Genomic DNA, 144,179 nt, shown 5'->3' on the forward strand with positions numbered 1-144,179 from the left:
CTTTTCTAAAACTATTTAATTATAAATTAAATAGCAAATGTCTTAAAATAAAATGAAATAAAATACTGCAGTGAATGTAACCAAAATGCTAATGCCAAAAATGCAAAAAAGAGGTAGAAATAAAATAAACCTAAAAATAGCTTCATGTTATGACCTAGACCTGTAAAACTGCTGTTTGGGAAAGAAGATAGGTGGGACTGGAAATATGATAAACTACTTTTCTGAAATTAAATTTAGTGAATGAAGAAAGGAGATTACAGGTAATTCCATTCTCTGCCTTCCAGAGGCCTGTAAAAAAGATAGCAGAGTTCACAGTAGATCATTAGGTTATCCTCAAGACCTCAAAGGTTTTTTCAACCTAGTTGATTCTGTGGTTCTGTGACCAGAGGTGTTGGTGGAAAGGAGAGGGAGAGCCTGTACCTCTGCTCCACTGAACCAGGGTACACCCTGTCACTTAGGCACACCAACAGCTGCTGCTGCCGCTGTGGATGTCATCATCATCATCATCATTTTGCCATCTGCTCTCTCCTGCTGGTGAGGGTGTGTAAGCAGGCAGCCTTCACGGGAGAGAGAATCCTGCTGGAAATGCCTCCATCTCCCAACTTCTTCTTCCTTCCTTCTCTTCCCACTCTCCTTTCACAGACCAGAGACTGAGCAGCCAAGGGCACCATCATATAATGGGATGGAGAGCAGCACCTTGGTTAATCTGCAAACACACCAGTGCAGTTGGTCTGGTCAAACCAGCCAGATCATCTTTCTCTTTACCATAAGGACTAGGTTTCAGACCCCATTTATCAAAGTGAGGAAAAGCTCCTTTCGGTCATACCTATGAATTAGTCAACAGAGCTATCTCTTTCTTCCTCAGTAAAATGACTGCTTGACAGGATAAAACTCTTTGAGTTCTCTCTGAAAAAGGGACATTGATAAGTTTTGAAAAAGGATAAAGTTTTTGTTGCTTAATATTAAAATACTCTGACATGTTGTGATTCTCATTCTTTTGTCTGAGTCATGTGAAATAAGTCATACAAAAGATAAGTCTTGCAAACGTTGGCATGAATCAATCTCTTGATGTGTTTGCCACAAAACCCCCAAGTGTGCTGAAGTCTTAGTAGTCAAAATCAAACTCGGGGCATGAAACACCTCTAACTGAATGTCCTAATGAGTCTGTCAAAAATCAATACTGAGCTGACCCTGACAATGTTAGTGTCTTGTAGGTTGTTTTGTTTGATTTGGCATTTTGTTGTTGCTTTTTTTTTTTTTTTTTTTTAATCTGATAAAACTCATTATTCTGGTGTTTTTTTTTCTCTTTGTAAATGCACTGTATTCTACCTTCAAAAAAAAAACAAATTCAAGCAAGTGTAAACTGTTTCCATCTTTATCAGTTCTAAACATTATTTGTATGTGAAAACAGATGGATATCTTGTGGCTATAGTGTAGCACAAAGATTGCTCACGTATAACATACTCAGAGACATAGATCCCATCCTTGTCAGGAGATTGGCAGAAATTCAATAAGGAGAAAATTTAGGAAGAGTCCTGACGTCCTTGGGTTAGCAGGTAGTGGTTATAAATTGAAGGTGATATGCTTGGCCAACAAGAAAGAGAGCAGATAACTTCTTGGAGGAGAGCCCAGATAGAACCTTCCCATCTGGTTTATACACAGGATAACAGCAGGGACAGAGTAGTAGCACTAGCAGTGGCTAATTTCATTATTATGTGAAAATATTACTGATATCAAAAGGTTTTTTAGTAAGCAGTTACACAAAAAATAATTATAGAGGATTTTGATCATGAAATATTTCTGTAAGAAATAGATAAGAAAACTATTTTTTATGGAGTAAAACTAATCACAAACTAGGTGTACTTAAAATGTCAAAAAATGCACAAGACCTCTCTCTGACTGAGGAGAAAACAAAACAAAGAATGTAAAATAGCTATTTCTTGATGTATTTTTCACATTTCAAAACTAGGCAGGTATATTTTGATATTTTAAATCTTTTTTTAGATTATTAAGCATGTTTTGAGTAGAAAAGTTAACCAAGCAGAGCAGACGTGATTTTCCCCTCTTCATCTCACTGCCTGTATGCCTTCAGGTTAAGGTTGGGTGAATTTGTGAGAGAATGCTATAGTTGGACTCAGGTTACTGAGTTTACTCAGGAGTAATTTTTTCAATCTGGAGATGGTGATATCAGATAATTATTCACAATTCCATTGGTGCCCTAGAAAATTTTGCTGGCCTCTTTGTCACACTTTTGTTGACTTGACAACAAACTCTGTTAGGTGACCCTGCCATGGCAGGTGAGTTGTCCTCGATGATCTCCAGGGGTCCCTTCCAACCCTAACAATTCTGTGAGTCTGTAATGTTTTTCACTAAAGAACAGTTGTCAGGACTTGCAGTTCCTTGATCCTGATGTGTAAATGCCAAATTATGTTTTAATATACTTACTGTCAAAAAGTTGTAATTTTAAAAAGTGAGAAAATACACAGTTAAGGATCTTACGGATACCCTTCTCAGATGCCCTAATTGGATAAAATCCTTCTTTCATGTTCATGTGCTTTTTAAACAAAATAACAATTTTCATGATTGCAAGTGCCCTGACAAATGCTTATGTTTTGCCTCCAGAGCCAGAGCCTACATACTAGCAGGGCTGAATAGTGAATAACTGGCCAGAGATCCCTGATTATGGCTGAGCCTATCATAGGGTTTGATCTGACAGTATTTCTTGATGTGCCACTGTGCAGATGACACCATCAATACGTCATAAATATTTTACCAGAGACAATGGCTCTCCCTTCTGCAGTGTGTAGGGGTAGACAAGTGCATTCCCAAAAAAATGAAAGACATAACCCTCTCCCAGGTATTTTTAAGGAGCAGATCTCTTCTCCTTATCTAGGTGTGGTTTACAGTTTACAGTAATGTTTCTTATTCCCTCTTTGAGCCAATATTTTTCACAAGGCACATTCAGAGCAAGGTAAAGAGGGCAATCTGCTCATGCACAGCACTTGGTCTTTACATGGACAAACTGCTACCTTGGCACCACCCCTACAGGAGTACAGAGTAGTAATACGAAGTATGCAACAGAGGCTCACAAAGACAGTCTTAGCTTTGCAACAAGGACTCTGGGTCCCATCTGGAACCCCTCTGACAGGAAGAAAATGAATACACAGCATCTGGTTCACTGGTGCATCTCTAACGCTGTGTCTGAGGAATCGTTTCCTAAAAGATGAGAATTTCCTCTCCTCTTGCCTCCTGGGAAAGTGAAGCAAGAACTCCTGCTTAATTCTTTGAAACTGAGGTGCTAGCAGTCACAGTCATGGAGGGGTTTTGGCAATTGAATACAAGGTATCTTATCATCTGCAAGGGGGTACTTGCAGTGCAAAGGTTCAAGACTTAGCTCTAGGTCTCTCTCTGTTGACTAAGCTGGAGCCAATACCACTTTAGGAACCAGCTGTTCTGGAGCCATTTTTGAGGAAATAAGTTCTTTGACTGTATTGAATAGTGCATTTTTTCAGGCAACTAAAAACCATTCATAAGCAGGTATTAAAAAGTCCATTTTGGCAACATAGGGCTGCGCTCATTGTGAAGTTAACAGTAGTGAAAAGGGTCCCAGGAGATGTATGATCTACCCTCATACACCAAGAGGAATACTCTTTCTAGGCAACCATCTACAACTGGAAAATACTCAATAATATTTTTCCTTCTATTTAATTATTTCATATTCTTCAGTTTAGAGGGGAAAAAAAAGATGAAAATGAGAAAAATAAGGATGACTAGATGGAGAAAAAAACATTGCTATTAAAAAACCTGAGCACTCAACTTCTGTATCCAGGAAAGATGTAGGAGACTACTCCTCCTGCAAAATGGTCAGCTCTGAGCCCTGCTGATGGGGTAGGAGGTGCTGTAATAAGCAACAACAAAAGTAAAAGTAACTGGAATTGTTTGACAAACTACTTCTGAGAAAAGAGACTAAATGAACAGAAAAAACTGAAGAAATTTGGAAAAAAAAACCCCAAAAAAACCCCAAACAAAAACAAACAAACAAACAAAAAACCCCCAAACAAACAAACAAACAAACAAACAAACAAAAAAATGACAGTATGATGCTCTCTGTCTTTCATTAACTTACAGAGATCTTTCCTGGTCATGGAGCTGGGGAAGAACACAGAATGTGTCCCCCCTGGTGTGAGTGCTGAATAGCAGCACCTTACTAGAGAATTACATACACTCAAATATATTGTGTTAGTGAAATCATGTTACAAGGATGTGTAAACATGGGGTTTTTGACATATCAGGAAACAAGCAACACAGAACTCAAATACCTTTCAAGAGTCAGAAAACAAGTTTTTGAAAGAGTTGTTTCCAGAGCTGGTTTCCTGCATTGCCCTGTGTTTCACTTCTCATATTTTATTTGATTTCTGGAAAATTTCTAAAGATCACTACAGCTTTAGACAAAAGACGCTAAAGTGAACTTATATTTGAATTCAGTTGATGGAATTTCTCTTAGACTCCTGCAGTATAGAAGTACTGTTTTGTTTTCTTGTCGATAGCCCACTGTAATATTACATCTTTCTGTAATTAAGTCAAAAAGGCCTAGCCTTCCACACCTGTCAGTCTACAGGTCATATATATTTTTATGTATTTGATTTATTTATATATTAGCTTTAGATATTTAGTGGTAACTGGTTTGCATATAGGTGTCAGAGCTGCTGCAGATTATCTATTTCAGGTTACAAGTGTAATGCCAGCCCAAGCAATGGCATAGGACCATGCTAGCCTAAAAAGAACCTATGGCAAGTTTGTGGGTGAGTTATTGGGGATTCCAGCAACACTTACAGGTGCCTTTGAGGCTTTTAGATGTGACAGGGTCTATGCTAGACTTCAGATAGTCAAGGAGGAGCAAAGAAGTTGAAATGACTCAACAATTCATGAAGATCTGTTTGCCAACGAAACTTATTTTACTTACTTACTTGTTATCCACTGCCCACCAGAAGATAGGCTTATCTTTTGTTATTGTTTGCAAAGGAAAACTTTGTATTTAAGGCTGTTTGATACCCAACTGTTTGTCTTGCTTTGTGATGGCAGGACTCAGTTCACTATCAAATTGTCTTTAATAATTATATGAGTTCAATAAATATTTTCTGATGTTAATTTGTTCCTTTGTGCTTATTATTCTGAAACTCATGTCCTAGATTCTGATCTTCTGCAGAGGAGGAAGCATATTATATGTGTCTTTAGCATGCACAAAAGACTGGTGAAACTGGTAGAAATTGATTTGGTAATGTTCTGAAGTCAGGCTAAGAAACAAGCCTGGACTTGTGTTTTGTCCTCATAATTTCTTGAGGAAATGATCCTCTGAAAGGGGCAGAGGGAGAGGAGAGAGGACATTGTGACTATCTCCTCTTTAATCTTTCATCCCCATGTCAGTTTGTTTCTCAACGACTCCTAGAACTGAAAGTGATTCACCAGGTCTTTCATCAAAAGTAGGATTTAAGTCACAAAGTCGGAGCAACTTTGACATATTCGGACAGCTGTGCAGCAGCTGACAACTAGTTTTATTTAATCAGGAAATAATAGTTTTTGCATGAATTACAGAAAACTTAAAAATTCTCATATGTACCTTTTTAATTTTTGTGTCAACTTTAAATTTAGTGCTTAAAGGTTAAAAACCTGATTCTAGTAGCTTTCAAATGGCTTACTATGGTTTCTCTCTTCCAACATTGTGTGCAAATACCCTTATAAGCAAAAGAGGTTTTCAGCTAGCATGATTATATTCCTAACTTTAACTAACAAAAAAGTGCCAAGCTGAAATTTCAATGTGGCTATTTTAGTAAGACACATTTTTCATTACAAAATAGACTTTCAATGCAGTCATTGGTCAGAGAATATGCAACAGCTCAATGTTTTGTGCAATTAGGTCCTATCTTGACATAATTAAATTACCCAGCATTGCAAGTCTTTAGAAAGAGTGAAGAAGAGTATTTCTTATCCTGGAAAGGGTTCATCAGTTTAAGCAATTTTGGAAAAAAGATAAATTCTTTATCTACACAGTTTTCCTGCTGTTTGCTCTGAAATTGCCTACTATTTGCACTTAAATTAGGCTGGGGAGGAGGGTGTTACATTATCATCCCACTTCTGAGATTCATATATGTCACTGAACAGCTTTCAAGTAAAATGACAGAAGGCCATCACCTTGAGCTGCTTAATTAAATTGGGAAAATAAAAGGAAAAAATTTCAATGTAGATTTATGCTGGGAAGTATATTATATGAATATTGTATTTTAAATTTTTTTTTTTTTTACACAAAGCTCCTATGACAGATTTGTTACTTTACAGAACATTTGAGAAAATGAATACTTCGTCAACAAATGACTTCTTCACATTCTGTTGGGGAACGTGTTTCTTTCATTAAATTTAATAAGTATTACTTAAGGTATTTATAAAATAAAGTGCTTCAATACAAGAACAAAGCACCATAAAGTTATGACATATTAGTATCTGCAGTACAAAAATGAGAGCAAGCCTAATTCCAGAAGTCCAAGTCACTTGCTTTGCCACACAGAGTGATCTTAACAATATATTTACAGCTCTAAATAATCATGTAGCTGGAAGTAAATGCCAGAAAAATGAAATTTACTTGCATCTAATGTTACCACTCTACATGAAACGCTGTGGAAAGAACTCCACAACTAATAATAGTTGTTAGAGCCATATGTATTTATCGACATCAAGATGCGTGGGGAATAATTTCACCAAAGACATGCATACCCACCAAGGAACTTGCCCCCCTTATTATTCCCTGAGGGCTTACATATGCATGACATTCCGTGGTCTCCCTTCATACATATTAATTCCCTGACCACGCCCATCCTCGCTTGGTATAGTAATTAACTCCACGCCCTTCTGGGCATGCTCAGTCCTTGGTGGTGGTGGTCTCTGGGCCATGGTGATGGTCTTCTGTCTTTCACCTCTTCACCTTTATCTCTCCCAAGTGTACTTCGGCCCTCTTGGCATGTTTTCAAGGGAACATATCATCTCAGAGTCTGTGTTGTTTTCTTTATCTGCACCCTTAGCCCTATTAACCTGCTGTTTAGGCTAGTTCTTCTAGTTCTTCTTCTGAGTATGTCAAAGGTTTCCTATACTTGTGGTGCTTAGATATATGCAAAACGGTAATAGACACAGTGTTTGGTGTTCACTAAATGCCATCTCATATATTCTAAAATGCTACTTGGAATACATTCTAACATACAGTATATGTTCTTTAATCTACTATAAAGGATCAGCTGGGATTTCTCAAATCTGTGTCTCAATACAGGTTAACTTATTGTGATATACATCAAACAGGTCAGTTTACCTACCCTCTTTTTATTTACTGCTACATAATTGGCTCTAACCAATTTATACCAGCTGCTTAATCACATAGGAATATACGTGCCATTGAAATAATAGCATTACCACCTGCTGATTGCTGCCTTTTCTATGACATGCATTTCAATGGCATTCTACAATTTACTAACTGGTCCTTTGCCACAATCCTGCAGAATTGCTAGTAGGTTTGCTGCAAGTCTAGTCCTTTTTTTTTTTTTTTTTTTTTCCTAGCAAAATCTCAGTTTTGTCTCTGGAATTTGTGTTAAATGTCCAAATATAAACATACTTAATGTGAAGACTTTAGGGTTTTTTTAATTTTTTTTTTTGTTATTCATATTTCCTAAAATTATGACACCTTAAAATCCTATGTGTAACTTCTGAATCACTCAAACAGACCAATGTATATGTTAATTTATTTTGTAATTTATTCTACTGCATTAAATGGTAGACTCATACTATAACTCTCTGATCAAGTGTTGATAAGGTTGCTGGAGTGCTACCAGTACATTAATAGCTGAACTTGCTTGAAGTCCTAACAATTGTTATTTATTCCTATAACTTAGCTATGGAAACTCACCTGGAAAAATGTAAAGAAACTATTTTTTTTAATGATGTGTCTGCTACAGCAAAATGTTTGACTCTAAAACTTTCAACCTTACGCAGGATTGGTAGTCAGTTTTTGAAGGAACTACAGCACATCAGTGTTGAAAAAGCAAAGTTTCGCTTTCAAAAGGGCCATTTATAATGAATGTAACAGGTTTTACTGTTATTTACCAGTGGGAATGAGCATCTTCCTGAAGAGTAATGAAGCAGAAAGCCGAGCAGAAGATAGAAAGTAAGTTTATTTCCTGTGACTGTGTCTGATAATACTGTCCTGGTGCTGTTGGATGAATGAGCTATGCTCAACACATAGCTATGCACAGGACATAGTCCAGTGGGTAATATCCATGGCAGTATAGAAAGCAGGAGATGTCAGAAACAGAAGCATTCTGTTCAAGGAAAGGATAGGGTTCATAAAGCTCCATGCCTGGGGCACTATCAAGACACCAGGTCTCAGTGTAGCATTAGCTTGTGGTGGAAAGAAGCACCTCTTTACCTCTTCTTTAAAGGTAAAAAACCTTAAATCATATTAATTACACTCAATGTAGCATCTTATGTTCAAAAGGTCCTTTGAAGATGAGGCCCAGATGTAGTGGAGATGTTCTAGTGAAATTAATACATTTTCAACTTCTTTTCTAGAAATAAGGGGTATTGGACAAGACTGCAGAAATGCAAGTAAGCACTTTTGTCAAGATCCTTACCTGACTGCAAGGGAGAGGGAGTGGGTAACTGGACAATCTGTTTCTCCCAAAGTGGTAGCTGAAGCCACTGAATAGGAAACCATTACTACTGAGCAGTTGATATCTGTCTATCATGGCAAGGGGCTGAGGAGTATCAGTTGTTTCATCGTGCTAACTGCTATATAAATATCTGAGTTTTTCCTCAGTCTGGCAGACAATGGAGAATTCCAAAGGCAAAGGGTGAAAAAATTGTAATAAATACAATGATATTAATTTGACATCTGTAGTAAGAAGTGATTATGACTACACTGTCCAGATTAAAAAAGGGATAATTCCACTTGCCACTACAATACCACCACAGGAGAGATATATCTCTCTCAACTATCCAAATTTGAGTGGAAATCATTGCGCTTAGATTATCCTGCATTAACACTGTTGACATAATCATTTGGGAATAGATGAAGCTTTGCAGGAAAGCTAATATGAGTGAGATGAAATCAATAAATTCTCTCAAATAAACGAAGACTTCTGAGGAATTAAGCACTTTGAAGGAGGACTGATGATCATAGTACTTGCAACAATTACACCCTTTAAATCCAGCTACTGATTTTAAGTAGAATCATCAAGTGTTCCAAAGACTCTTTCAGTTCCTTGTGCAAAGCTATGTAAAAGATGTTAGGAGGATAACCCAAGAAAATATTAGATGATGGTATTCAAAATAACTAGATGCATCTGACACAATAGAAGGAAGAGAATCTATCCACAGGGGAGTGGGCCTATGGGAATATAGTGAAATTCCACAAATCATGGTGCAAGGTGCTGTACCTGGATTAGGGCAATCCCATAAGTACTAATCCAGAGAAGAAGTCACTGAGAACAGCCCTGTGGATAAAGATCTCCAGAGATTCTGGTGGATGACAATAAGTCCTGAGCCAACATTGTGCACACATAGCCCAGAAAATGTATCCTTGGCTGCATCCATGCAGCATGTCCAAGAGGCTAAGGGAGGGGATTCTGTCCCTCTGCTCTGGTAAGACCCCACTAGGAGTGTTTCATCCAGCTCTGGGATCCCTAACACAATGAAGATGTAAAACTGTTAAGATGCTGTAGGATGTAGAGCTGCTAGTGGGCCACAAAGATGATCAGAGGTCTGGAAAGCATGTCCTATGAAGACAGGCTGAGACAGATGTGATTGTTCAGCCTGGAGAAGAAATGATCCAGGGAAAGCAATACAGCCCCTTCCAGTATGAAAATGAGGCTTATAAAAAATGGGAAGATTGCTTTTTCACAGGTATATAGAGATAGGACAAGTGGGAATGATTTTAAACTAAAAAAGGAGAGGATTAGATATTAGGAAGAAATTCTTCACAGTGAGAGTGGTGAGGCAGTGAGGCAGTGGTTGCCCAGAGAACTTGTGGGTGCCCCATCCTTGGAACTGTTTTGAGGCCAGATTAGTGGGGCTCTGAGCAACCTCATCAAGTGTATGGCATCCATGCCCTTGGAGAGGGGTTTGGAGCTAGATGATCTCCAAAGTCCCTTCCAACCCAAACCATTCTATGGTTCAATGTTCATTTGATGTTCCTTGCTTTCAACAAAGATGTATAGAACCAGCTTGAATGTGTTCATTTGGAAGATTTGTCAAGGGACTATTGTTCACTATTGTTCACTATTGTTGACTATTCATTGGGTGAACCTTAGGTGCAAAATATTTTTAGGTCTGAACTGTGCTATTGACAATAACTTCCAGAATTAAAAACTTTAAGATTTATTTAGACTTTTCTGAACTGTAACAAACTCGGGAATGTGGTCAAGAAGACTGTGTACAAAGTGCCAAGAATATAGCCACTTTCAGACAATTTCTTGCTTTACAGAGCATATTCGTGTATGAGTGCCAAGGAGTAAATGCTTAAGAAAACAGCTATGCCTCATTAACATTTAGCTCCTAAATAAGGGTGACCTCAGAGCTAAAGAAATTTGTACCACTATTCTGGTCTGTTTTTAAAAGACAGCCTGAACCAGAGAGTGTGTGATATGTGAGGATTATATCCCTTGTGCTCTGGGGAATAAAATGCATCTGAGGGCTGTTTCTCCCATTTGATGGAAAGGAAATATTAATGGGTAGGTCAGACTCTCTGACAAATTGATTCCATTTAGCTGGCCTAACACAGATAGCTCTTTAGCAAAGCGTTACATTAATAATCTATCCTTTTAGCCTTTCTGTTTTCTTGTGGAGGCAGGTGCCACTGTTTTCCTATTACTTTAAATAAATATAATTAAGCTATGGTTCAGTGATTTGACTTCATGAGCCAGACTTTGATGTTTTTTACTGGGCTGAATCTGCTAAGTTGCTAAGCTTTTTTTGTCTCTTTAAACAAGATCAGGATCTAGCTTCATGTGCCTCAACCTAGATGAAATTGCTCAGTGATGAAAGCAGAGACTTGCTATTCAGTGATTCTTCAGTAAAAACTAGCTAATAACTTGACAGTTTTGGTTATCTAGGTATCTATATGAGTAAATTAACATCTCTGGCAAATCACAGGTTTGACTTGTCAGGAAATACATGAAGACTTGTAGCTAGACTGTAATAGAGAAGGTTATTCATGGATTCACAGTATTATTGCAAATCATTCTACTACCTCATCTATATTTTACTGCAATTTTCTGGACCACATCTTTAAATAGATACCTAGAAAAGTGTAGCTATTGTGGTAGAAGAGAGTTCATTGAATACCATCCCAGCTGCAGGAAGAGTGGTGTTAGGCAGCATGTCTGAATTGCACTGTAATCCCACCAAGTCATTCTTGTGCAGGCACCTTGACTCTATGTGTGTCCTGAGAATAAAAATGTTGTTCCACCAGCCTCAGGAAGATGTTTTATTCTGCATCCAGTTTACTGTATAAGCAAAACTCCAAAGTTCCAGAACTGGATTGGGATCCTTCTTGGAAATTTCTTCTTACCCAGAAAGCAACATTTTTATTGGTCCATGGGGGCCACTAGAACTGGTGAAAGGGGCAGCTTGTCAGAAGGAAGTACAAGTAATACAGAATTTCATACCAGCCAGGACAGGTAAAGCAAAGTGCTAAAGCTATGGAGAGAAGCAGGGTAGAGGGGCTACAACACAGGAAAAAAGTGTTCCTGCAGCTGAGAGGAGTGACTAGATGCTCTTATGCTCTAGAGTCGAGATCCAGAAGTTTTACCTAGTCTGGTGATAGAAACAACTACAAAACCCAGTCCCTTCTGTCTCTCAGAAACAACTACAAAACCCAGTCCCTTCTGTCCCTCCTTTGCTAATTGATTTAACAATGAAAGAATCTCCCTCTGAGGCAGCTGTGTCATTTGTTCAGATACTGTCTGCTCATCTGCTGGAATTAACATTTTAAGCATCCTGAAGCTCTGTGTGGGTTTATGTATTGAAAATTTATTTTTAAATTTAGGAGAAAGAGAAGAAATCATAAGTGCTATTAGGGATGAAAAGGCAAACACTTCAAAGCTAGGAATTACCAGCATTTGAGGCAATAGCAAATAATCATGTAGTAGGTAATCATGAAAATTGCATCAAAATACATATGCACGAGGGAGTCAATTAGATTTTCTTAAGCAACTTTGCACACTGTCTTTTTTTCCTGAGTAGAGCACTGGGTTTCAAAACCTGAAGGTTTTTTAAATGTAGGCAATCAAAATCAGTATTATAGTAATGCCTACTCTTGGCATACTGCTAAGATAGTAATTCCTAGTGATATGTTCTACCAATGATTTCTGCAGATGGAGTTTTGTTAAACTATTGTTTCCTTCTATAAATTTAAATTTTTCTGCTTTTCACTGTCTTCTTTACCTCTTTATTCTTATGAAGAATGCCATGCAGGAGATGCCTGATGTATGTTCTTCTGTTACAAATATGTTTTTTATATATCTATCTTATTTTGAATCTATACAGCTCCAACTTTCTTATTTTCTCATGTGGCTTTATGAGCTGACATCCCTAGGAGGTAACTAGAGCTTTTTTACAGTCTCTATGTCTTTCCAGAAAACTTAAAAATATGTTCAACATTGAAAATTAATAAACTGGTCAGGATGTCACAGAAAAAAAATAAAGTCATGATAGATGTAGGAAAAAGATAGAAGACAGGGCAATTTTATCACTTTTTGAAAAAGAGAGGGGAAAGGCATGGTTTGCAATGGCAAAATATAACAGACAGTGACAGGAAATGTTAAATATTTAGCCACATAAATATCTCAGAGTTCTCAACACCTCGTGTTCACATGCTTCTGTTCTTTCACCTGCCTTTCCCACCATATCCTACAGATAATTTATAACTGGATGACAGTCACCTTTACTGTATCAACCCATGCAGGCACGATATTGAATGACATTCAAACTCCCAAGTCCTGAGTGGTTTCAGCTATTGTGGGTTTTGGTGTGCAGAAATATCACCAAAACTGAAGCCAGAAGGTTGAGTGGGATGATTGCTCAGTGTGTTCAGTGCTCATGAAACCACACTCAGAGTTCTGTGGAAGGAGTCTAGTGGAGGTCCTCCAGCAAGGGTGAGGACTGGAGCATGTGGTGCACAGGAAAAGGCTGGGGAATCTGGTCCAGTTTTCAGGCTCAGAAAGGAGACTGAGGTGAGATCATAGTGCAACTTATGCTTGCAGGAGAAAATAGGGAAGATGTAGCCAGACCTGGAGGTGCAGAGTGGTAGGAAAAAGAGTAGGAAGCTAGAAACCAGGAAATTCTGACTATATCAGAGTAAAATATTCACCATGGGGACAATTAAATACCAGAACAGATTGACTGGTAAGGTTGTGGGATCTGTGTCCTGGAAGAGATTCAAATCCTGACTTGATGAAGCCTTGAGCAATCTGACTTAATTGACTTTAAGCAAGGTTTGAATTACCCATATCCTCTTCAAATTCAACTATTCCACAGATTTGTGTGGGATCAAATAGACAGATTCCAGTGGTCAAGAAAAAAAACTGATTTAATAAGATTTACACTAAGTTATTGATAGCCACTTAAAGTAGAATTGAATGAAAAATGTACTAATAAAATAGATAAAAAATATTTTGTCATATCAAAATCTTTTGCAGAAACAACCAACATTTGCTTGTAACATATTTTAAGATTCTTTTGTCTGCATGCCCTTTTGTTGTGAAATGCTTTTGTATCATCTAAAGATGCAATTCCTGATATTTAGGGCTTTTTCTGGTCCATTTTGAGGGCATACTAAACACTATTAATAGAAAATGTAGCAAATAAATAATTTTGATAATATCCTGATTAAGACATTTTTTCTGTTAGCTACTTTTTGCGTGTGCAGTCTTGTATGTCTGGTGATTTGTTTCTCTGGAATCACACAGTATGTTCCCAAAGTACACCATAAAAATAACATAATCATGATGTTATCTCTTCTGTTACAAAGTATATGACAATATTGTGTTTATTGTTAAATACAGCCTGAAGGACCTCATGAGAGTGCCAAACAAGTAAGCTGTTTTCAATTAAGGCCATCGTCTCAGTGCTCAGTAAACACAGAAGATTATTTATATATGAGCTTGATGTTGTTAGAAAATGTGTAGCAGAATCATGCAGTTCAGCTTTTGGTTGGATGTAACTAAAAGCAACAAAGACCAAGCGCAACTATAAAAGAAATTATGCCTATAATAAACCTAGGTCATAGATGGTTAGTTCATTTTATATTGTTCATAATGTATGGGTACTCCTAATGATTCCATTAGAGTTCAAATAACAGAATTCAGAACAAATGTATTTCTACTGAGCAGTAGAAACACAATTTCTCTGGAACTGCAGCTGCTGTAGTTGAAGATTAGTCTCTTACTATCCCTTAGGGAGATAACTGTCTCTGCCAGCTGACTTAGTTTTTATACTGCCAGCGATTTATTAGATTGCTTTGCTCTTAAGTGTGATAATAGGCCTTATGCTTAGCAAGGTTTAGAGACTTCCAGTGCATTAATATTTTATGGCAATGGCAATCAAGACATATTTTGTTTACCTAACAAGACAAGCCAAGCTATAGCTGATGTGTACTGGAGATTAAATTTAACGGGTAAGAACTCTGCCAATTATGTCTTTAATGCTTTGCAATGATTTTTGTAATTCTAATCTAATAATTTACATATTTGATGCATCAACATTTTGTTGCACTACTTTTTTTGTGTGACACAAGTACTATAAAAACCTTTTGTCTGTAGCCATTTTACTCATTTCTTTAGTATCGATATATTTTCTTTGGATAGTTTATTCAATCAGATATAACAGTATTTGGAGGCTGAGAAAACTCTCACCTAGGAGCCCATATAAACCTGCTTGGGGAACTCAGTTTACAATGAAATTGATTGAATGTTTCAATCTTGTGAACATAAACCTCAGTTGCTGTACTTGTTCTGTATAATGGTCAAAATAGTACCCTGGTTTGCTGTCACTCAGTTTCAGTGACGGTGATAGTTTTTGCTGCCCAAATAAATATTTCATATGAAGGACTCCTTTCCTGATTTCTTTTTGCTTCTTCTCTGCAAAGTAGATTTATCAGCCATTAGTGGTGGAAGACAGAGAGTGAAGACAGTGAGTCAGGTGTCTGATTACCTGTTATCTGCAAAAAGCTCTGGGGACAGGATTGAGCATATTTACCAAGCAATTGCATATGGAAGGGTTTGATTCCTCAATTATTTAGGCTCAAGTATATCAGAAGTTAGATGTAAGTTCAACAAGTACTGATATTAACAAGTACTGATATTAACTAATATAAATAATATAGTTTCAGCTGCAAATATGGAGGTGCTTGTGGAAGGTGTAGCGAATAGTCAGGGAGGCAAAGTTCAGCTTTTGTTATGAAATGTGTTGGTCCATGGTTTTATGCACTTAACTTCTCTTTGCATCAGTTTCTAAATGGACTTTGTAAGATTTGAGTTCATATATTTCCTCAAAACCATCTAAATAAAAAATTCTCTGTACAACTTCAAAGTTATTGGCCACAGGATAGTACCACATTTATTTTTCTCCAACATATCCATAAATATTATGTAATAGAGTAAGAAGTGGCAAAAGATATATATTGTTTCTGAGGATATTTTTTAATTGACCAATCGTGTTTGTTGGGGTTTTTTGTTTGGTTTGTCATTGTTGGGGTTTTTTTTATACCTATGTTGAATATAATGATTTTTTATTTTAGTGGTCCAGAAACTGAGACCTGATCCTGGAGTACAAATATTCATAATAATGTAGAGGACAAATGAGACTTCCAGTCTGCAGCCCAGTGATAGCTAGTGAGCTGAGCACTGCAGTTTTTCAACTGCAATGATTTGCAGAATGTGCAATGTGCTACTGCCTCTTCCCAGACATCCTTGTAGGTGAAGCTGTAGTAAGCTGTGATCTTAACCCCAGAGAGTCCCAGTGGAGTTGTCTATGTGTTGGTCAAGAGAAAATTGACCACACACAAACAGGCAGACATCTGACACAGTAATAATAAGGGTGGGTGTGTGCACATGGAAGCACAAAACAAATTTTAAGTAAGGTGAAAATAATTATAATAGCAATAGTAATAGTAATCAATAGTAATAATTTTCTCTGCTAAAGTCATTCTTTTGTCTCAGTGAAATTTGGCTTGAACATTTTAGCAAACCTCTTGGGATGCACAGGCAGAGTAAGAGATATGATCAGTCACAGAAATAATTATGAAGTCTGCCTGTCATTCAGCAAGCCTAACAACACAATTAGGGACCATCTCATTTATAGATAGCAGGGACCTAGTAGCATTTTAATTTTCACAGCAAGTTAAAAGAGGAGTAGACCCAAGAAGCTGCAGTAGGTTGCCAAAATTATGATTGCAGGATCAAATTTTTATCAAAACTCTGTTTTGACAATGGCTGGTGGGATTGAATACTCCAGTTTTCCAACATCATTTGTCACCTATTTTTGTGCACCTATTTGCTAAGGATGGTTAGATATCTGGTCCCCTGTGCTTCTGGCACTGTGGAGGTTTGTGGCCTGCAGGATGCTCAAATACAGCCTGTGGGAGTGCAGTGTACAGTAGGGGTGGAAGCAAACCATGGGTTTTCAGTGAATTTAAAAGGTCAGGATTATCTTGTCAGTGGTACTAGCCTAAGCAGTTGTCATGGTTGTGTGTACACTTATATTTTCCAGGGATGAAAATGTATGTAGATGTGAATGCCAATTAGGCGTGGCCCTCAGGCTCTTAGTAAGAGGCCAGCATGACCACTGATGGCAAAAGATATAAATGTTTTTCCTGTGGGGAATATGAAAGTGATTTTGGCTTGAGTGGCTCTGGGGACATCACTGGGTGCATTTTACCCAGTGAATTTACAGATTCAACAAAAGAATGGTGAAAAGAGAAGGCATCAAACAATAGGTAAAAAGCTTCTAGATAGATGCTCCAGCTTCTGTTTTTTGTCATTATGGAGTATCTGTATCACACCATGTAATCTTTATACTGGTAGTCTCTCCATGTGCTCTTTAGGAATTTTCTAATGACTCTTATTCTACAATAGGTTTATTTTAACAGGAAGGTATACCTTGTGCATACTTTAAAAAATTATGTGCTAAGGTTTATTTGACAAACAGCATAGATCTATGCACTACAGCCTACATTTATGCACTTACTTCAAAAGTTCAGATGAGCAAGTTATTCTTTACTCAACGTGTGTGGGAAGAATGTGTCATAAGTACTGGTGTGGATAGAGAAGCCTAGCTCATGTGAATTGTTTGCACTGAAAACCATTTTAAAAGTATCCTGAAAGTTTTTCTGTGTGTTCTGCCAAATTGGTATAGGGAAGAATACCATGTTGTTTGACTAATCATCTATTTAGACAGATATACACATAATCACAGCAAATCATAGGTTAGAGGTAATCTTCGAAAACACTGAAAACCTCTGAACAGTATAGTCTACAGGCACCATTCTGAAAAGCAACTAAAATTTGAAAATTAGCATCTCTTTTTATACAAACTGAACAGAGATATAGTAAATAAAAAAGTTTATCTTCAGTAGTTTCTGAAATCTAGTTTTGTGTGAATATTGTGAAAACTAGCACATACATTTATTTACTGTTAAAGTGTATTGAATATCTTTTCAAGCTATTTTCACTTAGACTGAAATATAATCTAAGGCAATAGTTTCCTTCCATTTAAATTAGTTTCTTTTCCTGATTACCTCTAAGAATGAAATGAAAGCAATTAAAGAATGAAATAGTTACTATATTTTATTGTATTATTTAAATTTATATTGCTTGATACTTTAACCACTGTTGTGCATGTATTTGTCAAAACATGCAGGATAATTAGTCCAAACATATGTGACCTTTACTAGAAAATATTTGCAAACTATGTCATCTAAATGTATATATGATATGAATTGAAAGAGGGAAAAATTAAATCAATTACTCTGTTTTACAGAAAAGAAAATTCCCCTAGAGGTCTGAAAAATGAGACCATTCATTATAGAAGGGAACTTTTAAAAAATGTATAACTTTATATGAAGTGCACCTTTAAAATCTATTACATGTCTAGAAAAACAAAAAGTCATGTTAGAAAAACTTTAAAAAGTTGTAGCACCAATTTGTTTTTCAGGAGAATTTCCAAAGTATACAGGAAATAGAAATCTTGCTCAGAGTATTTTAGTTTATTGAGTTCTCTCTGCCTTGAAAATCATAGTAGAAATCTCAAAGGACTCCTATAAAGATGTATTACATCATAAAACAAACTAAGGATAGTAACCCATGTTATTAAACTGTCAACATACATTATACTGCAATCTGTCCACAATCCAACTCAACTTAAAGCCTCACTCTTGGCAGAAAGTTTAAAACATTAGACTACTCTTTAATCATCTAAAGCCCATGGTACTTTGGAAAAAATGTTGTAATAATCGCTCCACTACTCCATTACAGTATGTGTGAATTTCATTGGTTTAGTACTGCAAGTGCTCAACCATTATAAGGAAGGGTTCTGAAGGATTACCACTTAAAAGGCTTTATCAGTGATGCTGTAGATTTCTTATTGCACAGAATGTTAATAAAGGTTTTGTATAACAGACAAAATGAAAAATAAATCTTAAACCCCAGTGCTTAAACTTTGCTTAATTTCCACATTAATATTTAATGACAAACCAGATAAAATTATGTTGATATAAAGTCTGCCTTCTCAACTAAAGAAAATGGGGCTATTGCTTTGAATAATGAAATACTGAAGATCAGTGTTATTTGGCAGGAAGTAGGAAAACTAAAAATTTCAGACCTGCTGATAACATATATTGAGAGAAGAAAGTCCGGGTCTAAGTATTAATCTACATCATCATTGTTAATTTTAGCATTACCAATGAATCTTGTGGCTTGTTATAGGTATTCTTAACCCAGAGTTTATCATAGGAGGTGTGGCATATAAAGTATTATGGATACAGAACAGAAAGATAATTTAATCAAGTAATTACCAAGGAGAGGTCAGTTATGAAGTCTTAGTGAAGTCTTAGCGTCTAATCTTCTGTCGTCTTCTGCAAGATGGAAGTGATTGGTACTTTCTTTCTTTCCTTCTTCTTTATTTCCTTCCCCCCACCCCTCAGGTGCTTTAGGAGAGAAGACATAAAAAAGAGGATAGCAGCAGATACTGGGTGACTGGCTGGGAGGAGTCAGAATGGGTGGGGATTGTAAGGGCCATCCACTTGGATGGCTAGATCCTGAGTTGATAATGACTGATGTGAAGACAGCAGAACAGCAATACTAATATATTAATAATGACCATTTTTATCTCTTCATAACAAGTAAATTGTGAAACCTCTTGCTGTAAAATGCCAAACAATGCAATTATGTTATCAAGAAAAAAAGTCTACCCTATTGAAATAATTCCTCAGGGGTACTTTACATATGTGTTTCTAAGTTGAAACATCAGATTCTAAAGCAATTTAAGCTCTAGGTTATTAGAGATTAGAAGCGGTCAGAAACATGAGTTAAGACAGGAATGTGGGAAATGGTAGGAACTTAAACTCTATCTCTGTTCTTCCAGTCCATCCACAATCCACATATAATTAAACACTTCTGCTAGAAATTCAATAATTAAATAAATAAGTAACAGACTTGATATGAATTCTTACCAACTTATGTCAGCAATAGTGTAGTAAAATGGACCATTTGTAAAACTTTTTTTAAATCTAAAGTTTCACCTCATTGAACTGTCAAAAAGCATATTTAACTGTCTCACTCTGAGTGGTCTCACTCAGAGTGGCAAATTATCATTCAAACTACAAGGCATAATGTTCTTTTGAAACCATCGTTTCTCATTATAGCTACAATTACATATAGCCATTCTTTTTCTGTGTTAAAGAAGTTAGGGAATGTACTCTGCTTTCTTGGACATATTCCTGTCCAACAGTTCCCCAGCAGGGAGGTTTATTAGGAACATGTGAAAATAATTGAGAAACAAAATGTCTAATGTAAAATGTATTTACAGTTTTCCTGAGCTAGACTGTAGTTGATGGTTTTGTTGCTAATGAGAAATTACAGTATGCAACACAATGCTGCCAAAGAAAGCATCCATGCAGACCCTGTAGTGTGCATCTGAAGACTAACATTTCCTGAATATATAAATTTTTGAACTGAGTTGCACTTTGACACATTTTTTTCTGGGATACTTCGGATTTCAACCCAGCAAGTGCTGGCTATTTTTTCTCCACAACCTGTGGGGTAAGGAAAGAAAGAACTAGACAACCCACAAGAGAAGCCGTAAAAATCAGTAACACCCTGCAACCTCCTTCCTTTCCTACAGCCAGGGGGCCCTTAATACTTGCTGATGAGCATCTTTGCAGAACACCTCTTGCTTGAACGCTTTATTAGTGCTTTAATGATTAATAATTAGAATTGGATCAAAATAAGATAGCAATTGTGATACTTCTCTGTATGTATTTTATTCTTCAGGTGACAGAATACTTAATCTCATGTTGTACCTATTAGAAGACATAATTTTGTGTGGAAATGTTGGTGTGCAGTCCTGGTTTTGAAATTAGAGTATAAAAGAAGGACTCCATAGTTCATGCACCATGCACCTGCATTTCTAACTGGCTCATCTGTAGGTCAGCTGGCAGCATAGCCTTTGAATACTTTGCTGTGAAGTGTCACAGTTTTAGGGAAAGTTCCTCAGATATGTTATTTAGAACAGTAGTATTTGTTCCATTCAATAATTCTGCAGTAAACTGAGGAGTATATGGTGCCCAGGTGCCCAGAACTGTGGGGTTGGACCAAAAAAGCTTTTCCTCCTTTCTTCAGGACTTGAAGTTGAATGTGAAGGATTGAGTCTCCTAAGATACGAATATCACTCCAGCAAAATGTAAAGCCAAGAGCAAAGTAAAGAAACATAAAGCAAAATATTACTTTATATTTCAGCATCAAATTATATGTCTCATCACATTGATGAATAATGTCTTACTCACCTCACAGAGGTTAGTGGGTGTCTCTGCTAAAGTGACAACCCCAAAACACATATTTGTGGGCTTGGCTGTATTTCTACTTTCTGATTGGAAAGTGGATTTGCAGACAAACTATTCCACAGAGAAGAAGTCCTTGTAGCATGCAGATGCCCTTGTTGCTGTGAGTGCCATCTTAGGATGGGGCTGAGGAAAATTCATCTAATTATCCACAGGTGTGCAGAATTCACTAAAGAGGAGCTTTAGTTCATAATGATGCTCCCATTCTACAAGAATTTGGTCAAAACTGAAAGTTTTCTAATGACCTAAGTTAAAAAATAATCCTTCAAAAAGGATTTCAACTGCTGAATTTGAAAGAATGAAATGGAAGAAGTACTAAATCAAGTATGAAAACAGTCAGGGAATTGACTTCTTTTTGTTACTCCTGTATTTAGAGTTGATGCTCTGTGGCTACTGAGACAGAAAGACTTTCCATTATATTCTTTCCCTGTGTCTAGATTGTTATTGCATCACAGACAAAAAAATAGTAAGCCATGTCTCATATTCTGTGACCATGCCTGTGTAAAAATTATCACAGTAAATAACGAAGTGTTTTTTCAAAGCTAAATAAAGAGTGCATTTAATTTTTATTACAACCTTTATTTCTCTATTCCAATGTGACAGTAGAATTTAACTTTGCAAAAATGTGAAAGGGTATTGCTAATATCTTGATTTAATTTCCTCTGTACTCTGGGCATCATTTATATCAGAGACTTTTCTTGAGATGTTGCTGTAAGTAGCTGTTCACCAACATTGCCAAGAGCATTCATGTGCTGGAATTATGTCCAAATATTTGGCTAAAAATACACATATTTGCTGAAAAAAACAGTGGTCAAAAGACTCAGATATGCTCCTTTTTAACTGTATTCCAAGATGTTTGTGAGTTACTCCTTGAAAAATTATCAGTCATAGTGAATTTAACAATGCAATGGTGGTGAGCTGCTAAATGTTGTGTGCTTAATTAACACAAAATTTAGCAAGAGAGACTCACTCCCCACCTTTCCCATTTTTATTCTCCATTCACAAAGGGAAGAGGTCATTCCAACACACTTGTTCAACACTTAGAAAAAGAAATCAAATCTTACCTGTAGTATTTTAATGTAAGTATTACATAATGATATCAATAGCTTTAGTAAAAACAAGAGTGAACCAGTAGCAGATATGTAAGCAGTAAGTATTTACAGGCTCTGTAGGAACAAGGGCTATATAGCAAGCAAATGGCTAAGATTTATGTTGTATTTTTAAAGCAAATGTAGTATGCAAAATGAACTTTTGATCTTTTGAAATTCAGTCAGTTGTCAAAAATCAATTTGAGCAAAATTTTGTCCCCATCATAAACACATAATCCCACATAATTTGTACTGTTCTTTGCGAGCTAATTAAACAAAAGACATCTGGGGTACATAACTTGGTATTGTTCAGTTCTATTGGAGACTAGGACTCAGACAAAAAATAAGTGTGGGAGGTGTTTCCCACACTTGTCTGACCAGTTTATGAAGGCTGAAAAAAACCTTGCAGCTGTTTTATGTGCATAGAATGCACTATTTTATGTTTCTGAGCTAACTTTTCCAAGATCTGGATTTACCATAGCATGTTTCTTTGTCACAGAAGTCAGACGGGAATGAATAGTTGCGTCTATTGGACACAATATTCTACAAGTCTATTTGGACTTCCTCTTCCTCGTTCTCTTCCATACACAGTATCTCAGTTGCTCAACCATATCTTTTGGTGATGTAGCTTACGGCTGTTCACAAGTTGGTCATAACCTTTAATTAGGGCATGGATGCCAAATGAGCAAGGATTTAAACGTCCAGCCTCAGGCATAACAAAATGCCGACTTTCTTGCAGAAAGGCCTTGCTGCAATCATAATTTTGTTCTAACTCGTCATCCCTGCTCCCTTATCTCATTTTCTCCCCTTCCTTCCTTGACCCATTAATTTCCATATGGGTGTACAGGTGTCTGGGTCTGCTATTAAAACTGGCTCTGTGCCAGTTGTCAGACAACCTCAAAGTCTGCTTTTTATTTTTTTACTCCAGGCATTTTGGAAAAGACAGTGCTCAGTGATGTCTCATTTACTGGACAATAGTTCCCTGTGCTACACAGCAAGACCTGGGAGAATTTCAGAAGTATAAAGTGGTTTTCAGAAATGCCAAGCAGGGAGGAAAAAGCAAAACTAGCAGCATCTACATCAGAAATATCCCTTGATGTCTCCATATGGTCTAAGCCTCTCATTTTTGGCAGGCTCTTTCCTCCCTGCATTGCTGCTCCTCACTGACTGTGTGGACTCATTACAATTAAAAGCTGGTATGAGGTTCATAACAAATGCTTACTTGAAACAATAAGCCAGAGATATCTTTTGCTGTAAAAAGTTTTGAAAATTAAAAAAAAAAAATAGCTAACAAAATCAGCAGCTGGTCATGTACAGTTTGTGACTGGGACAAAGAGCAAGACCAAATAGTTAATTCACTGAGACTGGGTACAGATATGCTCAGCTTAAAATACACTTTGTTTAAGATGAAAATTTTCAAATGTTTTTCCAATATCATATCATATCACATCAATCATATCATATCATATCATATCATATCATATCATATCAGTAAAAGTAATGCTGGTCACCCCTGCAGAGACCAAACAATTCTTTTTGCTCCATCAGCTTGAGTAGAAACTGATTCTTTTGACTGGTATGAACAGGTTAGTTTCTGCCAGTGTTTACTGTGGGTGTTGCGACAGAGCTGTGTAACAATCTGGGATGCATCTGCAATCCTGGCTTGGCTTTTAAGCCCTGCAAACTCTGTGTTCTGAAGTTAAAGTCTTTGAGTCAAAAATAGGTTAAATGTAAATTAATAATGAAAATATTTAAATATGGCATAATCTGATCCTGAACAGGTTTTTCAAGATCTGGCTCAGCAGAGTGCTATTGAATGAAAAAGCTTCGGCTACTTAAAGCACACCATATTTTTTTCTATAGGTTCTAACTCTCTGACAAATGGAAAACATGAAATGCACTGACATGACAGCAAACATCCAGCAGCAAGTGAGGACGGCCTGGTTTCTTTACAAGGGAAAATACTTGGTTGTGTGAATATTTCAAGTGCTATCAGAAGAGTATTTGGTTTTGAAGTATTATATAATCTCTGTTTGCCTTGCTCTTGTTACTACACATCCTATGCATAAGAATTCCTTGTAATACAGAACTTTGGGAAACACAGTTTGCTCTTGCTGGTAGTCATAATCAATTTTTCCCATCTTTACCCTGCTTTATGGCACGTATGTCCTCTGCTCTGCTTATTCTTCATTCTGAGCATTTAAAAACCGACTTCTTCCAGTTCAACTTGTTTTCTCGTTGGCATTACATCCAAATGAGTTTCAAACTTGCTATCTGGACATATGCTCGAAAGTGTTTATGTGTTTCTGCTTCTGCAGGGATTAATATTAAAATTCCCATATGTTTCAGTGGTGCTGGATCAAGCCTAATGTTACTAACATCAAAGATAAAGTGATGATCAATGGTAAGCATTTATATTTGTAGAAGCATAGCACATGTTACGTACAGTATGGAATTTCTGTAGAATCAATTTACATTTAAGAGGCATCTTTAAATCTGTGGCTAGATGCTTATCAGCAAAAATATAAGTTTATAACTAATTAATAGATTCTAAAAGCTATGCAAAATCTTATAATAATTATCTTTTTTTTTCTTCCATTTAAAATGTATGTGACAAACATTTTACAAGCAGGAAATCCGCAAATTTTAAGATCTTAACACCCATTAGAACTGATTGCAATTTGTCAGAGACTGCTTCAGGGATTGACTGGATCTCTTTCATTAATGAACTGCCATTTTCATGTTGAGAGTGGAAAAACAGGGAAAAAAAAGAGTTTCCTTATAATAACAAAAGTTGTTTAAAAGCAAGTATTCTTTTCAGTTTCCAGGCTGTTCATCAGTACCTAATTATCAAACAGACCCTGCGAATCTGCTCAAACTGCAGCTGAAATAATCAAGGATGCTGACACATGAACAAGGACAGTATCAGTTTTTGCAACATTAAAAACAAAAGATAAACCCATTGCCAAATGGGCAGGGAACAGAATGTTAAGAAGACATATTTTATATCAGGCTGAAACGTGATATGAAAAGCAATAAAGTAGCAACTACACTGAAATGACTAGATGACCTCCTCAAAAATTTGAAGTTATTTTCAAAATATGTGAAAATAGAATAAAACATGATAGAAAACTGTTATAAGGGCACTATCTCTTTATTCAAAGAACTCTCCAGTAATCACTGTAGTAAATTTATATATATAGAATATTAATATTTCCCCCTCTATAGTTCTTTACTGGATGATTTGAGTGTTAAGTATTTAGTTATTAAATTTTCAAAGACAACTCAAAATTTCATCTCAAAGTTGTGTACTTCAAGACTGGCATCTGACAGTACTTTAAACAAAGATTCATATCTGGTAGCTCCTGTTTTGGGTGATGGCTTTTAGATGTTAAGCACTAGCCCAGTTCAAAAGATGTGTTTATGTTTCTATGTATTTATGGCTTGAGATTTTTTAAAGATATTTTTGACTAACTGAAAAACATGTTTAGAATGAGAACTTTTTAACATTTTTAAAACTGAAATTACTTTTCAAATATTTCTACTAATATAAGCATGCCAAGCAGTGAAAAATATAGCTACAGCCATATATATTATATATAATGTAAGTTTTGCATTATGAAAGAGCACAGATGTGCCAAAGGAAAAAAAAAATAATATTAATAACATCCTAGATAATTGTCATTGATGTGCATACAGCTCTTGGAAAATCTGGTACTTAACAGCTGTGCCACTAGTGAGAGTTGGGGCAGCTGTCAGGTCTGAGGCTTCCCTGGTGTAACATGCTGTGGAGAGGTGGGAGGTGTAGCAGAGTGCAAAAGTTCTGTCATGTTAAACTCTGTATGCAGCTTTAAGATTCCAAACTGTTTCCAGAATGTTACAGAAAGTTGTTAGTAAAATGAATTGTGCAATTTTCAAAGATACTGCTTTTAGAAAAATAAGAAAAAACCTTGGTACTGATGACATCAAGACAAATGGTGTGGCCTGTGTGTGCAGAAGAAACATGAGGGCTTCCATGGCAGAAGAAAGACTTTTTCCATCAATCACTGCCTTAATATTTTCATTTAAAACAAAATGTAGATAGTAGTTAATAATACTATACACTCCATTTATAATAAAATATATGTTAATGAAAAACTTTTGAGGAAAAGAAGGTGTTCTAAGGCTGTGGGTGGTTGCTTGCCCGGTATGACTGGTCTTGTTTCCACTCCTTCCTTCACCATGCCAGACCACAACTTGACAAGAGCTACCACACTGGTGATCTCATCTGAAGTGTGTTTTCTCTGAGCAAACTGTGAGACAATTTTATCACAGGCAGAAACTGCAGCCTGGGTTTTCTTGAACAAGACTACTCATCTTCTCACGTGTACTTGGACTCAAAACAGCACAGAGTCCTCCTGTCAGGAGCAGTTTTACACTCAGGTGAGCAGCTGTGTCTGCCAGCAGCCAGAAAGCCAATATAAATGAAAGGGGGTGGGGAGGGCAGGCAGTGTTTGCTTATTGCCAGGGAGGAAGGGTAAGCGAACTGTTGCTAGGCAATATGTTTCTGGATGACAGATCCTCTGCTTTGCTAAGTGACCAGAGTAATTATTTTTGGCAAATCTATGCAGTACTCTGTGAGCTGTCATTGGCCTGCAAAGAAAGAAATGGGTGTATAAATACACAAAATGTATTTGATCCTTTTATAAAATGAGGTTTGCAATAATTAGTCATCCGGAACACATACACTTTCCCTTGCCAATCTGTTTTTTCTTTTGTCTTTCTGAATTGGTTACCTTGGTGTGAATTAGGGTTGTTCTGATCCTCCTCTAAGGTCTTCTCCAGCTGCTGTCGAGGTGTTTGATCCATGTCATATTTGTTGGCACTTCCAGTCAGAATGATGGAAAACTAATGAGCCAGTGCTGCTCTTGGATAAGCTGCAGCAGCAGCAGCAGGTGCTAACAGTGTGAATTGATAACAGCCACTTAAAAACCCAGTGCCCTTGCCAGCTTACTCCAAGCAGAATTGTGCTGTGCTTGCTGCTGACTGCGAGGAGTTCTTCCAATCAACACTGAAATGAGAGATGGAGATAAATAGCTCTGACCTTTGCTCATAGTGTCTGAGCTAAATGAAGAAGCATAAAAATACACTTTGAAAATTTTTGGTAGTGTTTTCAACAGCTGTTAGAAGCTGATTTGGACCCTGAAGATGGCGATTTTGCTTGCTTGGTAATTCTGCTGAAGGATCTAAAGGGTATGCTCTTTAAACTCTCTGCCAGAGACATAGACTCTTGCACTCAGACTCCAGAGAACCAGTGACATGTTTTGAGTTGAATGAAATTCTGAAGTAAAAATTCTGCAGTCTTTCTCATAATGATGATGTTTCTTGTTGGAAGGACTACAAGGCATATTGTAAATTAATATGCTTACTTATTATCTTAGGGTTGAATATAAACCTGTGACTACTACCTGTACTGAAAACTTAAAAATCCCCTAAACATAGCTTGTTTTTGTGTTCAGCCACAGACTTGAAACTCAGCTTGGGTTCAGAGAGGGGAGGTGAGGTAAGTGATTTTTTTCCCTTGCACCATTTTTTTGGTTTTTTCATAAAGCTCTTTGAGAAACCTGAGAGTGATTTTGAGGTTTAATATTCAAAACCCAGAGAAGCTCCGCCATTCTACTTTTCTTTGTGGGAGTATTTTTTAACACTTCATTTGAACTTGAAAACCAACCCGAACCTCAGGAAAAAAAAACAAAAAACCCCAAACATTAAAATTGTAGAGAAGGTTTGTGTAAACAGCTAACAAGCAGAACAACTAATTTTACTCAGCTTGTGCATTTTCCTTGCTGTGGGAGGTGCTATTCTCTTATGCTGAGCTCCATCCCCCATCTTGTCCATTTAAGCAGGACATTGACACTGGCAATACAAAATCCTTCTGGAAAAAATCCGAGTGCAACCTGGGGCAACTTGAAAGTGACATGGTCAGGAGAACGAGGTGAGAAAATGACGCCAGGAAGGGCCAAGTCACCATCAGAGTGTCTGAGAGAAGTGCTGGTGCAGGACATCAGCCATCAGCCTTGTGCCATTTATCACAGGTGTGATCCTTGCAGAGCGGATGACAGAGAGTGGGGGAGAGAGGCTTCTTTTTCTTGATTGAAGTTTGTGCTTGGTCGTTTAGGTTGTTGTTGTGGTGCAGTTCGCCTTGCTAAGGAATGGAAATCAATCCCAAGTATCTTAAACAAAGATAGGAAGATGCAATACGCTGTAATTACCTTTGAGGCATGCATTTTTTTTCCTGCTGCATGTTGCTGCTGGTACAGCTCTGGCTAAAACAGCTTGCCTGGAGCATCAGCACTTCTTTTTCATCTGCTGCTTTGTTCTCAGGGGGCTTTCTGTAGTTGCCAGCCTTAGTGGAAGAAGATCAAATAGCTCTGGCAGCTTTCTTAGCAAGGTAGGACGTCATTTAAATAAAATGATGCACATGTATGGTGTAAGCTAGCCTCCCTGCTGAGAGGGCATAACAAACAATTAAAGAGCAGTTTCCTCTGGGGATGAATGGCTTTTCGGGAACTATTTCAGTAATATGTGAATTATATATGTATTACTAGGACAAGTGATCTTGTAAAGTGAAACAGCTGAGAAAATCCTCTGATGACACTGTGTAGTCACAAGGGAGCTTCCCTGTGTTTGCTGAAGGTGGGGAGAACTTTGAGTGAATTGCAGTCAATACAACATGTTTAAAAAAACCCAGAATAATCATAGCTCCTGGTTAAACCGCAGAATATTAACCAATAAACTAAAGTAAAATAATCTATTTAATTCTAGCTTGAAGATCAGAGAAGATTACATCCAGTTTACTGACTTCCATGCTGCTGTCCAAATAGAATATGCATCAAAGTCAAAATCCAATATTATATGGAATTACACTGAAAAATAACAGAGTAAAGGAGTGTGTCTTATTTGCTGGGAAAAGGAGTAAAATGAGGGATAAGGGAACAAAATAGAAGATATAAGAAAACTACTGTAATTGGCACTTATCTTCTTGTATAGAAGGAAATTTTCCATAGGTGACTCTAGGGGCTGCAAAATAGTGTTGGGTCATGGCCCTATATATATATTGCAGAGGAAAGGCAATTGAGGTTTTATGCTTACAACAGCTAATGGCTGCTGATGTGGTGACTGTGAGAACTGCTCAGTGGTATAGCTTCTGAATTAACAGCAGGAATCCTCTAAAGAAGTTTTAACATCTTCTGGTAAAGTGCTCTGGTATGGATCGCTATCAGAGATGTGCAAAAAAATTGAAAGGGAGGTCCCTCCAAAAAAACTTTTAGAAAAATAAAAATCCTGCAAAAGCTTTTCTGAAGTACTCTTTGAAGCTGCGTCTGTGGGAACAACAGAAGAAAAGGGACATTTACTCCAGACTCAAACTGTAGATGAAAGGAAATTGAAAAGTGGCTTGACATTTTTAAGTGATGACTAATATTAAGAAGCTTGACCCTGTAAAATAGGAAAGCTGCTGTTTCAATGATTGTGGAATTGAAGACTGGAATTTGAAACAGATAAATGGAACCACTTTTTATATAGAACTTAGCTCAGTACAATGCATTAACTTGTGTAATTCTTTATTATGCGAAGGGGTCTACAGGACTCTGAGAGGAACACATTTTGTGAATAAATATATATCCAGTGGCATGAGTATTTGATAGAAAGGGATAAAATTTCCTGTAATTTGGGGCACAAGGCTATTATTTTGAGAAAATAGCAGAGGAAGAAACTTCCCTGACAGGCAGCTTTTCCCATACTATTGTGTATTGTGTGTTATACAATTCTCTGGGTCTTTACTGCATGTTTTTGTTCACTGTCAGCTCTGCATTAGGTTGCACTGTCAAGTCCCTTCTGTTTCTAGAAACTAAGAAAAAAATGACAGTTCACCTGTCTAAGCTGAATGGCCTTCTCTGAGAAACATAGCATGCCTGAACAATTAGTCTATCCTTCCAAGCTTTCTCATTTTTTGATAGCTAAAAAGGATTCTTCAAAAGTTTTCACATGATCTTCATGTTTGTAGTCTGATATGCAAACATGGCATGTTAAATCATTGCTTCACGTTTTATAAAGATTGAATCACCAAGGATTGCCTAGCTACAGCATTTAATGCTGATATATGATAATTAATTTTGATGCTATTTTGGCATTACTGTTTAATCCCATCTGCCTGCCTGAAATTTAGTTGTTCATGGGAGCAATCAACCTGCATTTCATTCTTACAATTTTAATATAGAAAAGAACATAAGTCACACTATATAAACAAAAATACCTGCACTTTCAGATCTGACTTTAGAGTCTAAAGCTTTCATCTACCAGAGAGGATTGTAGTCTTGCTACTGTTGCCCTTTCACTGAACTCTCAGAGATTTTTTTATTTTATGGAAAACTACTTGGCACAACTTGCTTCAATGTGCTCTTATTTGCTTTCTTCTGATCAGCACACTCTATGACTTGCAGCAGTTTGAAGTAAGAGCATTCAGCTTATTTTAGCTATTAAGTTAATGCTAACTTATCATTGTTTGCTTTTTTTTTTTTTTTTTTTTTAGCAAGGACAGTCTTCTCTTGTTTTTTCTGCTGTACTTAATGTTTGAAGTTTTCCACTGGCAAAACCCCAACTTGAACTGCCTCCTGCAAAATACCTGAAAGACTTTTATTTTGTAAAGTATATTTTATACCTTTATGTTGTATACATGCAACAATGTTTACACAGTGATCATCTCTTATACATATTCTGAATCCCTATGAATATTTTGTTTTGAGACAATATTCCAGACAAGGTCCTTCTGTTATTGATAGAAGAGACTGAGAAATTAATTCCTAAACGAGTGCAAAGGTACATAGAAGTTGTAAAATCTCTAATGGGATTATATTTAATTACAACTGTGAACAATCTGGAAAAATACAAAATTATTCTTGTATAATTCTCTCAATTTTATGTATGAAGTTTGAGCTAATTTTTTTTTTAATTCATGAAATTAGTGTGTGTCTAGTGTTTAAGGAAAATTGAGTTGTGCATGAGGAAGGCTGATTTTGAACATAATTGAAGACTCATAATATGCCATCATAAAAAATTCTTACGTAACCTCTGTATTTTTATGTAGGTATTTTGATACTTTTTTATTCCTGGGAAAATATAAATCAGCCTTCTCCAAAAGTTTATATTACTATTCTGTCACTTAAAATCTTTTTTACAGAATTAAAGTGAAAAATATTTTTAATTTAAAAAATAAATTTAGATTTTTGAGCATGTCCATGCAGAGTAATTTACAATTATTGAACTAGTTTGATTTAATAGACTGTATCTCCCTAAGAATAAGGAGCACTTACCTTACAGTGTGAGGAAAGGTCACAAGTCAGAACCCGATTACTTCCAAACTGAAAAGCTTATAAAAATGTGAAGTACTGTAATAATTTTAAATTACTCTATATTGCACATTTTCACGTCTCTGATCACCTCCAAATTCAAGTGCTTATAAAACTGCTCCAATAATTTAAAATTGCTATGTGCTGAGTAATTTTAAATTGTTAAAGTGCTTCAAATTTTTTCAATAATTGCTTTAGTTTAGAATTGAGTTGAGCAATACTCCAGTATACCTTCAAGAGATTATTAAGCTGATGCAAAATTTTACCATCTGGAAAGAAAATTAAACTATTTATTTTAAAAAATGAAAAAGAAGTGGAGGGAGGAAGAGAGAGGGCAGAGGAGCAGGTGTAAGAGGTAGCATAATGTTAGTGGTGAAGAATACAACAATGAGAAGAAAAAAATTATAAACCCAAACTTCATAGGGTAAGAGGTTTGCTTGTTGTGCAAGAGATAGGACTTCAAAACTTAGGGCAGCTGCCTAAGGATGGCCATAAAGCTCTCTTTAGTTATTACAGCACCACCCAGAAGGTTAGGTCATGTTAGTAGTGACAGAGGAAAAAGGTCTTTGCAGTTTAGGAAGAGCCTGACAGATGTTGCAGCTCTTAGGCTTTCAACATCTGTGCCGTTAACTAGGCTGATATACATTTGCCCATTTTTTCCTTAACATTCCTTATGCTGTAAAGTTGTGTGGAACACTTATGTTGCAATTATTTGTGCAAAATAAACAACTGATTTATTAACTGATTTCTGAAACAACATTCTAAGAAGAGCATTTCTGCTTAATAAAACATCCTTCCCATAATGACATTTCTTGCTCTTGTTATAACCCAACCCGTCATGTTATTGGATTTTTTTGCTAGAAATTTGTAACAAAGATACAAACTTATTAAACACAGCAAATATCTAATTGTGATTGAAGTAATGAAATTTGCACTTCAGATGTTTCTTCAGCTTATGTAACACTTTTTTGGTTTTAATCATTTGGCTTGAATGTTGACATATTAATGATATGCCTAGCAGGAAGAGAGCTCTCTATAAACAGTAAGAGAGGTGAAATATCAGACCATCTACTTGTAAACAACCAAAACAAACATACTAGTATCAGTTTCATGTGAAATACTCATCCAAGTAGGAGTGCTGATATGATAACCTTAGCTGAATTACCTTGCATGGATATGTATGTTTCCTGGATGTATCCTTGCTACCGATCATCAGTGCCTGTTCCAGGCAGTTTTGACAAATACAGCTTGTGTTCAGATTTCTGAAATGCAACAGAAAACATCCAGGTCTTTCTTCTTGAGAGATATCCAAGCAAGTAGTGAGGTCAGTTGGCTGCAATGATCCAGGAGGAGCTGGCAGGGGCACAGAAAAGACAAGGACGGTGTTGGCAGCTGGGACTTAGAAGGCAGAAAGGATGAGACAATCTGCTATTTCCCCCTGTTCTCTTTTTCTTTTTGCTATGGGAACAACAGTGCTTTGTTTGGTAGGAGTGTACGCTATGTTTTCAGTACTTGCTTTGACCTTTAATCAATACTGATTGATTTTGTGAAGACCTGAAGTCTCTGACCTCTGGCTAGCTTGGCAAAAGTAAAGTTAAAAGGTGCTAATATCTTTTATTTACTGAAAATACCATAAATACATCAAGGGCAAACCCAAACTGCTTTCAAGCCTATATGGTAACTCTGGTGTTATTTGAGGTGGGTGCCCAATGGAAAGATTTTTATTTTCAAACTAAAGATACAGAAGTGTGACATTGAATATGCATTGAAGAGGGACCACATATCACCTTAGAAAACTATAAGCTCTTTAATAAACAGTAAAAAAATTACACAGTTCACAAGTGTCAGAGACCATCAATCGGCCTTCATAGGCTCATTTTAAATTGGTCTAGAGAAAATATTGAAGTCAGGCTGTATCTCCTTTATTATAGAGTAGGCCTGTCTTTAGTTCACTCATGAGAGAACTAATTCAAAAATCATGTTGACTGTCCCTTTTTCTACAGGAAACAATTATTTGAGAATAAAAATATCTTTCTTTATGGCATAAAAAAAGAGCACTTCAAAAACTACTCAAATGGTTAGTCATACATTTGACCTTTAAAGAACTGAGCAAAAAAGATCAATAACCTGATTTCCTTTTCATCTGCCTGGACTGTGAAGCATAGACCACTTGCTTTGTTTATTGTGTAATGAAGGAGGTAAGGCAGTGTTAGCAGAAAGAAAAGATTATCTCCCTCTGGTAAATATATTGATGTTACAGACAGAGGCACAGTACAGTAGAGAGAGTAATGAGAAATTTGACTGCTTCTCTTCCTTTCCTTCCTTTCCAGCTTAGCACTGCTGCATCCCAATGAATTAGCTGCTACAAAGAGAAGGAACTCTTTAATGACTGGCAACTGAGAGCATTTACAATTAATTGAATTGATTAACTTTACAAATGCTGTTACTCTACAAGATGTTCTTTCTTCCACACTAGTTGAACAATATGCCTTATTGATTAAACATAGTTCTTTATGGTAGTACTGATTTGTCTATGGCTTCTCCAGTCATAAAGCTGCCTGTGATAGCTGCTGCCGGTTCCTGTGGAGGACTTAACACTGGAGACTGATGCAAACACTGGAACAGACTGCCCAGAGAAGTTGTTGCATCACCATTCCTGGAGATATTTAAAAGACAGGTTTGACGGGGAGCTAAAGGATGTGGTTTACTGGTAGCCTTGGCAGTGCAGGCTTAACAATGAGACTCAGTCTTGAAGATTTTTACCATCTTAAATAATCTAATGATTCTGGAATTCTGTATGTGATATGATTATGTAAATAGCTCTCCATGGCTTTAGCATCAAGGATCACACTGCAAAAGCAGAAGAAGGAAATGTGTATTCCAGCTGCTCCTCTAAAGTTAGGGCTTGCTGAAACAGTTATCCTTTCTATTATATGTCAACTACCCTGCACAAAATACATTTTCTTGTCTAGCTGGGAAGATTGACAGTTAAACATAAACAAATAAGTAGGGAACATTATTTGTAACAACACTTATGGCCTAGGTTATGGTATTTTTTTGTGTGTACATCACATGGGAGTTAAGCAATGGCAAGATTCTGTTTTTTTGGTGACATGTGTTTTTAAATCTCTTTGAAAGCTTATTTTGGTGGGTGTGTGATTGGCAGTGGGTTGGCCTCCCTACAAGAAAGAGCTCTGGGAGATCAAGATCTCTTGGAAGATGCATGTGGTGCCAAGTGGGTTCCCTTCTAACCTTGCAACCTGTGAAGTTTCAGGAGGATGTGTGCAAAATACCACTTGACGTCTCATTCTTATTTTTGGAAAAGGGGTGTGTGTGTGGGATTCTCATGATTATGAAGGCTAATGACAGCACAGGCTAGAAATTCATCATGCTTTTCCAAGCATTAGTGCTCACCTGGGAAAACTCTCTGCTTTAAGAAGGGAAGAGTAGAAATTTAATTTCCCTGCCAGCTCAAGCTGAGGCTTCTTCTGTACAGTCTTTGATGTATTATGAATCATGCTGAATTACACATGTTGTTCTACCATTTGCTTTTCAGCTCAGCAGGGACTGAACAGAGAACGCCAAACTCATTTCACTGAGAACTGTATGTAGGTTCAATGAAATGCCCTTCAATGTGTAAAAAAGCCCTTAGGCTTTATTTATTTATATGAATCACTGAGACTCAGGATTTTAGCAGTACTTTTCCAGATTTTCAACAAAAAACTGGCTTACCACTAAAAATTGAGGACACACAGAACTGGAAGTGATTTAAATTAGACAGTTTTTCAAATGCAGATAAACTGATTTGGAAAGATCTATGTTCTAGTGAGTGTTGACAGGGAAGGTGTAAATAGTACACATATACATTGAATTTGTATATTGAGACATGTGGTAGCATGTACATATAATATATTAAGCATATATTCATCAGGTATTTAATGGTTAATACGAGGAAACTGATGTCGTTACATGGATCAGAGGAACAATGGTGGCACTCAGCCATTTCTTTCCTGAATAGCTGCTGTGTTTTTAAAAATAAAAAATCAGGGAGCTGCTGTAGCAAAGTCTGTAGCATTCACAGCATGACAAACAAATTAGAAAACAGCAGATGCAGCACAAATTAAGATGTATTTAGCACAGCAGCCCATCAGATGTGTGAAAGTCTTTTGTATATCAGCTTTGCAAGGTTGATGTATTGCACTTTAGACAGCTGATAATGAACCCTTCTAGCAATTAGAGGTGGAAATACTAAGGATTTGAAATTGTGCTGTTCCCAGTGGGGGCAGGGGGAAACGCCTTAGTGAGAAATTTACTGCTTTGTGTGTGTGCACTGAGCAAAACAAAGCAAATGCTTCAGTTTATGCACATGTAGATTTTGAATTTCTAATTTAGATTTTTTACACTTAATACTCATGCAATAATTATTTCATTTTTTTATAATTTAAAAAAATATGTATTTCCTTCTCACAATTATGAGTTTTATGGCTGGTACAATCTCTCTTGGTTTATGTTGTGCTTTATTTTGTCATCTGATGGGAGGACAGTAATCTCACTCAGCTATAACCCTTTTAATGGTTTAAGTAATTTACATCTTTGCAGCTCTATTGAATTTTGCTTTTTTTTTTCCCTCCAGTGTTTCTGTTACACTTCCCCTCTCTACCTCCCTTTCCATAGCCAAAAGCCTAGTTTAAAAACCTTTGGAAGCTTTGCATAAGTAGAGGTTGTGAGTTTGAAGCCCAGACTCTGTTCCGTGCTTGATCCTCGTAGATGCTGAGTGCTCTCAGCTGCAAGGAGCTGCAATGGAAATGGAGAGTACTTAGCAGCTCACATGCCTGAGCCCCCTGAGGAGAACAGCATATTACAGGAGAGCTGGGATCTATTTGCTATATAGATAATAATAGTTTCCACTTATATAGGCTCTTTCATCTGAGAATCTCAAAATGCACTACAGATTATGGATGTGCGACAGCAGTGACTTTGCTATGGCTGCAAAGAGATTTGATACTGAGGCAGGCACTAAAGCTCTTTGTTACTTGTGAACAAAAGAATGTATCTTAGTGCACCCTCACCAGGCTTATTATGACCAGGCTTTACAAGAAGTAACAAATGCTTTTTCTGTGAACTAACATGTCTACTTAACTCGAATTATGGTTGCTTAAAAATGTCCTTGTGCTGGTGTGTGTGGCTGTTATTTTATTATTATTAGACATAGCATTTGTACTCCCCACTCTCAGCTGCCTTGCTGCTTGAAGGTGAGTGCCTTTTGAGAAAACACATCATTGGTATCAGGCTGAAAAAACAGACTCATCACAACCCTCTGCAAGCAGTGTTGATGTCAATCACTATTTCCCACAGAAGGAGCAGCGGTTGGTCTCACCACTGATATGTGCAGAACAGTGGTATTGTGAAAATGTTTCAAGGGTCTCTCAGTTCCTATGTTACTATTATGCAGTCAGAAGACTAAGCCTTAACTACATGAACTATGCAGACCTCTGCAGAGAGAGGGATTTTATGAGAACTGTGTTCTTGTACACTGTAGAGTGGGGATACTTCCAGGATACTGCACTTGGAGGCTTGGGGAAGACGTGAGGGATCTTGGGCGGGAATGACTGGGGCCATTTTCCTGTCATTCAGCATTGCACCTACATTCATAATTAAAACTTGGGGCTAATGACAAAATGAACAAAAACTGGATTTTGACTTCTACTTCTGTTTATTAATTGTAGGAGAAACTTTCTGTCTTTTCTTTGTGTCATGAAAGACAAAAGGACAAGAACTACTGGTATATATGAGTAGTATGAAACCTGCCTGTCTGTCTAATGCTAGGCTGGTCCACTGCCAAGGAAAACTAGGTCTGTTTGGTTGAACTAGGGGTGGTACCTGCTGTACTTTTCTTTTACTGACTGTTCTTTCGGCTTCTGGGTGCTAATTATTTGCATTTTCAGTGGAAATGAACTTTAATGACATTTTTCCTTTGTCCCTAATAGGCTTGAGGACAGTCTGGTATATGCACAGTTTTGATGTACTCTTTTACAAATTCTGATATGGAATGAATCATTCTATATAGCTATAGTGGGGAATTCTGTTAAATTCCATAAGGAGTATAATCGAAGATTCTTCAAGTGGAAAGGTTGATTATTCCATAGCACTTTTGCTAGTGTTGTTTGTTTGAGGGGTGAATTAAGTATCTGCTGTGCACAATTTGTCATAGGGACTGTTTGGATTGTATATCTGGGCTCTGGGCAAAGAGTAAAGGGCTCTTTCCATCACCAACAGTAGAACTATAATCCTGTCTTGGCTTTCAAACCATACTTTTGACCTTCATTTCAAAGTGGTATAATACTAGTAGTTATTAACAGTGATCACTTGGTATGATAGTTTTTTAATTAGACCAGACTGCCAGCAAAGGCACTCTGATTGCATTTAATCAGGAAATGAAAAGGATTCTCTCTGGGCAAATGAGTTACCTTTGCATTTACTAAAAAAAAAAAAAAAAAAAAAAAGGCAATCAGGCAAGATTCTGTCATTTCCAGCTCTTGTTTATCAAGATCCAGAATAACAGCAATGTCCAATACAGAGAACATTGCCTAACTCTTTTGATTTTATGAAGCCATGGTACAGAATTATTTCCCAATGCAGGCTAAGTATTACTGTGACAAAGATCAAAATGGTTATTTTCTGGGTCATGCATAGTTCAATTTTTATACTTAGTATTTTTTTCCTGCTGACTATGCTCTGAATGATTATCTTAATTTTCAGCTTTTATTGCATAGATGTAAATAAGCCATGGCAGTTGATGGTATACTAGTGACTTAAATGTTAGAAGTTTTAATAGTGGTATAATTTCTAAAGTAGTTATAATTATTATGGAGTATTAACAAGTATGCACATATGTAAAAATGGATTATGCTTGTCATGGGTAAGTTTTCTATATGCATAAAAGGGAAATTTATTATTTTGGGTGATTTTTTTCTTCCATCACTTTGTTTTCCATCACTGTACTTTGAGATTGCAAAAATGCAAGACTTATTGCTGATAAAGGAACACACCAGGATTTTCAGTAAATAGCTGTAGAAAACCTGGAGTTAGGTGCATGATTAGAAGTATTTTCCTTTTGCTATTTTTCCTTGTTCTGATATGAGGCTGGAGAATAACTTAGGGTGACATGAAATATCTAAGATTCTTGAGAAAGTATGAGGTACATGTTGATTTATAGGTCAAGGTTTTTCAGCAATTTACCCTCCTCTCTGAACTTGAGAAACAAAATGAAAATTTTTACAATTTCCCCTTTTTCATATGCATTACGTCAATGTAAGAATATTTTCCTTTTTATCATTACCAGTATTAGCTCTCAAAATGTGTGTATAATTTAAATTAAAATATGGCAGCTTTTAATCTGAGAAGTTTACATATTTATATTGTGTCTGTAACAGTGAAGGTAGAGAAGGTTTATGTAGGTGCAGTGTGCTCAACAGCATAATTTCTGATGTAAGTTGTGTAAAGAAGGCTCACCATGTAACATTTCTAATGCACCGCCTCTTTCCTACTTAGTCAATGATAAACCTTTGAAAGGGCCATTGCTTCCTGTGAAGAAAACTCAACAGCCCATCCTCTCATCCTGATGAAAATGCAGACACTTAATGTACTTTATCCTCCACAACTGCAAATAGCTAATCATAATTAGGAACCCTGCTGTTGGGAAAACTGCTCACCCTGGCACTAAAAAAAGCCCCACTGAAGTTGCAATTTTCCTTTCTCGTATTCTTCAAATCTTTCTAAAGCTAAGTGTCTACACAGTTTGCCTGAAAGTAACATGGACTCCTGCAGAAACAACTCTTCCATTGACCTATCAGTGGCTCCAATACATATTTCTGCTTTCTTTCTGTAAATGAAGAACTAATTGCATATGATTGATTGTCCATTCTTTCCTTCATAGGAAATGCCTTGGCATGAGATTAGAGCATGCATTTATTTCACTTCTACTTTTCTGATTTCCTTACAAAATGCCCCAATTTGTAGTGCTTACTGAAAATTGTGTCTCTGCAAGCAGAATCTTCTAGTTAAAAGTATGACAGTATTGAATAAATAATGATTGAGATGTTTAGGAAGGATTCATAATCACTGGAATATAACAATAATTTGAAGCATAGTGAAGGACAATTCACCCCTGCTAGGCAATAAGTCTTCTGAAATTCTGTGCCAGCTGTAGCATAGTTGCAATGTAAGCAAATATAAAACATTTCCTTTCAATATTTGCCTCATTTCCAGTGCTTTCAGTTATAAGTCACGGAAATCTGTTTTGGTCTCTTGTCTGTGTTGCATACTAGAGACCTGTGCCTCACACACTGGCTTGTAAAATTATGTACCTCCAATCAATCTATAAGTGTGAACTCTGAGGCAGATGTGCACTCTAAGTCTTAAAGAGAGTGTTTGCTCCACTTTGAACAAGTCTGGCAATATTTATAACAAATCCCTCTTTCGAATTTAGGCTGCTTTGGGGTGCAAGCTGGATGCAAGTTCCAGTGTGCCTTGTTTTCATGTTCCTGGAAAATGATGCTTCTTTACTGGGGGAGGGGACACAATAAACTGAATGATGCAATTTTTTTTCCTGCCATCTGCATTCTTGTGACAATCTATTGAATTTGATTGGCATGCCATTAACTTTACATTATTTAAAAGAAATTCCTGCAGTATTTCCAGCGCAACCAAATAATTGAAAGACATGTCATGCAACATCTTGTTTTAATGGCATATATCACCATTCACTACCATTGTAATGACACGTCTGCCACTTAAGATGTCTAAACCAATATCTGTGGTTTTCCTCTATTTTAGTATACAGAACCAAGGGTTTTGAAATTTAGGGTTTTTATTTTTGTAAGGAGGGTGTAAGGAAGTTAAATATAACACTTTAAAACTGAGCCAGGTCATAGAAGATGTCACTGTTTATTTGAATTGCATCGTTAATAGTTTCGGGGTTTTTTAATGTCATCACCAAGGAGTTAAGATCAAATCAGGAAGACGTTTAGCTCTGTTAATTTACTACATGAGATTCTTGTACCAAAATTTCATATAGCAGAAATATTATGGTAGTTGCCTCCTCAGACTCAATCACAGAACCACAGTATTAACTAGGCTGGAAAATACCTCTGGAATCATTGAGTCCAACTTATGCCCTAACACCATCTTGTCAATTAGACCATGGCACTGACTGTGACATTCAGTCTTTTCTGAAACACCTCTACGGATGATGACTCCAGCACCTCCATGGGCAGCCCATTCCAATGCCCAATCACTCTTTCTGTGAAGAACTTGTTCCTAATGTCCAGCCTAAACCTCCCCTGGCACAGCTGAAGAGACTCTATCCTCTCATCCTGTTGCTGGTTGCCTGGGAGAAGAGGCTGACCCTCACCTGGGTACAGCCTCCTTTCAGGGAGTTGTAGAGAGTGATAAGGTCCCCCCTGAGCCTCCTTTTCTTCAGGCTAAACACCCCCAGCTCCCTCCGCTGCTCCTCACAGGACTTGTGTTCCAGACTCTTCACCAACCTTGCTGCCCTTCTCTGGACACGCTCCAGCATCTCAACATCCCTCCTGAATTGGGGCACCCAAACCTGAACACAGCACTCAAGGTGTGGCCTCACCAGTGCCCAGTACAGGGGAAGGATGACGTCCCTGCTCTTACTTTCCAAATGTTTTTTCCTTTTTTCTTTTTTTTCCCAAATTTTCACTACTGACTTCAAGTGCCCACTTTTGGCTCCCAATGTTTAGATGGGAAGAACAACATAGATGTGTGCTCACTGTATGACATGTATACCTGCACAAAATCTCATGTATATAAGAGGTAGATAGCTACTCTCTGTGCTTTCCAAAAAAAACCAGAAAGACTAAAAGAGAGACAAGAAAAATCACAGAACAGGTCATGTACAAATATTACTGATATTTTAGTGAATAAAACTTGCCTTAAAAACCTGTATAGCAAGAAAAATTCTTGCTTCAAGGACAGAATTTTATAAGCTGACATTTGTCTCACAGCTTTATAAGTGTTCTAGGTTAGAATTTCTGCTGTAAGGGGAAAGAAGGAAAAAAAAGAAGAGATGCTTTCAAAAATGTATCATTATTTACATTTAAATTTTAAAGGAAATTTTGTTGGTTTTAGATCCTGTTATGCTTCAGTATTTTGTTAAAAGATTTTGCAAAACATGTCATGTTCTTACAAAGAAAAGCACCATGGAATTAAGGGAGTTGAATAATGTGCTCTTCAAAGTGTGTACTTGAAAAATTGAAAATATCTGGATTTTGGGTGGTTTTAGTTTTGGGTTTATTTTTTTTTTTTTTTTTTATTTTTTTTTTTTTTTTTTTTTTTTTTTTATTTTTGGTTTTCATTTTCATAAGCAAGTAGCTAAACTAGGCATTCCTTCAGAAATCCTGTTTGTTAAGAAACTTTAACCTGGGAAAAGGGTGTTCAGAAATAAAGGAAGTTGGAAGGACTACCAGTAAAATCCTTAACTGTTGTTTGTAATGGGTGGCTTGTTCAATGTTTTTCAGGGCAGAATAAAGGAATGAGTAAAATGGTCTGTTAAAACATACTGATGTGACAGGATGATGTTTTTGTCATGGTGTTTTCCTTACCCCCATTTCATATTGCAGTTGTAATCAAATTACATTTTCCATTAAAGCATAAGAAATTGATCAAAATGTTATTCTTGTTAACCACTGCACCATTGTGGCACACAGTTTTGCCTCCTCGCATCCCATGTGTACAAAGCAGTGGTAGCCTGTTCAACTTCTAGAGTGATTGTCACAGATATGTCTCCTTTAGTATGGCCTTTTGGGTTTACATCTCAGATTTAGCTAAAACAAACATAAAGGTAAGTGTAACTGGATATTTCCCTATTGGTTGTGTTTATGAGGACACAAAAATAGGTACATTATTTCTTTTGCTCTACATTGTAGTTTGTGCACATTGGCTTCCTTGCATTCTTTTTTTTAACCAAAGCATTTTTTTAACAAAATTGAGAGTTCTGTTAGGTTTTAAGATACTCTCAATCTCATGGAATGAGATTTTTAGGAGACTGAATACTAGTAGACTCATAAGAAAAAAGGAAAACCAGCATGTATTCTGTGAACATCAGCTTTTATTATTAATTAATTTTAAATGGTCTGTGCTCTGCAGACCAAACTTGCATTGTTTAGTTGTAAATACATAAACACATATTTGTCACTTTTTTCTAATTTTTGAGGAAATTGGTCAAAGACTAAGGTCTAAGGACTGATTTAAAGTATCTAATATTAACAACAGTAACTGATATTCTCCACAATGCCAAACCTCATTGAAGTTATTCCAAAATTTTACTGGTTTTGAGGGTTTAAGTATTTTTAAATTCCAGCAAACTGTCTTCAGCCCTGCACCATGAAGTGAAGCATCTGCCTGTATTTCCTCTCTGATGTCATGAACCTTGCATCCTTTTCTGCATAAACCAGTATATTCCAGTTATTAGGGCATATGAGTGCCATGCATTTAAATTCTTCATGCTGAAATGGCAAATTTTGGCCCCCTGTTTCTTGGGTGAGATTTTGATAGTTAAAACAATAACAGAAACCTGAATGTGGAAGGAAACATTACTTTTGGTTTTAAAAACCCTGGCAGTGACATCTGTTTCAGATGCACATCAGTATTTGGGTTGAACCTGTCTGTCATTGAAGAGAAAGATGAACTGTAGAACTTATAAAAATGCGGCACCTAAATTGTGAGTCCAAAATGACATTGAAAGAGGAAGAAAGTGCTTAAAATATCTGCTTTATAATAGATGGATTAGTGTTTCCAGAATGGGTGAAGGGAAGGATCCCCACTAAAAATCCTTCTCCAAATCAGAGATGGTATAATCTCTAAATTGGAGAGAGATGGATTGGATGAGTGAACTGTTAGATGGATAGGAAAGTGGTGGGATATTCATATCCAAAGGGCAGTGGTCAGTGGCTCAGAATCCTAATGGACAAGTGCATTGACAAATGACAAGTGTCGGTCTCAGGGGTCTGTATTGGAACCACTGTTAGATAATACCTTCATTAATATAATAGATGAAGGTACTGAGTTCAGTCTCAGCAAATTTGCAGAAGACACCAAGCTGAATGGTGCAGTTGGCGTATCTAAAGGCTGGTATGCCATCCAGAGGGACCTGGACAAGCTCCCGAAGTGAGGACAGAGGAACATCAAAGGTTTAACAAGACCAGGTACAAGATGCTGCCCCTGTGTTGGGGCAACTCCTGGTATTGACACATTCAGGGGGATGAATGGATTGAGAGCAGCACTGCTGGAAGGACTTGGGGCTGCTGGTGGATGAGACACTGGACATGACCCTGCAATGTGCAAACAGAGACCAGAAAACCAAAGGTGTCCTGGGCTGCATCCAAAGCAGCAGGGGAGAGAGGGGATTCTGTCTCTCTGCTCCACTCTAGTGAGACCCCACCTGAAGTGCTGTGTCCACTTCTCAGTTCTCCAACACAGAAAAGACATTGACTTGGAGCGAGTCCAGAGAAAGGCCACTGAGATGGTTAGAGTGTTGGAGAATCTCTCCTAAGAAGAAAGGCTGAGGGAACTGGTATTGTTCAAACTGGAAATGAAGAAGCGTTTGAGGCGATCCAGCTGTGGCTTTTCAGTACCTGAAGGGTCACTGAAAGGAAGAGGGAGAAAGATTATTTACAGGTGGTGTAGTGACAGAACAAGGAGAAGTGGCTTCAAAATAAAAGCAAATAGATTTAGTTTAGATATTATGAGGAAATTCTTCACTGTGATGGTGGTGAGGCACTGGAACAGGTTGCTCAGAGAAGATATGGATGTCCTAATTCTGATAGTGTTCAAGACCAGGTTAGACTGGTCTCAGATCAACCTGGTCCAGTGGAAGGGGCCCCTGCCCACAACAGGGGGGCTGGAATTGGTGATCTTTAAGCTCCTTTCCTGTAGTGGTGTGGAATTGGGTTTTTTAATTCTTGGTATAATTTTGTTATTAAGGTTTTGTAAGGTTTCATTCCTACACCCCCACATCCTCGCTTCCCTTGATGGCCCAGTCTATTGTATGTTATCAATAGGCCCCGGCTAGCCCATTGTATGTCTATGGTAGCCTTGGCTTCAGTTGTTAAGAATCTATTGTATCTTATCTTGATGGCTCTAGCAGACCAGATGGCCAGACAGGCCTCAGGTAACATCCCACCCCCTTCAAACCCTAAATGGTAATATCACATCCCTTCCTTTTGGGTCGCTCCCCTTAATTTGTATTCAGTTCCACCCCTGTTCATAAAAGCAAGACAGACCCAAAAATCTCTCTCTGGTCCCTCACGTTCAGACACACACTCAAGCCTGGAACACCTGGGCATCTGCCCTGAATAAACACCTTCTTTACCACCGATTCTGAGTCATTCCTTCTCCATAATAAAGCATGCTTCTGCCTGGGTCCAGACCTGCCTAAAACTTCACGATGTCACAACAGAGCCCAGAGCAAGCCTGAAGGCTCTCTGGGAACGGTGATACTTGGTGCCCAACATGGGGCAAGACGACTCCGGCAGCCCTCAGCACGGCAAGGCAAACACGTGCTTGGAGAACTGTGATCAGGAGCTGACGAAAGAGCATCTGCTGCAAACCCACCACCTGGTGGCAATTTAGGATACAGAATTAACTCTGGCTTGTTTCGCAATTTTGGAAAAAACACCCTTAGCAAGAAGAGGACAGCCCTCTCAAGTACTCGGAAGGGGTCCTTTCACAGGCGGGGAGCAGCCACAGTGAAAACTCTTCTCTCTTCCTCGGATGGTAAGTTAAAAAAAAAGAATTTTTATTTTTTTAACTTTGTATGTTCCTGGTGGAACAAAGGGTGCCTTAACCCTCATAAATAAGGAAATTGGGAAGCCGTTTGCAAGCGCACCGATTCGCAAAAACTGCGTTTCGTTTTGGGAAATCCGTCCTCTTTTTTTTTTTTTCTCTTTTTTTCTCGACAAAAATTAGCTTTACGGAGGATGTTTTTGTCTGCTGTTCTTTATTGCTCTGCAGTGACACCTTATGGCCGCGGCGGCACGGCCATCCCCCTCCCCCTCGACACGTGGTCGAGAGGCTCTCTGGGAACGGTGATACCTTCCAAGCCAGACTGATCTTTCTATGAAGAGGAAGCTGTTGTGGTTTGACACAGGCCAAATGCCAGGCATCCGTTAAAGGTCACTCACTCTCCTCTGCTACACCTGGACAGAGAAGAGAAAAAATTAGTGAAGTGTTCATGAGTTGAAATAAAGACCAGAAGAAAACACTCCAAGGGCAAAACAAGCTTGACTTAGAGACACAATGTGAATTTTTTACTAAAAAATCAGAACAGGATAATGAGAAGTAAAATAAGCCCTTAAAAACACCTTTTCTTCCCTCAACTCCTCTCTCCTTCCCACCAACAGTGGAAAAAGGGCATGGATGTTTGGTCAGTTTGTTTCCTGAGATTTTTTTCCACTGCTCAGGGAGAGAAGTTATTTGGGTCCCTTCCAATGGGAGACAGTTCTTTGTGAACCTCTCTGATGTGAATCCAATCTCATGAGCAGCAGTCCTCCCAAAACTGTTGCAATGTGGGTCACTTTTTCCATGGGGTGCAGTCCTCCAAAGACAGGCTGCTCAAGGAACCTCTTGCTCCACCGGGTCTCCCACTGGATCACAGCCTCCTTCAGGCATCCACCTGCTCCAGCGTGGACATCTTCCCCATGGATCTCTGCATCCCCAGTGGATCCCTGTGAGCTGCAGGGGCACAGCTGCCTCACCATGGTCTCACCATGGCCTGCAGAAGAATCTCATCTCTGGCACTTGGAGCACCTCCTGCCCCTCCTTCTGCACTGACCTTGGTGTCTCCATGTTGTTTCCCTCACATGTTCTCACCTCCCCCTCCTCTCTGGCTGGAATTAAAATTGCATCACCGCCTTTGTTTTGATCTCTTTTAAAATATGTCATCACGGAGGCTTGACCATGGCCTGTAACTGGTCCAGCCTTGGCCAGCAGCATGTTCATCTTCAAAGCCATCAGAGATTGGCTCTGTTGGACACTGTGGAAGCTTCCAACAGCTTCTCACAGAAGCCACCTCTGTGGACCACCCCCCTCCTCCTCCTACTCCACCACCACCAAAAAGCAGGCCATGCAAAACCAACACAGAAACACTTGCCAAGGACAGACCAAACTGTCGAATGGCTACAGGAGGCCACAAACTGGTGAGAATCTGCCTGGTCAGGACATGCAATAAAAGTGGGCTTGAAGCCTGGAAGTAAAATTTAAGAAAAGCTTGTGCTGCACCTACTTCTGCTTCCCTGACCTTATGGTTTATGGTATGGTGGAAATGAGTAGAGGCAGAGGTGATGTTAATTGTCCTTGCACTCACCTAAGTTTGACTTTAAGCAAAATATATAGCTCTTATTTTACTTTTCAAGTGCCTAGAAAACGTAGTCCCCAAATTCATGATGGCAATAAATACAGAAATATGGATTCACAAAAAATTATTTTAAATGGTCTCAATCAATGCAGAGACGATTCTGGTGTTTCATTTCAGAACTACAAAAGAAAGAGATGCCTCCAACACAGCTAATCTAAAATTCAGCCCCATGAAAGTATATTATTGCTACAGAAAATAAAGTAAGACAAATATAGCATGTCAGTGACATTTTTGTTCAGGTGACTTTCAATATTGAAGGAAACTTTTGCAGTTTTAAAAGCTGAAATATTGATATATAAGCATATTTTTCCTCAACAGTTTTGCAGTCAAAATGAAATGTTTCCTTAATATTCAACTTTATTATAATAAACTCATATTTGTTTGTTATTTTGTTTACTTTTATAATGCTGATTTTCAAATGTTTCATTTAGATTTTGTCTTATGTGTCTTGTTAGCATTAGGCCAAGAAAGGCCCGATCTTGGAATGATTATTCATATTATTATGCAGATGAAGAAAGCCAAGTGAAGAAAAGGTCACTGTAAACTTTTCCTTGCTAGGTTCACAAATATTCCAAGTAGCATATTTGTAACTTCGAGTGTAAATATTTGCATTTTTTCATTTTTATTAACTATATAAGCACTTAATCCTGAACAGAAGTATAATCTGAATAAGAGAAATCTATGTCTGAAGTTTTTCAGACCATCTAGGTCTGAGTCTTTAGGACTCTTTCTCCAGTCCCTGTCAAGTTGCTGTTTGGAGCAGGGACCAAGGTATTGTCATTACCCTGTCAAAAAGCTTTATTCCTACAATTGACTGAAGCTGACACTACCGATCTTGTTGTGCTTGCTTTGGTCAGGTCCACACAACTGTGGGATATGAAAGCCCGAGTTGTTTGGTATAATGAGAAGAGAAAGGGTTTCAAAATAAAGATTGTATATCCCAAAGATTTAATTAAAAAAAAAAATCAACAGATATAGAGGGAATACATTTAAGAAAGTGTAGTCTGATTGTGATAATAATTTCTGCAGGAATCAGTGTAAAATGTGGGAAGATTTTAAGAAGCATTGTCTTGCTTCTCTGCAAAAGAAAAAAAAAAAAAAAAAACAACAACCCAATACAAATGGCATTCTTCTTGTATTGCATTCAGACATTAATTATAATTTTAAATTTACCTCAACCCAAACCACCTGACTGAAATATATTCTAATTCACAGTATGCACCCATGAATGAGAAACATGATGAATTCTCAGCATTAAATTTCCTAACTGGCAGATGTGTCTCTAGAAGGTAAAGACAGTTTTGGACATATCACTATTTGTAAGAATTGGTCCTCAATAGATTTAGTATGATTTTATTTTCTAAAGTGAAATGGTGAGATGTTTTTACTAATATTGCTTTCAGGTGGTGATAACAGATGTGTGACTGTCCAGTTTGCTTGTACTCCTGATTTTCTACAACAGTGTGCTTGATGATCTTGAACTAGGAAGTCTGAGCAGTTGTGGCATAACTGTTAATTGCTTTCTTGTTGTTACTGTCATGTTGTAATATTTTCATCACACTAACCTGGTGAATAGAACAGCAGATATAGTTTTTTCTTAAATAATTTTATTTTCTGGTTTATATATTGAGGTAGAGCATTCAAGGTAGGACATTTAATAAGTCAGGGTTAATATTTTCCACTGAATTATACTTCTATATGTAGCTTCTCTATTTTCTAGTAAAATATATACATGGTTGTGAAATATTTTTTCTTGAGAAATTGAATACTGATTTATGGATAAGGGTTCTTTTCTGTATTTAAAAAACCTCTTTGTGATAAGCTGCTTCAATTCAGATAATGTAGAGTTAGTAAGAGGTATCAATATTATGACCTTACTTTATTGTTTGCCACATTTTATTTCATTGTTCACAAATGAGGAATTTAAAATATCTTTATTGAGCGAAACAGAGTAGTAATTAATCTTTCAGCCCTCAGATATTACTCATTCATTTTTCACAGCATTTTATCAAGGTCATCATAACTCCATATTGTAGGTGTTAATACTTATAACTTGTGGGTTTTGTGAATTTTAAAGGTATGTAAAAAAGATTAGTATTTTAATTGCTTGTCACTCAGCAAAATTGCAGATGAAATTACAGACTAGCAGAAGATGATGGTGGTGGTAAGTCTTGAGTGAATAAAAGTTCTTGTAGATGTGAGTCTCATAACTTTATTTCCTTTAACCTCAGTGGGAAAAAAGCATGAAAATACAGATCTTCTGCAATGAAATAGTTTTCTTCAGCCTGTTGCAAAACTATGGCAAGTAGTCTTTAGTTCAGTGATCTGTAGAATCAGGAAGAGCTGATTTTGTAATTATCATAAGTATCATGAAACTCTTTTTGCTAAAAGAAATTCTTTGTGTTGAGAATGAATCTATGACCATTTTTTATATTTTGAGTTGGGTGTGGTCCATCAGTGAAAGGAAACCTATGACAGTCAGGAAATTTTCCATATCTAAGGTGGTTTCTTTTTTTGTCTTTGTCTACTAATACCGTCTCCATCTTGCTTGTGTTTGTATTCATCTACATGTTAATCAATAAATTTGTCTTCTACTGCTGATGAAAGCAGGGTAACTGATAGACAGTATTGGCCTGTGACAAACATAAACCTGAATATTGGACTCACACTCAAGTTTGTCTGATGCTGCTTATAGGTCTTGATCAGGACCAGATGAAATTAAACATTATGAACCTGTGCATGGAATGGTTCTGTTATGCATCTCTCATCAGTCTCTCATCACCATGCATGAACTATTAAGACAAATGATGCCTCAGAAAATAATATCTAAATCCTTGCATTGCCATCACTCTCAAGCTTGCTGCAAAATCAGAATTTCTCAGTGTCCATATAACTCCACATTTACTAAATGTATTTCATGCTTCATATTACCTAATTAGGAGTGAGAAACATTAGCTTATTGCAGATATTCATTGATGTCTGAAGATACTGTCCATTTTTCACATGATCTCTTGTCTCCTCACATGTTCTATCTTCCACTAAGTTGAAATATTCTAATAGCTTTTTAGGTATTTTTCTTGAATAAGAAAGAAAATAATTCAGACCCTGGCTTGAGATGTGATGCCATGGTCATGAATCATATACAATAACATTATAAATGAGATAACTGCAGCAGTATAATCTGTGGTCAGAGTTTATCAACTCAGCAGAACTCTAGCAAGATATTGTAGTTGACATTTCCCTATTTATTTCAGAAAAGCCTTCATAAACCCTCAGTTTGCATATTGGACCAGATTAAGTCCCAGTAGAGAAAATCCTAGATTTAGTGGTTTTAATTTCATAAGTTACTGAGTAGGAACCAACTTTATAACTATCATCAAATTTGACTAGGATACTCTATCAGCTTTCTTTTTGATTCACTGACAAAACATTTCCTTGTAAAGGAAACCTGCTAATAGTCCTAACAAATGTTAACTTACAATGTCTCCAAAACTATATGCAAATGTGGCCTGATTATTTTATTTTTTTCTATTTATTTTTTGTGTGATTCCTGAAAATACATTAATATGGAAATGTCTTTCTTTATTTCTCAATGTATTTCATAGAAAAAAATTATTTCTGTACCAGAATATATATTTCTGACAATTTCCCCAGCCTCTTGCCTTTCAGTGAAAATGTCTCAAACTGTACTAATGTCCTTGAAGGTCTCCTGTTCACTTGGTCTGTTATTAAAGCACTGGGACATTGTGCTCTCTATAGAACTTCAAATGTCAGCTAAAAGAAAGACAGTGTCTAGAGACAAAATATACAGACTGATTTAAACAGCGACCTCATAGGATACTGCAAAAATGTCTGAACTTACAGAAGTCTACTGTCCTTATTTAAGAAAGTCTCAGGTTTAATCTGATTGTTTCTCACCCGAGATTCCAAGGCTGGTGGTTCGTGTGGGCTCGAAAGGAGTGATTTTCCCTCTTGACGTCTAAAGGATTTAGGATCTGCTGTCTGACTCTGTGTCTCTGTGTTCTGTGATGAGCTCGGTGCTTGGTGTTCGGCGTGAGAAGGATGAGGAGTCTCAAGGTCTTGGTTTCTGGTTTCTCGTGTTGTTTATTAGTTCTTATCTTACAATTCTCAGTGTCCAGCCAAGATGTTCACAGCAGCCTGGACAGGATGTGACTCCCCTCCTATGTCCGGCCAAGTTGTTCTCAGCAGCCTGGACACGAGGTGACTCCCCTTTTGTGTGTCTGGCCAAGGTGTTCACAGCTACTTGGACACGATGTGACTCCCCTCCTGTGTCCGGCTAAGATGTTCACAGCAGCCTGGACACGAGATGACTCCCCCTGTGATGGGAGGTCGCTACCTCTTATACAGATAACTACGTACCCATTGTTTACAATTCTATGCCAATGTCTATCAACTATACTAACAGAGTCATTTCTACTTTGATCCAATCCACTGAAACTACTTTGTGCCCACGTCACTACAGAAGATGGATGCCAAGGGAGAAGAAGGAGAAGAACCCAGGGCACCGCCCTAAAATCACCATCTTGTCCCTTTGCATCTACATTCTAAAAACCCAAAACTACAAAATCTTCTGCACAGTGATAACTACACTACTCTCTGTTACACATTTGTGACTTGCAATTCTTCTCTCTGTTAGATGTTTTTCACATGGACCAAAATCAAAGTCTGTGTCTTCCTGGGCTCTGTGCCAGGCAAACCCCCCTGCACAGACCCCAGACCCTCTTTCTTGGGTCCCAGGCCTCTCTACCGAGGTCTGTGACTGTCCAGGGCTCCCAGAGGGATGCCCTGGACTCCAACAAGAAAGACCCTTTTCCTTCATGGAAAATGGAAGTATTTCAGTGGTACAACCTCATGTACAAAGAATTCTTTACTCTTCAGTGCACACAATTATGGTCTCTTCTACTAATATTGCAAAGCTATGTGTTTTTCTTGGGTCATTCTTGCCCCCCATTGCTTTGTACAGGTTTATGTTACCTATGAGAGTGGCACAGAAACATTTCTAGGAAAAATATCCCCACAAAGTCAAAATACTTAACCATTTAAAATAGAATATATAATTTAATAAATTTCTTCTATTAATTTATTTTTAGCTTCAGATTGGCTTCCAGTTCTGGGGCACCTACTAGACATTTCAGGAGACCTAATTTTTTCTGACTACATTTGCTGTTTTATAAGTAGTCAACTTCATCAAAGGGAAATATTTAAAACTAACTACATTTTTAACACAAAGGTAATCTGTCCTTTTGAAATATTTCACATAGTTTAATAAATTACACATGTTGCTATAGCAACTATGAATCAAAGTATAGTAAGTCTAGACAGTACTATTCATGCCCTTTGAAAAGAAAATCAAATATAAATATCAAGTTTTTGATTCATGCTGCCTAGAATAATTTAGTAAAAATTAAAACAATAGTGATTTATTTTGCCCTGTTCTGTCTGCTTGTAGAATTAATCTTAAAGGCTCATGTTTAAATACCCACGTTTTTTCCTGTTTATGTTAACATATAATGCTTTCAGATTTTTCTATCATAGGTGTCCCCTGTAGGCCTTTGTACAGCTATTCTGATTCAACAGTGACATGAAAAAAATCGTTAGTATAATGATCAACTATTTCTTAATCAATAATAGACACAAGTGATTTTCATTTACCTATGGGACAGGCAAATACAAAATGTCCTTGAAAATAAATTGGTTCCCTTTATTATGTTAATAATTTTATAGAAAGTCTAGGATGTAATCTATGCCTAAAAGTCGGCTACCTGTAGCCTCAAATGGTGGTGATGCCTCAGTTCAAGAGAAGGACTGTCCAGGTAAAAATCTGATGGGCCACGTACCATTTCTCTTTTACAGTTCACTAGGTGCTTTGTTTGCATGTACAAAATAAAAAGGCAAGTGTTTTAAAAACTATTTCCAGTTAATTTATACTATTTTTGAAGGGTGTGGCAGGTGGGATAGGTTCTAGTGGAATAGACCAAAATAAGAGGAAGTGTCTGTCATGGATTTTGAGTGCTACTTAGTAAATATTTGTGGCATCAGGAAAGACACAAAATGGTTTCCCCATGAGAACTGTAGCTCCTGAGTTAAAAACAATCTCTGCCCAGGGAACGAGTGAAGGAGATTACAACATAATATTCACCCATAAGTGGTGTGGAAAAAGTGAATGAGGAATTACTATTCCTTTTCACAGTATGAAAATAAGGGAGCATCAAATGAAATAGCAAAATTTCAAAATAAAGAGGAAATGGTTTTTCAGTAAATGTGTAAAGTTCTTTCCACACAGCACATGAATGCCTGAAGATTACAAAGATTACTGGCTGAAGATGTTGAAAGCCATCGAACAATTAATTGGGAAAAAATTGAATGTCCTTGGTTAAACACAAAGATGAGACCTTTGGCTGAGGAGGTCCTGCAGTTAAAATCGTGGAGACTGGAAGGGGTTTTGGAGAAGTTTTCTTTTGCAATAATTCTGTTTTTTATATTTCTCCTTAGGTGATCACTGTTAACCATTCTTGGAGAAGGCTTACTGTGCATTATGTATAATAGGTGTGACCTTGTAAGGCATTTTTTAATCTGCATATTATGTCAAACAGTGATAAAAAAGTTAAGAAGAGAATAAAAGAGAAGAGAGATTTAAAAGTATTTTAAAAGAAGATTGTGCATTCTAGAAGTACCTCATCCTATCACCTTAAAAACCTTTTTAATGTGCTTGTCTCCAAGAGCTTGTGTTTGGTTGTTTCAATCTCCATAAAGCCAGGAATAGAATCTGTACTGTTCTAAAATTAGAGGGAGGCTTAAGACATTTTCCCTCAGAAATACTGGATCCAGTTTTCTATGTCCAGAAGACCTAGTCAGTTGAATGTATTCAGCATATGTTCTTTTTCTGTTTCTTCTGTAATGGAGAGTATTTGGTGATGCAGGCAACATTCAGTTGAAAATTTGGAACATATGCTCAAAATACAGGGCACTTTATAGGAGCTGATACACACCTAGTCTGTAAGTAATCAAAAGCCAGACCCACACATCTATTATATGATGAATTTGTTAGTTGGAAATGATGAGACTTCCAGGGAGCACGAAATCTTTATGGAGATAAGCTGAGAAGAGCTATAGTTTACTTTGCCTTGGTTAGTCCTTACATCAGCCACTTGCTCTACCTTGACAAAAATGGGACTGAAAGAATGAGGATGAAAAATGAGATTTCAAGGTTTGGTTTCTTTTAAGCCAAAGCTACTTGAATCCAGAATAAGAATTTACATAGTAATAGTTGCCTCCCTGCCCACACTTTTTGACCAATTTATAAAATGTAAATATAGTAATATCAGTACATTAATCTCATGGTATTCAGTTTAGCAAGAATTAATTTGTCCTGGTAAATGTTTGACTAGTCCTATTGACAGAAGTTCATTATGGAATAAAAAAATCCTCTCTACATGTATATGTGTGTACATATGAATAAAAAAAATGAAAAATAAAATTTAAAAAAAAAGGATGGGGAAAAAGAGGCAATAAATGAAAAGCCCTAGGCTGCCCATATAGCTGAAAATATATAAGATGTTTTCTTCAGATGACATATCATTTTCTAGGAGTAGCTAAGTAAAAACTCTTTCGTCTGCATTTTCCAGAGCTATGTGGGCTGGCACACTGACCTTAAAAAGACACATCCAGGAATTCCCCTTGTAAATTTATCCCAAAAAATCTCAGATTCAATAGTCCCAGTTGTCAGGCACTGCTCAACTTCCATCTCTCAGTTAAGTGGATGAATTTTAGATATTTTCTGGGAATACAGTTCTTCTATGGTTTACATGTTTCTGCTGGAGAATCTGGGTGTTTACTGAATCCTTTGTTTTATAGATAGAAAGAAACAAGGCTGTGGCACCAGTGACAGTCCTGTGATCTCTGTGTCCGACTCAGGATTTGTCGCAACACACTGCACTGCGGCATGCATCAACAGAACAAAGTGTCCTGGTTTGTTGATATTTCAAGGTAATTTTAAGATTGCTTGGATGTGCTGCATGACAGCCACACAAGAAAAAAATTCTTATATCAAATTCCTACCTGTGAATCAAGCCCCTAAACTCTCTTTTCTTCCTGATCAGGGAACTCAGCTATGTCTGGCTTCTGCAAGGACTCATCTGTCAAAAAAGCTAGACTCATTTTTACCAGATCCTTGCTGAATCTGTAAAGTACAGTTACTGTTTGAGGAACAACATGAAAATTCCTTGAGGTGAGAAGTGCACCTGACATTGTGGCAATTCTGTTTGGATTCTTGAAGCAATTTATCATTTGAACAATTTTTTTTAGCACTTGGACAACAGAATTTGAAGAATGGGCGTATTTTTAATTCCCATTGCTCGGATCTGCATTATAAATTTAGCAGATACTTTTGCCTTCTTAAACATTGCATCTTTAGTAGACCAAGGCACCCAGATATTCCATATCACTGCACCACACTCATTAATGTCATATACTTGATGAGGAAGGTTGCTATGTCTGTTAAGAAATAAAGCAGACTCTTCAGGACAAGAGACCATGTTATTGCATACCAATTAAATGATGAAATTACTTCCAATCATCATCTGACATACCTTTTTTCCTTGTAGTACTTGTTTTTTTGAATTTAAGAAAGCTCGTGAAACCCTGCTGTCTGTCTTGACTTACCTCCCTGTCTTCCATGTGTCATCCATAGGAGGATCTATTCCATGATCTTCCCAGACACAAGAGGTGAGGTTGACAGGTCAGGAATTTCCAGGGTCCTCTTTTCTATCATTTTAAAAATGGGTGAAATATTTCCCTTTTTCCAGCCAGCTGTGACTTTGCCTGACTGCCATGACTTTTTGAATATCATGTAGAGTGGTTTTGCCACTACATCAGCCAGTTCCCTTAGGACTCTGAGATCCATGGATTTATATGTGTAGACTTAAATGTCTAAAAGTGGCCTATATTAGTGAGAAAATGGTGAATCCTCTGCTATGTATTGGTTCAAGAGTCATCACAACTATGTCAAAAATGATGCCAAGAAAATAACTTTTAAGTGAGGGTACCTGTAGAAAAAACAGCAAAAAGTGCAATGGAGTGTTTTAAAATGAGAATTTTGGCCACTATGCAGTTGGTTTTTTTTTTTTTTTTTTTTTTTTTTTTTTTTTTTTTTTTTTTTTTTTTTTTTTTTTTTATTTGGAAAAGGAATAGACAGTGGATTTAGGATTTTTATTCTTATTAATAATTTCTAGTGAGGCAATACAATGATAGATTGCAGAAAAGGGATATGGACCACATTTCAGGAAAAAGAAGTTAACGATAAAACCAGTGGAGGGCTGTAGCTGGAAAGGTTGTGTAAATCTATGGATGAAGAACAATATGAATATTGGGATGTGTTTCCCTCATTTACATTTAGGGATAGATCTGCCAAATATCTAAAATAAAAACTTATAACAGGTCCTGGGCTTTGGTGGCTAAAGAGACTAAGATGACTTTTAAGGTCCCTTCTAACACCTCTATCCCTACATAATTATCTCATCATAGAATATCTTAGATCTGGAAAAAGTATAATTATTAGATTATTGCAGGATATTTTAAGTCAAAAATTGTCTCTAGAGGTCTACTGATCCAAAACCTTCCTTCAAGAATAGACCAGGGCCATCTCCAGATGAGTTGGTATATCTCTATGCTTTCTCCAAACAGCCTGTTTCATGTTAATTCTCTGTTTCTCTGTCATGGAAGAAAATCCCACTTTATTTTTTTGTAGGTTTGATACTTACTCCTGTTGTTGCAGATTAACACCAATGTCTCTCATTATTTTTCTGTGCATGACAGAGAAATGTCATGCATGCACAGAAATGTATTTTCTGCAGTCACAGACTGGCTCTGTCTTCTGTAGATTCCCCTGTAGGTAGTTGAAGACTGGGTTTAGATAGACTACTCTAAGAATACCCAGCACTCTCTATCTTTCCTTCTATGGAACTTGCTGGAGTGACAAGATGTGGTTTTGCTATCAAGAGCACTGCAGTCAGAAATAAAATCTCTGCAATTTTCAGTCTGGGCAAAAGATAACTGGGTGCCTTTGATAGCTGTCTTCTGTGACTTTTTCTTTTAACACCTTTTTTAAATACATGAACAAAAAAAAGGAAACAGTTTTTTGGTTGCACAGTATTGGGAATGAAATTTTAAAAGTAATTTAAAAAGGTAATTTTAAAAAGTACCTCAGGCAGAAGAGTAGAACAATTAAAAGCTCTGTCAGAGCTCATACTCTCTGGATACGCAGAAGGCAATTGAAGGAATTCTCCCAAAGGGAATTTCATACAGTGCTTGTTCTGTATCTGCTAGCAACATGAGTCAGTAAATGAAAGATAATCTGAAGGCTGTCACCTTTAGCATTTGCCTTATTTTGGTCTGTGCAGAATGTGATATATTCAGCAGTTTTGAATTAAATAGATGAAGCTGAGTGCAGCACAGTAATCCAGAGGACTGGGAGAGTTACTATGAAAACTATAGAATGTCAACACATATTTTCAGAGACTTCAAGGCATTGCTGATGGGAGGCAGGGAAGCCAAATCTTGCAGAGAATGAGGAGCAAAGTTGCTGATAAAAGGAAAAAAAAAGAAAATCGGTGACTTGATGTGGGACAGGAAAAATAGAGATTCAGAGGACTACCATAAGCAAAGCAAGCTGGATTTGCTGTGCAAAGAATATCTTAGTCTTAAGTGTTTGGACTACACTTTGGTGGTGGCTAAGACTCCAAAAGAGCACAAACATAATAGAAAACAAAACTGTTAAGAGTAAAGAGTTCACTGCTGCACAAGTGATCTAAAAAGTGATGTTATTTCTCACAACTTTAAAATAAGCGGTTTAACCCCTTATTTTGTCATAATACCTCCTTTTGTAAAAAGGAGAATTACAGAAGAGGGAATAATCTAGAGACAAGCTGGAGGATGCTTTCCAGGGGTATAAAAGGTCTCTTAAAGAAAGAAGAGTATATACTAGAGCAATAAAGATGAATATATACTAGAGCAATAAGGGCTCAGTTGTCTCCTGATTTGACCACAGAAACCTTGGACATGAAGACCCAAATCTTTCAAGCAGAGAGATGCTAGCCAGGCATTTTTCACCACTGAAAAGATTGAAGAATACTGAAACCTAATTTTTTATTTGCCATTAAAAATGACATAATTTTATTGCAGAGCCATAAGATGGTTAAGTACAGCATCAGGATTAAAAAAACCCCAAACTGTAATTAGTCAAGAGATTTTGAGGGCTGTGGATGCTTGTTTCTCTTTCCATTGCTAAGCTGCCACATATGAGGTAAAGAGTCAATACTAGGCGGATCAGGATAAAAGGTTTAAATTTTTTGCTCTCATCACTCTGGTGTTCCTTACTTTCTGAGCTTAGGAGTGACTCTTTTTTTTTAACCTGGTTGCTCTGCACAGGTCCAGATTCTGAGAGAATCGATGGAAGGCTTCTGGTCTCTTCTCACCAGAGCATGGCAGCATTGTCCCAACACAGCACTAGCATTGTCTCTAGCTGACCCCTCCAAATATAATCTATAGTTTTGCCTGCAATTTATTTCTTCTCTACCCTAAGAGGTTTCTTCATTCTGTTAGGTCTTAGCTGTAAAGTGGATGTAGGATTTTTATTTGTCCCTTGCAGTGTTGGTTTTGCCTTTTAATGGTTATATAAACCTAGTCTTGTATGGTTTTGTTTGTTTTTCTGTTTGCTTTATAAAGTCTGTTTGTGATTGGTGAGGATCTGAATCCTGTAAATAGGTTTTGTAAGTTCTTCCTGAAATAAACTCCTGTTCTTTATTTGCTTAGGAGTTCAGTAAACATCTCTCCACTATGTCACACATCCATCTGATGGTTGTTGTTAAAGCAGCCTGATCCCATTTATGACCCAGCTTTTGAAAAGGCTGTGTTACTAAGTGTATTGTATCCTTGCACCATATTTTGTTGCACTTTATTCAAATGCTTTAATTTGCTTTTGTGTGAGTACATAGGAGTTGCATGTTAGAGACATATTTCTTATACTTCCTACTCCTCTTTTTCCTCCTGTTCACAGCACTCCATACATTGTTGGCTGTACTGTCTAGTGTATCTTGGGGTTTGGTTTTAGGGGTTTTTACTTGTTAAGCAGGTTGTTTTTTTGTTGGTTGGTTGGTTTGGTTTGTTTTGATTTGGGTTTTTGTTTGTTTGATTGTCTTCTTTGGCCGTTTGAATTTTTGTGGATTTTGTTTGTTGTTTGGGTTTTTGTGTTTGTTTGCTTTTGTGCATGTGGTTTTGTTTGTTAGCTTGTTTGATTTTGTATTATGTGTGCATACCCTGGAATGAGTCCTCCTCTCAAATGTGTATTCTAAGGCTTCTCCCACTGGCAGTAATTCATTGTTGCATCCAAGATCATAATTTAGCCCACATAGATTTGTACATAGAGACCTAAGAGAGTCACATCTGTCCTTCAGGAAACATTTCATTGGAGCAAAACGATAACCATGGGGGTACATTGTTGTCTTCTTACTGGAGTCAGCTGTGATTAGATTCAGTAGATGGAGACAGCCTTGAAAGCACACATTAGCATTAGAACTGTCCCTTTGTGAGTGTGCAGTGAGGTCAATAAGTACATGAATATAAATTAGCTTGGTGGACTAGTGTTGGGTCAAGTATCAGGTCATAAGTTGGGCTATTAGTTGGGTCGAGTATTCCTTTTCCATTCCTTTTCCTTTGGTGCACCTGAATTAATTTGACTATCTAAATCTTGCATATTAATTCTGTGCTGCCGTATGTAAAGCTTTAGACTAATCCCTTTAATGCTTTTCAGTATAAACACCTTAATCAAGCAACAGCTTTATAATTAGTTCTACTTTCAGACTGGATATTATTTACTTTTTTATGGCACATAACTTATTCCAACTTTTAATTGCAATGGTTAGACAGACTTCAGAATGTAAGCCTAAATGGTCTCTTGCAGAAACCAGAATAGATGCAAAAGACAGGATTGTAACAATCCAAACTTTAGACAAAAAATTTCTCCCTCATTTTTTTTCCAAGATGTCACTAAAATATGCCTTAATTTCGCCATTGAGTCATAAGATTAAAATCATATTGTTAAAATCCTAAGAGTGGATGTGGGAGCTGAATTGATTGATTGACTTATGAGCATGATTCAACTAAGATTATATTTATTTATTTATTTTGGTGTGTCTAAAAAAAGTGCTGACATGACTACAATCACCCCCATACACAATAAAGCTCCTGGTATGTAAACAGTGATTTAGCTTCTCAAGGACAGATCTATTTTCCTTTATATCTGTCTTCCCAATGAATTCTTAAAAGAAGAAGTCATCTTCACAGCAAGAACATTTTGACGGTCAGGATGTATTGTTTGGAAGGCAGCATTTTAAAATGAGACTAAAATTGACATTTAAATTAAATGTGTTAAGACATTTATTGTGTTAGATGCATACAGATCTGTGGATTCCCAAAACCATGTTTGTTCAGAATGGGTAAACCTGTTGCAGAGGAACCTTGCATAGGAAACATAACATTTTTAATTATTAATGAATACATTTTCACTAATCGATTGAACCACCAATTGAATCAATTGAACAACCAATTGAATCAATTGAACAATGTACATATTTTTTACATACTGAGTGTTTTAATGAATCAAAATGTAATGCATTTTGAAACACTGGATACAGAGAAGTTATTTTGAATTAGTCCAGTGTAAATATGGATAGAAAAAATACTAGTTAGTGGCTTGTTTTCTGGTCTTTTTTCCCCCCAACCTTGTTAGTAAATTAGTTTTTGCTCCATATTTGTCTCCTTACATGTCACAAGCTTCTTTTCTACTCAGCCATTGTGGCTGAAAGCACATTACATAGTCTATGCATGTAGTTTCTCCCACTTGATATGTTGATGACTGTAGAAAAGCTAAAAGGTTAAACAACTTTTTTAACCATTTCAAAAAAGTATTCTTGTTTATGCATACATGTTTCATTTAAGTGATATATAAAAAATTATGTTATTTCAGGAAAACACTCACTGCAAATTGACATTAAAATAAATGTATGTAGTGGGACTTCTTTGTAAGGAAACTGAGGTGTAAAATATTTAATTAGTTCACCAACTTATTCGTTGGTGAACAGGAAAGACATATTGGATCCTCCTAATTAAAATGATTTAAAAAATTATATTTTTTCTAAATACTGGCAAAAATATATAGTTACTTCATTCTTTTATTTTATCTTTTCCATAATTGAATGTAGAATGAGGATAAAAGGGGAACATTCTCCAAAACTCTGCTTTTACCTTGTTTGATTTTCTAATTGGTGCAGTGTTATCTAGTTAAAGAGACTTCCTCTAGCAACCCTTTGGGAAGTGTTCTTTGTTAACGGAAGCCTTTTATTTCATTCTGCTAAGGAAACAAACCAATTTGATACAATCCTTTTATCCCAGAGAAAGGGCACCACTTCTTTATTTTCAAGGTCGTGCATTTTTTGCAACTGTAAAACATACTCCACTACTGAAGCCACAATTATATGTACTTGTCAATCAATCCTAACCTACCACAGTATGGTTATGGCATTTTCTATAAAAAAGTAGAGGATTAAAGGCTCTGACCAAAATGAAAGGTACACATAGTAGACAAAATACAATACGCATTATTAGATTGTGGGAGAAGTAGGAGTAGGAGAAAAGAATATACCAATATTTGATTTTTCACAGACATTAAAGAATCATTTAAGGATTTCTGCAAAACATTTAGGATGTGAGATTTTGCTTCCATTTTTCTTATTATCACAAGCACTTGCAGAATACTATTTATAAGATGGTTTTATAGTGTATCCACTATATCACAATAGGAGACTATGTCTAAATTTTTTTTAACTAAAAGAAGTAAGGAAAACAATGGCATGGCATATATCCTGTTATTATAAGGCAGAAATCCTTCGCAAGTTAAAAGGACTATCAGTGCACAGTTTTTTTCACAGTTTCAAGAGTATCAGTTTCAAATATTTAGGAATTGAAATCTGGAAGCAAAACCACAGCAATTGTCATATCTGGCTTTTTCCAAGGACATTGGGGAGGTGTGCCAGAACAGACATAGAAGTAAGAGAAAATCCACATAAACCAGATAATAGGAGCATATTTGTAAAATATAATTTGTAAGTTTGGTAAGGGGTTTCTGTAAGTATCTGTGCAGCTTTCATAGGGGACCACAAGAACCTGAAGTGCCAGAGTGTCTGTTTGACACTCCTGTAGTCTGGTTAGTTAAGGAGAATCTAAACTTGCTGGAGGTCTGTGCACTGGCTAGCCTGTTGGTGTGTTGTCTGTGTGCTTTCCATGTGGGACTTTGATGAGTCAGAAATGGGTGAAAATCTTGCTCATCTCTAATTTTCAGCACCATGGAACAGAGCATCATAGAGGTGACGAGTGAGCAGAAGTCCACAGGTGTTTTAGAGGGCTGACAGGGAACGTGTGAATAGGTGTGTGGACTGAAGCAGTAGGATCTGAGGACAGAATGGAGACAGTGGCTTTGGGACCCTGCCCTGAGGTCACTGTTAGAACCCAGAAAACCCTAATATTTATGTCCCAATTTATATTGCATATAAACACATACAAGTTTTTACTGTCTTCAGTGCAGGCAATATATATTATTTCTGTACTCTAAGTGAAGAAGGAAAAATATTACTCACAGGCTCTAATTTCCAGTAGCAGTAATTCTGGTTTGGAAGCTTGGCCTGCAATCATTCGGAAACTTTGAAGGAATGGGATATTTAACTTCTAGACCTTTCTATTTTTTTCTGCTGCCTCAGCCTTTTTTTGTGTTTCAAGAAATATCCCCTACCTTCCTCTTGGTCCATCCTCTCACTGCCAAAGTCCAAAGCTTTTTTCCTAAAAGAAGGAAGCTTTTCAGTATTTCTAAATTTCCTAATTCAGAAAATTCCTAATTTCACAACAAAATATTTGTTTTCTGGATCTTCCTGACCATCCTACATGCTTTCAGCAGCAGCATAGGTGGCCTGACTATAACAGGCATATTCTGAGGGAAGAATAAAACTGCTTTGCTTACAAAAGTTTGTAACATTTTCCTTAGCAGCCCATGCTATTTCAAAATTTTCTTTTCTTTGTGGGTCTCACAATTTTTTTCACCAGAAAAAAAGGACTTTTACTTATATTATATTATAGAAGAGACACAATTGGAGTATTGCTTTTATACAGCTTATGTCTAGACCTCAATGCACTCTTGCTTAAAGCATTATCGATGCTTCATTGGTTATTCTTTAACCTGCATATCCCTCACTCCAAAGTGCAGAAATGATGTTCTAATTTAAAATCTAAAATGTGATTTAAAAGCTTAGAATATAGCTTTTATATGCTTTATATTTTGAATCTACAAATATCAAACATGATTATGTAAAAATAAAATCATGAAATTTTTTGTTGCATTCAAAAGAAGAGCTAACTGGTGGAAAGGGAAAAACAATAATAATAGCAGATGTGATCTTAGGCTCATATTTTTGGGTGAGAAATCTGAGAAAATATATAAAACTTTAATGAACAGGTTAAGTGTACCTTTTTTTCCTTTCTATTTACATTTTCCTAGAATTTAACATTAGCATTTATGGATACAATTTGTCTGAAGCAGTGGCATAAAATCAGTCTTCATTAAAGTGCTCTCAAAGGCAAATTTATAAAGCTTTTTTGCTTTTATCTTAAAAAAAAACCCAACAAAACAAAACAAAATCTCATATACCTTATTCTTTCTCATAAAAACCCCCAACAATCTTTATAACACTGTTATGTTATGTATACACTGTTATGCAAATGAATTATACAGTTATATTTGAGTCTATAGAAATTATAATTTTAAAATACAAATAGAGTAACTTTTTATGTAGAGATTATGTCCTGATACTGCTGGAAAGAATGGTAAAATACTCATTATTTATTGGGGAAAAAGTATTCTCTAAATTAAGGGGCGGGGGGGAAAAGCGTTAGCTTCGATGCTTTAACTAAACTAAAAGTGGAAAAAACCCATCCAAACTTTTTCTTTCTTTCTTTCTTTTTTCCCCTTGAACTTCTAAATTAACTGTGTGAGAGAATAAAAGTGTCATAATCATATAAGAGATTTTGTTGGAGAGTCATCAGATTTCTTTGGCTGGTGGGATTGTTGAAGCAAAAAGCAAGGGAGAGGAAAGAAGAAAATGCTGCTGGCACTCCTCTCTGAAAACTTACCCTCTCCTGAGGCTTTATCCTAGAATGGACCTTTGCTCTGAAGGCCTTCTGATGAGTACAAAAGCATGACTTTTCCTTCCAGAACTCTCTGGTGAAGAAGGCACAGCAGAAATTTGAACTAGAGCTTCTTATGTTCCATGCAAACTTTTAAAGATACTTCCACACCTCCTTGATTTGAAAGTCTTGAGGCAGTTCAAGTTTTTCAGCAAAAACCTTTCAAAGAACTTCGGTTTGTTTCAGACAACGACTGAAAGATGGTGAAAACTCTAAAAATACAACAAATTAAGTCAGGAGACTCTCAGCATTACCTGCAGTTTTATTTTTGGTATTTTCAGAGATCTAACTTAAGAAATCAGAAAACTACAAATTAAGAAATTAATTAAATATGGTCAATTTACTTAACAAATACCTCTACGGTCTAGTTGCACTTGACTGTGGTGGGGAGGACAGGGCTAACCTTTACTTTCATGCCAGTTCAGCTGCTCAATTTTGAGACTACTAGCAATCAAGCAAGCATTTAGCCTGGAAACCAAAGTTTCCATCTCTCTTAAACTGTGATGACATCCTCTTACAATGAAAGGGAAAATTTTAGCTTGTGTTTAAACCTGTCTTTCTCACAAAACATCCCAAAAAGATGTATGTCCATTGAAGCACTATTTCAAGAATATTTACAGCACCCTGCTGGCGTTCACAGGATTCAGCATAATAGGATTGGTTTTCCATCTCCTTTACTTTATGGACAGCATTGGTTGATCCTTTAGTGCAGCATGGTTTGCTGCTTTTCATCTCCCAGGCAACAATAACCTCTCATCATGATTACAGAGCTTCCTGCAGACAGATGGGCCTAATCCCAGCGCTCCCACAATTTAGTAATCTATTCCAATCAGGACTTGATGGATTTGATAGGCCATCTGTAGCCAAGTGAGACAGATTCAAGACAGGTCAAAAACTGGAAGGCTTTCAGAAAAGCTTTCTGCTCTTTCACACAGACAATCACACTAACAAGAAAGAAAAAAGAGAAACATGGGGGGAAAAAACACCAAGGAAACTCATTCAGTACCTTAGAAAATAATTCTATTGTAATTACTACTACTGAATATGACTTGGAAGACTGAGTGAAACCCTTCATATGAGACTTTATGAATTGAAAAGGAACCAAAGAAACTATACACAAACATCATTAAATTAAGGTGAATACAGTGGTTGAATAATTGTGGAAGGGAGGAAAAAAGTCCTAAAATATTTTTGAGGAGATGGTTAATTTTAAAGTATAATCAATTAAACTCAACACAACTGCTTGCCATTTAGATGACACAGGATAGTTTTAATGCACAGGACATTTTATTTTATTGAGGTAGAGATAGAAAAACAGTGTTTTGAGTTTCTGGGAAGATGGCTCTTGTATTATCAGTATTTTCATTTCAGGGAAAATAATCCATAATAGCTTGCTGCACAAACATCACTGTTAACAACACTCAATTGCATGCATACACATTCAAGAACAGTTAGTCTCTAGAATGTGCTTCTTGAATCTAGCCTTGACTTTGTAAAAGGTTATGTTTTAATGCATTATCTTGTCTATGCAGTTTTGTTGACTTTGTTGAGAGTTTAAGGTTGACAGGTGTGTTTGCAAGATCATCCCAACTGCCTTACAACCACCATCAGCCAAGAGTGATTGTAGTAAACTTTATGTGTAATGAATATTGAATTAAAGAGGTTTTCCAAAAGCACAGACCATAATTATTCCTTTGGTGTTCATCAGAAGCAGCAAAAGCTAGAAGCAATAGTAAAGTTTGGGTTTTTTAAAAATTTAACTGGAATAGGTATCTGGAACAAAAGGAAAGCCTTTTTAATTTTTTACATCTTTATATAAATAAAGAAAGTAAAAACATCTTTTTTTTTTCTTTTTTTTTTTTTTTTTGTGAGAGATATAAGTTTGTTCAATATTTAAACATCATAGTTCTCTTTCCATATTTTAGTGCTTTTCTATAGTTCACATTCCTTAATCTGACTAAACTGCATGTGAAAATGTTAGAAATACTTTAAATAGTTACAGTTAAATCAGTTAATAAAATATTATATCTGTTTTTAAAGCAAAGGAAAAGTTATTTGAGAGAAAATGATGTTGTGATGTCAATCTAAAGCTGTTACAGTTAAGCTCTTAGTATACTCTTTATCTTTCAACAGCTGTCTTCAACTACAAGAATAATGAAATTTCCTTAATCTCTTTAGCTTCTCTTGCCATAGGGCTAAACTGATAGGTTTTTTTCCCTAGGATTTTAAGCAGGCCGATGAAGAATTTTGTAATAACATTTAAGAATGGGCATACAAATCTGGAGTTTCCTATTCTCTCTTGTGCTGTAAATCACTGAATCATAGAACAACTCGGTTTGGAAAGGGTCTTAAAGATTACCTTGTTTCAACCGCCCTGACATGGGCACCTCTCACTAGACCAGAAAGCTCACAACCCCATCCAACTCAGACACTTCCAGGGATGGGGCGTCCACAGTTTCTCTGCCCAACCGGTTCCAGAGCCTCACCACTCTCACAGTAAAGAATTTCTTCCTTATACCTCACCTAAAGCTTTCAACTTTCCCTGTCATCCTGTCACTACCTACCCTTGTAAAAATCCCCTCTCAGTAGTTTTTGTAAGCACCCTTCAGGTACTGGGTGTTGTTAAATGAGCTCCCAGGAACCTTTTCTCTAGGTTTAAGTAGCCTCAATTCTCTCAGTCTGTCTTAACAGGAGAGGTGCTCATTCCCCCTAAAAATCAAGGAAAATATTTCTGCACTCTCCTTAGCAGTTTTTGTTTGTTTGTTTGGGTTTTCATTGTTTGTTTGGTTTGTTTGTTTGTATTTAATGGGCAAGTAAATGAACCATTGTTCCTACTAAACTTTCAGGAATGTTATTAATATGGTCTAGGAAGCTTTTAGTGAACACAAATAATTACAGCAAAGAATGGTAGCAAGTTTGAAATCTGATTTGTGTTAGCATGGTACTTCTGAGGTTTTCCTCTCTGGTTGCTTGTGACATAACCAAATCAAACTACAATCCTATTTCTTCCTTGGGTCACCTCTTAGCCTGAATTTTTTGAGTGTGTTTTCTGGCTTAGGTTTTGCAATCTAATCACTGCTCTGTGTAGCCAGATTCCCTATTGGGGATTAATACCCTGTTAAAACAGGGTGTGAAAAAAGCCAAAGGAAAAGACAGCCTTTAATAAATATAAAAGATGTCTCTCCTACTCTAATTTTAAATTCAAGGATGCCTCCACATGAATAGATTCAAAGACAGAGAAACACACAATAACAGGTCTGGTTATATGGTTTGTTAAACACAAAATAGAGCTTTACAGCACAACCTCTGTTTCTGTCATGACTGAAAAAGTAATAACATGTTCAGAAAAGAACACTATTTAATGAAGATGCATCTGATGCAGGGGAAGAGACGAAAGAAATTCTTCTATCTAGGATGCCATAGAAGACTATGAAAACATCCATACTCTTTATGTAGACTGAAAAAGAAAAAATAGTCAAGGTCTAATTAATTTTAAAAGCTTACTGGAAGTGGAAATTTCTCCTGTGTTAGACTTTGACCATTATGTTCACTGACCTTCATGTCACAAAAATCTTCTCCTTGGTGAATCATTCTGTGAGAAATCTGGTTTGTGTTTCTTTATTTAGCATAAGATTTGAGATAACTTAAATTCAAATTGTATCCATCTTATTGGGGAACAAGAGAAGCTTTTTTGAGAATCAGGGAGGAAGAAAAAAGCAGAATCTAGTTAAAAATAACAGATTCATGCAACAGACCATTCATTTCTTATTGTAGTGACCATATGCACCAGGTACTCATGCATTATCCAATTTTCCCTTGCATTTCAGTACAATCTAGGGTAACAAAAATACTAAAATATACTTTAAATGTGTATCTCTTATATATATAAAAATACACATAATTATCTACAATTTAATTTGTGCTCAGTACACTCCTTATAACTTTTTAAACTATTTGAATAGCAGAGACATTGGAGTCTGGAAAATGTTAAGAGCAAGGAAGTCCTTTTTAAGAGGAATGTGATAAGAAAGGACAACTGATAGCAATGGTGTATCAGAAACTTCAAAGGTTTATGCCTTAGCAGAGGCATTTCCTACTGTGTTTTCTTACTTGCCAACTTACTTCCTTCTGAACTCCCAGGCAGAGTAACTGATTTGAGCTTTAATATGCTGGTGAGTTGGGCAAGTACTTTGAAGAGTACTTTGAAATCAAAGGAATAAAGGTGGTTTAAATTAGAGGATTTATTCTGTCTTGTTGCCTGCTGTAAAGGACCAGTATAAGATGGGGAATACTTGAGTTCTTAAATATAAGTGGAGGGCAAGCTAAAGAAGTGTGTTTATTGCATTGTCAGCTGTGTGTTAGGCTTTCCATCATCTATAATGAAACATCTTTACTGCCTGGATGCAGATATTGCTTGTTGTATTGCACTAATTAGTTAGTTCCTTTTGCAATGGGCGTTTCTTGGTTGCACTTTCCCATGAACTTTTGCATCCCTTCACCTGATATCCCCTCTCTCCCCTCCCCCTGGGTCAGCCCCCATTGGTCAACAGGCCCCCCTCCCTTTTTCCCTAGGGATTAAAGCTCCCCACATGGGGACCCTCTCTTTTTTTCCTCCTGAGCTCCAAGGTGTAGGTGCTGCATTAAAGCAGTGGGACTGTGTCTCATGAGGATTAAGAGCACCTGTTGTCTTTTATCTTTGTCCTAGCCCAGATTTCCCCCCGTGGTCCACAGCTAGCCTGGGCTGGACCACAGGGGTGAGGCAATCTAGGGCAATTGCTAATTTTTTGAAAACATGTATAGGAATATGAGCACATTTTGTATTTTTATTTGTGGGACAGTTATTTTAAACTGTACATTAAATATCTTCAGTTTTACTTAGAATAATTTTTTAAACTTCACATGAAACCTTTTAAACCTTTTTAAGAACTAGGAAACACCCAGAAGTATAATTTTTGTCAAGTGCGAAACATGCCATTTGAATCAAAACTATATATGCTATGTGTCACAAGTCTTGTTGCCCTCCTCCTAGCATCTAATTTGACTGTCCATTCTAACAAAAAACCCCCAATTCTTTCTTTTCCTTTTAATGCTGTGATGAGTTATCAAGTTGTGTGTAATGTTCAGGGAGAAGGAATGAAATGAAGGTGAGTGAGTGAAGGTCATTATATACACTTGGTATATGAGGGTGGGAGAAAACTAGGAGAAGGTGGATTATAAAGTATTTTCCTTCTCCTTGTAAGATATTGTTGTGAGCTATAGGTGATGGCTTGTGGATTTGGAGCCTGAGAGAAAGTTCTAGGAAGCTCACTGTTTATATGGACCATAGTTTAACACCTTTTCAGCCTGAAAACCAGTGCTTGGGTCTGATACAGGCCTCAAAAAGGATGTGTATGAAAACTTGTATAAAGGTTTTCTTAAAGTCAAAATGCAGCAGATATTGCGATGGGGGCAGGGGAAAGGAAATATAGCATAGTTTGAAAAAGCAATGTATTATCCTTTCCCAAAACAAAGCTGAAAATTTCTCTTTCCTTGTCTGCACTTTGCAAGCAGCTACTAGATCCTAATATCTTCTCCCATGAACTCCTCTCCTAGTAAAAATCCTTCTAAATGCAGTCATGAGATATTAGAGTAAAAATGAAGCTTGTCTACTAGGAGACTATTTTTATTTATTTAGAAAGTTTAATTGCAAAAAAGGCTTGCTGAGAAATAGACAGTCTGCTCTTTAAAGAATATCTTTATTAAAGAAATTGTCAATGATTTGAAATCGAGTATGTAACTAAGGTTCCCAAAGGTTACATGAACTATTTATGTAACGTCATATTGTAAGGCTTGCTTTAAAAAAATTATTAAAAAGTCTGAACAGTTACCTTTAATCTAATAGAAGTAGACTATTCATCTTGAAATTAAATGTTTTTGAAGAAAATTGTGGTATGAAGGGCAGTCAAAAGTAGGCATTACCAACCTTTTCTTCTATGGTGATGAAACTGAACACCACTTTTCAATGAGGATGAGAGAAGTTACTGTATTTATGAAGGAAAGAGTGGTTTCAGTGTACAAAGGTCTTAGAGGTACTCTTTTACTTCCTTACATCACAATTTATGACAGAATGAGAAACTGAAAAAGATGTTAATCTATAAAATAAATTAAGTGTAATTAAATTGGGTAATGTGCCAAATATAATGTGCACTTTTAAAAAATATTGATGATTCATACTTAAAATTGTGCTTCTACAAAGTACTTCAGTCATGGGATCATAAATGAATGAATCTTCATTCCTTTTCTAACTGGCATTCATTTTAGACATCCCCATGGGGAAAGCAGGCATGAATAGCAGATGATCTCTGAACATTTCAAGACATTTCTCATATTAGAATCATATATTTTGATTTGTAGATTGGGCTACATTTTTGGCATTTTGGATTACTTAATACATGGCTGAATAGGACAATTGATGAGAAGTATAATCCTGCCTCTACATGAACAGAGAATCACTGTGATCTTGTGATAGTGACAAGAAATTTTGATGCTGAAGTTTAAAATTATGTATGACTCCAAAACAATATGGAGAATAACGTGACTTGTTTCACAGTTTTTTCTAAAATAATCTAGTTGAAACAATTAATTTTTTATCCTAATTATATTTTTTTTAAGAATAAAGTTCTGATTTTCTCTGCAAAGTTTAATAGAGGACTTATGCATGCAGTAATGTCGGAATGATTTCTCAGTTATGAGTGACCTATGAAACGACCTTGCCAAGCAGGTAGTAATCATTAGTTGTAGCCATTAAAGTTAAAATAAGATTTTGAGATCCACCTACACAGATGTACAAAATGTACTTCTGAAAATAATAATTATATTTTTGACACATCACTAAAGCTTGGGAGACCTTTCGGTGTGTTTGTCTGGAATCAGATTGAGATATGCCATTAAAGTTGCCAGTAGGCAGCAAGAATGTCTTTGTGGAAATGGTTTTCTAAGCAATTAATTTCAGCTGAGGATCCTCCCCTAAAGAACATTCAGTTTGCTTTATGTGACATTCATTACAGACACTTCTTCCATAATGAAGAATAAATTATCGTAACAGTCAAATTCTGCCTTTTTGCAAAAATATGTACAAAATGTGTCTTTGGTTCAGCTTGCACTATGTAAGGTTGTTTAAATCTAATTTTACGTTGTCCTTGTGCTTCATTGCTGTGGGCTTCAGTTACTTAGTTTCTCTATGTATAAAAATACAACTAAAATATGACAAAAATAGAAAATGGCTATTACATATTGTATATATTGTATATATATATAGTACAATTTCCAATTTTCCTGCTTGATTTTCAGATAGGTTTGGTTTTTTTTTTCTAATTGGCCATTTATGTCTTTGTCTGCATAGAGTCAGAATTTTAGCTTTACCATAAGGGAGTAGGTAAACAGAATAACAAGTATACCTGTGAATAATTCCCAGCTAATTACCCTCATCTGGAGAAAAACAAAAAGCTGTGAAGCCTATTTTATACAATGGAACAGGTGGCTGGAAAAACATGAGGTTCTTTTGGAAGCTGCCAGACATAAGCACAAATTTGTATAAATATATTATGGGACAAAAGAGAGTAGGCTTTGTGAACACAGGTTCAGTTTTCATTCAGGCATTATTTATAATATGGTCCCATATCTTCTTAAACTCTGTGTACCTGGGTAGACTGTGAGCACTGAATGATTTGACTTTTGTGTAACTACTGCGTGCAAGTCATCTCCAGTATGAACTATGCACCCCAGCCCATACTCAAGATGTGAGAGGATTTCACACCAAAAAGTCGAATGCATACACTGGCACAACTGAGGCTTAGACCACGACACTGATGAGTAATGCTGCATGCTAAAACATTCACCAAATTCTAGCCTTTACAACATCAAAAGGTAAATGATGATTCCTTTCTGAGTGGCTTTTTTCAAATTCTTATTAGGATTTCACAGAATTACAGAGTCACAGAATTATTTTGGAAGGGATAACAGTGGGTCATCTGGTCCAAGATCCCTGATCAAGCAGGGCCATCCTAGAGCACATTGCAGAGGATTGTGTCCAGATGGTTCTAAGTATGCATTTTCTATTTGTTTGACAGCATTCTAAGAATGTTTTCTGAAAAATCTTGACCTAGACTTATTTTTCAATTTAAGTTTTGCTCATTAAAGGAGCCTATTTTTGATTATTTTAATAATAATTTTGAAACATTTAAGTGATAGACTCCTACTCAAGCCCCTCCTACTTCCAGTGTAAAAGAAGGCAGGAACTCTATCAAATATGATCTCTCTGGTGTTGGGGGGAGTTGAGAGAGATTTACAGATGAGTAATTCCCTGCACTTGTTTTGTATCTTAACTTTTCATAAGATTCGCTTTACTGACAAACATTAGCAGTGAGCAAGCACTCTAATCACATTTAACATCTGTTGTACATTTAGTTGCTTATAGAATTTAGCAGCTCTAGAGGAGCAGAGGATGTTAGATTTTTTCCTTATACACTCATTATTGACATTTGGCTTGAGCTGCATTATAAAATCAGTGTTGAGTATGGGTCTGTTGGTCTTAGCTCAGTCTCTCATGAATTGTAAGCATGACTTGAATAATAAGAGGGTAGTAAAATGTTCAGAAATGAATTGCATAATAGCCATCTGAAACAGCAACATTTCCATGCAGGCAGCATAGGCAGAGCAAAGTACACTGTAGGCTACTACACTTATTGTTATTGCTAAATGGCTGTAATTAATTTAGAAGAATGTTGACCCTACCAGATGATTCAGTATAACATGTGGCTGTTACACATGAATGAACTTGTGCATTTGATGCAATACTGTATAATTGTCCTTTTTGCTTATTAGAAAGTCAGGAGATGAGGCATTATTTATGACAATGTTTCAACAAAGGCACTACTGAAAAATGTTTTCTATGTAAAAAATGTCATTGACTTTAGAAAAGGAAATTTTTCTATATAAAATGTAAATTATATCTGAGATGCTACACATGTGCAAAAGAAAAAAATCAAAATTGTGGCAGCATTTTATTACAAGTTTCCATTTTAGCTATCTCTGTATCTGATTTCCAGGTTACAGATATATCAACAATAACTACATCATTGAAGGTTCTCTAAGGTTTGCAGCTTTAAGAGAAAAAAACAAACTAATTTTCAGATGCAAACACTGAACTTCTTCTGACATAATATAGTAAATTTAAACAAATACTTTGATGCATTCATACACAATATTGGTATGTGTAGCAAACCACATTTTGCTTTCTAGCTCAGTGCCTCAGTTACATGTACCTTGTTTAATTAAGTATGCCTAATGATTATCGGTCCTCCTCTATGCCTCGAATTTAAATTGGGCAAAAAGACCAGTCATTTTATAATGATTCCATTAATGTTATTTTAAATTCAAAAGACTATTTTATTCAGGTGCAAAAAATGCCTGAAGAAGTACTATGTTTTAAATCTACCACTGTCTTGCTAAAAAAAAAAAAAAAAAAAAAAAAAAAAAGCTGAAAAAGTAAGCCTATGTATTAAAAGTGACAAAGATAGATGAGATTAGCTTAGCTTTTTGCTTGACAGGATTTTCCCACGACATATGTTCAGTGCTACCAGGGTTATTACAGAGAGCACCAACTAATCAGGGAGACAGATTCACAAACAGTGACTGAAACACATGGTGGCCTCTCAGTGTTAAAAAGGACCACTGCAGTCATTTGTAAACATGGTCAGATAATGTGGGTATTTATAATTTTGATTGCTTCAGCCACAGTCATCAAACCCAGAGGTCTTTTGCTTAACACTTCAATAGTTTGAAAAGAAAAAGATCTTCTATGTTAGCAGTGTCTGCTGCTGAACCAAAGTAGTGAGGGAAAATTCTGCTAGCTTTTAATGGGCCTTATCTTGATTAAGTGTATTAAAAGCATTATCTTTAAGAGTAATCAGTAACTGTGTAACTGTGTTTTTAATGACAAGTTGACATTAATTATGGCTGGCTATTTTAAATCATGTTAACACCAAACCTCTTATTTATCAAATGCTGCTTCTACATGAAGAAGCTAAGTAAATCAGATTTGTGGCGAGAAGCAGCTGAAGTTCTGCGTGACTGATGTAGCTTGTCGTAAGTGCTTGGCTGACCTAATTTTACAGCTGCTCAGAGAAGACATTTGTAAATGGGCTTGTGATTGAATCTACAGCAGTCACATGCAGTGAATACAGTATCTTTTATTATGAGAGATTTCTGTGGTATGTGCACAAGCTATTAGACCCAGTCAAAAGACTATTTAGTAGATGAGTCTGAATCTCACACTTTTCAGAGTAGAGGGCAATACTTTAAGTTACAGACATCAGTATTTTTTATATCTTGGAGATAAATATTGCCAGCTTTCTGGTGAGTCAAGCTAGTGGTAGCAAACCCTATCAAATTTTCAGGACAAAACTGTGAAGTTATTTTTCATTTTTAATAGCAATGGATTCCATGAAAAATATCTGTAATTTTTTTTCTCCGCCTTATTTTTCCATGAACTTTCTTTGAAAGAGTCTATTTGGCTCCCAAACACAAGGAGTTATTTTTCTAGTTTCAAATTCACCTATGTGTGAGGTACAAACACAAAACTAAAAACTTCATCAGACATTTAGAGAAATCTCTGCCAATAAACATGTTTTTCTAGTACAGGGTTTAAAATCTTAAGCAGAAGGATCCCAGCCATCTTTTTTTCAGAGAAATGAATCTGTCTTAAATGGATTCAGAAGCAATTTTCTAATTATCTCAGTGGAGATATACTCTGTCTTTGTTCAGCCCAAATGATCTGTCTTCCATAGAGTTTTCTTAATATTTGTCTTAAAATTCATCCCAAATTTGACCTGCTAATTGCTTTTTAAACAATTCCTATCAAAGATGCATTTAGACAATGTCCTTAATACCATGATTTATTGTTTTCAGCCCTGAATTGATCACTTCAACTACATGATTACTGTAGGTCTCTTCCAACTAAAAATATACTATTCTATTAATATTTCTTCATATTCTTTTTGTTATGTTTTTGTTTTATTGTTGTTCTAATATTTTCAGCTATCTAACAAATAGGGATTCTGTCATTGTATATATTCTCTAGACTGCCACATAGAGAAGCTTTGCTTTCTTTGTGTTAAAATGTACAAGTGCTTATTTTAAAACATTATATGTACTTTTAGTGTCTATTGGTCAATAATCTTTCATAAATCTACATCTAGAGGATTTTCTGAAAATTATATTCACAGTTCATAAAAGAGAAGTCACAAAAATATTTCTAAAGTAAAATTAGTTTAAATCAGTACTTCAAACAAATTTTATTATTAGTTTGGGCCATGGAAAATATTTCTTATGGCAAATCCCTACTTCTCATGTCCCCACAGTCCCTCTGTGCTCTGCTGAGGAGGGTTCAGCTCCAGCTCCCCAGCAAAGCACTGTGTGCACTGGGGGCTGCTTTTAGGTGCTCCTGGAGCCTCTTCTCCAGACTGAACAAGGCCTGGTTCTCCCACTTCTCCTCAAGGGATAAGTGTCTTGTCCCCAGCCATCTCAGGGGCTTTCTGGTAAGATCACTGTGGTTTATTGGCGGAGTTTTTTCTGTATGGAGGAGTCAAAAACTGAATACAATGTCTGTGTGATTGTATTGAAGATTTTAGAACAAGTTCCACGACTTGTAATTTTTTTTAGATAATTCAAAAAGATCTATTCATCCTCACTGATGGACTTTGGAGGCAAGTACTAATGGTGCTTTGAAGGTAGGCTGTGTTACACAGCGTTAACTTGTCTGTATTCTGGAGTCAAATGGAGTCTGACTCAAAGTAGAGAATTTTGTCATAGCAATGAAATTCAATGCTGGAACTCATGCAAGATGGATCTATGACAACCAGTGATTAGTTGGAAACTTGCTCTGAAGGAAAGACTGCATGCACCCTTCCAGGCAACTAAAACTGTGAAGAAATCATGATCTGAGCTCATCTGCCTTAGGAAGTGAATTTTCTAAGTAATTTGAATAGGAGGGAAGACTGAGCAATGAAAGGATGATGTCTACCTTTTACAACTCAGATGAATTTTTCAGCTGGACTAGTGAAATATGAAATTAATTGTAAATGTGTATTCTGACCCTAAAGATGCTTTTTAAAGTTAATTGAAATACAAGCGTATACTCAAGATACCAGGTATGCTTGGTAAATTAATTCAGGTAATGCCATTGGAAACTGAAAGTGTTGTTTTTATTATCTAGGATATTTGTATTTCTTAAATACTTAAAAGATTTTTTTATAACTTTAAAATATCGTGGAAATATTTCTGTATATTTTAATTAAATCTTTGCAAGCAGAGAGAAAAAACATGGCAAAGGTTCCAACATATCTTGTGTTTTCTCAGCTGTACATGATCTCTTTATATTATATTTATACTGGCAAGGTTCTGTATGTAAGTATTTAATAAGAAGCTATATTTAATATCATTACAATAATATGATGCTGAGTTTTGCCAAACAGGTCTTATTTGCTCTTTTCAACTTGAGTAATTTGTGTGTGTGTGTGTGTGTGTGTGTGCGTGTGTGTGTGTGTGTGTGTGTGTGTGTGTGCGCGTGCACAGAGAGGAGAGAGGACACATAACAGCTGGTGTTATAATTGAACACACTTATTTTTTTAAATATGCAGATCTAGTCAGTCACATAAAGCAGTAATTTTGCATGTAGTTTTAAAGATGGAATTAATTGTGGTGACTGCATTGGGAAGTGAATGTTTAAGGCACAAAAGATTGGGAAAAATATTTTTGTCTGAGCACCAGGAACCCTTTCGTCTGAACGCAAAAGGGGGTTTTCACTTTCTTTCAGTTACAGATAAATTTCCATTTAGGACTAAGATATTAATTTCTCCCCAATCATGATATTTAGACCTGTTATATAGGCGTTTCTGCACACTAATACAGTTATTTTATATCAGAATGACCCTTTCATTCACTGACTTTCAAGGCAGTTCACACTTTCAACTTGTTTCTCTTAGATACATTTGTTTTCTTTGTCCCTGTTTCAAATTATAGTACTCTGGTCTGGTTCATTACATTCCTGCCTTTCTGTTAGTTACGTATATATAAATGCAGCATAATGGGTAAAATGACAAAGATTTTAGAAAACATTTTCTATTCTGAGGAAGAATGCATATAGCCATGTGAGAATTTATTCATTATCAATATCTGGAAAGAGAAGAAATTTAACTTAAGAATGTCCACTGTATGTCTAACCATATTGTGTTTTTAAAACAATGACAGTGACTGAAATCCTGTACATATGTAAGGGTGTAAAATTATTTTTCTTCTGTAAAAGGAGATACTTCCTTTGTAAGGTTCAGAAGAGTCCTCTTAAAGCCTTCACTTTAGTATGATTTCAGTACTATTCTAATAGTTTTGATATACTGTATGAAATAGGAGAAATTTTATATTATTTTCAAGACCATTAATAATATTGCTTAGAGAAATTTTCTAAGTAAATGTTTTCCTGTGTACAAACAGCTGGAAGAAGGCTAATAACATCAATCAGTTTAGGTTTACTTGCAGTGTAACTGGAACGCCCTGTAGGGCTCAGGATGTCATTCAGCTTTGGGTCTTTTCTAGTGTCATCATCTGCACACTTAATGGTGTTATTCTGCTGTCAACACTGCAATGACTGCTTCTATAAAAGATAGGGTTTTATTACAAAAATGACATAGAACTAGGTAGAATTTGAATTTCCTGTTGTGTCATTCTTGAAAAAGGTAGAAAGTTTTCAAAGCTTCATGTAACACTTTTGACTGTAAAATTTCCCGTTTTCTCCTCAGTGCTACTGCACTCAAGTAACAGATAAAATATGTGGCTTTAGTTCTGTGTTTGTTTTGGCACTTGGTTCTTTTCCACTACTATTAGAAAGAAAGAGCTTTTGTGACTTCGCTGGGAGTTGTTTACATAGAGAATATGGAATAACCTTGTGCCATCACTAGAAATATTACTACACCAATAGAGAGGTAAACTCCAGAGTTAGATTAATTTGAAACACCAGTTGAAACTGTTTGGTGAGGAATGTCCCCAAATCCTGTTTATATTTAGTGATGCCATATAAAAATTAATGGAAACTAGTTCCTTGTTTAGTAAATGTGGGAAATCTGTCACTGTGGAAAAAGACATTTATTCTGATTTACAGACTTATAAGTTGTAATAAATAACTTGAAAATAATAATAAATAACTTGAGGTATAGTGAGAAATTTTTAATAGCAGAAATAATACACAGATATTTTCAGCAAGACTAGTTCATGCCAACTTACAGCTCCTAAGTGTTCTCTTTTTAAAATTTTTTTCTAAACAATGTATTTTTATACAGTCCACATTTTGCAGATTCATAGGGCTGTTGTGGAGGTACAGGAATAGTGGGGGAGGATGTTACGCATCTGGTGTTAATCTTGAGGCATGTGAAGTAACCAAGTGATTTTGGTCAGCCCCTTCAAAAGACTTTCTGTTTACTCCAAACTTTTCCTTCATTTCAGAAAACAAAATAGATTTTTCACTCCTGAGAGGACTGCGCTTTGGGCAACGGTGTTGTAGATTCCAGCCTGGAAAAAAACCCTCAGTTCAGTTAATCCATGGGGAGATTGTCACCACTGCTCGGTGAGCCCAGGCTTAGGGAAATAAAAAAAAAATACTCCATAGAGCTTGCATGGGTAATTCTTTTTCAGTCAGTATTCAAGTTTTTCAGTGCTTATCCCTTGAAAAATTTCTGTATTATCATCATATATTCAGTACACTGATTTTTACCCAATTTTTGTTTGACATACAGAATTTAGTAGAACGTTAGAAAATCGATTTTTCTTTCCCTTCTTGAGCAAAACTTACTCTACATTTTCTTTCCAACTTCCGTCTAGGATTTAGGCAAGGCTAATTTTTCACAGGCCTTTACTTTCATGTGCTACTTTATAAATTACATATAAAAATTAATTAAAATGGAAATGGTTTCTGGTTTCATTTTTTAAAAATGTTTTGTCATTACATAACAGCAAAATGGAAATTACAATGGGATAATCCATCAAATTAAATGTAAATGTATTTTTAAATTTCAAGATTTCCTTAGTTTTATATTCAGCTGAATTACTGAAGCAAAAACAATGTTATGTGTTTAGTTAATTACACTGCAGTATTCACAGCACTGATTCCTTAACTGTAAAAATACCTGTTAATGTTGACTGAATTTGTGTTACTATTCCAAGAAACTTTTATGCTAAATGTATATTAAAACAATGATTTGAAACCTTAAATTTAATTGACGATTCCACTGATACATTATCTCTTGAGAAAGGAATGTCTTGCATCTCACTTTATAATTTCTGGACAATTATTCTTGTAAGAATCAAGGTGAACCTGGAGATCCATTACCTTTTGGCCGTGGTCAGATCATTATTGGGCAATTACCAATTTTATCAAGGGTTTATTCTGCCTTTGGTAACAATGCAAAGCAAATTCTTATGCCGTACACCCATGACTACAATTGAGAAGTGATTTATGATACTAATCAAAAATCCATTTTTTTTATTTGCCCTGCTGTGAGGATACCATGTACTGTTAAACATCATGTGCAATATATATCATGTATATGAATTGTAAAGGTCTAAAGCAGTGTTTTATTTTCTATTCAGTAGGTTAAAAATTATGAACTGATTTTTTAGCTACTATTGACTATGAAATCTTTTTTCATTTGTCCGAACATATGAATGGTGCATTTTTCTGCTTACAACAGGAAAAGAGGAAACTCCCATGAGAATCTAGAAGACACATGCTTATGCAAAAATGACTTTACCTCACTCGGTGTATCATTCTGCAACATATTCAAGACGAAGTAAGTAATTTTTTCAAAATCGAAGAATCAACAAGCAATACTGATCAAAAGTCATCACTTTGGGCAGATAAAGAAGCTTTTATTCCTTGCTCTATCCCTGACTAGCCCTTTTATCAATCTTTGCTCTTCTTTACCTACACATTTTTTTGTCTCACATATAAGTCCTTCAGAGCACAAAGCATCTCTCTGTATGCCTTGATGTAAGATAACAGTAATAATTTCACTTGACATTTATTACATAAAGTATGTAGCAATGCATTTAGAACAAAATCATGTGTTAATGTTTCACAGCAATGCCAGTGATCAAAACTGATTAGGTAACATTCTAATCACACTGTTAACTGTGATTCTTTTTCACATGGGTTTCAATATTTGCAATGAAGAATCAGGATTGCTGATTTTATTTAAGTGAGTGGGTATGTTAATTGTATGAATGAGAAAGATAAATAGAACTTTGCTATTGAGAAGAAATAATTGAACCTCTATTACATTACAAATTAGATGCACTACTACACAGCTTCACAGAGCTTGAGATCAAGTCGTTCACCTGTTCTAATTTCTTGGCTAAGGTCAGCCAAGCCATTAGATTTCTTCCAGGAACACAGGAACATGTGTACTCTTAATGCATATTTTATAAATAAACTGAAACTAGTGGTTTTAGAATTTCATTTTTTCTGGTTAAGTCATACATTAATCCCTTAAGTAGAAGCTATAAGCAAAGACAGATAAAGGTTCAGGAAAAAGAAGGTTCAGGTTTCAGCAAAAATAAAGTACTCCAAAGTCATGATTTTAAAACTACTTTGCTTAATGCTTAGACATGGCATATGGTTAAAAGAAGGAAAAGAGTTCAATATAAATACAAAAAGAGATAAATATATGTTTAATATATTTTTTAAATTTAGCAGAAATTTAAAAAAATTGAAATCCTTCCAAAATTTGGGATGTTAATGAGTACAAAGACTGATCAACCCATCAAAAGTAAAGAGTTGTCCTTAATGTCAGACACTAGGCTATAAGAAATGACTGCATCATACTTGCATCATCTTGCAAGACAGAACTTGTATATAAACATAAAGTGTAAATATTGATTTTATTTTGTCATTTGTAGGCATTTCTAATTTTCTCTCAATTTTAAGCTTCAGGTTGTTTTTATGTCTTGTGGCTATTTTGTCCTAAGGACAAAACTGTCCACAATTTTGTCCTAAGGTAGGTCTTGATGTGTTAGTCACAGAATCACAGAATCTGCCAGGTTAGAAGAGTTTCACATCAAGTCCAACCCCTGGCCCTGTACAGCACCATCTCCAAAAGTCACACCACGTGCCTGAGAGCACTACTCAAATGTCTCTTGAGTTTTGTCAGGCTGGTGCTGTGACAACTTCCATGTTACAGTGCCCAAACATCCTCTGGGTGAAGAACGTTTTCCTCATATCCGACCTACACCTCCCCTAACACAACTTCAGGCTGCTCCCTCAGATCCTGTCCCTAGTCACCACAGAGAACAGATCAACGTCTGCCCCACCTCTTGCCCTCACAAGGAAGTTGTATCTGCAGTGAGGTCTCCCCTCAGTCTCCTCCAGGCTGAACAGACCAAGTGACCTCTCAAGGCCCTTCACCATCCTCATGGCCCTCCTCTGGACCGTCTCTAATAGCTTAATCTTATTACAGCTAAATGAAGTCACTGTTTCCTTTAATTCTTGTTTTATTTTTTATTTCTTTTTGGTTGTTTTGGGTACTGTTCTTTAAATGGAAAGCATTTCTTTAAAAATTAAAAATATATAAAATATTTTAGAATAGATAAAACTTTCCACAAAATGTCCTGAAATAACATATTAGTATCCTTGCTAATTCTTTCCATTTTATCTATAGTGTTTGTGTGTGTTTAGATAGCTGTGGACATATATTTATACACTTATATATGCATACATATATGAAATGTGTGTGTTCGTATAATGTATGTATTACATGTAAGTTCTCTTTTGTTCCCAGTAAATTCTATTTCTCTAATCCATCATTAGAGATTAAACAGTGATGTGAAGCAACAGATACTATTTTTTCACTAAACATTCTTCTGCTTCATTTTTCGTTACAGCTTTGATATTTTTTGTTGCTGATCAATACTTCTTTCCAAAGATCATTACAGCCTCTGATCACCATCTTCTGTTTGTCTTCCTCCTGCAATATCATGTCTGTGGGCCTCAGTGCCATTTAATATCACCAAACCTCTAGAAATACTGTATTCCTTTTCAAACACCTTGACTGAGCCACATTCAACCTGACAGTCTGAGAACATTAAAGAGGAGACCGAATCAATTTTTACACAACTTCGTTTTTTTTCTGAGGTGCTCTGCTTGACTCATTTGTTGTAGAGAAACAGTTGGTATCAGTTGTATTCTTCCAGCAGGGCTTGTTGGAAGAGCAAAAGATGCTGCCCTATTATAAATTCCAGCAAATGATTTTTGATGAACATCAAAGCATGTGGCTTGATCTGGGAGTCCCAGAGCAAGAGGTCAGTTAAGAACCTCTCTTCTCTTTTGCCTCCAGGCAACCAGAGCACTCTCCAGGTCAGTGCTGCTGTGTAATTGGGTTCTTCAGGCTTTCATTAGTCCATACTTTGAGAGATTTCCTATTCTCTGGAAGGTGTCCTTAAACACTTCTGCACTTGTTTAAGTCCCTTGCCCCTGACTAGATTGCATCTAAATTCTGACATTGATTTTCTGCTTTCCTGGTCACAGAAAGCTGACATAGTTTAGTGCTGGTTTTGGCCAGAAGACTTTTCTCATATCTCCACAGGCTCTCCGTACTCATTTATTTGTTTTCTGAATCATTTGTATTTCTATGTTTTAATTCTCTGAAGGTGGCAAATAGTTAAGTGGAAATGTGGCTTTGAGCTACCTTGCTTAGGTAGTTTTACTTTGCTTCTGGAACTTGCAGTTTGCTGCATTTCTTCCTCTCATCAGAAACACCAAATTGTTTTTCTATATTGGAATGGGAAGGCCTACGAATTTGAATCTCGTATTAGTTTATAGTTCTGGGAAATAACTTATTAATGCAAAATTATTTTGTTGACTCTAAGTTCTTCATTAAATTCCATTATTTTTGATATGCTCATGCAAAAGCATCAGTATGTAAATTGTGATGTAGGGTTTAATGCATTAATGGATCCATTGACTGCAATGTTTTCTTTGTGCAAAATGTGCCTTACTCATTCATGTAAATGGTTAATCTGATTATTTTAACCATTCATATATTTATTAGACAACTTAAGTACAATCTGGATGATTCTGTTATAAATTCAAATTAATTTTATTGTATATATATGAAATACCTAATTATGATTGTAGTAAAGAATTAGTTGCTGAATTAATTAAGTACATTCTAGAAGCTCAGGGTCATTAGAGGATATGAAGACACAGTCAGAAAGTGGAGATAGCTAAGCTATGGCTTATCCTGTTGTTTTGTACACATCAGAACAGGAAAACAGGCCTATATTTGTTTGAAATAAAGTGGTTAAAAATCATTCTGTCAAATGAGGTGGTTGCTGTAAAAACTTTCTATGTGAAAATCAAAGTCATGTATTACATGTAAGTCCTCTTTTGTTCCCAGTAAATTCTATTTCTCTAATGCTAGCCACAATCCTGGAGATAACTAGGAAAGAAATGGTAGAAAAATTTCATTCTAGGTCTCCGAAAAGTGTCATGGAATTGATTACTGAGATGGAAAATTTGAGAGGAACCTTGCAAAATGCTGAACACTTGGGAGATGTTGAATGAAGCAAGAGACGTTGTCCCATGTATAGTACCTACAGGGTGACAGCACAGCTAATTTTTTTCTGCAGTACCTCTTAGAAATTTTAATGCTGCCTGACTTACTCAAAGGCTTGTACCCAAAGGCTTTGTTTGCTCAATAGTTTCTACTGTAGACCTGACACTCAGACTGTCCTTCCAGGTAACTCCACCCAGTTTACACACAGAACATGGTATTCTTTGGTGTGAAACAACCCTTTGGTCAGCTTGGGTCACCTGTCCCAGCTAAGAGCTCTCCATTTCCTTTTTGTATCCTCTCATTGACTGAGCATAATACACACACACACACACACACACACACACACACACATACAGAGATGTCCTTGGCTTAGATTAAACATGACTTAGAGAACCAAAGACATTACCCAATTATGTGTCTTCAACATCATTCTCATTCTAAATCCAAAATGCAGCGCTACAACGGCTATTGGAAAAGCCAAAAACAGGACAAGCTGTAAACAACTGTAGTCAGTAAATCATCTCTGTTTACAGTGAAACTCTACCGGATTAGTAGGTCAAATACTTTCCCATGTTATATTTGCTGATTCTAATGGGAGGACAAAATTAAAGTGTGTTGTGGGGTTTTTTTATCAAGGATGGCAATTAGGTAAGCATAAGTGAATAGCAAATTTTGCAGAAAAAAAAGAATAAGACAGTTTTTCAGACCTTTTGTAAAATATGACCTTTATCATTTATGTGGTGTTAAGTTTATGTGGTATTGACTTGTGAAGCATGGAAATACATGATATATAATCTCAGAATACAATCTGCTGATTGAATTCTGAGAAAATTCTGTTTGAAAATTTCTGTTTGAAAATAGAGAGAATATTTGAAGATAGATTTAAACAATTTCAGACTGGAAAATGTTTTTGTTCCCATATACATCAGCATAGCATAGCCTGTGCTCCTGTTTAATGAGGTCAATGAGTATCTTGTTTATGGCTGAAACCAGTGACTAATTTAGAGAAACTCTTTTATTTATTGCCACATGTTTCTAGAAGTTGTAACAACTGTATTATTGAAAGAATATGTTTTTAGGATGTTTTCTGTAAAACACATTTTTCCCTTTTATTTTCCAAGCAGGTAAGATCTTTTAGGACAGAACTGATTTGCAACGTGGTTTGTCCAGTTCAGTGGTAAAGTTTGAATAAATTGCTATCACCTTAATACTTTTTAAATTAGTTTTAAGAAAACTGCAACAAACTTCCTTGTTTCTGATGGGTTTTTGAATTTTGTTGGAGTTATGATTAAACAGTGAAGTGCTGTTGATATCATTGATGGGATTTATAAAGATATGTGAGAGTCTGATTGATTAGTTTATCAATAAATTCATAATGTTAATTGAGAATTTTCCACAATCAGTGACAAATTATAATGGACCATATCCATCAGTGGCATATGAATAGCTATTTTCAGTTTAAATATTCAGCTGGGTTATTTTTAAATAAAGCGATTTATTTCCTCTCAACTGCATTTAAAAAGCAGCCAAAACTCAAAGTCTTTTCATTGGCGTTTTAAGGGTGTGATATGTTTCTAAAAAACTGACAAGGAAAAAAATTCCTGTGAAATGTTTGTTTATCTACATGTCATACATGATTTAATATGCTGAAGAGAATTTTGCTACCTTGTATCACCTTCTCTAAACAGCCTTCCTTTTTTCTTTATAGCATTAAGAAAGGGATAAGCAGTTTTTAGGCTTGAATAAAATCTTAGTCAGAGAGAGTCAGTAACACAAGAATTTCAGGTATTTGTGTTTCTGATGAAAGTTCTATGTCCTACAATAGCTGTTTATATTCTAATAATTCTTAGAGGTTGCTTTTGTGTGTGACTATCTCTGAGGTCAATTTGTTTCCATTTGATAGTACCAGTTGAAAGTGGTGCATGACTTTACTTTTCCCTCAGTTGGACAACATTTGGCCCCACCCAGAAGATTGCAAGAAATTGCTCTAATCTAATCTAATCTAATCTAATCTAATCTAATCTATTATAAGAAATACAGTCTTTGTCAAGACATAACACAATGTGCATGGTAAGATTGTTTTGCTCTTATACTACATTTTGGGTGAAGCTTTGTATGCTGTGGGAACAGTAACTTCCATTACTTTCTAAAAGTTCTTCTAGTGTGAGGCACAATCTTTAGGAGAATCTGCTTCCAGGCAGGTTCATTTAGAAATCTTCCTCATCCTCTGTTGACAAAAAATATTTTTTCCTAAGTCCGGTTAGAACAATGTTTTGATACAAGGTTTCAGAGGTTATTTAGTCCTTAAAAATTTACTTGTATTGGATTAATTTTCCCCCTTTGTTTCTCCTTTCTGAAATAGAGCATCAGAATAATAGCATCTTTGTAATTCACTAGTTTCATCAAGAGTCTCTCTTCAGAGAATCTACGCTGGACAGAATTTTCTTAGACTGGGTTTTGTTTCTCCTGCCTCAGTAAGCAGTCCTCTTTCCACTCAAACTACTGCCTGCAGAGAACAACCTTCTTTGCCATCATTTCAGCTTCATTGCCTAGGAAGCATTGCAAGAGCTCACTATAAACTGAAACTGACCCCAGGGTAACAGAGTGATTTTTTCACACATGATTTAGCCCATGACTACATTTCATACAGATTTCCAACACGGCAAAACCATTATTTGTCTTGAATGGTATGTCACAGCAGCAGAATAATACTCTTATTTTGTTAGTTGCTTGGGGTTTTTTTAATGTTGCAATGAAAGATACTTAAATCAACAGTGTTTGGATTTTTGATGGCTTATAGTTTCTGAAGCTTTCAAATGAGGGCTATCTCTACAAAAGCCTCATAAATTGTCAAAATGGAGCACAGCTTTCTGACTCACCATCATGTCCTCAAGCTCTTTTTTAAATAGATGGTGAACCTGCCCCATACCTCGAAGAACCTGAGAAGCAGCATAGCATATTCAAAGACACAATGTTCAATTAAACTAGCAAAATGTGTGTTAAGGATTTATATGTATGATGAGATGGACACCCTGACAGTAGCACAAATATCACTAGATATGTTGAAAAAAGTATTAAAAGAACAACATTCTCTATCACCTGAACTGTGATTATACTATCTGCAGTTGTTTTGTTTTCTTATTGTTTTACTGTGTATTTTTAAAGAAATCTTATGACCAGGAACTTCATTACAGAGAATACGAAGCTTCTCTGCAAAACGATGAAGTATTGAGCTGTTTTTCTTTCCTCACTTTTTCCATCACCCTGAGGTAGGAAAAGTCACTATGACTTTTCTTAGGGTAAATTAACATTCATATTACTTGACCTCCAAGCTCATTCCTCTCAGAACCTTTGTTCTTGACAACATTATTCAGATCACATGCAATATACGGATGTGCCTTGAAAGTACTATTTGACTTGAATAACAACCCAAAATTTCAAGTAAAACAGTACATTTTTTTTTTTTTGCAAGGAATTGATGACAGAAATAAAAATTCTGAATATGCACCAAAGTTGATTTGAAAAAACAAAATTAAGTAAGAAAAAAAAATTAAATGCCATTCTTGAAAAAATAAGGGATCAATAGCATAAAGCATTATTCTTAGCACTCAGACCAGATGGTTTTTTCTCCAAAATAATCCTCAAAATAGTGCTCCAATACTCTGTCTTCTATCATTTGTCATATAACGGCATAATTCAGTCTTTTCATCATGGTGTATCACTTTCTGGCTTGGAATAAATATCACTTTCTTGAACATTGCACCACTGTGTTTTGGGTTGATATTTTTTTTCACATTCCAGCTATTTCTATGGTATTTTAATACAGAAACTGAGAAAAAAAAAAAAAAAAAGATCACCTTCATCTTTCATATTCAACCTGTCCAACCTGTAATAGTAATGAAAACATGTTGACAAATGTAAGTTATTTCTATGACAATATTATTAATTCTTAGTTTGAAGTTTTAGCTTAGCTAAAATGAAATGCTACCCATGTTTTAAAATGGTATGAGAAAAAATTTTAAACTAATTGTACTTTCAGGATGAAAACAGTATTTTTCTTTTAAAAGAAATAACATAATGTTCAAACTTGTCATCTACTTTATCACCGCCTTTTTGTGTCAGAGGAAATGGGGATGACAGTTGGTCATACTTTCAATGGCCAGAAAGTTTCATTTTCAGAAATCTATTAATCTGCAGTTTTTTGTCCTAATCATAATTATATATCAGAGAACTAAATTATTAGATCATGGACAAGGAGACTTCTGTCTTTTCTTACAAGTTGTCAATTTTCTATATAAATTGAGCCCAACTAGAATCACTCATACAGAAAAGAAGATACATTTTTGGATAAATGTTTATCAGGGAATAACATGGAAATTTGTCAAGGACTACTTGTCATATGGACATTCTTTTGTCATTGTGTCTATCTGTGGGAGGATCAAACTGGCTTGTACTGGACTTTTATGATGTGAATTTTGAGAAGGAAGTGGTGTCTCTGAATTGACATCCAAGCCATAGGAGAACAGTAACGCTAAAGATATTTTTCCAAACATCCATCATCATTGATACTTCTTGGTTTCATCTGCACAAAAATGAAATTGTCCAACTTAATTAATACTATTCTGTTTCTCCACTGGTGGACACAGTCTCATCCAAATTAAAAGGAAGAAACCCACTTAGTGAGTCTGAGCCTGCTCACGCCTCAAAAATAAACTTGAAAGAAGGGATAAAAACAAAAAAGAGGTATGAAAGAGTTGAGAAATTACTTGAAAAACTTAGTAAAAAAATTTTGTGAATATTATTATCAGGCTGGCATAAATTCAAGCCACATTAATAGAAGATACTCAGAGTGTAAGCTTCACTGTAGAAAAAGAAACCACAAAAAGTGTTAAAACTAATAATTTTATTATGATTTTACTGAATGACTCTGAATTGTAAATTTGATACTGTTATGTGCAGTATACTTGTAGATGTTTCTTGTAAAGCTCAAGCAAGACATACGAGGTTGCTGTGAAAGCAAATGAGAGATTGCACTATGCTTCCAATCCAATAGCATACTATACGCTTGCCATGATTGAGTCAAGGCTTTCAGGTCAAAGGAACAAAGATGCACCAGAATACTTTCAACAGAACTAATGCTTTACAAAGTTTTACTTAACTTCCTAAATTATAATTACTTGTCAGAGGCATATACTGCATGCAGAGGAAGAGATTTTTCAATGCATAGTTAGAAATTACCCTTGCCTTTGAGTTTAATCACAGGATTTTATTGTGTTTACCAGAATGGACGAGAAACTAAAATAGTGTTGTCCTTGATTGGAAAGTTCCTGTCTGTTTATGAATATTTTACTTAAGTAAAATGAGCTTCTGTTCCTATATTAAAAAAGTATTATTGGTAACCAGTATGGCTCCACAGTAGACATATAAAATAACCTAATCTCTGTCCTAAGGACACTGTATCCTAAATTGAAACAAAGCACAGGCATTAAATATATATATATATATATATATATATATATAATATATATAATATAGAGAATAGTAAGAGGAAATATCACAGACCTTCCAGAATGATATTGTATGGTAGTGACCACTTTTTGTGGTCATTTTATTCTACTTTTACTTTCTTAAGCATTTTGTGTGGACTTGATTTTTAGGATCATTTTGAAGAGAAAATTTTAATGTTCTTGAAATTATGGAGACTCTAATAACGTGGCTTGAATTGAAAGTACAGCCTATAAAACTATAAGAACATTGACAGGTTATTTAAATTGGTTATTCCTAGAGAAATTTTTAGTTTTGATAATATTTCTTACAGATGTGGGACTAATGGTTGTTCTTTCTGGTCTTTCAGCATATGCTGAGGTTATCTAACTTTCAGATTTTATATATATATATATATATATTTAAGCTGAATGAAACCTAGATTTTCTGATATTTTCCTAGTTATTTTTATATCCTGTTATTTTTCCTCTTTTTTCAGATCACTGTAAGATGTTAAAACAAAATTTTGTCTCATAAAAACTTCAAGTTTTTTGAAACTTAATTATCTTCTGACAAATTATTAGGAAAATTCCAGTTTTATTTTATTATCATCAACAGATCTAAGGTCCTGGTGAAGCTACAAAGTCATAGGTTGTTACAAAAGAAACTTATTTTGAAAATTGTCATACTGGATATCAGTTGTGTTAGTGCTACATAGCCTTACAAACTAATCTCACCACCTACATTCTTTCCAATTTTTCAATCTTTTTGACATGTGTGGGAAAGGTAGGATTGCTCCACAGAAGAAAAAATGAAGCACACCTGTCCAAGGTTTTGCTTTCTACTTGTGTTTCAGTGATATGAATTTGTATTTATTTCAGATCTGTATTTCTTCTGGTATTTTATGGTTAAATCTGGAAAGGTGAATTTGAAGTAAATTGAAAATTAAATAGTTTTAAGGGAGTTACAGAATTTTTACTGATCTTAATAGCATACATACAGTATACATTAACATATCTCTAGTCATTTTTCTCAGGTACCTTAGATTTCAAAAGATATGTTTGTTAGGGAGAAAAAAAAACAAACAAACATACAAACAAAAACACACACAAAAAAACCCCAACAAAGGGTAAATAGATAAGTGTATCTTTTTATTTAGAAGGTTTCTCATATAAGCTTCTGTGTCCAGACACAGTATGAACAATATTGATTTTCTTGACCTCAGCTGAGCAACATGAAGACTTAGCCTACATTCATTCCTAGCTTAAATTTATCATAAATTTCATATGTGCCAATATTCTATATTTCAATTATTTGTGCACATTAGCTATATTGTAAAATCATATTTTATTAAGTGACAGTCCACTAAATTTGCTACAAAACAGGTTAATCTTAGCAATTCATGCATTCTGAATAATAAAAAATATATTGATCCTAATGAAATATTACTTTACTATACCTTTTTTTTTCATTGTGAAGGGTATTTGCCCAACTGATATTGTACACATATTTGCTAAAACAGCAAAGCCATAGGAAGTTTTCCTTATTGTATAACAAGGTTGTTCATCATAATTATGTTGTGTCAGCACACCCATATAGGTCAACTTGAGTTCAGAAAGATAGGATTATATTTTGTTCTGAGTGCAAGCAGATATTTAAATACTTCCCTGCCTTTAAAAATAATCATAGTTGTACAACATTGTAAATAATGGCTAATCTATGAGTTATTTCACCCTATAATCTAGAAAACAAGAGTGTCACAGAAAGCAATGAGTATAATGTTAAGCAAGCTACATTGTTTCAATGACAGTATTTAGTCTTAAAAATGAATGGGAAATATATTTTACCATAATACTTTGGTATCTATTTACATGTATTTTCTATTATGAGTCATTAGCATTAGTAAGTCTTCACTGAAGTGATACAAATTTGTTGTAAAGAACTGAAATATTTTCGGAAGACTCAGAAAAAAGTGTCTTTTTCTGCATATCATCTTCAGTCTGTCTTATAATTAATTTGAATATATTCAATTTCTTTCAAAACATGCCATAAATACCCTCATTTTGGCTAAAAGCTAAGAGGAACTATTTTCAATTCAGCAGACATCGTATTTTTGCATATTATTGTCATTACCACTGAACATAAATTGTCTCCCTTCCTTGCTAGGGAAGACAGTGTTTCCAGGAAGCATTTTGTCAGAAATTTCTTTTTGTTGAATTATCCAGTGTTCATGTATGCTGGGATTTATGTGGTTGCATGTTGTCATCTATTTAATGTGTGTGAGTTCTCCTCATTCCTTCAGAAGCAGGTAAATTTCACACAAGTTGAAAAAAGAGAGATAGAAAATGAGTCTAAAAAGTGGTTGTGATTTAAAGCATATGTTGTAGTAAAATGTACCTTCTGTAGTGTTAGTCATAGGATGAGGACATGGAAACAATATAAGGAAAATTTAAGTTTGCTCCAGTAATAATAATAATGAAAATGAAGTAAATTTAAGCCATGAAAATCTCTGTGCGCTACTTTAAAACAGCCAATTAACTTACACTGCATACTGGCTTAAACAAGCTGATCAAACAAAATAGCACTCCATCAGTCTTCATCTTGAACTCCAGTTATCTAAAGGTTAATGTATCATCCTCTTTCATTGATTTCAATCCTTTTAGTTGTTGATATGTTAATATATGTATTGACAGTAGATTTTAATTTCTTTCTCATTTTAATTTCTTTGTCTGTGATGCAAAAGGCATAATACTCTTCATTAAAAAAAAAAAGTTGTGAGAAATAATTATAGGATGATTACTCTTCTTTCCCTGCCTTCTTTTCTTTCTCTATGAAATAAATAAAATTAAAAATTAAAACAACAAACGAACAACAAAAAAATAAAACCCCCAAAACCAAAAACCTATTCTGGGAGAAAAATCACTGACAACACTGGCAAGCCCGTATTGTACCAATTGTCTTTTGGCTCATCATAAGTTAATTTTTAAAAAAATTATTAACACTTGCTTCATTTGAAAATACCAGTATTATTTGAAGCTACAGATATACACTGAATGGAGATTTCATTTTAATTAATCTGTATTCCTCGCTAGTGGAACTTGCAATTCTCGTCAGTCCTCAATTTTTTTTGGCTAGGAAAGCTTGCACATTACTCTGACGAAATGCTCCATTTATCCTAATGGTAGCGAGTATTGGGGGTTTCTGTGCATATAGGTCTCACATAGTTGTCTATACTTATGAATGTTATTTTGAATGACATGTTGCGGCTCTCAGGTTGATTGGATGTGAGCCCAAGGGCATAGGTAGCAGGCAAAGATGATTTTACTAGGACAGTTTGCATAACAAGCAACTGTCATCTCATTAGCAAGCATAGGCATTTTTGCCACATGCTCTTTAACACATCATCACACCTGTTCACACTTCATTGTCCCAAGAATTCAGCTAGGCAGGTTGTTGTTGGCTTTATTTTTTCATTTCTTACTGAGAGTTGGCTATTTGGTGCCAGATTCAGAGGTATGAGATAGGTGCAGTTTAGGGTTTAAAATATGATGTCCTGTGAATACTGCTCTAAAGGGTGCTAAAGACCAGGATTATAGTTTGCATAATAACTACCATCAGTGACTGTCTTATTATTCTTCTTGCCATCTACTGTTCTTTTGGAAACTGATTTACCTATCCTTATAGCCTATAAAACTGAGCATTTAACTAATGTTTGGTTTGATATGTAATCTCTCTTCTTTTCCTGATATAAAATGTGTATTAAAGCCTGAGAGCAAGATTTTCCTACACTAAGGGAATTAAGGCCTCATCACTTTTTGCATAAGCCATTCCTGTGTCCTGGCAGATGCAGAGCTGCCTTACTGAGTCTGAGTGGTAGCTTCGCCCCTGCACCAGCTTCAGTCCTAGGCTAAATGCTGGGGTAGCACTCTCTCCAGCAGACTGGGCGTTTGGTGCACCAGTAGCTAAAATGCAACTTGTCACTACCTCTGAAGTGTCTGGATAGCAAAAGAGGGCACCCAAGGCTTGCCTGATCCCCTTACTTAGCTGCTGGGTGGGGAAGCATTCTCCTTTTTCAGTTGTAAAACCAAGAAAAAAAATGAGATAGTACAGATTAGATCAGCTGGGTCACAGAACTGGGTGGCTGGAATTGTTGCAGCTGCAGATTTGGAGAAAGTGGAAAGAATGAAAATGAGAAGATCTGGGGGAAGATTGATTTCACTAGTAAAACAGATGGAGGAGTGTGTTGAAGAAAAGAAGTGGGAGCAGATGAAGCCAGCTTTGATAAATTCAAATTGCTCATAGCCCACCTACTCAGTCAAGTTGTACTACTTGTCCAACTCACCCTTTTCATCTGCTGATGACTGCAATTGTGGAGGCAGCTGCACACACCTTCATTTGCTCAGAATAAGCGGGTTAGCCACAGAAGGAGGGAGGAAAAATGGTCTGCAGTGTGAGACGTTAATGGAAATGTTTCTCACAAGGTTTTTTTGGTGCATGAGAAAAAGCTAAATACCATCCATATATGTCCTGCAGTGTTGTGCCAATGTAAAAATATTGCTTTATTCAGTTCAATTGACCCTTTCATGTATCCCATTGAATGTACAGTACTCTGCGAGTGCTACAGTATCTCTCTGCATTTTGTCATCTCTTATTGATTAATCAATCAGAAACAAAAAGGTTTAACAACAGTGAATGAAACCTGAATCTTCCATTGCTCTTTTAAAGAAAATATGCTGTGTGTTGGTGCCTACCAAATCTACTTTGGCCTCCTCAGTGTGTTGATATCAAATAGAAAACATAAGTATATAATTGCTAGTGACTTATATTTGAACTACATAAAAATGTGGCATTCTTAACCCTCTTGGGAAGCATCTGGCTCCTGTTTTTTTAAATATAGGTCTCAAAAACAATGAGACCTCATTTTCTGTCACTCTGGTGATATATTTATAATTTCCAAACAGTCTCTGAGACTGAGACATGCATATTTATTTCATAAAGAGCCATACTTTATATTGTTTCACTGCCATCTTGATGAATATTTGTAAATTTTTTCCTTGCAATTATTTCTGGATAAATGGGGTTTAGTTGTTAATGAAACACCCATGAGGTATTCTATGCCCTCAATCAAAAATGTGTGTCGACTCCTCTGTCTCTTTCAGTTTCTTTTCATATGCTTTTCATTAAAGAAAACTCAGATATCACTCATCAAAGCAGATCAGGGGAACCCACATATTGTGCAGCACAGACTCTTTTAGCACATTTTCAAATGCAAAGTTTTATGGCCTTTCTCTCACAGTTAAGACTAGCATTTCTGAAATGCTCCAAAAGCATGTTACATTTTTTGTTCACTTTTCTTCATACTGGATCAGCAGGAGGCTAGTACTTCTAGGATGACAGTATAAGACTGGGATTCAATTACTGACTGTGGTCCCCATTTAGAAGGAACTGAGCTGCTGCCAAAACTTCAGGACAAAAAAAAGATAAATAGAGGATCCAGAGTGGTTTCTGCTTGCTGCAGGGTTCACACAGGGCTGCTGCCTGCTGCTTCACAATGCTCTGCAAACCCTTCTCCCTAAGGAGCATGTAGCTCACTGTGTTACCAAAAAAAAATAAATAAATAAATTCCTCAAGTACAAAATATGACTCTACATGCAGCAAGATGCTTTGCTTATAACAGGGTAAAATAACTCAAACAATGCCCTGTTTGCAAGGCTACCTGTGGTGAATGTAGGAGGAGACATCATACAGCTTTTGGAGTTAAATAATGCTGAAACCAATATGACTCATCAATCCCAAAGTTAAACATCCTGTAATGAGATGAAGGTGGAGTAGATATGGTAAAGTACACAGACCAAGGAAGAAATAAGAGATACTACTAATAACTTACCTGAAGGAGCTGAGCTGGCACAGCTGGCCTGGAGACATCTGACTGATAGTCAATCACTTTATACTATAAAAGCCCGATCTTGCTTTTAAAGGCAGGATTTTCTAACACACCCCTTGGAGTTTGTCTACAGATTCCTTCCTCGAGTGGGAGTACCCTTCAAGATTACTTCTTGTGACTTGCCCACAGTAATTAGTATATAAGTAACATCAATCTCTAGTTGATATTATTTTTTTCTATCTTTAATAAAATTACTTTAATATAATTGTTTCAATATTGCTTCAAAATTGGTTATTATACTATACTAGTGGATATAACTCTTATACTCTGTATTAAATAATACTGATTAAGATATTTTTGTCAAATCACTATCAAAATAAATATTTATGCAAATACATCTGCTTTTCCATCCTTAATCCTGTGGGAAAAAGTTGTAGAAAGGTTCAGGCACATCTCTGTAATCCCTTAGACTTAAGCCATTGACAGTCTGGGGCTAAGATTAGATCCAGTGGCATCTAGGTTTCTCTCTGAGTTTAGAAAGTAAGGGAATTCTTTCTGCACCTCATATCTCAGCAGAAAGGCTTTTCTGATAAAGTTTGTCTGAAACTCACATTCTGCCTATGACACTGCCTTCCTCATTTATTGCAAAGCAGCATAAAGCAAATAAGCACTGTCCTTCCTACCACTAGTCTGTTGGCTATGTAGTTTTTAGGACTTGATCTCAGAGAAGAAAATTCATCATTCCTTTTGTAATTAGGAAAACATGAATATTTCAGGAAATGTTCAGTCAGCTCATTTTTCTTAAAAATATCCTGCTATTTAAGTGTATACTAAGACAGTTGTCATACTGTTGCATCTATACTCTCACATCCTCTAATGTTTCATACCGTTATGCCATTGGGACTAACCATGGGTCTTTTCCATTTTCTGTTTCTTTTACATTAGGTGGTTCCCCTCATTTATTTAGCCCCTTGCTCTTACCTGCTTGCCAATCCTTATGAACCTCAGTTTCTTTTTCACCACATGTACATAGCATTTGCTTTGATTCTCTGTTTCATAATTCACATAGGAACAACAAGAATTCTGCTGGTTGTGAAGTGCAGTATTTTTTGTGAAAAGGCTAAGTCCACAGCACATTATAAATTATAATTATAAATGTACGGTCATTTTGTGATCGTTGCAGCCTCTCCAGAAAGGAAAGTATCTCATTATTTATTGATGTCACTGCTTTGGAAATGCCCCTCAAAACTACACTTGGTACCTATTTATGTGCATCTGGGTGGACTCCACAGAGTGATCCTCAAGGTATAAGCCATGTTGATAAGAGTTGATTATATTGCATATTGCAAAAATACAAAAGACAAATATGTCTAAATATGATATCTGATTCTGTGAAGAATTCAGGGGAAGTTTGAAGGAATATATGTTGTTCCTTTCCCTTCTTCTCCATGTCTTCATAGAGTATCAATTTCAAAGCACTATTTTTATAGATTAACTGCCATTAATTTCTTCTACTACTTTCAGAAATATTGTCAGATCATAACAGTCTTCTGCAGTAGCCATCATATTCTCTGTTTCACACTTCTTCCAGGGAGTTTATTGGCAGCTATGGGGAAAGAAATTTGTGTCTCATGGAGATCAGATTCTCTTGTGGGATCAAATGCTAGAAAAACCACCAAATGAGATGTCACATATGTAGAAGCAAAGAGCATGAGATATTTTTATAAAAAGCAATAGTACTTTTCTTTGTAAGTATTTCTGATATGGGTCTCAACGCAGTACTACTGCCAAAAGCACTTCTTGTTCTTGAGAGCAAGTGAGAGGAGAAATGTGTTTTTATCTGCAAGGAACACTGCAAGTGAAACTGCTCTTACAATACTGTGCCCAATTCTAGCATGTATGTTTTAGAAGTGTTCTTTAAAAATTGAAAAGGTGTGAAAAGAGGCAGCAAAAGTATTTTTGAGAAATACAGATTCATGTGATAATTCACCACAAGAAGATTGAGAGATGATACAGCTGAAGTACTCTCACTGAGGGGGAAAACTAAGTTTTAAGTGTTGTTTCATCTAGTAGAGAAGACAACAAGGATCAGTGCTGGAAGTCCAAGACAGATGAGTTAAATTTTTAAATAAGTGACATCTGGTTTTCTTTTTTTAAAGGTGAGGCTGTTAAACTCTTGGGAACATTCATGAACTGTCGACATTACTATATGCACAGTGAAAACGTAGTAGGAAATGCAGAGCGAACATAAATTATGCTCTAACCAAATATAAGTTAATGAGCTCAATTTGAAACTAAGTAGATGAAATTTAAGAAGTTCTAATGATCCCTCTGGCCTCAATCTCTGTAAATTTTGAGTGCTAATTAAGTAATTATTTTTCCTGAGTAAGGGCTTCAGTATCTGACCACAAAGTAAGAACATGTAATTTCTTACTGCCCTCTAGAAAAGATATTTCTGTGACATGGGTAATTGTATGCCAGTATGTTAGAGATTTTGCATAGCTGTTCAACACACAAAGTCTTTGTGAGAATATCTCTTTTCTAAGAAATAAAATAAAAAGCACTTGCTGATTGAAAATTATAAGAATCGGATTTGAATGCCATTGGAGGATTTTCTCTCACGTTTTATATTACAGGAGTCAAATGTGTAGCCCAGGAACTGTACTTGTGCTATGTTCGGGTTTTTCAGGTGATCCCTGTGCGACAGAGCAGAGGTGGAAAGGCAAAGCAAAAGCTCTCTCTGACAGATCCTCTCCAGACAATTTTTTTCAACTGATAGGAGAAAAGGAGAGTCTGTGTTTAGCTTCCAACCCAAAATTGAACTGCTCTCTAGTTTTTGGGCTGTTTGGCTAGGCCACTTTCTTTCCCACTGAGAAACACTCCTAAAACGCATGTGGTTTATTTGAAGAGAAGTGTGGAAAACACTGAACATCTGTCTTCTATCTTCTGACAGGCTGTGTAAAGATGCATTTCAACAAAGTGGATTGCAAAATTCATGATCTCAACTTGCGCGATTTTATGCTGGCTATATCTTTGCAGAGAGGAATAAATAAGAGAGATGAGAAATTTTCTTTTTAAATGATCTTATTTTTAATTAGCCTTTGGGAGACCTCTCCTATGTACTGACATCAGTGTTTTTTCCTAACATGTCAAAATGATTCACTACATTGAAAAGAAAATTTAGGAATACAAGTAGAGGGGACACACAATCTTGAAAAGCTTCACTATGAAGGGGGCTCAGGGAGGACACCTCCATGGAGACTTCACTGGAAAAGGAGGCAAATTCCTCATTTTGAATAAAAATCCTCAGTCAAAAATACCATGAAAAGAGATTTTTTATGTCATTCATATTTTCCTCTAATTTTTTTTTCTCTTATTAGGTTACCTTTGAAACGACAAGTTCAGATTTGTCAGCTTCAAATCATGTAAGAAAGAAAAATATCCAGGCATGGAAATTTTTTATTTGACTTAGTTTATGCTTACCCCCACCATTTTCTTTCTTTCCCCTTTTTTCTTTCAGTGCCTCCCCAGTCTGGAATTTCAGAATGGTTCGATACTTCTTATTTTGTGCATGATGTTAGAATCTTTTAGAGAACCATGTGTAGTCTCAGAACCAACACAGCACCATTTGTCTTAAAACATTTTATTGCTATAGTTGTATCCAGAAGCTCTCACTCAAATTCTTATCCTTGTGCACTCCCCATCTTTGTCCAGGCATTGAAGATAGTTCTAGTAAGAATCAATATTTGACTTCTGGGGTTACATCTTCTGTGTCCATTTACTAAACTTTAACTCTATTTAATGTCTTCATCCTATGACTGAAATGAAAAACAAAATCAAGCTTGAGAAAGCACAGGCTAGTGGAGAGGAAGACGTAAGTGTGGGGGATTCCCCTTCAAGATATTCAAATTTTTTTAGAAAAGATTCCTAAGGCAACTTTTAAAATCTGATATTCCTGGCACATCACCCACAGTTTTCATCTTTTTCATTCATGTTTTCCTTCTTTCTTGAGATGTCTTAGAGACAGGGATGTGAAAAGATATTTCTGAACAGAGTGCTTTGGTACTATTTATTGGTTTTTCCAGAGTTAACTAGGACGGGTTTCTACCTTCCTAATGTTCATTTACCCTGCAATGCTATCCTTTCAGTGATGCAACTGTGTGACTGAAGAACCAGGAAAGGGTTGAAATTTAAGTCAATGTGATTATTAACTCACTCAACATACAGACTGTATACAGAGACATGATTATGACCAGTTATCAACAGCTGTTGGGTGACAGAGGACACACGACTGACACTGCGAATAGTTTCAAACACCAGCACTTTATTAGCCCCCAGAACAACCTTTTATACCCTGTTTCTCACATGCATAACACCTGCATGCCCTTTTGCTCTTTTGTGATTGGTCAAGGCATCTCAGAATTCCACACTTCTTCAATATTGTTCACATATAGAGCAGCACCAATTAGAGATGAGGTTTGGTCACAGCCCCATTCCTAATGTCCCATAATCTATTCCCTTAAAATTCCCCCTTTTTTCTCTTAAATTGCAAATGCCATGTTTACAATTTTTCTGCAGGGCCCCTTGCAGAAAAGATAGCAAATGGTACTAGCAGCTTCTGTTTAACTGCCACTAGCTCCAGAAAGCATCTGTGAATTGAGCCTGTTCCCAAATTCACACATCGCATACCATCAAAGTCTTTACACTTTACACAAAGTCTATGCCTATGTAATATTAACCCTTACATCTACACCTATGGAATATTAACTTTTATACCTATGCGTATGGAATATTAACAAAGATAAATAGCTGCAATTCACAAACACAACACATACGTTTCACCAGCAAATAAACACATTGTACTGAATAATAGAATGAGTCTGTCTCCAGCTGCCACTGCTGCTTTAGTAATTCTCTTGTTCCTTTTTCAGTTTTTGTTGCTTTTGCCTTCTGCAATTTCAGTTCCTCTATCTGCTGAAGCAACATCTCTGCTTGCTGCTTCTCTCCCTCTTGTCATGCTCTTTTCAACACTTCCCCTCATGCAGTTTTCTACTAGTTTTCATAACGTTTCTTCTCTTTGAGTTTGGTCACTTTTTTGTTTTGTTTCATTGGTCACTCCAAGCTTCTCTTAGGTGCCTTTTGTGCTGCTCTGACTCTGACTTTCAGAGCTCCATGTTGTTTTTGTTCCAGCCCTCGTGCAGCAGTGACTCAGCAAGCTTCCTCCCGCACTCTCCTGGGGGAAGTCGCCACTACTCCTGCAGTTCTGCTGCCAGCATTTCCCGCTCCTCACCAGCAGTCGCTCCAGCTGTGCCACTGCTGCTCCAGCTATGCCAGCCACCTCCTCCTTGTCTGCTACACTGCTGCCATCCCACCATGCACACTGGCAGTCAGTGGGACCCTGGGACTTTCCTGGGACCCTGCTGAACTCTGACTTTACCTGGGCGAGGGGATGCAGGACTTGCTCTATCATGCCTGAAGGGAGCAGCAGGCAATGGGATGAGTGAAGGTATGGCTGGCACTCTCCCACATTTTTATGAAAAAGGCAGTTTGTATGTTTGCTCCCAAGCCACCTCCTTTATACCAAAAAAGCAAAGTGCTCAGCTTCACCTCATCTCTTTTATATCAAATAAGCAGAGTGAGTAGCAGCACTCTATTTCTTTTATACCAAATAAGCAAAGTGCATAGCCTACTGTTCCCCAGCACTTAAAGGCTGCAAGGCTGGTCAGGACAGGCCGCTCCAAAATGCCATCCTTGACCACACAGAAAACAGCTCTTGGAAACCTGCATAATTGCAGCAACTTGCTTTGCAAGCTGCTCTAGCTTGTGTCAAAACAAGCTTAGGTTGTGGATGAGATTCACTACAGCAGCCTCCATGTGGCCTCTACCACAGCACCCTGCTGGGTGCAGAGCACAGCCAGGAACCTCCTGATGGTGCTGGCACAGCCCCACAGCTCTCCCCAGGGTGCAGCAGCACCAGCTCTCTCTGCGGCAGCAGTGCTCAGAAGCAGCTCTCAGCCAGCCCTGTGTCACCCTCCCAGAGGCAGGTGCCCACCAAGGGAAACCGCAGCAGCTGGCAGTGCCTCCCCAGCCACCCACGCAGGCTCCTGGCCAGGCTGGCACTGCTTCCTGAGACATTGGAATATTGTCATTGGCATCCAGGGCAAGAGTGCAACCTTTGGGCAATACTGGCAGGATAGGACTCTTCACAGAAGGAACAGTCATGGAGGGAGGAGGAGACAATGGAGACACTGCCGCAGCAAGTGTGTTGGCTGCTGGAATCGACCCTCTTGCTATTTTGTCTCTCCTTGTATCTGTTTGTATCCACAACCCCTGCCCTGCTTCTTCCCAAGTTTCAAAAAAGGCAGTCTCTGTGTTTGCTCTCAGGCCATTTTGTTTACACCAAATGAGCAAGGCGCGTAGTGCCCGCTCCTCACACTTAACACCTTTCCTCTGTACAATGTGCAAAAGAATGTCCAAGATAGATTCCTCTTCTGCTGATATCCCCAGTAGTATGTTTCCCAGTAGCTCACCCAGGGCCTATGTCTCCATTTTCATCAGTTGTCCTGATGTTCAGGCTCTCTGGTCCAACCTGCTCTGCCAGACTGGGCTCCTCTACTGGCTGCTCTCTGGTCCACAGTTCTCTACGCAAATCACGTCGAGCTCACCATTTGATGGAGGAAACACTACTGACACTGAGAATGGTTTCAAACATCAGCACTTTATTAGTCCCCAGTACAATCTTTTATACCCTGTTTCTCCCATGCACAATATCCATGTGCCCTTATACTCTTTTGTGATTGGTCAAGGCATTTCAGCATTCCATGCTTCTTCTCCTTAAGTACTGTTCACCTGTCTTATAGAGACCACATTAGAGATGCACCACATTCCCAATGTCCCACAATGTATTCTCATACAGGTGGGTCACTGGTGTGCCTTGTATTGCACTTCAGTGGTGCATTTTAAGTACTAAATCAGTATATTTTTGGATGAGCTTCCCAATTTAGAGACATTATTCAAGACAGCAGAGAATGAACTTTTAAAGGCAGCATGCAGTTCAAATTACTGCAGTAACAGATCATCTGAAAATTATCAGATTCCTTTTTATTTTTGGAAGTCTTAATACCATTGCCATTGTAAAAGTACAGACTGATCCCACCTCTGCAATAAATTGTACTTTCTTTTGCTGGTAAGACTCCTTCTCCTGCTAAATTACCAAAGTGTGATTTTTTCCTATTGGTCATGTGATGACAGTTCAGAGATGATGGCTTCAGTTCAGTATTGAAAATAGTAGAAAATATATCTCTGATTCTACTACACATGTTGGAACATCCAATTCCACAGAACACGCAATCATTTGGTGTGTTTGCTGATCTGCCAAGTGATGAGAGGAAGATGTGATTTCTGATGACTTCCATCTCTTCTTCTTTTGTCCACTGGGTGCTGGAGGCAAATCTCAACCATTAGCCCCTAAGATTTTCTGTAAACACATATGGTTTTCATAATGATATTTTAGGATGAGATCATCTTAGTGGCAAAAGCATTGCACAAAATCTTCCTTGCCACTAAACATACTATAAAATGTGGATGATTTCAGAGCAGGCAAGGAATTAAAGAAAACATGGTGAGCTATTTTTAAATGTCTGGATTTTAATTTTCTGTTTCTTGTCTGCTATTTTACCAGCCAAGACTGGAAGGTAGCAATTGCAATGCTTGTTTAAATGATGTGCTTTAAAACAGCTGGCAATTGACTTTAGCTGTAATTACTGGCTTCTTACCAGTATTTGCAGCTGTATAGTTAAGATTGGTGCTCTGAACCTCATTTTTAGCATTTATCTATATTGTTATATTGCTTTCCTAATTACATTTTCATCAATTTTATTTAGATATTGCACAGAGATATAATCACTTGAGCCCAAAAATTCTCTATAGATTGATTTCCATAAATTACAAATATGTCATATGTTATTTTACCAGACAAAAGGTCAGCAAGACAATTTTTTTTCTTCTACTAGAAAATTTGCTAAGGATTGTACATTGACCCTCTGCAAAAATCTGTTGTAAATCTTGTCTACTATTCTAGGTAGAATAATGCTTTGGCTGATTGTGGAACAGAACCAAAAACCCTGTCAAAAAAAAGAATTCAAAGTTTTCTAGCATTTCCTAATGGACATGCTGTGAATGACTAACTTTTGCAATAACTGGTGAAATAGAAGCACATACATAATTGTTTTGAGAGATCAGTGGCACAGATTGATAATCCTCTTTTAAAACATTTTAAATCTGCTCTGGTTATTACTCTGTTGTTATCTGCTGAAAGCTTGTATTTACTGGAAGGAAATCAGTCATGTAAGTGAAGAATTCAGGATCAGACCCTGTAGTGACAGAAAATTATTTTGCTCTCAGTAGATTAAAATATCTTTGCGTACAAGGACTAGGTTGAGAGGATATGGGTTTAGAAAGACTAAAATAGTTGTTCAGGCACTGGAATGGGATTCAATTTCCCATTCTGCCACTCAGCACCTTGGTTCCTGGGCTCTCCTACTGTTGAACAGATAATAGCACACATTCATCCCTGCATTTAGTACTTGCACGTACCTTGCCATGCACAGTGTGCTGCTGATCTTGTCAGCTGAATGTGTTGATATAATACAAGTGACAGCACTGATAGCAATAATAGTGGGAAAGAGGGCTGACAGACCTCATGAGGAGCACTGCCCAAGAGGCAGGAGTCCCTCCTCTCTAGCAGGTTGTCCTTTGCTCTGTACCAGCAAGAGATGGGCAGCAATGTCAGAGGTGAATGAGGATAGGCTGGAGGTAGGCTGTGAAGGCTCTCTAGGTGAGCATCTGTGTCTCCCCAGGGCCCAGGTGTGATGCATATAAATTCAGTGTTCAACTCCTTTAATAGGCTTGTGCTCCTTGTCCATCCTACCTCCTGTGCTGAGCTGTGGCACCAGAGTCTCAATGTCAAGACAAAATCGCCATGCAGATCACAGACAGATGAAGAATGAGTTATGGTGTTTCTGCCATTAAAATTATTTCTTTTTTAATTCCAACTTAAAATGCACTGCATTGTTCACAGAAGGTTTTCTGCTATTTCTCTCACCAGCCCTTTGGCACTTAAAATCTTCCTTTGTTTTATAAAAAGCCCAGATGCTGATTCAAAATTACAATATTAATTGGTGTAATAGCTGGATGGCAAAACTCTGTGTAGCTGACAATCCTGTCTTCATGGCTTGAGTTCTGAGTTTAGAGTCCTGCAGTGCAGATCAAACTGCCAAAATGAGCCCAGTGGTGTAGCAACTCCTGGTTGGAGTGCTTTAAAAACCTTGTCTTGCTCTGAGTGACAACTGATAAAAATGTTTTCTCATGCCCCAGAAGCCTGACATTGTCAGAGGTCTAAAGGATGGTGCTGTGTTAGTATTGGCCCTGCAATTGCTGCTGTAACAAGCAAGCTGTGAGGCTGCCTCTGACGCCTCTTTGTCTTCCCTGCTCTGGTGAATCTTTCATGTGCTTTTCTCCCTGATTTTCCTCCCTCCTTACTGCTTTACTAATTAAAATTCTAATCACTCTGACAGCCAGAGCTAGGGGGGAAAAAATCATTCTTCCATGCTGCAGAAGGTAATTTCAAGGTGTTTTAGCCGCCAAAGAAATGAATGGAAATTAGACAAAGAAACTGGTTGTCAGAAGCGGGTGAGTTAGCTGCTGTGCACCCTTCTACTGTAATAAAATATTAAACTTCTAAAGGAAAAAAGTAAAACAGGATTCATCCTGTACATTATTGCCATATAGTTAGAGATAATATAACCTAATTTACCTTTGTGAATAGGGAAAGCTTTTGGTGTGTTTATTAACATCAGAATGATTTACTTACCTTGTAGTGAATGCAATGTCAAACATTTAACTTGGTTTGATGTGTGATTGCTGATGTTATGTGCTACCTGCTTGTGCAAGCTGTGGTTAAGGATATTCATTTAAAATGTACAGCAGCCTGCAGTCACTTATTTAAAATGATAAATAATTCTTATTGCAGTGCTGTGTGGTTCATGGTGCAGATATTGTGATATTAGAATTTATAAAATGTAGAACTTATCACAGTCAAATCCCACCATCTGCTTTCTCAGGCATTTTTCTGGCTTCATAGAGGTAATTCTTAGACCTATGTATTTCTTCAAAGTGTATGCTTTTGTAATGCAATTTAATAACACACAGTTGTTTAAAGATAAAAAATACCCCCACCAGTGATCTCTATTGTACAAATATATGGGCTGAATATAATGTCTCAAGGTTTTGCAGCAATTCAGTTTAAATAAACACTGCATCAGCTTTAGCTACTGCTCAAACTGACTCCAAAGCCTACTGAGATATCAGCAAATATATGGCTCATTTCTGTTGCTGTTTTGTTTTAGCACTGCTAGTGTGGAGTTAGAGGGATTTACAGATAGTGAAATCTCATGGTAATTAGGGCCAGAATATTTTATTATGTGTGAACCTTTTTCTTCAGCTTCAGGATAAAATGGAACAAGGGCATGATCATACTTTGAGTATTGGGATTGTATTGTGATCTATTCTTTGTGTCAGGGCCAGTTTTGGACAACATGGAAATGCTTCTGCAACCCCAGCTTTGTAACCAGAAGAGCCACAGATTTCTGCCGTGTCTCTGTAGATGCTTGCAAGGGTGGATGTTTCAGGAAATGTATATCCTCTTCCTTATCATCCTCTCAACCTTTTCATAAACATACCATGACAGAATTGTAACACTTCTGCTATTTTGACAAGCCTTAAAAAACTTAGCTAGAGTCCATCATTTGTCTTTTACTGATAGATGAAGAGGATTCTCTTCTCAAAGCTATTTGCTTTTGCTTGTCACTCCCACAATGCTTTTTTATTTACAAGAGCAAATGTGGCTCCCAGTTTTATCTTGAAAATGCCAACCGACTACTGGACCTTTTCCTTCTGGAACAGATACTGTGTGATTGAGGTAATGCATGCTTGCTATAATCACTTTTAAAAAGCCCTCATGAGACTGTTGTCCAAATCCATCTAGTTCCACTTGAACAGCTCACTCAGCCAGATGAAATTTTACCACAGCTACATGGCTGAACATATTTTTAATCAAGAAGCAGCAGTCACTGAATGTACAACATATGGTGGTACTGAAAAAGGAATTGTTCTTCGTTCTGCACAACAAAACTCTTTTATTTCTGAAGCTCTTTCATTTTCACTGAAAAAAAGAAAGAGGAAAATAAGAAAAAAAAAATGAGTGGAATCCTTTTCTCCCCCCAAGGATACAGTGAAGCCATACCTGGGAAAATGCAAACATCAGATAGGGTTATTTTACACCTATTTATAAACCAGTTTATACTTTTTCTTCACTCTACTTGATTTTCCCCAACACATCAAGAAATGGTCATAAATATGTGTACAGAAAAGGAACAGGGAAACTGAAAAAACTTAGTTATGTGAACTGCTTGTTTTTAAATGAAAATACTAACATTGACACGGGACTTATTTTACTTGGAGAGTTGCTGATCCTACCCTTACATGCAGGTTTTACAGAATGAATGTGTGCAGTTATCTTTGAAAATGTCACTTAATAGTCAGTGTTAAAACTGTGTGGGAAGTATTTAGATCATACCTTTATCGAGGACTCAGCACTGTAAGTTAATAAAAAATCTCTGAGTGGGAGGCTGCGATGTGTCTTTAGGTGAAAGTTACTTAAGTTAAAAAAAAAAAAAAGAACACTAGATTTTAAAAATTAGCCATGGTTAAGTGGTTAAGGAAGATGCTTATTTTGACTGATCTGATTAATGCATAATGACTAACGATTGTCATTTACGTTAAAATAAGAAGCAATAATAACAGCCATTGAGCTGTGGCCACCTGACTGACCTCTGATATTACAGTTCCTCCTTCTAATTATAAACTGTTTCATGTTTGACTCTGAAATCAAATAATGAATCCTACTTAAGGAGTGTTAGTGTTTATCATGCAAAAAAAAGTTTTTAAGAGAATAATTATTTAGCAGCATTATCTTCTTAACGCTCTCAGCAAAACTATATGGATGGCATGGATAACTGGTGTCAACTACAAAATTTATTGCAATAGATCAAGTTCTTAGATGGTGTAAATCTGGCATTGATGTTATTTTCATGTATCAAATATCAAACGAGGATATATTATTTGTCTTATGGATATCAAAAACATAGTGTGCTGACCCTCTAAAGGATAGCTATGTGTTAAATATTAATTGAATAAAAGTGTTGGAGATGCTATGCATTGGAAAAGGAGGGTTTAGGCTCACTGAATTCTTAACCCAGAGAGTGGGTGGGAAAATAGCCCAGGAGAGTTCTAGAGAAAGAGTTTAAGATGTGGTTTTGAGATACCAGTAGAGAAATATTTAAAAAATATTGGTCAGCTTGTCATTTCCTGGGAGATACAGTGACACAGAAGGTTTAGGGGTCCTAGGGACCTCTGGTGGTCATCTTTCCCAACCTCTTACTCATAGCTGGGAAAGATAAGGCAAGGTTCAGCAAGTCAGCCATGGCCTTATCTAGTGGAGCCTTGGAAGCTTCAAGAGTGGAGTTTTCACCTCCTCTCTGCTTCAAAACTCTGTGAGAGCTTACAGTTCCCTTTCTTTGTAGGTGTGCCTGAACAGCAATGTTATGGGGTGTTCTGCCTAAGGCTCCCTTGGTGCCTTTGGCTGGAGACCTTCCACCTTCGTATAATAAAGAAATACTCAGTGAATTAGAAGGGAGAAATTAATCTCAATAGTAGTGTCTGGGTCCTCAGTCTAATGAGTTTTTAATCTTTTATGAAAAGAAGACAATACTGACACTACGAATTGAACAGCTTCTTCCCTTTGAATAACCTTGTGGTCTATTAGAACAGAGGGATCTAAATGCCTTCAGACAGAGGTGAGATTGAACACATCCAGATCAGAAGTCCTAATCACTAAACTATTAAGTAAAAGAGAGCTACTACAGTTCCCTCTTATTCTTGTAAACTATGTCATTTAATTGCCCTTATTTTTCTTACAAACAGGCCAGAAATTATAAATTTCCCTGAGGATAAAATATAATATGAGCATGAAGACATATGGGAAGAGTGGGGGCAGAGGAGCAGATTTGCAGGATAGAAAACAAAGAAAAAATAATATATATTTTTTTTTTGCACAGTCATAATCAGGGCTACTACTATATCCATATCCCCATTAAAAAAAAGACAGTTGCAAAATGGGTATTTAAAATCTGCCTTTTTAAATATCATGTATAAGTTTGCCTCAGTGTCTGAAGGGATGGAGAAAGAAATCTGCAGATTTGTGTCAAATGGAAGTTGTAAGAAAGGATTTTGGCAGCGTTTCATGCAGCAGTTTCTGAATTCTCCTTCCCTTCATTTCCTCTCTCAGCAGCCAACAAAATGAGTTGACACAAGGCAAATGCCTGCCAAAGAACTTTAACAGGAGGCAGTTTTTAATTAACAGGGGCCAAAGAAGGTGATAACCCCAAGGGTAGCAAGGAGAAATTAACATGGAAAAGCAGTTCCACGCTTCCGTGGGTCCCAAAAGGCCATTCGTATTAGTGGTGTCTGTTCTGATTGAACCTTTTCCATGTCTTTTTATTGATTCCCTTGTCAGAGTGTAACAAAAACACTGCTGGCCGTCAGTTGTTTGCTCGTGGTGGCAGCTTATGGCTCCAAACAGCTTCCTTGTAAAACATTCAGCATGGTGAGGTCTGTCACTGTGGTTAGCATTTCCCAGAAATGATTAATTTTCTTAAACCTAGAATAAAACCCAACAAAATTAAAGCTAAAGCTTACTGAAATGAAAGAAAGTCAGTTCACAGTTTCTCTCCAAGCAACCATTTCATCCTATTAACTGTTAGCCTGGCTTAGAGTAAAATGTTTCAATTATTAACCTTTTTAAAGTGAGATTTTGGAGTAGATAATCATGCTGGCTGTTTCAGAAAGGATTTAGCCATTTAGCATATCTGGCACTTGTGGAAAGTATTTTTAAAAAATAATATCCTGTGGATAAATATTTCAAGTTTCTATTCCTGGGATGAAAATGAATAATAAATAAAGCTTGTAAGAGCTTGAAGAAAAACCTGCCTAGCAAGCAAATATAAATAAGTAAAAAAAGAAATGTAATAAATAAATGAAAAGCTAGCACCTTTATGTGTATCAGTGCCTGATCCAAATTCAACTAATGCCAAAAGGTGGAGGACCATTCTTTACAACATCTCAGGAAAATCATGCTTATTTTTTATATATTTCAACTGCACAGTCAACTCCAGATAATAAAGACCATCATTCAATAATATTTGAACAACTATATAGAGGAGTGCCAATATTTACCTTCCTGCTTCTCAGAGACACAGAAAAAGGGTGCCATTATATGAAAAGGAAGTACTGTTCCTATTTTCTTCCTCAGAGTTGAGGCCTAAATGTTGATGTTCATTTGGTTAGCTGACTTATTTAAAGAAAAAGTGGTTATCCCATTTCACTTGAAAGGTGTCAGCCTCAGCCCTTCAGACACATTAGGTATTTGAGTACACAGACTCTGTCCTTGGAAAAGCATGCACAGCTCCCACTGACTTCAGTGGCAATGGCACCTTCTTCAGGGTACAAAGTTGGAGTCTATACCACATCCTACTTTTCTTTCAGCACTCCTTGCAAGAGGAGTGATTGTTGTTTATTTGCACTAATTGTTTCCAGTGTTTTCAGAGTGCACTTTACCAGGAGTGCACATTAATGCCAAAAAAAAAAAAAAAAAAAACCAAAACAAACCTAAAAAAATCTAGTCTGAGATCAAACATTCCATCAGACTGTGTGCAAAAATATTTGAGACAAATGAGAGTGGGAAAAATGCCAATGACCTTATTGGGGAAAAATCCAGTCCACACAGGAGACAATATGTACATCTATTTAGTAAGTCATGTACCCATATATATCTAGCATGTTTGAATGTTTCATGATGCCAAAATGATAACCTTTTTTGCAATGGGCTAGAAATGTAAGACATTGAAGTATTTTGTCTTCCATCTCGGACCATCATGAGACTCAAAAATAATTTAATCTATATTTTCCCTTGGCTATCTGCAGACATGCACTGGAGAGTAAGATCACAATGAAGATTTGTGATCTGCTCACTGAGACTGCTTGCTGGTCACAGTTTCTTTTGGTTGCTCACATTATGTTAACTTATAATGTTATTCTCTCTGACTGTTTGACTAAAAAGTCAAAGTGGAAAAAGACACAATAGATAATAAACCATGAATAATTGATATTTCAGATTGATTTTCAGCATACAATCATTACTAGGGTGATGCAGTCTATTTTCAGGAGTCAGAAAGAATGGCAACTTTGTGCTCATTCTTTTGTTATTTACCAGGATCATACATATAAACATTTTAACAGGAGAGGATTTCATGTTGTGCAAGAACACCATTTTGTTTCAAAATATATTCTAAAGCAGCTATGGCTTTTGAGTATTGCAATGTTTTGCATTAGTGAAAATGGGAACTGGGGGAGCTGGGCCATCCTCAGATGTCTGCAGGTTACCTTCTTGACAGGCCTGATGTCCTTTAATGACCAGGTGAAATGCCTGGTGGATGAGGAATAGGGTTGGGTGTAATCCAGCTGGACTTCATCTAGGCCTTCAATGCTGCCACCCATATCACTCTCCTGGGAAAGCTGTGAACCCACAACTTGGACAGCTCACACTTCACTGGGTTAAAGAAGGGCTGGATTGCAAGGCCCAAGGAGTGGTGGTGAGTGGAGTTACACCCAGCTGATGAACAGTCACAAGGGGTGTTCTTCAAGGCTCAGTATTGGGAACAGCCCTGCCTTTATCAACAAACTGGATAAGGGGATGAGGTGCACCCTTAGTGAGTTCAAAGACGACTCTAAGTTGGGAGGAAGAGTGGATCTGCTGGACAGCAGGAAAATTTTGCAGAGGGATCTGGAAGGCTTAATTGATGGGCTGAGGCTAATCGAATGAGGTTCAATAAGGCAAGGACAGTCTGAGTCCTGTCCTTAAGTCTCAAAAACCTCATACAGAGCTACAGGCTTGAAGGCAGAGTGGCTGGAAAACTTCCACCTTTTCCTGGTGGAAGAGGTCTTGGGGATTGACAGTGTCTGAACATGACCCAGTTGTGCCCTGGTGAACAAGAATGCCAATGGCATCCTGGCCTGTATCAGCAATAGTTGTGGCCAGCATGACAAGGGTAGAGATTATCTGCCTGTACTGGGCATTGGTGAGGCCAGAACTTGAGTCCTGTGTCCAGTTTTGGGCCCCTCACCACAAGAATGATATTGAGGGGCTGGAGTGAGTTCAAAGAAGGGCAGCAGAGCTGGGGAAGGGTCTCAAGCACAAGTGTGATGAGGAGCAGCTGAGAGAGTTGGAGGAGTTTATGCTGGAGAAAAGAAGGCTCAGGGGACACTCTATCACTCTCTACAACTGCCTCAAAAGAGATTGCAGCCAGATGGGAATTAGCCTCTTTTAACAGGCATCTAGTGACAGGATGAGACAACAGAACCTCAGGCTGTGCCGGGAGTGGTTCAGTTTGGATATGGAGGAAAAAAAATTTCACAGAAAGGGTGTTTAAGCATTGGAATGGACCACCCAGAGGGATGGTAGAGTCGTCATGCCTGGTAGTGTTCAAGAAACAAATGTGTTATGATTATGGCACTATGTGTCATGGTTTGGTTGATATGGTGGTGTTTGGTCCAAGGTTGAACTTAATAGTCCTGGAGATCTTTTCCAACCTTAATGATTCTATGATTCTGTGACATTCAACTCATTCCCAGGACTGCTATAGTTTAAGTAGCTATTGTTAACTCTTACAACTTGTAATATTGCTAACTCTTTTAATTCAGCCTCAGTGCTATAACAGAAGAACTTTCTGAAAATCATCTTGAAAGACTCTTTTTTATTGGCAATACTCTCAGAGATAACCCTTTCTCAGCCCAAAGAAAAGAGAGATGTTGTGTTAGATTTTTTTTTCAAGTATTTTCTATTTTACAAATAGAAACCCTACATAGTTTCTAGCTGAAAAAACCCATAATGCATCTAAGCTGGCAGTGTTTTTTATTATGTCCATATGTCACCATATAAATAAAGACAATGAACACTAAGAAAACATTAATCTCCTCTTCCTCCCCTCTTAAAAACAAATCTCAGAGGAAATACTGACAAATGATACTTCAACTTGTTTGACCTCTAAAGTGATTAAATAATTATGAAACTTCTTCTCTTTAACAACTGGTTGAAGTACTTTACAGTCTTTCCTCAAAGAGATGCAGTTTCCAGCTAGTAGCAGTGTGATTGATCTTTCCATATCAGATACATTGTTATGGTCTACTGCTTCCATAGCAAACCTATAACATCTGTCTTCAAACTCAGGCTGCACTTCTCAGTGATGCTTTATGCAACCACATCCTTCCATTACAAGTATGAGTGGATTAATATTGATTTTTCCCTCTTGTACAAGACAGAAGGTCCATCTTAACAGCAATAAATTACACATCTGAGATAGGAGGACATGCTTGGTCCTCCTTGGTCTTCATGCCACAGATTATTACTTTGCCTTGAAACCAATTTCTGATGTTTTTAACCCATTACAAGGGCTGAAATTGAAAGTTGTGTCCAAGTTTAAATACTTATTTGGGTTGTGTTGACAATAAAATTTCCCAGCTGCTGGTCCTAGAAACAGCTTTTAACTCAAGTCATGAGTGGTAAGAGGGATCTTCCAAAGCTTGTGTACAGGCAGGCTTGGAAATAAAACTGCAAAGAGCAGCACTAGAGCAGGAATGACAAGGATTGAGAACTGACCAGAAAGTCAGTCTAACCACAGCAATAACAAAGAGAGTAACAAAGTAGTACTGAGTAGCAGATGCAGCATTGTTGGAAGTGTGAGGATGCACTGAATTAATGATACACCTTTTTCAAATGTCACTCATGGTACTGCTGTCAAATCCCTCTAGACTGGTGAAACTTTTTGCAGTTTCCTGTTCCAGCCCTACTTGGAATCTCAGCTAGAGGTATTTTTTATATTTGTTAGTATTCTTTATTTTTTGAAATAAACTTATTATCATCGTGGCTAAGTGTTTTGTCCTCACGTCAAAGTGTTAGTAGCTGTTATTCATGCGGTTCATGTTATTCAAAGTGGATCAAATGGGACCCTTAAAATGTTATTATTTTCTCATTTCCAGTAAAAAAAAAAAAGGATTTTTGTATACAAGTGTACTCAAGATTTAAAAACATCTTGCTGGTCGATACTGAAACATTTGTCAAGAAACAAAGATTGGGTGACTAATTTTTATAACAAACCTATTTCATACAAGGGCAAGTTTTGGGTGATGAGTCCTATTTGGTTGGGCCTATGTGGTGTATTTAGAAAAATAGATGAGATTTGTGCTATAAAAAAAATCTTTCTTATGCCATAGAGGTTTATAACATGATTTTAATATGTAACTTGACCACTTCCTTATGAAAGAATTGTTGGAGCTAATAATTTCTTAGGTAGGTGAAAAGTGCCTCCAGTCTTTTTCCTGCAGGAGCATTTAATTGTTTTCACTAGAAATACAGTGATTATTTACTTTACAATAGTACCATACTGTGATTTGGTATTTGATTAGCATGAAAAATTATTTCAGAGGAGTCCTATTTGAAAATGTATTTGTGATATTTTAAAATACCATTAAGCAATTCTTAAGAAGACATTGTATATTATTCTATTAGATTACATTTTTCTTCATAATTACTAGACACTTTACTTATTACTTTATCTTGTTGCATAAACTAAATATTCATAACTAAAACCTAAAATGGGAAAGAATGCCACATGATAGAAACTACTTTTGCTCTGCAGTCATAGTTTCAAAATACATCCAGCTATTTTTATTGACATAATTGGTTTTAAAATATTTAAAGCATTAGTTCACGAGATACATTATTACGTTTTTATGAGTCTCATTAGAGCATTCAATCAGTGAAAACAGCAAGGCTAGGGTGCATGAGGCAATGCTGCTCTTTGAAGGCAGTGAGGAAACACAATGTTCTGACACAGGTGTAGTCTATCAGGTTTTGAAGAGGAGTAACAATTCTACTCTACTTCTAGCCAGGACAAGAGTGAGGGTTCTCTTATGCCAACTTCCTTTGGATTTTATCCTTGTACACCAGCTAAAGTTAACCCAACACCTTTCCTGCAAACCTGGTCCTGGCAAAGGAGTCCGTGTCCCTTGCATTTTGTGAAGAGTGACTTGCTCAGATTGGATACCAAGGGCTGATCTCCTCCAGAGACTCCTCCATGGTCCTGCAAATGCTCCAGCCTTAGTGTGCTGCCACCCAAAAAAAGGATTAGCCTGGACATTTTTATTGCCTCAAATTATTTTCAAACTCTGTAAACAGAGGTGATAATGAGTGATTTTCATATTCATAGACTCAAAGCCATTTTCCTCCTGGCCATGGAAGAATAGCAAAGGGGTTATTATAAAATCAGGCCTGAACTGTGAATAGAAGCTCTGAAATATAGGGGGTTTTTATTCCTTGAATAAAGTAATTGTTTTAGAGAAGTATATTTCATGTATGTTTGTACAGAAAACAAAGGCAAATTGGAATATAGCCTTATCTATCCTTATTAATATAGCTTCAAGCATGCTCTTTCATAATACCATTAAGATTACAAATAATCTGGTGAAATATTACAGGAAAAACTACTATAAATAAGGATTCCTTGTTCCTATGTATTACAATACAATCCTTAAGTACAATGATCAAATATTGCTTTTACTAAGATTTCAGTATGTATGCTGTGTTCCAAGGAAATTTCAGTACAGTCTAGAAAAAAACTGAAGGAGTCAGATCATCTCCAAACATGATTCCACATAATAACTTGATTTTGCCCTAAGGCAGAAGCTTCAGAAATAACTGAATAGATCCATTATTAACAAAAACTTTGTGACATTATAAGAAACAGGAGTGGTATTTCATAGAAGAAAAAAACCATGGCAGATTTCATACCATGTATAGGCTCCCAAAAGACAAACATCATTTCTTAAAAGGGAGTATATATACAAAGGCAGACATTTTAAATACATTACTCATTTCAATTCAGCAGTGTTCCCTAAAATGACCTTGCAAATCGCAGAAGACAGGTTCAGTATTCCTTTGAGAAAACATTGAATGAGCCTACATGAGCTTTTAGTTTTCATCAAGAGTGTGCTTTTGAAGCAGATCTCCAGGTTGTCTCTACTTACTGCACTTCGGTTCATAGCATACAGACATCAGCTTGCTCAGTATGGTTTTCTTTTAGATGAAACTAAAATGAGGTACATTTGGAAAAGCCACTTCATGTATCCCAGTCACAGCCCAGGAGGAATAGTCCCCAAAAGAAAAAGAAAAGTAAGAAAGAGCACACTAACCCCCTTGAAATGTGTGTTGTGTGTGTTTGTTCTTGCCATCAGCTACAGCTCCAGTGTTTGGTTCCTCTGAGAGCTCACACATACCAAGCCAAAGCTGCTGCAGATTGCTGTTGGGGATGTACACTGCAGCAAGAGTGTATCACTCAAAAGAACAGATCCTGCAGAACATTACATTTCACAGTGAAGAAGTTTGGATAGGAGGGGGAAAAACACAGCAGAAGAATATTTTTTAGAAGGATATTAAAGCTACAGTTAGCAGTAAATTAACCTTACAGTGGAATTACTGTTCATTACTGTTCATAATATCACTGCTTGTTTACAGTGGGTAAAAAAAATTCTAATATCTCAAAAAATAATTTTGAGCTGGCATATTAATAGCGTCAAAAACTGTCCATGTGTCCATATTTTTCTTATGTTTTTTAAGGTTTTTTTTGTAAGAGGGTGAGTTAATATTTTCTTCAATTAAGACAAATGTGAATAAATTGTTGGCTAAGATATTTTCCGTAGCTACTAAAATTTATATTGAATTCCAAGTATGATACAGAAATGTGTATGAATTTGTATGGATAGAAAGGAGATGTGCCGTCTCCCACATTCTTTTGTTGAAGGAGTTTCTAGAGAAAGCCAAGTACCTTAAAGACTTTACTGAAAAATATAGCACCAAATGTGAATATATCTATGACATTTCCCAGATTGTTGACTATGCCCCACTGGGCATGAAATGGAACAGTGAAAATGAGAATAAATGGAAAAATCTGGTGGGTTTTTCTTGTAAGAAGACTACATGTGTGCTGTAGACTTCATGATGAAACCCTTGGATTGTGTCCAATTCTCATGCTGCTGTAAAAGGAGACAGACTGTCTGATCATCTAAGTAAGTTCATGGTCTGTCGTGAAGTGGCCTTCCCATGTGTGGTCACAGAATCATTGAATCATAGCATGATTCAAGTTGAAAGGGAATTATAAAATCATAGTTCCAACTCACCATTTTGGGCAGGATCATCTTCCACTAGACTAAGCCCCATCCCACTGGACTTGAACACTTCCAGGGATGAGACACTATGGAACTTCTCCGGGAAACATGTTCCAGTGCCTCACCACCTGCACAGGAAAGAGTTTCTTCTTAATATCTAATTTAAATCTACCTTATCTCAGTTGAGAGACATTTTCCCTTGTGCTCTTGGAAGAAGTCAGTCTCCAGCTTTTTTGTAGACTTTTCTGGAAGGCAGTAATAAGATCTCTTTGGGTCTTCTCCAGATTAAACCCTGACTCTCTCAGCCTGCTTTCAACAGAAGACAGGATGCTAGTTTGCTACACACTTGAAATAGTGCAACTCAAAACACTTTTTTTATGGCTTTAAACATATTTCTGCCACCCGGCCTAATCTTGTTGGGAATAGGCATAGGTGCAACAAGATTGTCATATAATTTCTGCTAGAGTGGGATATTTAAGTGATTCCCTGTCATTAAAGTCAACAAGGTCAATTATAATCATCATAAGATACAGCAGCACTAGGTTTAAACTAGGGTTTTCCTGCCCTCTAGGAATGGCTGGTGACTACAACAAAGAGAAATTGAACCAAAATTCATCAAAATGGTGAATTATACCTTATGCAGTTATACATTGTCACATGTAAGGGGGGCAGAAATTACTAAAGAAGAAGAGAGATCCAGGGTAAATACAAGTGAAGTTTGGTGGCTTAAACACTGTGAAATTTTATAAAATCATCAAGACTCATCAGGAACACTATTCACTATCAGGCAATGGTCATCACTATTAGGAATCATTTGGCCTAACAGGAACCCTTGGGAATCACTATTTTATAGTAAATTCTTTGCTAGTCTGGCTCTGACAAAATGAGATGGTACATTCTGCATTTTCTGAACCTTGCAAAACTCACCATGGCTTCTTCTGGAGCATTTTAAAGCTGTGGTACCTTGAGGTGCAGTGTAAAACAAGAGAGAACAACAAACTGCAAAACAATTCCACAAAGGCAACCACAACAAATCAGGGCACTATTTTTAATCATCTACTTGACTAAAATGGTGTCGTTGACACTGGAATGACATCTCTCACTCATATAATACAAATGACTTGCATTTAGATTTTAGTAAATCTGTCTGCTTCAACTTTCAGTGACACATCTTTACTAAACAAGCATCATAGAGAGGAGACAATGTTTTGATTTTTGTTTTTTCTTTAACTCTTTGAACTTCAATGGTGCTTTTATAGAACTGAAAGAATTCTGCTAGTTTTCTGCTTGTTTGCTTTTTCCATACTGTAGTCATTAGGGCAAATATCTTGGCTCAAGTGAAATAAAACATTAAGCTGTTATCTTTGGCAGATGGATATTCCTGATGGTAGACTGAATTTGAGGCCCTGTGCTCAGAGTTCAGAGGTCATGTGTGAATTTGTTATGCTTTCTAGTTAACTCAACAAAATAAATTAATCTGGTGAAATTCTCATGAAGTGTTTATTTTGTAATGTTTCTATAATATACAGTAAATTATAATTTATGAGGTGTAATTGAAGGAAAGTCTAGAGGAAATTGTATATAAGATTAGGAGATTATTAAATCAACTTTATTGTGTTTTCAAAACTAAAATATTTTACACTTACAATAAATGGTTTGAAAGTGCTATCAACCCACAAATTTTAATAATTTAATGAATATTCTGGTGGAAAGTGGTGCATATGGCCAAATCCCAGAGTGGTTTGTGCACAGAGTATTATAATGGTAATGTAATATTTTGTCTTTACCTGGGAGTGGAAGAATGATCTGGTTTTATCCATAACACATGGTGATTGGTCATTAGTTTTAATGAACTGCGTCTAAGAACTTGCAGGAGTTAGGAGGATAGTTGGCATTCCCCTCCTTTTCTCCATTTATTGCAGGCTGTTAGATACTGCTGTTGGATACAAGGAGAGAGTGTCACTTATTACATCTCTTGAAACATGTTGACCTTTTAGGCTCTTGGCAAAGTTGCTGCAATGTCAATATTATGGGAGACTGAAGGCAATTATTCATCTCTCAGTGCTTGCCGAGAAGGAAACAAATAGGAAAAATATGAATTTATTTTTCTTGAAGGAGGATGGGACTCAGAATGAGAAAGTAGCTTCTGCAATTTGGGGGTTTGTATGTATATATATGTGTGTATGTATTCCTTACTTTAAAAAAAAAATTACTGTGTTTTGATCATACTTACAATTTTGAAACAGTACCATGAAAATTATCTGGAAATTGTTTTTGCAAATAGCCTTGGTGAACTGTCCTGACGGTAGAATGTAACATAATGAAAGATCTCAGATCTTCTCCAACAGGAGCTGTTCAGCACAGGGTGGTGGGAGTAGTGGGGTCAAAGGGATTCAGCACAGGACTCTCTCCAGATCTTAATAAGGAAGGTCCAACAAAGAATGCTGATATCTGTTTTAATAGGAAGAGGAATATAGATACTCAGCAAATCTTAAGTCCCTTCAGTTGTTTCATACCCTGCATTTGTGCAGCATCAGTTGTAGCCCAGGTAGACTTTCAAACATTATACTGTTCAGGGCTGATCCTACCCATGAAGGAAATCTCTCCCTTTTGGTCATATAATTTCTTCACAAGCAAATGACTCTGTTCAAATGAGAACTTCTTGCAGCCCTTTTAGGTAAAGATGATCCAATAAACAGTACCCAGTGGAAGCTGCCTACAAAATTCTCTCTTGCAAAGTGTAGGCTTAGTTTATGCTGTAGCCAAGGCACTTTTGCTGCACAGAACAGCCCCAAAGGCCCCACATTATGTGCAGCTCAGTACAGCACAGCTCAGCACAGTCCTGTGCTTCCTTCTGTTCTGTTTATCCTTAGTTCCTAATTGTGCAAGACTCTCCTGCAACACTCTCCCCATCAGGATCAATAGGGTAAGTATCCAACAATGACATAACTGAGTGCAGAGTGCAATGTAGCATGACATCTGCATTTGTTGACAGTACAGAATCTAGAAATCATAATTTATTTTATTAATATAATTTATAATAAATATTTCAATAATACACTGGATTTTTTTTTTCTGGAAATTTAAGTAACTAAATCTAAAATAAAAGAAATCCCTCAGTTTCTTCTACTTCTTCCATGTTAGAAAGACCCTACAGATGAGATGGATGAGATTTGATCCAATTTGCAGTGACTTAATAGAGGGAAGAGTTGTACGATAGCTGGTGATCTATACAGACTATTTGCATCATATATAAATACAATTTCAAAATCTATTGAAAGGATATGCACATGTACATTAATTAATCCATTTATTGCAAAGGAAGAATCCATTTTCTTTCAGATTATGCTTATCTCATGTGAAAGGAATCCTCACTTATTAGTGGATAAGACCGTGTATCAAGTGACGGTTCCTACCTTTGAAGCAATTTCATTTAGTGACTGTATATATATGTATATATATGTATTTACATGTGTTCACATTTCAGATACATTTTGACTTAATAAAGTGCTTAATAAAAATCAGCATTCATAGTTTCTCTGTAGTCAGATAAATTAGTTAATGCACAAACTGAGCTCTTATGTATTATGCAAAAGATTAGTTCTAAGATTTGCATAATGTGCTACAAATGACCTACTGTTTCAAACAGTAGCGGCTTGGGTAAAAGTGGGTTGAAAACTGAAGTGACGTCACTAAAGTAATTACTCCTAGCTTGGCACATCTCATTCATTGTCAAAAGTTCAAGTCCCTGTAGTGCTGAGAGAACAGCTGAAAGACATTGAAGACAGGTTAAAGCAAAGATACTACAACAATAGTCAGCAGAAAGGGCAAAGAATGGTCAGCGTGACTGGGATAGCGGGGATTCTTAGCTCTTCAGCATCTGATCCAAAATCCCATTAAAATGAAAAGCAGTCCTTGTGCCTCCTTAAAGAGTGTTATTATTCTGAACCACAAGCTGCAGATCTGAGTTATAAGATGGTACTAATTCAGACCTGACTACACTGTTAACTAAACCTTAAATCAGTGCAATTTCTGAGAAGGGGGGAAATACTTTTTCCTTACAGATCTTGAAGAAATTATGTAGTAAATTCGTTGCATGAGAAACACCAAGTGTCTGAATTTACATAACAAGTTTGATCATATCGGGGGCAGCACACAGAGTGGATTGGAAACACATGGACTCCAGTCAGGGTTTCATTTGGTTGCTTACATGGTCAAAATGCTTACTTTCTCTTTTGTCAAGTGTCACAAATTTTTGTGAAAATGTCTCTCAAAATTTTGTCTTGCTACAACAAACAGCTTACAAGCAAAAGTCCATGCCATTAACACTACTCAACATGGATTTCTTGAATCAGCATTAGTCTAAAAATATTATTCTCTATCTACCTCTTATATAGGCAGCCTCTACTGAGGGCATTTCAGTCCCTCTGAACTGGGGGCCAAAAAAGCTCTTGAGTTGGTGCTATTAAAAGACCTTCTAATTTGCTCTCAAACAAAGGATTAAATGAATATTAGAATTGTTAACTCCAGATTGACTGAGGCATGTGAACAGAGAAACTAAAAGAGATACATACCACTGACTGAGCAATGGGCTTCCCTCTGTCAGATGCTGGAAGAAGCACAAAGGCATTTTGTATTTTATGTTGGCCAGGCATGCAGGTGCATACATTCTGTACATATGTACAGTAGATTACTTACTGTAATTTTAATCTAATTTTTAAGGAGATTATTAATAAATTTGTAAAATCAATTAATGCACAAAGCATTATCATTTTACTTATTTTGTTCCTATTGAAGGAGAAAAAAACTTTTTTTTTTTTTTTTTTTTTTTTTTTTTTGCATTAGAAGCAAGAAGAGTTTGCAATCCAAATAATTTTTGGCTGAGGCCATCTTAGTTTATGGTTTTGTCAATGTAGAATAAGGTCTAATCTACTTTTGTAGTAGAAAAATGTGAGCTGCAGCATTCAAATTTCTGTGTTGCCAATTTATGCACTATGTTACCATGGCTCTTGTAATGTCTGACTGTTCCAGTGAAGCCTCAGGCACCAATGCTGAGTGAAAACATAAGCAAAAGAAATTAATAGGTTAGAGAAAAGAAGCTTTGAGAACTAGAAATATCTGCAGAACTGACAAAAGAAGTGATTTTTGTGGCAAGGGACAGAAAATGGTTAGCCAGCAGCGCATCAGCCACGTAGATTTGTAGCATCATGGCTTCCAGAGGAAATGGCTGCTGCACGAGTCCTGTGTTTTGCTCTCACCAGCACTCTCAATGTGCTATGTGCTTCTACTGTCAACAGGACTTTGTTTGGGAAACCTTGGATGGCAAAGAGCCTGTGCATCCTCCAGAATGGGAGCTACAGCCCAGCATGACCACCCAGGGCTGCTGAATGTGTTGACCTGCAAGCTCCGTTCAACACCAGCACTTCTTTCTCCTCTGACTTCAGCTGTCCTTCTGATTTCTTACACAGTGCTGCTCAAATAATTGACTTTTTAATAAAACCCTGTGTTGCTCAAGAAAAAATGGGAGAGTAAGAACCCCTTCCTTTCATTAACACACTCAGGCATAGCCGATGGAATAAATGGAACAGCTGCTTTCAATACTGAGGAACCTGGATTTTTCTCCAGCCGTTCTATCAGGAGGAAAATCATGTGCTTGAATGTCTGGTTAAAACCTCGTTTGGGAAAAAGAAAGAAGAAATTGAAAATTATATTCTTCATTCAAAACTTATAGAATTTCAACCTTTGATCATCATGGGGAGCAGTAAGAAAGCAAGTAGGGTATTTAATAATGGCAACTGTTTTAAGAGCTTGGTAACAGCCACAGGCACAGTGGATTGAAGTCAGGTTATTTTTATCAATAAGATAAAATCTCATTGTTTCACTAGGAAGCAGTGTTTATAGCTGTCTTTATGATAGTTGGTGTTCTGTCTTAATTAGTAATATCATTTCGACTTCACCTAAAATAGCTGAAGGGTTCTCTTGGGATCTATTCTTGGATACGATTTTGTTTAATCTTATTATTAATGGTAATAATTTTTTTCTTGCTTAGATTATCATCTGTATGCCAATGATTCTATTATTTAAACAAATAATTATTACACATTACAATTCCATTTACTGCATGACAATAACAAATCATAGTTACAGCTCATTCAAACTAAATTAGTTCTAAAACACTAATAAAATTAATTGCAAAGTGCTTGATTGAAAAATGGAAACAGTTAGAACAGAAGCTCTTTATCATGGTCTTTGATAGTGTATTACTTACTGCAATGAAGCTACTAGCCTTAAATATCTTGGTGATTGTTAGCAAACAAAGAGTAATTGAAACTTGGTTGCTAAGAAACATTATTTCTCATTGTTGACAATAATGATTTTCTTTGATTGCTGCTTCTATTGTTCGCTGCACAAGCTAAATGTTTTCTCATAATATTGTGAAAACATTCTTCGAATTCCAGTTGTTGCATGTAACACCATTGGGTCTGTTTTAAAAGCTTAGAGCAGCATGATATGCTCCTGGAAGAGTAGTGGCGTGGGTAATTTTCTGTAGTATATGTAAATTTTTAGAATGCCAAAGATACATGCATGAAAACTGGAATTTGCAGTCTGAGGTCAGCAATTATAGCCTTCCCTCATATACTGCAGGTGGGAAAAATCTGTAGCAATACTTTTCTTGATTTCTAAATGTCTTAGCAGCAATAGATACACTTTCCAGATGGTAACACTGGCTTTTGGGGAAGCAATTTCAGTAATCTGAAAAGAGATTTTACTTGTAAAGTTTCTTAAGTCCGAAATAAAAGTGGCTTTAGTTATCCTCTAATCATTAATCAAAATCCATTAAAAATGTAGCCACATTTGTAGCTGGAAAAGTATTCTTTGGCAAAGGTCACAGCTCTTTGATTGCTGATACAGGCGGCCATCTACATTTATTCTCCAAGAAATTCTGTTTGATCAGATCATGTAGCCAGCAGATTCTATTCTAAATTTCTTTGGGATTAATGTGAGGGATGAAACATTAATAGCAAAAAACTCACCTATGCTAGTTGATTATTTTGACTCATCAAATAGACAACTTCTGTTTCAGGTCAAAACTCTGCTCTATGAAAATTACTACAATATTCAAAAGGCAAAACTTTAAAGTACAATTTGAAGATTTTAAATATTTTAAAGTTTTTGAGGTTTTTTAAAATGCATACATTGTCTTTGAAATTAAATAAAATGTAATGCATGCATATTCTAATTCTAAAAGGAAATACTAGGAAAAGAGGAAAGACTTGGAATAAAGACTTGCACTAAAAATTAGAAGGGCCAGTGAGGATATTTCATTCTTCAGTAGATGCATGATTTTCCTTGTAAAGAGCTATGCCATATCCCTTTTTTCTTGTCTGCTGAGGTGTCTTTTATTTATTAATTTCTTCAGGATGGCTGAGTGTTGCTTATATCTCTAAGAGCAAAGAGTCCACACATGGAGGAAGTGCATACTACAACAATTTACATTACAGGATTGGTTAGGGAGCAATATACACCAAAAATTTTCAGACTAGGAATGTATGCTTTGGAGAGATGCCAGCTGCAGTTTAAGGAGGTATTAGCTGTTTTATTTTGACTACAGTTTTTTTCAGATCGGGAGTTATAACCTTGTGTCTGTGAAGTACCCTGAAAAATTAAGTTGGAACCCATCTGGTACTACAGAGCACAACTGTTACATACATCAGCCCCTGTGCTCTAAACCAAACATACATCATAAGAGAGATGTTTCTGCCAGAAAGAGAAATTAAATTTGTGTCTGTATGTGTGTGTGTGTGTGTGTGCATATGTGCCTGATTATTGGTTTCACATGGAAACTGTGGCAAAGAATGTTGTCAGTTTTAGTTCTCTAAAGACTGAATTTCCATGCTAAAAAGTTTGAGGTTGAACTCTTTCAAGTAATTTCCATGTTTGAAGATATTTCTTTTTCTTTTTGATCTAAAAGCTGATTCTTTAATTTATTTAGAGATGGATAGCTTATAATTCTTGAAAATGCTTGGAACTGAGGTCTGTATTTATAGTGTAAAAGGAGAAATATGTGGAAAAACATCAGAGCTTGATTTTCTTCTGAAAGAAAAATTACTTTTTCAATACATATCAACAAGGATATCCTTTTTGTGCTTCCACGTGTAGTAAATATATGCTGATGGTGATAAAATCTGTTTTCCTAATGAGTGTTTTAGTATTCTTTTGTTCCTTTGTATTAAGTTCCTATTAACTGGCTTACTGTTTAGGTACTGTGACTAATTCTTGGTTTCTAGTTTCTAATTTGATTACTTAATTAATGATTTCCAGAGTTCCAGAATGATGGTACTTTTATAAATTAAATGCAGCCACCACTGTTTTTGAATATGGCAGGAAAGGACTAAATTTCAGCCAGGTTCCTACTGAAATATTTTGAGGGACAAGAGGAGACGAGAGGCGAGAACCTATAGATGAGAAGCTGAATTCACTCAGTAGTCAAGGCAAAATTTTAATGGATTTCAGGTGATCTGAATGAGGTAATTATACATTTAAAGGGAGTTTCTCTGTTAGAGTAAGCCAGGCTGAATCTCTCTTGAGACTCTCTCAAGTTTTCAGCCTATGTATTCTACATGCGCTGTATGATTTTGCACAGGAGCCAAGCTATAAATTCTGCTATCTGTTATCTGCGTGAAATTGCAGAGTGTAATGCTACCTAGTCTTTTGGGATTTTATTCTTTCAGAAGAGAAAGTGTGTTCATAATACCTAGTTATCTCGTATCAATGAGGAAGTACTCTCTGTGTACAGAAAGCAGACTAGGCTGGGGTCAGTTACTTTATGACAGCTATTCCAGTATATTTTATTTAAAAGGCAAAATGCCAGAGATTTAGTGCTTTTGAAAATAGTGCTATGTAAACCCTATGTTGTATGAGAAACACAACAGAGGAAAAGCAGTGACAGCAAAGAGCGATTTTAATTTCTTTAAATGTTCCCTCTTTCCATAACAGTCCCTGTGTCACATCATCCTTACAAACACTGCTGGAGTCTCTCAGTAGGGCATTTACTCTGGAGAGATGTTTGTCACATGTGGACTGCCTTCAAGTCAGGAATTCAGTTGCATATAAGGCAATATGCTGAAGGAAGGCAGTTTGGTAAAGAAGGGGGAGAGGCTTGAAATGCCATAATAAAACATCATCTTCTGTGCAGGTTAGCTTCACCTAGGCAGTAAGCATTAGTAAGCAAAAGAGAAGACCACAGACATTAGTATGCTGCATCCATGCTGCAAGAATAATAAAGAATAATAAAGCAAGATGCTGAAAAGATGTGATATAATAAGAGAAGTCAGTATAAACAGCAGAGAGAAGAGCACATTTTATCAAGCCGGGCCACCTGTTTTGTAGAAGCTGATATCTACATCAAAACGTGACCCACCTGACATTTCATCCCTGTCCAGGTGTTTGTTCTCCAGACGTGGTAGTTGTAGATGGATGAATGGGTACAGTTGTAATGTGGGTAATTTCTGTATTTGTGTTCATAGTTATATTATGCTGTCTATGAGATCAATATTGATTCCCAGTTTACTTCAGAAATAATCCTATTAAAATCAATGAGCATATTGGTCCAATTCAAGGGAAAGGAATCTGATGCCATATCAGTTGAGAAGTGTCTATGACAATTCACTTGCTCATGAGAAATGCACCAAAGACATTCAAAGCTGCTACTGCTACCCAAAATAAGCGAGAATTTTCTGTATTTTATATGAACTAAGAGGAAGATTTTTAATATCTAGACCCTCGTCTAGTTGTGATGCTGTGAATGATAATATCTGTGGGCACTGGATTAAATTCACTGCACTTTGTAATTGTTCATTACATGTCCACTCCTGTAAATGTCATTACACTTTTCTTGGTGGTGATATGTCTGAGCTCTCTCACTCCTCTATGGCTATGGTCTCTCTGCTCTGGCTTGAAAAGAGAGCTAATCCTCCAGCAAGCCTTATTAAAAGAAAAATCCCAGATGAAGAGAGAAAAAGAGAAGGAGAGAGGAGGAGAGGAGAGGAGAGGAGAGGAGAGAAAAAACATAAATAGGGTCTTAAGTTTGGGGCATTGTTTAGACAAGTCTGAAAATATTTCAATATTTATGTGCATTTCATTCTGTGCACAAAGGACTTGTCATTCTGAGTAAGAGAATGAGATGTTGAGTGCTATGAAAAATGAGGCAATGTTCTGCTACCAATGTTTGCACCTTTGTGTTCTGAGTGTAAAGCAGATTGGCATGTTACCAGCCCAGAAGGGTAATGTTTAGTTCCTGCATTATGATAATATAGGCACCTATGAACAGCAGAAGGTATAAAAGTTCCAGTGTCACCAGTTCCTGAGGTGTAACTCTGAGCTTCATGCTTTTTGTTTCTTATGGTGCCAAAAGTGAGAAATTTGACCTTTATGTAAGAAAACTTATAAACCTTGTTTTTATAAAAAGATTCTTGAAAACAGACTGAGAAACATAGATGAACACAGATGCCTTTCAAGCTGCATACAATGAAACATCATATAACTATATGATAAATTGAGGATTAATAGTTTATTTAATGAATAAAATTCTTCTTTGGATTTAATTTTTATGATGGGTGTTTCCAGTGCATGAAGTATGAGGCTGAGTAACTTAAGTATTTTATACATTTTTATTGTAATATGTCTCTGTTTCTATCACACTTCTGTACCTGGCATAGTCCCATACTCAGTGTTTGTTTCAGAACACATTGTTGGGCTTCAATCAGTCCTGAAAATCTTTCTGCATATATTTAAATTTGAGGTATAAGTGCATGTATTGCTCTTATGTGTGGAGATACTATTTGGTGTGAGTAAAGAGAACACGAGATATATATTGCCTACCACTTATCTAACAAAATGGCTTATGCCTCCAGCATAAATTATTCTTTCAAACTGTGGGAGTCAGAACCTCACAATCCCTGAAAGTCAAATTTTGACGGAGTCAGTATCTCCCTCTGGGATATGCAATACTCTTTTTGTAATGCTTTGCACTTCCACAATTTCTACTTTCACATAAATCTTTTTTGGATACTGTTTATGTTTTGGGTTTCAGATATTTTAGTGTGGCTATAGCTTTTCATTTGCACCACATGCTTTTCCAGGGGAATATAATTGATCTATTCCCCTTTGCAATATTCTGTATTTTATATTCACTTTAGCTGCCTGCTTTTCTTCCTCCACCCCAATAAATTCTTTATTGCAGATTTTTTTTCTCAAAAGCTTACAGATTTATTGTTTCTGCTTTGAAGAAATGTGTAAAATGATAATTGGTAAAGGCACCACTACTTCCAGTTTACAATGTTACTAACTAGAGTGACATTCGTTTTGCTGATAAATGTGAGGTAAACTAGAAATTTAGAATAAAGAAGTTATTACTTTTTTTAAAAAAGACTTTTAAATTACCTACACCATAACTTGTCAATGCAGAATTTTTAGCAGCCAAGGCTTTTACCTGTAGCAAATACATGGTTCAGGGTAAGAGGTCAAGGACAAAGACCTCCCTCAGCTGTCAATATGCAGGCAATTGATCTTCTCCTTTTATTTAATCTCACCAGCCACTTCCCTTCCTTTCCTCTCCTTTTCTTCTGTCTTTTTTCCCTTCCCCCATTCTACTCAGGGAAACTAAATGTTCCTGCTGCCAGCAGAGCTTAGCGTAAGTGTAATATTACATGAATCAAAGGCCCTTTAGGCCATGATATAGACTGGTAATTTATTACTGAAGAACAGAGGCTTTTTTGAAATTTCCTTTAGTTCAGGCAGATCACTATGAATTAACTAGGCAAGAGGGCAGCAGGTGCTCTCATTAAATTTACAGTCACTGCCAGCAGACAGGGAAGCATTTAAAAAAAGAATATGCAGCTGTGCTGACACATGTAATTGCAACCATCCACAGACTCACAAGATGTGTGGGGGTAGCCACAGAATTTTGGTCACTGTGCTTGATCTGTGCTGGCACGCATTGTGCTTATGATTAGGTCCCTAAAACAGCAAATTGCTTTTACTAGACCTCCAAATGTTGTGTGAGAAACAAATGAACTACTGGCAGGGCTGAGTTTAGTCAAACCTCCCAGCTGAAGTGACCTTGAACTTCAGAGAAGTTCATAGCCTGATTACAGCTTTGTGGTTTTGGCATTTCCCCACTTACCCTTTGTAAAATAACAGCTTCAACAGATCTCCCCTTGATCTATGTTCTTGGCTCAGTTTCTTCAGCCATCAGATAGTGTTTTGTGTTTACTGGTATTTGAAACTAATGAAATTACATTTTTTGCAGAAACAAACCTATATTTTCCTTAAAAGAAAGGAAATTCCATGCAAAGCTGCCCACTGATGATACCTTCTTTGTTTTCCTTTTTAATTGCTTATGAAAAAAAAAAAAAAAAGTATATAAATGCTTATTTTGCACCCCAAACATTCCTTGAGGAAATGCTAAAAAAAGTAAGCTCTTGGCATTGATCCAGATGTCCTTTAAATCAGGACTTCCATTGACTTCAGTGAGGTTTTACATCTGGCTTTTAAAACCTAGTTTTAGCTTTAGACATATGTTTTGTTTTTATTACGACTTTTCATGGAAGTTTCACACACATGTCTAAGATTCTACACTAACCGGAGTCTTATGCCTTGTTATCTGAGTTCAAAACAATCCTCAAGTGCAAATATACTGGAGTCAGTGCTCTGTATTCCAAATATGTTGTACAATGATTGTGTATCATAAAGTGTTTGTATACTGCATGCTGTTACAAGAATGTGCCTATTTTTTTCCTTAAGCTTCTTTTCAAAATATTTTAAGTAATAAAAACCTGAAGAAGTTAGTTTTATTGATTAGACAATTATGTCTAAATTATGTAATTCACCATGTATAATTAAAGAGATTTGATTTTTTGTTTGTAGAAAATTCAATTTTTGATTCTTTCCTTCTCTCTGTCTTTCTCTTTTTCTCCCTCCTTCCTTCTTCCTTACTATTTTCAGAGTGTATAAGCCAAAGAATAAGGTATAGTTTCAAGGTTTTAGTTCCCTTTAATCTTAAAAAATAAAGATGCTTCATATTGCATTTTTAGTGTGTCTGATCCTTAAAGAAAATAAAGGGAAATATTGGCACAATTCTTCAATCTTTTTCTGTATGTAAACTTCTTTTCAGGATTATAAATCACCAAATATCTCTATATACAGTCATCTATACAAGGTTTGAAGAAGTTTCTTCTGTCTTTTCTTGCATTTAGTTTCCCTGTGTTCATAAAATAGTCTGATGCTACAGACCTGTGAACAAATTACATCACTATTAATAGAGCCATTTATCTGCTTTAGAGAAGATTAGCATGCAATCCCTAAAGACATTTCTCAGCTAATAAGAATAAAATGAATGCTACTTGAGCACCTGTAATCAAATTACTTTTTATTCCCTAAATCCTTGACAGACTCTGCAAGTCTTGTAATTTCCTAGGTGGGCCTTTTACAGACCCTGGTAGTGTACTGCTTGGATTTTTCCTTTCTGTCCTCTCACATTTTGCCTACTCACCAGCCATCGTTTCTTGACAGAAAAGTGCACCAACCGACCAACCACCCACCCACCCACTCAACCGACGACTCAACCAACAAATCAGAAGACTCCTCTCAGGATAAAAATGCCAGCATTTTGGAGGGATGAAGCACCCCACCTCAATATATAGATATATGTATATAAAATCCTCTATAGGTGTCACAGCCCGGTCTGAAGTGCTGGTGGAAGAAGGGTCAAATAATTTTATGTCTTGTTGAGAAATGCTGCTACTGCAGACTTGGTTGTTCCCAGACAGCTGTCACAGCAAGACTGCTACACCTATGAAAATCAAAACCAAAACCAAAGCACAAACAAACAAGAAAACGAACCAACCAAACCAAACAAAATATTAAAATAAGGAAGGAAAAAATCCTATTTGGGCATAGTAAAGTCTCTCACAGTTCAAATGAAAAACAATGTATAAAACTAATTCTATATAATATAAATTGGTTTTCAAGGATAATATTGGGCTCAAATTTAGTCTGATGTTTTCAGACAGAATTCAATAGTTTTAACTCAAAATACTTAAAATAGGTATTCTGAGCTTGTTATATGTGTATTTAAAAATTAAATGGAGGTTCCTTGTAAAGCTCTGATGAACTTTTCCATTATCTCCACAGGAGGAGGCTTAGTTTTGTCTCATGATATCAAAATGACTTAGCTATGATACATAGATCCATTTTCCAGACTGGGAAACAGAAGTTATGTTTTTGCACAAAGTTCATGGGTTCTTCGAGGTGGAAGCCCATTTGGGTTTATTCTTGTCCTCCTGAAAATGAATTAATTTTATTAATTTTCTATGTCTTTAATTAATATTATTACCAATAAATTTGATAAATTACCAGGAAGAAGGAAAATGAAATAGACACTGCTAGATTAGGGTACTGCTAGATTAAAAAAAAAAAAAAAAAAAAGGCAGTTACTAACTGTTGGTTGAAAAGTTACTGTATAAGCAGATGTTTGTCAGGATGTCTTCACAGATTTCAGATTAGACATGATGCCAGCTTGATATTGAATCTTTTATTCTCATCTCACTCTCTGTAATCTTTCAGTGTGGTATTCCCTATCACTTGTGCCGACACTGTCTTCACAGTGTCAATCACATTCACATTGCAGGTGAAACTGATCAGAGAGATTCAAGTGAAAATAACTTCTCCAGGCTTCTCTGCATTTTGCAAGGATAATCTATCATGGGCTGCTTAAAAGAAAGAGAAAAGGTTTATTGCTAGGGGTGGGTCTTATAATTAGCTTTGAATTTAGTACACATGAAATCTGAAAAAAAATCTACTCCCACTCCCTAGACAGAAGTTACATGCCTCACCTGTCTGGAAAATGATAGTGTAAAGCAGGAATTAAATAATCCTGAACCAGGTGCCTGCATAGCATCTCAATACCAAAAACTTTTAGCAGTCTGTTTTATTTCCACATCTTAGGCATGCTTTATAGCTCCATTTTTACATGAACTCATTAGATGAAATATCTGATGAAACAGTGACTAATTTGCCATCTAGATTTTTTCTCCCTGTAATTATTTGTTAATTTTTAAATTTTTTTTTTTAAATGTAAGGTATATCCTGTATAGAACAGGAATCAGACCATATTACCAGCAATGAGCTTATTTACATAACAATGAGTTAATATTACTGGCTGTTGAAAACAGATGAGTCCATACTCAGACCAGAAGCAAAATAGATCTTACAATGAGGGCCCTTTTGATGGGAAGCTGCAGGAAATCTTTGCTTGGAGTTTGTGTTTGTTCTTTTTTTTTTCTTTTTTTTCTTTAATGGAAATAAAATATTTTCCTTTTTATTTTCCTACTATTTTTAGATAGGTTGAGTTCATTTTCTCATACTCCAAGGTACTGCAATTTCATAAAAAACAAAGGGAAAAAATCCTTGTCTGGTCTTCATTAGAATTGAAATAATGATAATAGTTCTTGAAAGCAAATACTCAGTCCTAGAAAGTCCTTTAATGATTTCATGATGTAAGAGTGATCTATGAATATCAAAATATATGAATCTGTTATTAACTCTTGAAAGCTTATTTTACACAATTTAATTTGAGCTTAAATGTCATTGACGGGTCAACCTGTGGCATTGAAAACATAGAGCAAACATTATTCCAAATTTATACAGGAATAGAAGCATTATCAAAATCTGGCGATTTGGTGAAGTTCTACAGCAGAACTGTAGCAGAACTGTTGCCAGCTATCTCTTTACAGTGTCCAGAAATTTCATTTCGCTGATACTGAGATTTCATTTATAACAAAAACAAAAGCCATTGGGCATAAACCTTAACTAATTATTCTCAAATGCAAGAATTTGCACCTTAACCTGTATATTTACATGCCTGGTTAAACAGAACATTTGTCTTTACAAATTTTATGTAAGATGCATGACATTTAAGGCACTTTTACTGGAGATCTTATCATCTTGGCATGCGTGTATCCAAAGGAATATCTGGTTACCATCAATTATTTTAATTTAACAGACATCACTGTGACATTTGATTTCAGTGATTAGCTCTCCAGATGCATAATGTTGAAGTGACAAGGGTTTTATTTATCAAAAAGCACAGGTTATTTCCTGAAAGCCATACCCATTCCCATTACATTTATAGTACAGATGGCTTAATTAAAATTTCTTTTTAAAGTATCTATTTGTATGTTCTGTGTCTTCTCTTCCCCTGTGCAAATGAATATCATGCTTTCATGTCTTTATTTTAGAGTTTTGCTGAGGACAATAAAACAGAATACTACCACAATAAAACAATAGAACAGAAATCACTATTAATGAGGTGCGATGTAACTCAACCAAGTGAATGTACCTCCAGATGTCCTTACATCACTCCATATCAAGAATAAGTTTACTGCCATGCCCTTATATTCCTTTAATCAAGAACTTCTGAATGCAGGGCTGCCCGATTGGTCTCTAACCAAGTTCTCCACTACTAGAAGTTGCTTGCTGTGTAGGTTCATAATTTTAACTATTTCTACTTAAACATACCACTTCTGTCTATTTCTCACTCTCTATGGTTTTTCACTTTTCACCTCACATTGGTCATTCAGAAAAGGTATTTACCCTATTTTGATTACCCTATTTTACCCTATTTTGTTTATCCTATATTGATTTTCAGAGTATTTTACTTAAACCCTTCTTTTTGTTCTCTAGTTTTCCCATCAAGAATGTTAAAATTAAGGTACAAAGTAAAAATCATTAAGGTTTAATGAGATTTTAAAGTCAAATAATTAAGCTTATATTTTAACAAAATTTTAAAAATACAAAAAATTAAATTTATTTTTACATTTAAGTTAAAAGCATAATTTAAAGTTTTAAGAGGACCAAGTATGCTAATTGAATATTTTTGTCTTTTCTTGTATATTATTTTAAATGCAGAAGAGTTCCAAAACATTTGTTTTCTAGTTGTACCAGGTTCCCTCATAACGACCTTTATAATCTGTGAAATGCAACCAGACAAGAAAAAAGAGGCTTATCTTTTAAGTTTAAACTTCGTCTCTCATCTAGGAGCCTAATAACAGCAGTATTTCAGATCTGGGTGAATGAGGGCTGTTGTAAACTAGAAGTATAGGATTCGGTAGATTGCAATAATCATATTTACCAGATGTAGAAGGGGGAGAGCACCAGGGAAAGACAATGAGGTTTCTTGCCTTGAAGCATGCACCAGCACTTTAAAAACATTCTGTATCATTGTGTGATCAAGGTGAGACAACATGGTGGTTAGTCAGCAACTAAAATCATTTGCTTTTCTCCAAAACTTGGGAAAATACAAACATACTTTATATAAACACAAACAGGCAGTGGTTGGCACAATATTAATTCTGTGGAATATTGAATAGCTTAACATGAGATGTACCAAAATCTAGTGTTTTTCTTTAGAACACATTTTAAATAGATGATTTATGTCACTGTCTCATTCTAATACAAATACTCATGTTAAATGCAAATTCTCAGGTTTTTAAATTACTGTAGGGGACTAAGAAGTATCTATTTAAAATCAAAATCAGTAAATCATCTCTGCTTTAGCAGACCTTATGTTGTATTCTTTTTTTGATATTATTCTTCCTGTGAAAGACCAAGAAATTTTAAAAATCTTGTTGCAATGTCTTATCTCAAGGGACTGTGAAAAAAAGAAAAGCAGATTCTTATTTTTTAGTGGCGCTTCAGTTGAAACTGCCTAACAAATGGAAATAGCAGTCAAGTTTATATTTTCCTTAATCTTGATCCATGATGAGAAAAATTTGAGTGTCTGTTTATTGCTGTGCTATATCTCTGATACACAAAATTGTTGAAAATATTCTGAGCCTTATGTAGTGGGTGTTCTTGTTGGCAAACTTTGGAAAGTTCACCTCTACACAGTGCCTGAATAGGGCAGAGATTTGGTGTGAGCAGTGAGTAGGGGACCAGTGAGTAGGAGACACCTCTGAGGGCTCACAATTTGATCGAAGGCCATCTGGGTGTCAGTTAAACGTGCTGAATCTTGTCCAACACAAGCATAAATGTGTGATGAAAACTATCCAAGTGTATTTTAGCCTGCATTTGATAAAAATACGTTGATAAGTAATTCTTTCTGAGAAGGCAGATATTTTTCTTGGGAATTTGGAAGACTGTTGTAATGTACATTGATATATTGCATAAAGCACTCAATAGGCATTGCAGGTGGGCCAAGGATAACTCCTCTTGTGGCAGGAGATTGGTTTGTCTCTAGTTCTGATAAAGTGATAATGTTCCAAGGGACTTCTTATACCTGGTTTTTGTCTTTCCTTAGGTAATGAAAAATTCTATGCAAATATAGAATTGCTCTCCACCCCAGCACCAGTTCCTGACATGTGTTTCTACTGGATAAATGCAGGTATGCTCAAATACATATGTTTTATCAGGAGTGACATGCTCATCACAAGATAGTTTCTTCTAAACTTACAGATGTGGCAAGAAAGAAATAGCTTTTTGAGTTCATTCAGGTATGGATTGTAGTTCTAATCATCTCTCTCTCACTCTCTTGCCAGCTGTCTTCTACTCCCTCTCCCCTTACCTTTATTTTTGATTTCTTCCAACCCAGCCATTTGCACTGGTTCTGTAGACAAATGAAAGTCTCACACATCTGCCAAATGGGCAAGTGACAGACTAGGCTATCAAAGCCTGCTATGGCTTTAAGAGAAACTCAGCAAGTTCAATTCCTACTTTAGCAAAATTGGTTGTTGTGGTACCCTGGCAGGATGATGTGACTAAATATCTGCTTTTTTAACATCCTTACACATGATTTTGAATTGTTCCCTAGTTGGCTAATGTCTTTGATCATATTTGGCCCCTCTACAGAGCCTTGGCATTCCAGCTACAGACTTCTGTTCCAGAATGGATTTGGCATTCTGAGTGCCTCTGTTCCCACTGAAGTACCTCTATCTATCTGTTATGCACACACATATATATATGGTACTCTTTTGTACACACACTTCATCTTAATAACATCAATGCATTGAGGAACCAGATGCAGCTTCTCCTATGGTATCTGCCTATTCTGACAGAATGATAGAAGTGAGACATTTATCAAAAATGTCCTGTATTTTTTATAAAGCTAGAAAGTAAACCTTGATAGTTTATTTCCCCTCAAATTATTTCTAGTCCTTGCCTTGAAGCCAACACACACTTGCTTTGATTAATGCTCTTTATCAGACTAAAGATCTTTTATTCTTGCTCAGCTGCCATATTTCTGGGCTGCAAAATTGTTCTTCAGTCAGCTATGTACATAAAAGCACAGAAGATAGGACTTGAATACTAGACCATTCTGTCATGACAGGACAAACCATACAAACCTGTTTCAAAAACTCTCCAGTGATGAATATTTGACTATCTCCCCAGGCAATCTGTTCTAATACTTCACCTTCTTTATCCTTAGGAATTTTTTTCCTAATCTATTTTTTTCTCCCGTATGCGATTTAAGTGCATTGCCTCTTGTTCTCTCTCTTGTTCTCTAAGTGCATTGCCTCTACCTTTGATGTGGAGAACAAAGTATTCTCCTCTTCCTTTGTCTACCTTTTTCTAATATATTTGAACACTGCTATCACATTCCCCTATCAATTTTTGCTTTGAGACATGCAATTCTCATGTTCTTTTAATCCTTTTTCTAGACATCTGATTATTTTCAGTTTCTCTCCTCTGGCCTTTTCAACCTTTTTTCCTTTAAGACTTTTCTTGGATTTTCTTTAGTCCATATCCCACCATCCCACTCCTGACTCCAACACACAGAGATACTCCTATGAGGCTGAAGGAGCTGGATATGTTTAACTGAGAAAGAAAAGGCTGGAGGGAAATAGTTCACAGAATCACAGAATGGATCAGGTTGGAAGGGACCACAGTGGGTCATCTGGTCCAACCTCCCTGCTCAAGTAAGGCCTAAAACACATCACATAAGATTATGTCTAGACTTTTCTTGAATATCTCCAGAGAGGGAGAATCCACAACCTCTGGGCAAGCTGTTTCAGCCCTCAGTCACCTACCCAGTAAAGTTCTTCTTCATGTTCATGTGGAACTTCTGTACATCATTTTCTGCCTGTTGCGTCTTGTCCTATTGCTTGGCATCACCAAGCATAGCTTGGCTCCATCCTCTTGACACCCTCACTTCAGATACTCACAGACATTGATGTGATCCCTTCTCAGTCACCTCTGATCAAAGTGGAATGGACCCTGCCCCCTCAGCCTTTCCTCGTAAGAGAGATGTTCCAGTCCTTTAATCGCCTTCACAGTCTTCTGCTGGACCCATTCCACGGACTCCATGTATCTTGTAATGAGTAATTCAGAAGTGGTTGCTGTCTTCAATATCTAACACTATGCAGAGAAGACAAATTCTAAGGCCATAGTGAAGGGATGAGAGACAAGGCCACAGACTGAACTGATGGAAATTTTAACTGAATATCTATAGTGAGAATGGTAAAGCATTGAAACAGGAACTTTGAGGGGCTGTGAATTCTCCATCCTTGAGAATTTCAAAACTCATCTGATCAGAAATTTTAACAATCTGACCTAGATTGGAAGCTAGTGCCTCTTTGATTGGAAGGTGTGACTAGATGACCTTGAGTGGTCCTTTCCAGCCTAAATGATTCTGTGAATCTTTGTTGTCTAAAATGGATCATATTACGCTGTGCTTCAGTAATGCTCATAGAGGTAGAATCACAGAATAACAGAATAGTTAGCATTGGAAGGGACTTCTGGAGATGGTTCAGTGGACCTTGTCAGGTCACCAGGATAGTAAGTCACACAGGAATCAGTCTGGGTGGGTTTTGAATGTCTCCAGAGAGGGAAACTCCATGACCACCCTGGGAAATCTGTTCCAGTATTCTGCCACCCTAAACAGAAAGAAGTTCTTGGTCATGTTGACATGGAAGTTCTTGTGCTTTATTTTGTGGCCATTATTCCTTGTCTTGTCTCTGGGCACCAAGGAAAAGATTCTGGCACCATCCTCTTGGCATCTACCTTTGAGATATTTGTATCGTATTTATGAGATCCCCTTTCAGCCTTCTCTTCTGTGGACAAGACTGGCCAAGATCTCACAAGAGAGCATCTCTTGTAAGAGAGAGGTTCCAGACTCAGCACCGTCTTTGTAGACTCCAGTGGATCCTCTTCAGTAGCTCCTTGTCTTTCTTGATCTGCAGAGACCAGAACTGAACACAACACTCCAAATGTGACTTCACTTGAACTGCTGGCCATTCCACTCCTGATGCATCCCAGGACACCATTGGCCCTACTGGCCACAAAGACAAACTGATCATACTCATGATCAACTTGATTCCCATATCTCCAAAAACTGCTCTAGTAGATCAGCCCTGAAGAAGGTGAAGGACTAATTCTGTAATGATAAATTATGGTTCTCATGTATCTCTAAATTATATTTGCCTTTTTTGTAATTTTATTCTAAAGTTCATAATTCCAGTATAGCTCCCAGATGTGCCAGTAGGACTGATATCCCAGAGGCTTTGCATCATTCCTTTATTCAGCTGATTCTGACTACTCAACCTTTCTAAAACTTTCTTGTTTGGGTTTTTTTTTCCATCTCTCTTTCTTTTTTTCTTCAGTTAGTGAGGATTCTTTTAAGTTTGAATCCAGCTCTTCAGAAAGTTTGTGGTCCCTACCAGATTTCTTAGTAAAGGATAATTTACCAAATATTTTCCTCATCTAAATCATTAATAAAACTGTGATACAACAGTAGCAGAATAAACACCTTCAGCTTTAGTGAATCCCTTCTTTAAGACAGCGAACTGAATACAGCTTTCAAACAATTTTTTTCATCTACCTTAAGCAATTTCATCTCTGTTTTGAAATCTTGCTATGAGCATGTTATATGAGATAGAGGTGCTCTTTTTGGCTGGTTTGGTCTTGTCTTTTGTTCATTTAACTATTTGTTTATTTGTTTTAATGGGGTTTTTGGTTGCGGTTTTTTGGTTGATTGGTTGGTTTTGGTTTGGTAGGTTTTAGTTTTGTCTTTTAATGGTACTTTCTGATGAGATGGGCAAAGTATCTGGCTGGTTCAACATTTTTTCCTCAGTACTGAAGCTACTGCACTATCAGAACTAAAATTTTCTGTGACTTCTTTTACTTTTTCAATTACCTAGATCTGCCTTTGCCAGTTTACTGGTGTCCTTTATGCCTTCCACATTTTCTTAATGATCCTAAATGATTATGCTTCCCTATGAACCAAGAATGGTAAAACACATCTGAGCTATATATTAATATTCTTTAATTTTTCTCATAATTTAGGATGTTTTCTTTCATGACTACCTTGATTTTTCTACCTTTTTTGAAATCCTGCATTTCATTCATGTGAAGGTGTTGTGGTTGTACTACTATGTTATGCCTTGATCACTACCAGAACCATTAGAAGGTCTGTATTTTCCCAAAGCTGGGACTTGCTTGCTTGTTGAGACACATATCAACATCTTCTAAAGCATTCCTTCTAACCATATCACTCTTCCTAACAAATGTCTGTTTGGTCAGTTCAATCACAGTTTTTACCTTAAACTACTTCTTATACATCTTCTTAATTGTTTTCCAGTCTGTTTCCACTGATGCACAGAAATCACAAACATGAAACACTGAGTTCATTCACTGAATTACTTCCTTTATATGATGCTGCTATGAATAGTGTTATCCTTCCTGGTTTTGTGGGACTTTATCCAGAAGGTTGCAGTTTCTCCTGGTCAGTCAGTCACAGCAGAAGAGTTTACTCTGTCAAGCTAGCGAAAGTCACGCAATATGTGTAAATCCCTTTCATGCCATAGAAGCCACCCTCCAACAGTGACTTATGGACCATCTTCCCAAAGTCAAGGAAACTAAAGCTCTCCTGGTGAACCATCTGTACAACCCTGCTTTCATCTGTAGGCTGAATCTGTCCTGGTTTGATCCTTTGACCCTTGATAGAAGGATTGATGAAAATACCATCTGAACCTCTGACTTCTTCACCCTTGCTCTGAGCCTCATTGTCACTTTTGATCCATTTAGAGGCATTCATAGCAGTATTGTTAGCATTCAGGTCTTTTGTTAAATCACACTCACTTCAATAGCATATGCTATTGAATAACAATTTTGGAGAGTTTTTCTAAGAATTTGTCATTAGTCTCTGTACAATAATTATCTGTCCTTGAGGACACTGCAAAATCTTTTTACACACCAACAATATTGTAAAGTATTATTTTTTTGTCTGAATTAGTTAGTGCTTTCTTAATGCAAGAGTCCTTCATTAAAATCCAAGACTGACTGTTTTCTGGTAGTTGTTCCTCAGTAGCTCCTCACTGTTGATATATGAGGAGAGCTGGCTTGTTCACATCATGAAATATCAAGAAGTGACTCCTATGGATAAGTATCAGGGAGATTGCAAAACCTAAAAATTTCTTAATTTACTTTTGTGGAGATGAGCATCAGGCATGAAGTCAAAACAGAGAAGTCTAAAATCTCCCAGGGATATTATTTTACTTACTCCTAACGTTTGTTTCCTTTCTTTTTAAATCAATTTCTTATCTATTTACTGACTACAGCAAGCAAATGTGGGAATGATCATACTGGTACCAAATTGTCTTCATATTCACGATCCATGTGTATTTGGTTAAAATGTTGACTTCTGCACATCCTGTTCTTCCTGCTTGCCAGCAATCAAAATTTGACTGTTTCAGTAAAAAACATAGCTTGTAGCAAGAGTCTTTATGCTGTAAAGTGTTTGTTGCTGTGGTTTTCTAGCTACTAGTTTTTGCCAATATTTTTCTTTGGTATTAAATATACAGAAATAGAACATATGTGAATTTTTCTCCACTGGTAACAATGATGATATCAGGGAGTAGAGGTGGAATACTCAGTCAGTTCCTAAGGTTGAATTCTTTTAGAAGCCCTCCCTAATCAAAGGGAAGATTTTTTAATTTAAGATTTAGTTTTTAGACACCTCATCAACATTTTTCAAATGATACAACTTATTTCAGAAGTGCTATTAGCTTTTTTAAATACTACAAAAATTTTTAATTAAAATAGTATAACATTTTTCTCTTCAACATAGCTTAAATTTTAAACAAAATGGCTAATTTAGTATTGAGCCAAGTAAAGTTTCATTCTTTCTTAATAAAATAAAGAACCAGATAATGTATCATCCAAAAGGATGCAGAAGAAAAGAAAATCCAAGTTATTCTAATTGAGATATTTCATGTTCATATGTCAAAGGAAATGAACTAGAGACTGTTTATAAGATGTGAATTAGGAAGAGAATAGTTTTGGCTGGGAACATGTTACTGCTAGGTTAAAGGTTGGATTCAATGATCTTAGAAGTCTTTTCCAGCCTGAATGTTCCTGTGATATGTTAGGCTATTATGTTATATTAGGGAAGAAGAGTTTTAGTTAGATTATATGATTGTATGTCTATTGAAAGAGTAATAAATTGTGCTTGGTCTAGAAGACATAAAACAGGGGAAAACAAAACTGAAAAGTACTTTAATAGCTGAACAAATGTTCTCAAAATAAGTTCATCTGTTGCTTCTGAAGAGAGGTCTGTAGAGCAGGAAGGAGGGATACTGGTCACTCCAATTGGATTTGTAGGAAGAGACAGCTGACAGGTATCTATGATAAATAGCACTGCTTGCTTTGTCTCAGGGGATAGTGAATGGCTGTGGAGCAGAGCTGTGACGCATCAATGTAGAACAGACACCAGAAGTTATGCTAGGAGCCATCAAATTGCATTCCAGAACAAGATGGCAGCATTTGAATTGTCTATCTAGATAGTGAAAGAAGGAATCAAGATGCATTACTGGGATGAAAAATTTAGTCTGATTGATTTAAACTGAATGAGGGTAGTAGATTTAGATTAGACTCTATGAAAAAATTCTTTAATATGAGGATGGTGATGCACTGGAATAGGTTACCTGGAGAAGTTTTGGATTCCCCATTCCTGTAAGTATTCAAAGTCAGGTTGGATGGGTTTTTGATTCTAGTCTAGTTTGGTTTTCCTGGCAGTTTAGTGTCCCTATCCATGGTGAGAAATGTGTGTGTGTAATTAGATGATCTCTGAGGTACTATGACTGACATATAGATTCTAATGTTGTCAGGATATAAGTTCCTCAAAAGGGTCTAGAAAACTGACCATTTGCTAACTTAAAAATAGCTACATTCAACACATGGAAACCTATTCATCAGCTTAGCAGAGTTTTAAAAAATAGTATATGTTTAATGCTGATGCATTTCTTCTTGGCAAAGAAAAAAATGATGACTAAATGCCAGCATTCATCTTTAAATAAAATATCTGTGTGTCTTAAAGAAGAAAAGTATGAGCGGTAACTGAATCCTGCTATAGAAGTATCATAGTGCATGTTGCCATAACCTGGCATTAGCATAAAAAGCAGGACTGTTTATGCTATAAAATAATAGAAGGTAAGAAGAATTATCATTTAGAGTTGATCATTAAATATTCAAGCAACATATAAAAAGTATTCAAAATGCACAGCAAGTAAGGGAAAGAATTATTTAAAAATTGACTGAAACATATTTTAAATTAAATAAAACTGTGTGTTTAAAGATTACAAGGATCAAAATGAAGCTTAAAAACTGTATTATTCATTATCACATGCAAATCACAGAATGCCACAGAATATTCCTAGTTATAAGGAACACACAAGGATTGAGTCCAACTCTTAGCCTTGCACCATGGCTTCCTCAAGAATCACAGCGTGTGACTGTCAGTAGTAAAGTAGAAGTGCTCAATAAGTGTTATGTCACAATCAGCTATTGTACATCTGATGGTGGTAAGTGGACATGATAATATTTTTTCCCATTCTCTAAGTAATTTGGAAGGATGTTAAGCAGTTAAACTGTCAGGTCTAAAGCATTTGAAATGTTTTAAATTATTTTTTAAAAGATTGATGTAAAACTAGCTGGTGACCTCTTATCCTCTGGTTTTCCTTATTTTTTGAAAGACAGGAAGTTCCACAGAACTTGAATAAAGCTAATTCTAAACTAATGTTTTTAAAGGTGATTTTGATGCTGTGCATAATTAAAGGTTTATAAAATAAAATGGTAGATTAGGACTTGAAGACATACAAAGTAAGTTTGCCAGTGACAGTAAGTTGTGAGGAGATGGAGACTCCCTCAAAGACAGAAAGGCCCTACAGAGAGATCTCAGCAAATCAGAAAGCTACAAGGGCAGTCACCAACATAAGAAGTTTTACAAAGGCAGCCCCAAGTGTCAAACTCTGCACCTGGGACTGGGCAATCCTGTTTATGTGTATGAACAAGGGAACAAGAGATTGGAGAGCACCACTGCAGAAAGGGCCCTGGGGATCCTTCTTAGTGAAGTTTATTTCAGTGGTTTGCAAACAGGGGAATATTATTTTTAAAATAAAAAAATTTAAGGTCCTTGCAGACAGAAATATCTCATGTTTTTCTGATTGCATGTGAGATAATATCTTGCTGTGGACCATTATTGGCACTTAAAACTATCTTGTTCCAAATTGCACTTTTTTTCTTATTATTTTTGCGGAGTTCTTTTGTGTGTGAATTGCTTTGCTTCAACATTATTTCAAAGGGGTATCTGCTTGCATATCATCCTGATGTACAGTTAGAAGCCAGTTTTTAAAGAAGCAAAAGTTTGCAGACATACTATATTGTTTTCTTTGGAACAGTTTGTAAAAATGTCAGCAGATTTGTAGGAAACAAAACAGCATGAATGAGTAAGGGGACAGTTTTGATCATTGCCAAGAACTAGTGCAGCTTTTGAAACCCCAGGAAAAATAATCCATCTGTTTATCTAATGCAACTTTTAAAATTAGCATTACAAATCCTCTTCCTATTGTTATTATTTCTCTGGTCTTGTTGAAATCATTCAACTTGCAGGACAGGAAGGGAGAATTTTATCCCACAAGTAACTAGAAGAATTCTTAACATTTTAAGACTTGTCTTAAAAACCTAAAAATTGTGTACTTAGAAGAGGGGCCAGGCAGTCTTCTGCAGAACAGCTGTGATATAAAATTCTACTTTCTTTGAATTTGTAAACACTGTAAGGGTCATACTGATGTTTAATAAAGCACAGAAATTTATTGTTAAGTAAATAAAATGGGAATTTCTTCATGTATCTTCTTCTGTTCAGCACCCCCAATTGTATCCAAGCTCAGCCACCATTCAGAATTCACGCATTTGAATGATGATGCTCCATAAATTGCAATTGTATAGCGAAGTAATATATGTAAATGTGAAAGAAAAAGTCTTTTGTAACTAAGTACAGTTGTGGAAAATTACTGCTTATTTTGTTAGTCTGAAAAGATAGGTATCAATAAGGAGATGGTTGGGCAAATCTGACCAGGTCAGAGCAGAAT

This window comes from Zosterops lateralis (genome assembly GCF_965231275.1).
Source record: "Zosterops lateralis genome assembly, chromosome: Z".
Lineage (NCBI taxonomy): Eukaryota > Metazoa > Chordata > Aves > Passeriformes > Zosteropidae > Zosterops > Zosterops lateralis.